This window comes from Adiantum capillus-veneris, chromosome 27, assembly GCF_014529385.1.
Source record: "Adiantum capillus-veneris isolate H3 chromosome 27, ASM1452938v2, whole genome shotgun sequence".
Taxonomy (NCBI): Eukaryota; Viridiplantae; Streptophyta; class Polypodiopsida; order Polypodiales; family Pteridaceae; genus Adiantum; species Adiantum capillus-veneris.
The window spans coordinates 97733960-97878138 of NC_140957.1; the positions used below are offsets into that span (position 1 = coordinate 97733960).

Here is a 144179-nt window from a genome sequence, read left to right on the forward strand (position 1 = left end):
TGTGATACAATCTGCACTTCTCAAACACTTTTCGTAAGCATGATAGATGTTCTTTCCAAGAGGAATAAACACGAAGATCATCTAAGAAAGCTTCGCAAAACTCCCTTAAATATTCTCTAAAAGCAGTGTTTATTAATCTTTGAAAGGTAGCAGGGACATTGGTTAAGCCAAAGGCCATAACACGGAATTCAAACACTCCAAATTCGGTTATAAAGGCTATTTTAGCTTGGTCCTCTAGCGCAATTGTGATTTGATTGTAGCCAGAGTACCCATCTAAAAAGCTATAAGCTTCCTTCCCTGCAACTCTTTCAAGCACATGTTCCGAATGTGGCAAGGGGTAATGGTCCCTCCTAGCGGCGGCATTGACCTTCTTGAGATCTACGCACACTCTGAGTTTCCCATTCTTTTTTGGCACAATCACTATTGGAGACACCCATTCTGAGTGCTCAATAGGGTATATGAATCCGCATTCCACAAGCTTTTCAATCTCTTCTTGAACGATCTTTGCATATTTAGGATGCATTGGGTAGGGTCGTTGTTGAACTGGTTTAGCCATGCTATTCATGGGGATTGTGTGCCACACCACGAAAGGTGGAACACCTTTCATATCATGATATGTCCAAGCAAATATATCCCTGAATTCCTTGAGAAGTTCTTTAAGTACACACTCCTCAGTCGCTGTCAGATCTTGGGCAATGAAGACAGGTTTAGACTCTTCTCCTCGGTCTGCTAACTCTATTTCCTTAACTATTGCTGGACCATCATAGACTCCATTGCTCCCATCGATAGGTTTTCTTTGGGCCTTTGTATACACAACCTTACGTTCCTCTGTGGTATAGGATTTGAAATGTTCAGGTGTAGTGTGTAAGTTTGTGGGGTCCTGTTGTTCTGTGGACTGTGATTTAACTTCTAATTCCTTTTGTTGTTGAGCTAACTCTCAATTTTGTCGTCTCTTTACGGTACAGTTCAACCTTGGCTTCTTTGTAGCCTCTAGTTGTGCGATGTCAATGGGTTGTGGACTACACCACATAACGCTTTGAAGGTATTCACCCCAGTTATCTCCCCTATATAATTAAGCCATTCTGCGGTAGATTTCTTTTCATTTATTCTAGCACGCACATTTGCTCGATATCGTCGCCTCTTATATCTCTTACTCTTCTTGTTTAATTCTCGATTACGGTCGATTTCAAGTGAAGACTCACTAGATGAATCACTACTTGTGTCTTCTGCTCCCTTGGATAGATTATCATCTAGGTTACCACTGGGCCCTGAATGGTTTGTCCCACATTTGCACTAAGATTTAACTCAGATTTTTCGTCCTCATAGTCAATTTCAACTGATGATTCTGACCCCAAATCGTGTGGGCTATGGTCTTGTGAGGCGCTACTGGTTTCAATGCCAGTCAAACTTTCATCTTGTAGATCATCAGAAGCTATATGCATTGCTTCTAGCATGTTTAAGGGTACAAGTGGTGGTATTTCATCCCCCTCAGGTGTTACCCAGGTCGTCCCCCTATTTCCCCAAGTGTCTATGGTTGCTACTAGGTGGACCCAATCCACATTGTCCGACTCAGTCATCCCAGGTAGTACATCCATATAATGAGAATCTTCCCCAACATCAGTGTCCGCTTTACACGTGTAACAATACTGCAATGGGACCGAGTGAACTGTGGTGTCATATCTATGATCAATTATAAACCTGTTTCCTAGAGGATGTGCTCGACCCGTCACAAGATCCACTCGAATGACAGAATCTTGGAACTGCAAGTAGACATGGTTTTTAGACCAGTCATGCACCATTTTTGCTTCCCTCATGAAAGGACGTCCTAAGATCATCTCCGATGCCATAGTGTGTTTGGAGAAATCCATAACAATAAAGGTAATCCTTATTTTATGTCCAAAGACCTTGATCTTGAGATCTTCTAGCATCCCAATAGGTTTAACAATAAACCCATTGGCCATCTTCACTACTATGGTTGTGGTCGCAAGGTGAGGTCTTCCCATAGTTTCCCAGCAATTTTTAGTCACAATGCTAACCCCAGCGCCACCATCAAGGATTCCCTTCATAGTTAATCCCTTAGTAGTGATTGGTATGGTCGCATTGGATTCATCACCCTCAAAGTATTGTCCCAACTTGTTAACAGGTATTTCTATAGCAAGGTTCTCATCTAGGTTGGGTTGTGGATCTAAGTGTTCCTCCTCTATTGGCATCTCCCCAGCTCCATCCATCTGTGCAAATTGTGGTAGCCCAAACTTCAGTTCTCCATTGAGGAAGGCTCAAAGAGCTGAGACTAGCTCGGGGTCTTTATATAGTTTGGACATGATGGTGGTTCTAACTTCTGAAGACATGAAATCCATCAATTTGGCAATGTTTAACAGCACCTTTTGGCCTTGAGTCCCTTGACGTGGGGAAGATGGGATCTCCATTTCTTCGATAGGATCAAGTAGTCCCTTTGTAAACATTCTTTCCATCAAGAAGTGAGTACGCTCACTTTCCCATGACTTTAAGTCACTTTCTTCTTGGATGACACTAGGTATGTCCAAGGGTCTATGGACTTGGTGAGGTTGTTGTTGCGTAGGGAACACGGTGTTTATAATCTCGATCTTCCTAGGTGCTGGTTCTAGATCCCTTTGGGTATCTTCTACCAAACTCCTTAATTGCTTGACTCGCTCAATCTCCTCTGTAGGGTTTGGGTAATTTCCTATCTTCTTTTTGGATCCCGGCCATTGTGGCTCATGAAGATTTTCCTTGTTGGTTTCTATGTTAGTGGTCGTTTTGGTCTCCATGGTTTCACCTGAATCAAAATCTTCTTCAACGTCATTCATATATACGGGGTCATCACCAGTCCCTATGTTGGTCTTTGAACTAGGGTCTGACTTCGCTGCTTTTTGCGATCTATTTCTTCGTGTTTTCTTCTTTTTCTGAGATTGGGCAATTGATGCCGTGTCTCTTTCCTCAAGAATATAATTTTGTTTTTGGAGCATCGATCGTGTGAGTACGTTTACTGGTACCACGAGTGTACTTGGTGATGGCTCCTCGATAACTTGAATCAAGTTTAATGGCGTGATCTTCGGTGCATTTGGATTATTTGGACATTGGGCAATCAAATGATCTATGCCCCATCGATTACACATGAGTATCGGCATTGTAGACGTGCTCGCTTGATTGGTTTGCATTAGTGTGGTGTTCTATTGTAGCCTAATAGGACACTCGGCTACACGATGTGGACCTCCACACTCATAGCATTGAAGAGGTGGTCTCTTAGCAGCGTAGTTGATATTTTGGCCTCTTGCCACAAGAGCAGCTACTTGATATACATGTTGGGGTATAAAGCCCAATGTGGTCGCCCAGGTAAGTGGGCGGGCCGCCAGGTATGTACACATATTCTTTTGTAAAAACCTAATAAGAACTCACTATGCACTACACATTACAGTAGAGCGAGTTCACCATATCGTCGTGCTCTTCTTCTCGCACTTTCTCTCGCGTCGCTCTTCCGCTCGTACTTCTTCAACTGGTATCAGAGCTCAGATCGAGGCTCGGGGCAGCACTGCAGGAGGCTAGAGTCACCAGCTCAAATTGGAGTGAAATTCGATAGGCAAAGACACGGCCCCAAATCTTGTGGGACAACCCGAAGGGCTCATGGTGCTCAGTATTTCATTCTGAGGTCATCTCGGTTACAGTTCGGCTTCGACAAAGTTCTGCGCAGGCCATTTTCGACTACGTGGTCTCAGCGGGTGCAGATCCGACTCTGCAAATTTGGGGTTTTCAACCTACGACTGCAGGTGCTGAGGATATCGACACTCCCAGAGTGTTGATTTGTGGCTGTCTACACATCGAAGGACGACTCACAGTTCTTGGAGGCGTGTCACATACGACACGGGCGCATGTACACACAGACTGTAGGCGACATCCACTAGTTCATCAGGTAGCTTGTGTTTGCTGCTTGATATTCCAGATTTCATCCTGACATTGCAGGTACTTCCACATGGGATGTATTGTCAGAGATGATGTATGTCTATTGAGGGTTTTCTGGCTGTGAGTCACGCAGCAAACAACCGCCGCAGCCGTTACAGCATACAGTGGGAAATTTGTGGATGTATGACTTTGTGGGAAGTCTATGTACTGTCAGATTTACTGCAGCCTTTGTTGAGGGTCGAGTGAGGTTTTATTGAGCTGGGGGATTCTCGAATGTTGAGATCCTTTCGGTGATACAGGTCTTGGAGCGATCCCTCGAGCACCCTTAGATAGGCAGCTAGGATGTATTGATTGTGAGTTAGACAGTTGGGATTGCATCTTTGCTTTACTGCCATTGAGGCATTGTCGCAGTCTATGCTTACAGGACAGTGACAGGACAATCAGAGACAGTACAGGTGCAGGACAGGTTTACCCACAGCTTACAGTGTTAGAGAGACAATGGTTTTTTGAGCTGTTTTTTGGTCTGTTTTTAGTACACCAGAGCCATTTTACAAAGGAGACTCTGCCAAAATTTCTGCAGAATCTGAAGCTTTCTTGGTTCATTTGACAGGTTGATATTGGTTTAGAGGTCAGTTTACAGGGGAAACTCTGCCGAATTTTTCCCAGAAAAGTAAACTACTGTGAAGCGTAGCTATGGCTGGATCACAGGACACTGCTCTTTACAATATCAAGAAGCTGGATGGAACCAATTTCCCATTGTGGAAGAAGCAGATTTGGCACGTGTTGGTACAAAAGAAGCAGATAAAACCTATAAAGCTCAAGGGGATAAAACCAGAAGATATGGACGAAGATGAATGGAGCGAAATGGATGAATTGGCACTTTCTACCATTATGCTGACTTTGGCAGAAAGCGTTTACTTCAATGTAGCAGACGAGATTTCGGCTTATCAAGCATGGTTAAAGCTGAGTGATCTTTATGAGAAGCAGAGTGCAGCTTCACAGGTATACTGGCTTAAGAAGCTTGTTGACTTGAAGATGAAAGAAGGGACACCTATGTCCAATCATCTGAATGAATTCAACACAATCTATAGTCAGTTGTCAGCTCAAGGTGCCAAGTTTGATGAACCTGTTAGAGCTATGTTCTTGTTGATCACATTGCCGGAAAGTTGGGACACTTTTCGCATAGCTTTGAGTAATTCTGCACCTCCAGATGGTTTGAACATAGCAGGTGTAGAAGGAATTCTGCTTACTGAAGAAACCAATAGAAAGACAATGGACAAAGGCAAAGGAACAACCTTAGTTGTCAGGGGAAGGACCAAAGAAAAGTACAAAGGTGGAAAGAGGAATCAGTCTCGTAGCAAGTCCCGCAGTGCTAAAGGCAAGAGTGACATAGAATGCTACCATTGTGGCAAGAAGGGTCACATGAAAAGAGACTGCAGAGAATGGAAAGCAAAAAAAGGCAAAGAGAAAGCTGAAGACCATGGTGAGAAGAACAAGTCCTCAGTGAAGATTCAAGAAATAAATGTGACAAACACTGTTGCAGAGGATGACAGTCTAGTGTCAGGAGACATCTACTTCTTGAAGAATACAATGGACTCATCTCTTCTTACAGCATCTGATGGAAATGCACTGAGTGACTGGATTATAGACTCAGGGGCATCACTTCATGTGTCTCCAAACAAGGAGTGGTTTACCTCTTATGTGACCACTAAAGATCATGTTCGGCTAGGCAATGGGCAGACATGTGAGATCTTAGGTGTTGGAGATGTACAATTGAAGTTTCAGAATGGCTCTTCTTTCACACTGAAGAATGTGAGACATGTTCCCGTAATTACAAAGAGCTTGATCAACACAGGTTTACTTGATGATGCTAGCTACGGCACCACTTTTGGATAGAACATGTGGAAGATATCCAAGGGTTCTATGACAGTAGCACATGGAGTAAAGTCTGGAGGACTTTACATGATTTATGTATCAAATGGCTCTAAAAATGTAATCAATGTAACCGAGCAGCCGAACGTTTCTTTGTGGCATAGCCGGTTAGGACATATGTCCAAGAAGGGAATGGAAATCTTGTCTCGTTCTGGTTATTTTCCTGGATTTTCATTTAATGATTTTGAATTCTGTGAACATTGTCTGTATGGTAAGCAAACACAGCAGCCACATAAGCATAGAAGCAGTTGAAGAGATACACAGTTGACATTTGTTCATAGTGATTTATGTGGACCTATGCCTAACCTATCTCTAGGGGGAGCTTCTTACTTTATGACATTTATAGATGATTACTCGAGGAAAGTATGGGTTTACTTTCTCAAGCACAAGGATGAAGCGTTTAGTGTTTTCAAAACGTTTGTGACACTTGTGGAGAATTAGAGTGGCAAGAAGCTTAAATGCTTATGCATTGACAATGGTGGAGAGTATGTTTCAAAGGCCTTTCAGGACTTTTGTGAGTCAAAAGGTATAAAACGTGAACTTACTGCTCCTTACAATCCTCCTCAAAATGGTGTTGCTGAGAGGATGAATAGGACCATACAAGAGAAGGTCGGAAGTATGTTGTCTAATGCACAACTGCCAAATGGGTTTTGGGCTAAAGCTGTATCAACAGCTGTTCATCTTGTAAATAGATCTCCTAGCAAGGTTTTGCATAAGGATTCACTGCCAGAGATGGTATGGTTAGGCAAAATGCCCTCATACAAGCATCTCAGAGTCTTTGGCTGTGAGGCATATACTCACGTTCCAAAGGAATTTAGGAACAAACTTGAGCCAAAGAGTAGAAAGTGCATCTTTCTAGGCTATGGTAATTCTGGTGAGATGGGGTACAGACTTTGGGATCCCGAATCCAGAAAGGTTGTCCGCAGCAATGATGTTCACTTTAATGAATCCAAATATCATTCTAAACCAGAGAGGGTTGAGGAGATTAGAAGATTTGTCTTCCAAGAAGATGGACCTGCAAGTGCAAGACAAAATGTCAGGGCTCAAGAGGAGCAAGGACAGGATAGAGTGGAACCACAGGTTGTGGCTGAGCCTGAGCCACCTATTGTGCATAGATCTGGACGTGTCACGCAACCTCCTGATAGGTTTGTTCCATCTATGAACTATGTCATGTTGACTGATTGCAATGAGCCTTCATGTTACAAGGAAGCAGTGCAAATGAAGGACTCCGGGAATTGGCAATTGGCCATGCAGTCAGAGATGACAGCTTTGCATAAAAACAAGACATGGAAGCTAGTTAAATTACCACAGGGCAAAAAGGATCTACCTTGTAAATGGGTTTACAGGTATAAGATCACCGCTCATGATAGTCAGCCAAAGTACAAAGCAAGGCTTGTTGCCAAGGGCTTTAAGCAAGAACAAGGCATTGACTTTGATGAAGTCTTCTCTCTGGTGGTCAAGATGACTACATTGAGATGCTTTCTTGCATTTGTTGCCATATTAGATTTGGTGTTGCACCAAATGGATGTCAAGACAGCGTTCTTGCATGGTGATTTAGATGTGGAAATTTACATGCAACAGCCAGAAGGGTTTGTTGAGAAAGGCAAGGAAGATTGGGTATGCCAGTTGTTAAAGAGTCTTTATGGCTTAAAACAATCACCGAGGGCATGGTACCATAAATTCCACAAGTTTATGCTTTCTCAAGGCTACAAACGTAGTGAATTCGATCACTGTCTATATACAAAGAAGGCTAAGGATGGTAGTTGGCTGATCCTTATTTTGTATGTGGATGACATGTTGATTGCTGGCAAGCACTTGGAAGAAATTTCAGCTTTGAAGTCAAAGATGGCAAAATCGTTTCACATGAAAGACATGGGTGAGGCAAGTCATATACTTGGTATGCGCATTGAGAGACACAGATCAAAGAAGTTGATTTGGTTATCTCAAACAGAGTATATTGACAAGGTTTTGCAACGTTTCAATATGGAGAAGGGAAAGGCACTGAGTGTTCCATTGCCACCATATGTGAAACTTAGCAAACAAGATTGTCATGTGTCTGAGGAAGAATAGGCTGAAATGGATAAGATTCCATATGTGTCTGCAGTGGGTAGTTTGATGTATGCAATGATTGCTACTCGCCCAGACATTGCATTTGCAGTGGGAGTAGTAAGTTGATACATGTCAAACCCAGGCAAGAAACATTGGGAGGCAGTGAAAGGAATATTGAGATACCTGAAAGCTACAAAGAGTATGCGTATATGCTATGGGAGTCAGGAGCTAAGTGTAAAGGGTTTTACAGACTCATATTATGCAGGTGACTTAGACAACCGAAGGTCTACGTCAGGGTATGTCTTTATATTGGCTGGTGGAGCAGTATCATGGCGTTCTAGATTACAAGATTGTGTTATTCAGTCTACTACAGAGGCTGAATATGTTGCAGCATCAGAGGCATGCAAAGAATCAATTTGGCTTAATCGACTAGTAACAGATTTGGGAATCAAAGAAGAGATGCCTGTGTTATATTGTGATAGTCAAAGTGCTATACAATTAACTCGCAATCCAGTTTATCACTCAAAGACAAAGCATGTGGATGTGAAGTATCATTCAAGCTCAAGCTCATCAAATGATCCCGATCTACCTTTTTGAACAAGCTTAAAATATTCCCCCCCGCCAATAAATCAAATTTATTTTTTAGCCATTGCATTTTTTACGTTTTCTGTCATTTTTGTTTTTTATTTTCTGCTTTTCTGTGCAGAAAACGACATATTCTCTGTTTTTTGCAGAAATAAAAAATGGTCTAGTTGTGCAGAAAACATAATGAGGAAATTATTCTATGTTTTTGTGCAGAAAACGAAATGGACTAGCTGTGCAGAGAACGAAATGAACTAGCTGTGCGGAAAACGAAATGAACAAATATCTTTGTTTTTGTGCAGAAACCGAAATGAGCTAACTGTGTAGAAAACGAAATGAGCTAACCCACGACACAACACAACCTTCCTACTTAAGCTTGGTGTCTCCACAGGGCAGCACAGAGTGCTTCCCAGAGCTTGGTGCAGGGCAACTCCCCGGCAACGGCGCCAAAAATGTGCGCGTCTGTCGCACGTGTCAGAGCTAGGGACTTGCCGAGCATTGTGTGCGAGCCACGAAGGATGCAAGCACACAACTAGCAGGCCTAGCAAGCTCACAGAGAGCAGGGGTGTGTCACTCACCTCCCTGCGCTTGTCTCCGCGAAGAAGAGGGAGCCGTTGCCGTACTGCGCTCAACCGCCTCACCGCCGTAGGTGCCATCACAATGCTTGATCACACACAAACTCTCTCCCTCTCTCCCTCAAGCACACACACACACACACACACACACACACCTGTGAACACACAATGGAGATGGGGATGGAGATAGAGCAAGAGCACTTCTTCTATTGCACACTGAGAGAATAGGTCAATTTTAGGTTTAGGTGACTTATATATGAGCTCGCCCCATTCACATTTGGGCGCCCATGCTTAGCCAACTAACCCTTGCGTGTTCCAGTTAGAGTGCACCTCTCATCGGCGATCACTCTACCCTTTTCCTATTGGACCGACAAGCCCGGTGCCTGACTCTACTAAATAAATAATACGGCGTCCGTCGTAGGTGATAGGGTGTCCGTGAGCCACGAGGGTTAACAACCCCAAAGCACTCTCTCTTGTATGTATTCTTTCGAGAACAGTCTCCTAAGAGTAGGGTAAATCGCTTTTTCTTCCACCCTTAGGGTTCTATACCAATCCCCAGCCTTCCCACTTAAGATTAGGCTTAAAGCATTACTCTTAGCTCGTCTTTAGCCGTCAAGCTACACCCGTACTAGTAGTAGCATGATTGTTTTGTTGCCGTCTTTGTGGGCAGTCATTCTCAAAGTGAACTTGAGTGTGCCACATGTCCAATATCCTTTGGTATTGTTTCTATGATAAGTTCCATGACCTCTCTAGCTTTCCTTACCTGTAATGTCCTTGACCATGTATGTTCTATCTCCTTTGAAAATCACGTGTCTACTGCTTTGCCTCAACTGTGACCACCTTCTTGACCTACACTTCATCTTCTTGTTGTAAAAGACTAGTTCAAAATTATTGGTGCCTTGTGTGATGATTCTCAACCAGTGTTCTCTCTTTAATCAATACGCCACATACGATCCGTAAAACTTGGAATATGCTCTTGAATATGAATAGAGTCTTGAATCGCTATTCAATGCCCTTAGACTATGCAAGAAGGCTTACCATCATCATCAACTATACTACCAAGGACTCACATATATACTTTATCTTAAATGCATAGTCAATCACATACATGCCTTTCTTTTAAATCGTATTCAAATCTATCTTCAATTGTAACTTCTTTACCTTTGCATTGGACACATCTAGCGAGATCAAATTGTTCCATGCCTCTTTTGAAGAACTAGCATATCTTGTAGATGCCATCATTTTGTCCTACATGCTAATAGATAGCCAATACATGACCTTTCATGCTTCTTCTGCTTCAAAATTTGCCACCTATTGAGGAGTAAGATCATCCAATGAAAATTTGCTACATTTTCTTGATCACATTCAATGTAGTGCCAATAACCTATTGAGGAGTAAGATTATCTAATAAAATTCTGCTATGCTTTCTTGATCACATTCAATGTAGTGCCAATAACCTTCAGTTATCAAGAAATTGGACATTATTAGCTTCCAAGCATGGGGCTTGTTATTATCCAACTTCTTGGTAACAGTCTAGTTGGTTCCATCATTTCCAGGACATGTTTCAAAAAATTAAAATTCTACACAAAACTTGGAGCGGACTAACATAGTTAGAAGTGTCATAACTTGTGACCACAACACGCATGCATACACGTAGGGTGTTGTTTCACTCTACTACATAATAGCTATAAAAACTGCAACACCAACTAAGCTTCTGGAAGACTATGTTGGAAACACTATAGCAATGGATATGTAGAAACCCGAACCTTAGTGTTCGCAAATGTGAATGGCCTCTATGTCCCTAATGTAGGCCAAAATGCATGTAAAATAGAAATCAAGCTAGCCAAAGGTAGTTCAAAGGACTACACAGAATCTCAAACCGAACATTCACCCATAAAAATTGTTGAAATCAGAGATTGTTAATCATTCCTCTGGGGGAATATAGTACCAACATAAGAGGGAAGAGAGTGAGGAAACACTTACCCTCAAAAACTTTTCTTTTGCTCATGCTTGCTTATGGTTCCTTAGCCACAACTAGGCTTTGATACCATGCAAAACGATAGATAAGAAGAGAGCTTGAGTTCTTGTAAGCACACATGCACGCCAAGAGAGCATACGTAGAGATCGAGGTTCAAATTTCCTTCCTCTTCATCACTATTCAAAATGATAAGAAAGGTAGACAACACCTACGTAGTAAACATAAAATAAAGTAGTGGCTATGGATAGTGGTCAATGTGAAACCATTGAAGAGTGAGCTAACAAGATAAGGGCTTACTGCTCTCAAAAGGTAGACCATGTCAATGAAGTCCAGTTAAAGTATCATTGGTAATGATCCTTGTGTGTGCTACATCATGCTTGCAATGAATGTAGGTTAGAAGTTATCCAAGGGAACCATAAGGTGAGCTTTATAGTTCAACATCAAAAGATTGAACCTTATTTTCCGTGCTACTCCAAAAAAGTAGAAAAACATAAAGTTACATATAGGTGAAGTTTTTTTGTGGAATAAAAAAAGCCTCAAGAAATTCAAAACAAAAGTATGATTAGTTTGTTTCACCAAGTTTACAATTGCAAGAAGCTATATGTACTAAGCGTAGCATCCATATTCCTCCAAACTTAAGTTTTTGTAGAACCCCTTTTGAAGAATATTATATAATATTAGGTAGGACCATTGGTTGAAACTTTGCCCCTTATGGTCATCACAAAAGCTTTCAAGCACATCACAAAGGAGCTCCCTAACTCGATGACAATCTCCACCTTTGTTTTCAACTCACCCCTCTTGTTTTGATCTCTTGCATTCTCTTTGCATCCTAGTCTTCATCTCCTGCATCCACTATATTGCGACTAATGGTACAATTTTACCCACTATGAAGCCCATGTCAAAACATCTAAACATCTACCAAAAGATGAACACTCACACCTTGTTTTGCCTTCTTCGACCTGAAGGGGATCGGGGAGCACCACAGACGGAGAGTGAGAGAGAGAAGGAGACACACGACACACAGATATGGGTGGGGAGACTCAAAGAGTAAGCAGCCCCCTATACACTTATGCTATGTATAAGGTATACAAGTCATTGGGCGCCCAGACTCTGGGCGGCCGGGCAAGGCACAGGCGCCTATACCCCAACAACCTCCCACTTAAAGGCGACTGTGTCTTTAAGCAAGGGAACCTAGTCTAAAGACTACAAAAGGTGAGAGAAAACCGCTCTCAACCGATGCCCACTGGCTAGCTGTGATCGTGTGCATCCGACTGTCCTGCTCCCATGTAAGTCCATACACCACCAGACGTACCGCACACGTACTGCAAGTATGTACGCAATACCTGCATATCTCCCTCGTGCGCTATGCCATCATCAGTCAACAAACGACTGACAACCCCAACTGCAAATGCTCCCACTGCAGCTGTGATATCCTGTCTCAAGATCAACATCTCATACATGAGACCACCGAATGTCGATGCAATGCTAGCGGGCCCTGCTAGCTCTACGGAGCATGCATCAACATATATATCCCTGGCAATAGGCATCTCTGACTGACAAGGCGTGTCAGCCACATGCATCTCCTGACTGTCCGCAAAAGACGCATCAACCTGTCGTGCAACCTCAGAGCAAACCAGCTGCTCTAGGTGTCTGCTGGAAGACATATCCTGCACAACTATATCCCCATGCTCACTTTCGAGCATAGAAAGGAATGACTGTATAATCGCTGACATCTCAGCCTCCTCTGCAATCATCCACTGCAAACATGACCACTCAATCTGTTGTGACTCACTAGAGCTCTCATGCTCTAACTCCGTATGCATAGACTCTTGCACAACCTCCTCCTGGCGTGACTCACTAGAGCAAGACCGCTCTACCTGTCTATCTTGCATAGAAGTATCTCGCACAACTGACTCTCTGCTTTGCTCAGTCACTAGCAAAGCATGCATGTCTGACTCTGTCACCTCTCTGTGTGACTGCTCAAGTCGTGCCCCAACTGTGTGCACAACGAGCTCACTACTCTGCACTCCATGCAAAGCATCCTGCAACCCACAAGCAAAAGAGACTCGCCTGCTCTCTCGCTCTCTACCTGGCTGCGTGATCACAGAGACAACACCGTCTCTCGCGTGATCCACATGCAATGGGTAACCTGTACCACTCCTGGCACCTCTCGCAATCACTAGCGAACCCAAATGCATCACAAAATCTCGCTCTCGTAGCGAAATTTGACATCCACAATCTCTAAGCTGACCAATCGAGATCAAACTCACTGTCAAATCTGGTACATAGCGCACATGTCGTAACAAGTAAGATGCACCACTCGGTAATGACAGTCTCACATCTCCTGCACTTGCTATCGCATGCACCGATCCATCGGTCAACCGTACACTGCCAAGCATCCCGCTAGAATAGCTACAAAACCATTCACGATGCGGCGTGACATGAAACATAGCATCTGCGTCTAGCAACCACTGCGAAGGGAGTGCACTATCCACATGTATAGCATCTCGTGCATAGCTCGAGGTAAAAGTGACATCCCCGTCACTAGTATACTCCGACACTACATGTGCATCAACTGTCAAAGCAACTGAGTCCATGGCATCACTACATACATCTTTGAGACTGCCATGTCTCCTACGATGTCGCATACGACGAAAACAGCGCCGTCTAACGTGTCCAGAATGACCACAATACCAACATGTCACCTGTCGGCGTGCTCGTGAATGTACATGTCTCACACGAGTCCGTGATGACTCAGATCTATCATACATATCATGTAATGTGCGCCAAATAGCTCTCGAAGTAGTCTCATACATAACAAGAGCATATACAGATTCCGCAAGGTGCAAAGAGCGTAGATAGTGCCATCTCCTCTAGCTCCTGCCACTGATCGTCAGACATGTTTGAAGGTCTACCTGCATCACCACTCAATGGTCGATGCAACCCTCGCTGTGTCAATGCATCAAGCATACACTCTCTCCGTGCCGCAAAGTCTGACCCATCAAACACGCGCATCTGTGAGAGGTCACAATCTGATCAATCACCTGTCTCTGCCATGAGCACAATGTAGCAAACTAGAAAGCAAAACCACCTCACCAACAACACCTGGAAACTGTCTACAAATATGGCCAAAAACACAATGTAAAACCTGTGAGACACACTCCAAAATAGAGCTCCCGCAATGACAATACAAGCCTCACCTGCTCTAGTATCACACTGCAATTTGTGAGCTAATCACCAAGCCCACACTGTGCGGTATCGATTCATACATACGCACAAATCTCCCACCTGCAGAGAACACAGCACGCAAATGCTGAGTGCAACCCGCAATCTCTACCTAGATCGCATAAATGATACGCATAAAACTCCTGGGAAAATTTCGCCAGAGTTTCGACGTACAATGGCTATCAACACAAAATAACCATTTTCCTGCAAGCTCAATACAATTAGCAATCAATGCGCATCAAACTACACTCAACATACATGCATAAGCTCTGCAAAACTATGGCAAACAATGCTCGAGATCACAAGACTCTCCCACTTGAGAGCAAACCACTGTCTCAAGCAAAGAAAGATACACAACTCCTCACTCTTGCGAGAGTGGATACAAAAAACACAAAACTGTGTACAAACTGACAAAACCTGTCAAAGTGAGAGTAAACACTCGATCACAAACTATGGCGAGAATCTGGGAAAAATCCGACAGAATTTCCCCTCAAAACTGAGCAAAAAACTCAAGTACAATCTCTACCATAAACCATAACACTACTCAATGCCAATGAGTAGAAATGCCAAAATGGCTCCACATTTTCACATACAATGGCAATCCGCACTCAACGTACATCAACGGAGTCACCGCGCATAAGCAAACGCCAAAAGATTTGCAATCCGGAAACTTATTCAATGCGAAAACAATGCTCTCAAGAGAGCTCACCGGCACTTGAAAGTGCTCGTCAAAATGCATGTATAATGGGCATCAACCATGCGCCATAACCATATACAAACCATCCGCAAAGACCATGAATCCAAGCACAAAATCACAGCCAAAGTATCCTGTGAAAACCAGTGAAAGAAACTCCACCTGTGTGCTCCAAAAAACTGCGTCTCTCAAGAGACTGCCTCGATGGTGTGTAAACGCCTCCGTACTTCGTTACCCAAGTCTACCAAAAAACCCTCAAACCACAAGCTTAACACAAGCTGCAATTGCATCTTCAGCTCAGAATTTATGCACTCAACTTCAAGCATTTCCCATGCTTCCAAAAGTGCATCAAACTCGCACACAATGCGACAACAGAAAATCTGGAATTTCTGTATACAGTCAGTCTGAGCTGAATATCAGCAAAACGGTGAGGAATTTGCAAAAAGTTGCTTCTGCAAAGTTGTAGATCACGTCGAAATGGATGGGCCAAGAGGAAAGAATTCTCAGATCTGCATTCTACAAGGAGAAAAACGAATCTGAAAACTGTGCTGCTGCGCACACAGTTTTAGGGCAGCACCTTCACTTACACACAATCTTCCACACTCCTTTCTGAGCTTCCACAAGAGCATACATCACTCTCAACTGAGCTCACAAGCTCCCATTGCATTCTCACAAAGCTTCCAAGCTTTCTTAATCTCTCTACTGTTGAGAGCGAGCGAGCTATCGCCTCGAAGCTCTCAAAGCCGTCGTGCTCTCCGCGGTCACCATAGCTCTGATACCAATTGAAGGGGATCGGGGAGCACCACAGACGGAGAGTGAGAGAGAGAAGGAGACACACGACACACAGATATGGGTGGGGAGACTCAAAGAGTGAGCAGCCCCCTATACACTTATGCTATGTATAAGGTATACAAGTCAGTGGGCGCCCGGACTCTGGGCGGCCGGGCAAGGCACATGCGCCTATACCCCAACACGACCCTCAAAGCATGGCCACTCTATTTGAAGTAAAACTTTCCATGTTAAAGTTCCACCGCAATCACTAAGAAGCTACCCATTGAGCTATGCTTCAATACTTGCACTATGGTGTCCAAGGAATGATGAATATACTAATTTTTGCAGGCTCTAATAAGCTCTCTTGTAGCATATAAAAAATGTTGTTACCATTAAAAACATTCTCATGTGCACCCATGTAAATCGCTATTGCCCCTTTCAAAACTACATTTTCTAGCTCTCTCACCCCAACATTCGAGATATTTGGAGATCCAAGGTAACTTAAGGAATAGAGCTGGCAAATGCGCATTGTGTCATTTGAGGCAATCGGTAGTTAGTGTGCCTCGATATTGCTTCTAACTTTGTTAAAGGTTCTAGATCACTACTTATGAAAGAGAGGGGTCCGATTTGCATACGATAACACTTGCTTGCAATGCTTTGATAACATCTATTGCTATCTCATGGGAAGCGCTCTAGATATCTTTCAAGTTCACCGCAAAGAGAAAGTCTTGAGATTCTATTCAGAATCAACATTGGGAAGCCCGCTAACATTCAACAAGTGCTCCACTTTTTCTAAGAAAATTACTATTCTTGAAAAAAAATTTATTGGGACAAAATCTGTGTGTGTGTGTCGAGATTTTTGAGGTCACGTGGGATTTGTTCCCATACGACATTTCAAATTTTTGTCTTCTCCTTCTCTCTCTTTCTCTTAAAGAATGCAGTATTCTAGGTAAGGAATTTTTGGAAGCATGGTAATCAAGTAAGACTATGTTACAAACTACACTAAAAAAATCATCAACTATGTTGTACAACTAGGTACAAGCACTCAAGCATTAAAAATTGCATCACAAAACACATGCAATGGCAAAATGGTATTACTCCCCTTTTACCAAGGTGCATGCTCTTGTTCTGTTTCTCTCTCCCTCTCTCTAGTCAAATGCATGGTGGTACATATATTTGAGAGTACTCAACGTTACGTGTGGTTGCTTGTTTGCACATGCATGATGGAATGTTTGTTTGAGAAGTTCTGGAGGTTGCTTGCCACAATCAAAGCCCACACTACCCGATTGAAAGGAAGAGCTTGTTAACCTTGCCCTTGTTGACCCCTTAATTCTTCCAAAAGATACCTCATTGTGCTACATCGAGGCATTTGAAGAATTGCTCCATTGCCCTTAACTAATTTAGTGTGTGTGGACTCGCTTCTCTAGTTGTAGATTGGTTATCCAGTTCCCTGTTGAAGAACAAGTACTGAGTTCGACACTTGTCGCATTCTTTTACACATCACGTTCTAGTGCCATCCCTTGGCGCTGTGTCTCATTCATTAAAATTTCTAAAGTATACACTTACTCGAAGGCACGATGGCGGCCGCGTTCAAGGTAGGGACTTCGTGAGCTTGACAGCGGCGGTGCTCGTGCTCTTACGTTCTTACTGTTTTTTGCAAATGGCGTTTCACAGAGGGCCATGGCTGGCCTTACCCCGGAGCGAATCGAGGGTTTGAGATGGAGACTGTTCGATGCTAAGGGACAAGTAAGCTTTAACCACTAATGGTAAAATGGCGCGACAACATGTTGATTGTTCATGAAAACAGAGTTGGCTTTCTATTATGCACCCGTTTGGATATGTCCTCGTTGTTACAGAGCTGCAAATCGGGATTCTTTGTTGCTCTCATTTGTAGAGCCTGTGATGGATGATTGTGCACAAGCTCTTATCATTACCCTCACAGAATAGGAATTATTCGTGATGATTATCTGCCTCTAGAAATTAAAAAATATGTGTGGCTGATTTGCTTTTCTTTGTTCTGATGGGAAAAGCAGAAAAGAGCCACTTGGCCTCAAGATAACTTACCAATCCTCACTCACCCTCTTGTTTGCCTGTCCAAGTGTGATATGTGTTAATGTGTTTCCAGATTTTGGGACGATTGGCATCACAGATAGCTGTTGTTCTGCAAGGAAAAGATAAGCCTACATACACGCCTCATTTGGAGAAGGGGGACATTTGTGTTGTGGTGAATGCGCAAGACATATGTTTTACTGGAAGAAAGCTGACTGATAAGTTCTACCGATGGCATACAGGGTAAAATTTAAACTATTCTTGTATTTATAGCTTTTGCTTCTTGCTATCGATTTAAAACAAAATTCTGCAAGTTGATGAAGTATGTGTCCATATTAAATGAAGTCCTTTGGAGCAATCTCAAAATGGATAAGAATGTTCAGTCTTAGAAAGACATCGCCTGATCTGTCTCGGTCAAATTAAGTTTCTGGGGCTTTGCATTTTTCCACTTCAGATATCTTTTGTCTGCAGGGCCTTCACGTCCGGACAGGTCCATTGAATTCAACAGTTGGCGGTCGAAATTCTCTTGCATAAATGGTTTGCACACGTGCCTGACAGGTGTTGCTACCCTTCAGTGGGCATTCGGTAACCCCAGCATGTAGCCTAGGATAAAATGCAACGTCGTGGTCCAGACTCCAGTTTACAAGTCAAATGGTTCACTAGGTTCTGAGATATGGGCCTGAGAGTAGTCTAAAACTGTTTGTGTGCACATTTGCACTCTGAGGGAACAGTCAACAGCCTTGAACTTTGAGGTTTGTTGCTGGGACCTTGGAGGATTTGCTATTGCGAGCCTCGAAAACTCGGGGTCTATTTTTCTCACATAGTGCACCCACTGACCTATGGAATTTGAGGTGCGCTTTTCTCACAACTTCTTGGTGGTGACTTCTGGAACTCAATGTGAGCTCCCTCACATAATTTGTCAGTGATTGTAATTACTTCCAACGATGGGTCGGACGGAAGCACATAGATAACTGCAATCTATACACGGAAACACTCTTATCACTTCAAAACACTTGAATAACAGAGAGAAAGTAGACAACATGACTCGGCGTAGTCCTGAGCCAAGACGCATTGGTCCAAAGACTGGTGCCCCTTTCATATTTCTTTATTATTATTGTTCTCGCAAGGTACAATTCGCGAGGGTCCAACTCACTCCAAGACTGTGCGTCCAGCTTTCTTGAGGAGTGGCCCCTGGGGTGCTTATAAACATTACAAGGGATGCCAAAAGCAGAGCCCCAAAAGCATCAGGTCCAAAAGCACTTAAACCTAAAAGCATATGCACCAAAAAGCTGGCGCTCAAATCTGCCCATGGTTGCCAGCACAAAAACTGAAATCCGTAAAAAACTGGAAATCCGTACATCAGTGCCATGTGCACAATCAGTCAGTGCAAATTGCGGACGTCCATATAGTTGCCACGTCATTAATCAACGCATATTGTGGGCGTCTGGATAGCTACCAAGTCTTCAGTCTTTTGCGCAGTATTTATGCGTGTGTGCACCTTTTATTATTTTAGGCCCCTTGACAGACTTTATAAATTGGTTTTTCTTTGTTTTTTTGTCTTCTTCTAGGTTTTATGCCCCTCGGCCCCTTCGGACGAAATTCAGTCAAATTAGTTCAAGACCGGAAGGTCACTTAGATGTCCTAGCAGCATGTGGATGGCGTTCAAATGCAAAAACCACATAGAGAGCTGATCACGGCACAGAAGATTCTAGCTTTGACCAAGAGATTGGCATGGCCCACCTTCAAGGGGGAGTGAGTCTAGGGCAGGCCAAATGAACGCATTGATCGGATGACAAAGAAACCCTAACCCTTAAAACCGGTCACATACCGCCTTTTAAAATCAAAGCAATTGTCCTCGATTGCAAAATACAAGAAAATTTTCACACTTTCAACATACATGCGACCTAAAATCTCACAATTGATCATTCAGTCATCCATTCTTGTGCCATGATGGCAGTGCAGACGTACTAGCTGCAGACACCTCAGGTGCGTCTGAAAATCAATCTTATGGCTAGTTTCTTAGCCAATGCATAGAAAAGGTCATTGGATCTTGCTTGTGGTGTCCATCACACACTCAAGATTTTGTCTTAGCCAATGTCTATAAAAGGTTGTCGGATCCTTGTCAAGTGTAGCATAATTGAAATGATGACAAGATCTAGACTTTACACTTCCACAAATCTTTACTTCTTTCCTTGCTTGAACGTGTGCTTTTATCACGAATGATGGTTCCTTTTAATTTTTTTTGTAGAGAGAGAACTTGAGAGAGCTAGAGATGTGTAGACATAGATCCAGCCTTTATGCTCACATCGGCTGGTTATCTGCGAGGTACTTTGGCTATGCTACCACAGATTGCTTGGCAGGGGGATTCTCAGACACGTGATGAAGTTTTCTCAGTCATCACTAGTATTACACTATGGAATGTTTGGAGAGCTCGTTGTCTCCACATTCTAAGTGCGGCTCCACAGCTCCTTCAGGATACCCTCACTGCCATTTGGTTGGACATCATTCATACCCTGATTTGGCAGTGGGATTCTTCCTCAGGTACATCTCGAGCAGCCGAGGCTCGCCAATTTGCCTTCCTTCGGCGTTGGGCACGATCCCCACTCTTCTTCACACTTAAAGGTGGCCAGATTATGTGGCATTATGCCCCTCCTTGGTGGTTTCTCCTCCACTCATCACACCGACCACCATGAGATTGTTCTAGTTGAGTTGTCACTATAGTGGCCCTCCTCCTTACATTCAGCTTGTACACCCCACGTGATAGGCTATTTTGGCATCCGCTGGGGATTATATTGTACTCAGTAATATACAGCCCTGACTTTTTCCAAAAAAAAAAAAAAAAAAAAGAGAGAGAGAGAGAGAGAGAGAGAGAGAGAGAGAGAGAGAGAGAGAGAGAGAGAGAGAGAGAAAAGGAGAATGACGCTCTATGGGGTCCCAACCAAACCTCTCAAAGGCCCTCCACACTGTTGCCGATGTGTTTGCTTTTGATTGCGTAAATGGAATGTACACACATGCAATACCTCGAGTGCAGACTCTACTAACTTGAATGGGGGATGCTGCTGCGGTAACTCTTCAAGATGAAGTGTAACAGGACGGGCAGAAAAGAACAGAAATGAAGCACTTCAAATAACACTGAATTGAAAGAGAGAGAGTGCACGGCACAAGACGGGGAGTGGCGAAGTTCCACCCCTGAGAGAGCACTGGCCCCAAACCTTGGCGCCTCTTTCGGTATTTCTTTATATTGCTTGAACTCAGTAGAATGCCGATACCCGCGCTTTGCACCTTCACCTGGAAGAGTGCCAGAGACTGAGCCCTCTGCACATATTTAAAGGCACTTGGCCTATGAAAAGCAGCTACATGAAAAGCTTGAAACTCAAAAGCATCTGGCCCCAAAAGCTGGCGCTAAAAATCGGCCAGCGTAAATCACGGAAATCTTTATAGGTTGCCATGTCAGCATAGTCAATGTAAAACACGAAAATTTGTACAGGCTGCAATGCTAGCAAGTCACCGCAAAATGCAGAATTTCGTATTGGCCTGCCACGTCATCAGGCTCTACGCAAGTCTTTGCGTGTGTGTGTGTGTGTGGGGGGGGGGGGGGGGTCCTGCTTTATTTTAATGGCTTTAGGTCCCCTGGCCCCCATCCCTAAGTTGGTGGGAACTTGTCTTTAAAAATAGGCCACTCGACAAGACTTTATAAGCTGGTAGAACTTTTGCTGCTGCTTGTTCTTCTTAGGGTTTAGGCCCCTCGACTAGGATTTGCAGGTTGGCTCCGTTCTTTAGTGGCTTGACATGCAGCTTGTGACATGAAGCACCTCCAAGCCGATTTGACACACCTTCGGATCCGTGTCGATGAGGGGTTGCTGATGGTTGATGGCTGATGGCCACCAAGTGGTAAATCTGGGGTTGTCACAAATTGTTGATGTGTCGAGCCATTGAAGAACGGAGCCAACCTACAGAGCCCAGCCGAGGGGCCTAAACCCTAAGAGAAGCAATAGAAGCAGCAAAAGAAGATCCAACCAACTTATGGTTCCCGTCGGATGGGGCCTAAAGTAAAGCTGCCCACACACACACATACAAAAAAGCGTAGAAGCTCATGACGTGGCATCTTGTACGGAATTCCGCATTTTGCGTCGGCTTGCTGACGTGATAGACTGTACGGATTTTTGAATTTTATGTTGGCTGCTAACGTGGCAGATTGTACGGATTTCCGCGTGTTACGTTGGTTGTTGATGTGGCAGAGCTATACGGATGCCTGTTGTTATGTCCCGCTCACAGGAGAGGGGATCTAGCCCATATGCCGTCGAGATGGACGTCCAGTGTCCGGACGGACGTAGTGTGAACGCGGCCAGTGTGCCCGGCCATTATTTTAATAGGGAGGCCAAGGCCTCATTTGCAGTTATCGGCCCCCGCTGGCAGAGTGCGAGTGGTTAGCCCACGAGGCTAGGAGTGCGCAAGGTCGCTTCGAGGAGGTGAGGCCGGGTGGTATGGGACGCTCGGTCTTACAGGTGCACGCGTACGTCCTCGGACGCTGTCCCCAACACGGGGGAGCTGCCAGATGGTGGCTATGGTTGGGTGGTTTGTCCGGCGTGTGTCTGTAGGCGGTCCGTGTAGCCGGGAGATCCACTCCTTGTGTCCGTTTCATGGTATCAGAGCCGGCTTGGCTACTAGTAGACCTCGTGCACACCTATGGAACGTTTTTCGAGTTGGGCAAGCTGTTTGATGTAACTATTGATCTATGTTCGTTGTTTTCTTCTCTTGTGTAAATGAGCATGTGAGATTTACACTTCTTGCTGATTTCTATTGACGAAAATCACAATTTTAGTTCTATGGTGGCGTTTTTACTGGTTTTTTGCAGAAAAATCAGACTTTCATGTTTAATTCTGTATTTTTGCTGATTCTACCTGAAGTGCTAAGGTTGGAAAGCAATTTTACTGATTTTTCGAAGAAAAAAACAGAGATTCTCTTGTGATTCACAGAAGAAGCAGCAGGGAGTTGCACTGTCATATTTCTGATTTTTGGATGAAAGTCGGGAACCACCTAATTTCAAAATCAGCAGTCTTGGATTGGATGATTTTCGATGAAAATCAGACCTTTCATTGTTCTCTTGCTGGCGTAAAGAGAGAGTACACTTCTCTGCTGGAACCTCTCTTGCAAGCAGGAGAGAGTTGCGTGTTCACAACAGCCAGTGTGGCTGTAGAGAGAGGAAGAAGAGAGAGAAACTCTCAGAAGACAGAACCGATTGCACAGTATTGCAAGCGAGAGAGTGAATCAACGTGGCTGTAGAGAGAGAGAGGAGAGAGAAATTCTTAGAAATCCAATAAGTACTCTACGTGGAGAGGGCAGTAGAAACCAACGTGGAGGAAGTATGGGTTTGCCTCGAGAAGTCAAGCGGACGTGTCCTCTCCCTTTGCGTGTATGAGAAACTCATGCTTTCTCTGTTAGGTGCAGCAGAATGAATGTTTGCGCTTTGCTCAAGATGAGTGCTCCGAACTGTGTTCAAGGTTCCTTTTGTTCTTATGGAAGGTAGAGCCTTCTGTTCTTAATGAGAGAGTGGTATGATCACAAAGAAAGTGAATGGACACTGTGCGTGCAAGTGTATGAGACTAAGAGATAGAGAGAGGAGAGATACGACACCAGAGACGTTGTAAAATCCCCCTCCGAAGGCCCCACTCTCGTCCACGAGAGTGGTCTACTTATGATTGTACAATCTGGTACAAATGGTATGCATGAGACTGATGCAAGTCTAGGCTATGTCGGCGATGACGTCGAGACTGACACTAGGGCTGAAATCTGCAATCTTTCTACTGCTGTCCAAAAACGCTATGGATTGAAATCTGCTACAATCCAAGAATGCTGATCTGGGAGGACTGTTTCTGTGGGTTCTTGTCGCTAAACATCTGTAGGTTTAGGGCTGAAAACTGAGGTTCTTTAAGGCTGAAAACTGAGGTTTCTTTAGGTTGAAAACTGATGGTCTTTCCGGGCTGAATCTGCTACCTTCTTAGGGCTGAATCTGCAAGTAATTCATTGCTGAAAAACGCTGCAGGCTGAGATATTCTGGCGGTGCAGATCTGATGCGAAAACGCCAGGCTGATGATGCTTCCAAAAACGCTAGGTGCTGTGGGATGCTTGTGGGAAGATCTGATGCAAAAACGCTAGTTGAGGGAAGGTCTATGGTGATGGTTCTTGTTGGAGGAAACGCTAGTGGATGCTGCTTGCTTTTGTGGCGAGGGTGATGCAAAACGCTAGGGGAGGTTCTTGCTTGGAGGGGGAAACCGCCAAGGTCTTGTTGAGAAGTTGCCTGTTGAGCTTGGCTCTCGTTGCCTGTTCTCCATTTAGTGCTAGTCTAGGTTTGCTTATATACAAACTTATTCAATTTGCCCTACCTACTTTCCAATAAAAGTCCCTTAAAAATAATAAGTGAAAAATGTCAAAAATAGGTAAAATAGGCTAAATGCACTGGAAAATTCCCCTGATGGAATCTGATGGATTCTGATGGGAATACTTATGATCATGCTGTGTGCAACCAGAGGATATGCATCTACACTAAGTGACTGGGCATGCACGGTCTACGAATAGACTCACAAAAGTGCTAGATCACTTCTAATCTAGACTGACTGGACTGACTGAACCCTGATCATGCCGTAGCTTGTCCACGGACACAGGGTTGGACGTGTCACGTGACATCCCCTCCTTTTCAAAGTGAGGTACTGGTACCGAATTGTATGGCGTCGAGAGAGATCGCCAATAGCATCCGAAATCCTGGAAGGGACTCTTCGCTGGCCCACTCTAATGTGTGGGTTGTGCGGTACTTGAACTTCATAAAGGTCTGCAACGCTTGCTTCTTTGGGCCGCGCCGAAAGCGACACAAGGTCTTCTGTGGCTCCTTCAATGCTTCAACTTCGTCTAGAGTCATGCTTCTTCCATCTTCAAGAATCTCCACGGCTGAAAACTCTTGAAACCACTTCCAACACAAAAACATGAACATACTCATTCCATGTAAAGTGAATGGAAAAAATCTTGTCTTCCTCAAAGACTGTGCATGCAATGTAGATGAACAAAGAGACGGAGTGCTAACCCGTTCACCACACACACGCAAACAATGAGATCGAATCTTTCTCTTATGATCTAAAGCAATCAACTGTGGCAATTCGCAACGGAAATGCGCATGCTTGGTGCTCATACTTTCATGTGCTCTTTCTACAAATGCGTCATGCCAAGGAAGCGACATGGAATGTGACTTCCTTACATACACACTTTTCAGCTTTTCATGAACAATCCGCATACATTCGTGCTCATTCATGAGTGAAACGTGCTCAACGTACAATATGTCATGCCTAGTGTCACCAGGAGGTGTATTTTTCCTGTTGCCTTCCGTAAATAAGTATTAGATATATTTAATTTATTTTTACTTGTTTGTCCCAAAACCCTTGAAAAGATGCAAGTGGACATTGCATCATGGCCAGTGTGAAACGGCTGCAGCCAAATGGGTTTCTCACATCGGGGATCTAGGTCGGTCAGACAGGGACTGCCCGAGCCAGTTAGCACTGAATTCTGATGAGTACGGAAGCTCGTGTGTGCCAAACTGGAATTTGGGCCACTCGTCAAGTCACTGCAACTTTATAAGTTGAAAGGGGTGCAACTTTATAAGTTGAAAGGGGCTAGTAAATTAACCCACATTGTAGATGTTGGTCAAATGGTAGTCTTCAATGATGGTCAGGAGACCGATAGGGACGCCATGGAAGCATCTCCTAAAATTTAGGGAACTGCTATTTTTGACCGGAAAATGTGTTCGCGTCATTAGCTCTGGAATGACAAGGGGAACATTTTACTGCTCTGCTGCCAAGTCAACTGACGCACCAGTTGAGATATTTTTAGCAGGGAAAGCCCAAACTCGGAAACTGGGCGACGTGTCAGCCTGTGAGCGATTCTGCCACTCTGGGAGTCAAAAACGAGCTGCATATCAACAAAGGGGGCGCCATTTTCAGCCCCAGGTGGATTGTAGCAGGTACAAAAGCTACGGAATGCTTACCTTGCCCTCTATGCACAGTATGGTGACGGGAGTGATGCCCCGCACGCTACATACTGCTCTCTTTCTCCCCTACGTACAGTATGTTATGCCCCACTAGTGGGCTTCTCATTTGACCTATGTACAGTTCTGGGGGTTTATGCGCGTTTGCCAAGGCAAGAGCCTTCTGAACAGGAACCGGATTAGCTAATTGCTAATCCCCCACAGGTACGCACAGTTCCATCACGAAAGATTGCGAGTTTGGAGAGTTTTCTCGCGTGAAAACTCGTCCAATTCATAGGGGAACTGTCCCATTGCGTGCGGGAGCCCTTGGGACACGCGTAGGCGTGTTCGCTCCGCTAAAAACGATCCGAAACAGGGAATTACAGCCTGCTGTGTTTTTCTGCAGGTTTAGGGTTTCGCACCTAAACTGCAAGGGAACATCGGGGGAGCCTCGTGAGAGCCTTGGGATGCATGTACAGGCTTTTGGGCTCGCGACAGTGAAAAACAGAGAATTACAGCCCGCTGAATTTATGTGACAACTCACCAGAAAGCTTCCAGATATCGAGGGAATCCGTCCTAGACAGGTATTTTTGACCTACAGGGGTTTTTGCGCCGTTATGCTATCGAAATCCGGTTGAAAACCTGCGTTTTCAGCCCTCGCCAGGTCTGGACAGCTTTGTGAAAGCTTGTGCTAAGTGGTCGGATCGTCTACCTTAATTTGAATAAAGAAATACCGAAAGGGGCGCCAGTCTTTGGGGCCTACAAGGTGTCGGTCTCGTGTGCGCAGTGACATTCTAGTCGCTGGACGCAACTGTGTTCTCTTCCCTTCTCAGTGCTCTGTGTAAAGTTAACAGGTAATTGAAATAGTACCGCCCTCTACGTTGTATAGGCCGGTTATATGGCCTAGGAAAAGGGATCACATAAAGACGGTGACTAAAATACAGGAAACGGTCACGAATGAAACACTCGAACAATGCGTGCGTGTCAATCATGCGAACACATAATACTGCCTGTGAGGGTTCTTTGGACCTAGGCTCAAGAGCCAAGATCGGTTCTTCAAGATCTATCGAATCTTCTTGTGGGGGATCTGTGGACCTCGACTCGAAAGCCAAGATCGATTCTTCGTCATTGTAATCACATCTTGATCATGCAAATCATCATGCTTGTGAGAAATCACATCTTGATCATGCAGATCATCATGCTCATCATTATCATTCAAATCATCATGCTTATCATCATGCAAATCATGTGTGTCTTGCTTTGGAGAAGAAGAGACTGAGAGAGTTTCCTTTTCCCCGAATCTCTTGCATCTGTGCCTGCATTTGAGAAAAGAGTCGCAACATCTTTTGCATTCTTGCTTTAGTCTCGCGATCAAATTCTGCTCGTCTTGCTTTGTTCTCGCGATCAAATTTGGCTTGACTTTCTTTTTCTTCCAAGTCGTACTTACGCTCTATGGCTGCCACTTCTTCTTCGTAATCATGATCTATGGCTGCCATTTCTTCTTCGTAGGCCTTTCTGTCTGCTTCTCTTTCTTGGTACAACTCCTCCATAGGAGTTAGCGCAATCCTTGACGTAGATGGGGAAGGGGGAGGGTCGGAAAAACCTCCTGGTGGGGAAAATTCTTCTTCGCCTCTCTCATGCTCATCACCGCCACGCGAAGTATCCATTCCGCTTCGAGTGATGACCATCCACTGAAGTCTTGGGTTCTTGTGAGTTCTTGTGGTCTTGGGTTCTTAAGTTCACGAGTAACTTGGGTTCTTGAGGGTCTTGAGGTTCTTGAGGTTTTCTTTCGCTTGCAAACCGCGTTTGAGAAGGATCTTCTCTTCACCCGAGTTCTATTCCTTTCTGCGGGCGCACCCCTTTGCGGCCTTGTGCTCACACCAAGGTTGCTTTTTCCCACCTCACGTCGATTGGCCGGCCGCTAAGTGCATGGTCCACTCTCGATGAGTGAAAAGAGGCACAGGGGGAGGCTGGACAAGCCCTTCTTTCTTGGGATTCCTGTCACTCTTCAAAAACACGATTAGGAATTGACACGCCCAAGTGAACTTGGGTTCGTGCGACCTCAACAAGTAAAAAAAATTCTTGTGATTCTTGTGGTTCTTTCCTTGAGCGATATAGAACACTGCCAAAGCTCTGATACCCATGTTAGGTGCAGCGGAATGAATGTTTGCGCTTTGCTCAAGATGAGTGCTCCGAACTGTGCTCAAGGTTCCTTTTGTTCTTATGGAAGGTAGAGCCTTCCGTTCTTAATGAGAGAGTGGTATGATCACAAACAAAGTGAATGGACACTGTGCGTGCAAGTGTATGAGACTGAGAGATAGAGAGAGAAGAGAGATACGACACCGAAGACGTTGTAAAACCCTCCTCCGAAGGCCCCACTCTCGTCGGCGAGAGTGGTCTACTTATGATTGCACAATCTGGTACAAATGGTATGAATGAGACTGATGCAAGTCTAGGCTTATGTCGGCGATGACGACGATGACGCCGAGACCGACACTAGGGCTGAAATCTGCAATCTTTCTATTGCTGTCCAAAAACGCTATGGGCTGAAATCTACTACAATCCAAAAACGCTGATTTGGGGGGCTGTTACTGTGGGTTCTTGTCGTTGAAAATCTGCAGGTTTAGGGTTGAAAACTGAGGTTCTTTAAGGCTGAAAACTGAGGTTTCTTTAGGCTCTTTCCGTGCTGAATTTGCTACCTTCTTAGGGTTGAATCTGCAAGTAATTCATTGCTGAAAAACGCTGCAGGCTGAGATATTATGGCGGTGCAGATCTGATGCAAAAACGCCAGGCTGATGATGCTTCCAAAAACGCTAGGTGTTGTGGGATGCTTGCGGGAAGATCTGATGCAAAAACGCTAGTTGAGGGAAGGTCTATGGCGATGGTTCTTGTTGGAGGAAACGCTAGTGGATGTTGCTTGCTTCTGTGGCGAGGCTGATGCAAAACGCTAGGGAGGTTCTTGCTTGGAGGGGAAAACCGCCAAGGTCTTGTTGAGAAGTTGCCTGTTGAGCTTGGCTCTCGTTGCCTGTTCTCCATTTAGTGCTAGTCTAGGTTTGCTTATATACAAACTTATTCAATTTGCCCTACCTACTTTCCAATAAAAGTCACTTAAAAATAATAAGTGAAAAATGTCAAAAATAGGTAAAATAGGCTAAATGCACTAGAAAATTTCCCTGATGGAATCTGATGGGAATACTTATGATCATGCTGTGTGCAACCAGAGGATATGCATCTACATTAAGTGACTGGGCATGCACGGTCTACGAATAGACTCACAAAAGTGCCAGATCACTTCTAATCTAGACTGACTGGACTGACTGAACCGTGATCATGCTGTAGCTTGTCCACGGACACATAGGGTTGGATGTGTCACGTGACATTCTCTCTCACGAATTTTCACGCTACCCAATTTCTTTTAAACTTTAAAAGCCCCTTTATTTTAAAGTGGCTAGGACATTTTGGGTTTTTTTAAAAAGTATGGTCTAAAACCTGTGATTTATTAAAAACTCACTTACAGAAACTTGCAAAGCTTACATAGACCTCAATTTTTGCTCTCCTGCTCCTCTCTCAAGCCTGCTCTCTCCCACGTGCTCGCGCTTCCGCGCTTCCGCCGTCACCTGCTCGCCTTTGGACGCTCACGCCGACGCGTAGAGCTCCTCGAAGTTTAACTTTTCGCGACCGAAAAGTGCAGAAAAGGCCCAATTTCGCGTGAAAGTTTCAGCTTTTCACACACTTCGCCATGGATTCCTCCAGCTCGGATGTGCAGCGTGATGACGCGCCAGGTAATATTCAAATTCCATTTACACATGTTGTCTATACATGGATTACAAGTACTTTCCAGAGTTTCGACCAGCGTGTTACTGCTCTGGAAAATGCGAACGTTCAGACGAACCTTCGCTTGGCCTCTCTCGAAGGGGTCGTGCAAGGGCTTAGTTCCCGACTCTCTACTCTCGAAAATGTGGCTCAGTCGATGACTGCGCGTATTTCCGAGGGCAAAACCCATCTCCAGCAATTGCGGATGCAGATCGCTGCTTTTGTGCGTTCAGTGGGTGGTCCGATTGCCACAATTCGTACAAAACTACAAATTTCTCAGGGGAAGAGAAGGAGTGTACGGAACTAGCTGTAAATAACTGGCTGCATCAATGGACCACATATTTTGATCTCCATGGGGAGCATGATGAACGGAGGATTCAGACGATTCCTCTTTATCTGCGCAGTAAGGCACTTACCTGGTGGCGCGACATGACAGAGAAGCCTACGACGTGGGCTGATTTTTGTGTGAAATTCAAGTGGGAAAACTGCAGAGTCTTTCGATGAAAACACTGTCTTTTGATAAGTATACGACAACTCTCAAAGAGGCGCTCACCTTCTGCAAGGTAGACTACGCACGCTGTGCACATGTACTTGCTGGGATTGCATGAGGATTACCGTTGGGCCTTAATCAAGGACAAAGCCCCGACTGATGTCGAGGATGCAGTGGCAAAGGCCTAGACGTTCCATTTGATAAATGGAGCAAACTATGAGAAGAAAAGAACTGCAGACCATCAATCCGGTGAGGGTGCTTTGAGGAAGCGACCCCTATTCCAGCATAAGTCCAAATCACCGTCGAGATCTTCTCAGGAGAAGAAGAAAGCCAAAAATGCTTCAGTTGCTGATGTAGTAAAGAAGGGGGCTTGCTTCGGATGTGGCCAGACGGGTCACCAAATCAAGGATTGCCCCAAGAAGAAGAAGAAGATACAGAAACCGCAAGGTCGTCCGTCGGTTCAAATTCACGAGATCTCAGGTAACTCTGATGTTGTTCAAGTTGAAATCCATCATTCAGCGCACAGTTCATGCACTAACTGTACTTTTAGCACCAAAGTGTTTGATAAGCACGATCTAGTCCGTTTCCCCAGGAAGATCAATGGTCAAGACGTGACCATACTCCTTGATAATGGAAGCTTACACAATTTTGTGGATGCAAAATTGGTGCAGAAACTGAGCCTGCGGATCTGGACAGTGACCATGAGTATCGTGTGAAGATGGCTCGTGGCGAGGATATGGATGTATGGAATCTGATGGTTCCAGATTTGTCGCTCGAGCTAGCTGATTACAAAGAGAACCTGGATTTCCACATTATGCGCCTGGACAGAGCAGATGTTATTGTAGGAATTCCATGGTTTTATGATAAACAATACTCATTGTATATAGACTATATACATCACACTCTTGTTTTTGTTAAGCTGGACATGCCTCATATATCTGTGTCGCTTTGTAATCAAATTTCTGTAAATAATGGTTTTGCAATACCAATTGTTACTGCTTTGGAAATGTATAAAGAAACAAAGTCTTTTGATGTTGGCTTTTATCAATGTGTACCATCTGCTTGGTTTGATTCATTGGTGCTTGGTACTTCTGTCACTGAATTTCGTAAAAATGTTTCATGTTCTTCTGTTGAACTTGGGGATTCCGACGAATCCAACCTTATCTGAGAAATCATGACTGATTTCAAGGATGTTTTTCTTGATGATCTACCTCCCTGCTTGCCGCCTTTCAGAGGAGTAGATCATGGCATTGAGTTGGTGGCTGGTAGTCAGCCCTTCTCAAAGCAACCCTATCGGCTTAGTAAAACAGAGGAGGACGAGATTCAGCGGCAGTTGAAAGATTATCTCGACCGCAATCCTCGTGGGGAGCGCCAGTGTTACTTTCTCGAAAGAAGGATAACACTATGCACTTCTGCGTGGATTAAAAAGGGTTGAATAAGCTCACTGTTAAGAACAAGTATCCACTCCCACGTATGGACGATCTGATAGATCGGCTCCATGGGGCACTGTATTTTACGAAGATAGACCTGCGATCAAGCTATCATCAGATACGGATCAAACTGGAAGATATTCCTAAGACAGGTTTTCATACGCGTTACAGTCACTATGAGTTCTTGGTCTTGCCTTTTGGTTTGACCAATGCTCCAGCTACGTTTCAACAGATGATGAATGATTTGCTGAGACCATTTTTGGGCAACTTCGTTATTGTATTTCTCGATGATATCTTGATCTACAACCAAAGTTTGTCTGAACACCTAGCGCATATACGCACTGTTCTTGAAGTACTGAGAACTAAGAAGCTTTACGCCAAGGCTTCTAAGTGTGAATTCTTTAGGAAAGAGCTTCTGTACTTGGGTCACATCATTGCTCGCGATGGTATTCGTGTTGACCTTGAAAAGTTGGATGAAGTGCGAAATTGGCCCATTTTGAAGAATGTACGCCAAGTAAAGTCCTTTTTAGGCTTTATTGGATTCTTTCGCAAGTTTATCAAGGATTACTCTAAAGTTGCTGCTTCACTTACGCAACTTTTAAAAGGAGGGGTGAAAGGGCCAAAGACTTCGGGTCTTCATCGTAAAGGTAATCCCCTTGTTGTCTGGAATGAGCGTCTTGACGAGAGCTTTCGGACACTAAAGCACATGGTGACTACTGCGCCAATATTGCACATTGTGGATCCTAGCAAACCGTTTGTGGTTGAAACGGATGCTAGTGATTATGCTATTGGTGCGGCATTATACCAGGATGGACGTCCTGTTGCATTTGAAAGTAACAAGCTTTCTAACGTTGAAATGCGTTATCCAACGTACGAGAAGGAGCTTTATGCTGCAGTCCACCCCCTGAGGAAATGGCGGCACTACTTGTATGGTTCTACGTTTGTTGCATGGACAGATCTTCACTCCTTGCGCTATATCTGTGATAAGGGTGATCTCAGAGGCCGGAAGGCTAGATGGGTTGAGCTTATGCAAGAGTTTGACTTTGAGATCCGTTATAAAAAGGATCCAGCAATCGAGTTGCCGATGCGCTCAGCAGGATTCGTGGAAAGATTTTCATGTAAGTGCTTTTTATGGCCAAGGGCCTTTAAATATGAGCCAAGGGCTCATTCTCTGGCATGCTCCACGTGAGGTGTAGAGAATGCAGTGTCGGCGTTGTACAAAGTTCAAGTAATATAAAGAAATACCGAGAGGGGCGCCAAGGTTTGAGGCCAGTACTCTTTGGGGTGGAATTCCGCCAATGCGTGTCGCGTGTGCCCTCTCTCTCATCCAGTTCAGTTGTTATTGAAGTGCTAAAAGTTTGTTCAGTCTGTTCTTTTCCGTTGGCATTTTCCTGTCTTGTGACATTGGTATCAGAGCTTCAGGCGTGTGCTTTTTTGAAAGCATACCGGTCCCACCAAAGAGCAGACAGAGCAAACCGGCGCTTCTAAAGTTTATTGGAATTTTATTTGAAGAATCTTCGTGTCCCGACCCTGGACTTATTAGCCACTCCCACCCTTACTTCATCACGCATCGGGCGCGCTCCCGTCTTCATTGCTCTATCTTACAGGGCAAAAGCCATAAAGATCACTTTTAAGAGAAGGATCCAAGATTTGTTTCGAGCCGCTGTTTTGTTACGAAATAGGGTGTAGCTTAGTAGATAATTGAGTAGATTACTTAATGGAGAGAGATAATTTTCACACACAAGAGATTAGCGAGAGAGAGAGAGAGAGAGAGAGAGAGAGAGAGAGAGAGAGAGAGAGTACACACGATACGTGGTTCACCCAATGTGGGCTACGTCCACGGGAAAGCAGCCACTCAGTGGCTTTAGTACTTCAAAACAAGAAGTAGGTTACAAAGAGATTATACCCTTTTGGAGCTCTCGCCTTGCTTCACTCTCACCACCTCACACCCACCTTGTTGTATCAACTTCTCCTTTTATAGGCCAAAAGGGCTGCCCTCTCTCACGAGAGGCAGCCATGTGTAGCGCCGCCTTTGTGTAGATAAGTCCAAATCGGACCTTCCAATCCGCCCATGTGTGGCCGCCCTTGAGAAGAAAAGTCCGCTTTTGAATTTGGCCACCGGCCAAACCACCGGTCATTGACTTCCGACCATCGGCCACTGGCCATTGACTACCGGCCAACCGGCCAACCAACCGATCGCTTTCCGACCACTTTCCGGCTGCTGTCCGGCCATAATGTTCCGGCAAAAAGAAATATTCCGGCGAAGCGAGTCTCGAGCTTAGGCTCGAGACTGGGCGTGAAAATTTTGGTTTCCGGCAAGTTATTTTGTCTTCATGCACGATGGCTTCTCCTCATAATGGGGGCCTTACAAATGTGCGTTTTTAACACAAAAAATTACAAGGGGTAAATCAGGCTCTATACTTAACAATCTCCCACTTGGAGACCGGTCTCCAAACCAAACCTGTGACTACTTTTCATCCTTGCTTCTTATCGTTGAATGCCGATTGAAGATAAGCAAAAGCTCAACTTCTCGTTGTTGACCACCTTTGTAAACATGTTTGCAGGATTTTCACTTGTATGCACCTTTCTTAGCTTTAGCTATCCCTCTTCCAAAAGTGTCCGTATGAAGTGATATCTCACCTCAATGTGCTTTATCCTTGAATGAAAGGCTAAGTTCTTCGCAAGATAGATAGCGCTTTGGCTATCACTGCACAAGACACAATTGTCTTGTTTGAATCCAAGCTCTTCTAAGAATCAATGAAGCCACAAAATTTCTTTGCTTGCCTCCGTCATTGCTACATACTCCACTTTCGTGGTAGAAAGTGAGACCACTTTCTGCAGCTTTGAAGCCCAGCTTATTGCTGTGCCTCCAACCGTGAAGACATAGCCCTTCGAGTATCTTTGTCACTTGCCATATCTGCATCAGCATACCCTTCTAGAAAAATATCAGTTCCTCCAAAATACAAAGCATTTGTTGTTGTCCCTTTTAGATACCTAAGTATCCACTTCACAGCTTGCCAGTGCTCTTTACATGGGTTGTCCATGAACCTACTTACAACTCCCACTGCATGTGCAATGTCTGGCCTTGTTCAGACCATAGGATACATAAGAGAACCTACCGCTGCAGCATATGGAACTTTAGACATATAGGTTATCTCCTCGTGTCTTTGGACACGTATCCTTGGTTAGTTTAAAGTGACCAGCCAAAGGTGTAGAAACCGTTTTTGCATTTTGCATTGCAAACCTTTCTAGTACCTTCTTGATGTAATCCTCTTGAGATAGCTTTATTGTCTTCTTCGTCCTTTCCCTTGATATCTTCATACCAAGTATCCTCTTTGCAGTACCTAAATCTTCATTGAAAAAGATTTAAACAGCTCCTCTTTTAGGTCTTTGATGTCTTGCATGTTAGCACTTGCAATCAGCATGTCATCAACATACAACATTAGGATGATGAACTTCCGATCTCGCAAATTCTGTGTGTAGACACAGTGATCCGAGTTGCATCTTGTGAATCCATGATCCAATATCCATCGATCGAACTTCAAGTACCATTGTCTTGATGCTTCCTTTAAACCATACAAGCTCTTCTTTAATCTGCAAACCATTTTCTCCTTACCTTTTACTTCATACCCCTTTGGTTGAAGCACGTAAATTTCCTCTTCTAAGTCACCATTAGGGAATGCTGTATTTACATCCATTTGCTCAAGATTTAGATCATGAGAAGCCACAAAGCTTAAGACAAGCCTAATTGAGTTCATGTTTACAACATGAGAAAATATTTCATTGAAGTCAATACCTTTCTTTTGAGAAAACCCTTTTACCACAAGCTTAGACTTGTACCTTTTCTTCCCACCTTTTTCTTTCTTCAGCTTGTACACCCATTTGTTTTGAAGTGCCCGCTTACCTTTAGGCAACTCAACCAACTCCCGTGTTTGGTTGCGATATAGTGAGTCGATCTCCACTTGCATGCTCTTCATCCATTCTTCTTTGGATTCGTGATGCATAGCTTCTTCGTATGATTCCGGCTCTCCAGAATCTGAGATCAAGAGATGGTTGAAGGAAGGAACAAACTTTTCTGGAGGTTTACTTGCTCTTGTGGATCTTTGGGGAATAGGTTGAGGCTCCTCATTTGGTTGACGTTGTTGTACGTTGTCACCGTTTGCAGTACTTGAGTCTTCACCGTCCTCAAGCTCCATGTACTCATCACCTGTTTCTTTTGTTTGTTTTCTTTCCAAGTAATCTTTGTACATATTTTGTTCGTTAAAAATTACATCTCTGCTCCTAAAGATTTTACTATCTTCAGGATTCCATAGGTGATATCCAAAGTCACCTTCTCCATAGCCAATGAAGAAACACTTTTTGGACTTTGCATCTAGCTTTGATTTTAGGCTTCTATTTATGTGCATGAAAGCCTCACACCCAAACACTTTGAGAAATGCATAATCCACCGGTTTACCTGTCCATGCCTCTTTTGGAACTCCCTCATCCAATGCCGTTGAGGGTGACCGGTTGATTAAGTACACAGATGTGCTTACTGCTTCCGCCCAAAGCTCAAGCGGTAGGCCTGCATGTAGCCGCATGCTTCGTGCTCGCTCCATGATTGTTCTGTTCATCCTTTCGAAAATGCCATTTTGTTGAGGTATCCTTGGGGTTGTCTTTTGCCTCCGAATGCCATTGCTAGCACAAAAGCTTTCAAAAGCTTGGTTGCTGTAACCGGCCTGCTAACTTCAAAAAGGGCGGTAGACTTCACTTCAAACCTTGATTTAGCTTTCACCCATTATTAGTCGTCTATTCTACTTGTGCTATAATGACACAAGAGAGGGGAATGGGATAAAGATGGTAGAATGCATCTGTATGCGAGTTAGACACCAGATTGGCCCCTAAATAGGCGCCCCTTTCGGTATTTCTTTATTCTTTAAAAGAGGGAATAAAAGCTGCGGTTCCCTACAAGCTGCCCCGCACAATCTGGACTGAATTTCTTCTGTTCTGGCCCGATTTCGGCAGCATAACTGTACTAGGACCCTTCACAGTCAATATCCCCACGCATTAGATGACTTTCCCGACGCATACGGACACTTTGCAAAACCTGGCGAGAATCTGCAGCACGCTGAATTCTCTGTTTTCTGCCCTGAAAATGCACCAGATCACCTGTATAGCGGTCCCCTCGCGTCCCCGTACCTCCTGGAGGTATTAGGGTTCGTTTAGGGCCGAATCCCTAAACCTGCAAAAATACACAGTAGGCTGTAATTCCCTGTTTTGGGCTCTGTTTCGCGTGCCGGTCGCATCTGTAGCAAGACCTCGAGCTCCCGCACCTGTAGGGCTACTTGCCCTTTGAATCGGACAAGATTTCGGGCGTGAAACCTCTCCGAATTCACTTGTACCTACGGGGGATTAGCCACTAGCTTGTCCAGTACCTGTGCAAGAGGCTCTTGCCTCGGCAATCGCGCATGAACCCACACAACTGTACATTGGTCAATCTGATGAGCCCACTAGAGGGGCATAACCATAAAGAATAGGGGAGAGAGAAAGCAATGAGAGGTGTGCAGGTCATGACATCCTGCACCTCACTTTACATAGAGGGTAAGCCAGCACTCCATTGAAGCTCTCCCACCTGTGACAGCACTCAAAAACGAGCTCACAGCTGAAAATCACGTTTTTGCCTTCTCTTTAAGTAGTAAATTGGCCTCAGAGTGCCAAGTGTCACTCATTTGTGCATTTTCTCGCTTCAGACCCTCGGGTCTAAAAATATCTCACCTGCACCCTCTGTTGACTTGGCCACAGAGTAACAAAATGATCCCCATGTCAAACTGCACGTAATGAAGCGAAGACATTTTGCCGTCCAAAAATAGCAGTCCCTAAAATTTAGGAGTTTCTGCCATTACATTCTTCTAGGTCATTTGACCCTCTTTGTACACTGCAGCCACACCTAGAACTGAAATGTAGCCTATGTAGCAAAGGATTCCGCTTTGGCTGGCCAATGACCCCAATTTGGCTAACCATAGTCCTTGTCCAACCTTAGTGCTTTTTAGCCCTCAGGCCTGGACTCTCTCTGAACAGTTCCACACTAGCTATGCAATGCAGGGCAGTTAGATTTCCAAAGGGGTGTTTCCAAAAGGTAAAACAAACGAAATTCCCCAAAGAAAGAGAAAATAAACAAAAATGGAATTGCCACTGGTTGGTGACATACCCCCCTCTTGAAATCTCAAACGTCCTCGTTTGCACCTATGTCGTACATGCTTACAGTTAGCACTCGGGTGTATTCAACACTTGTCGACACATGTACGACACATACATGCTCATTGTCAACCCTGGTGTATTCAACACCTCGTCGACACATGAATTGCCTGCGTGTGAACTCTGTCCCAATGACATAGTGGAAGCGTCACACTCTGCCATGCTTTGAGTCCATAACTTTCCAATGACAAAATGGAAGCGTCACATTTTGTCACTGTCTTTAAGTACACGTTGGATCGAGTAACCTTTCGAGCATACCCAAACCGACAGTTTAAGAATGTAGTTACACATGTACTCTTTAATAGAAATAATTGTTGTATCCTTGACAAACTGACAAGAAATACTCACTTCTATAGCACTAAACAAACTTTTGGACATTACATAAGAGCAATTGCCAAACTGACAATCTGTACAACTCTAACATTCATGTAACATGCACTTCATTTGAGCTCGCAGTAAGTAACATGTACATCATTTCTTTCAGAAGCCATTGTCACACTGACAATCCATGCTCTGAATCTCAAGGGGTCAAGGTAGGTTGCAAACCAAGGTTTTAAGTTCCCATACTTTTAGTGACTCTGCAAGTTCACTGTTTTCCATCCACTTGACATCCAAAGGTGAATAGCTTTTGAACTTTACCAAACAACACCTTGCAACCTTGCCTTTTCTTTTCTTTCTTTATGTGCCAAAATCTGTTCCGGGACCAAGATCTTGTCAAGTTCCTCGACTTCCGGCTGATCTTCAGCTGGCATATCTTCTAGCACATCACCCACATAGGGTCTGAGAAGACTCACTTGAAACGCATTGTCAATCTTCCAACTCTTAGGCAATTTCAACCTTTATGCAATATCACTGATTTGCATACTGAGCATCGAAAACAATCTTTCTCTGCTCTTCATCTTGATCTTTGGAGATTAACGTGTGATTTACCCTTATGCTGTCACTTTTATTGGGCTGAGAATTCTCTTTTTGACCCAATTTTGGCAGCATAATTGTAGTAGAAACCTTCACAACCAAAAATCCACATATCCAAGTGATTATCCACGCATAATAGAGCACTTTTGTAAACCTGTCCTGGAAATTCAGCATGCTGAATTCTCTGTTTTTAGCTCCTAAAATGCTCCAGATCACTTGTATTACTGTCCTCTAGCTTCCCCGAAGCTCTTGGGACAAAAAGGCATCAAATAGGGTCAAAACCCTAAATCTGCAAAAAAATACAGCAAGCTGTATTTTCTTCTTTCGGGCTCTTTTTTGCGTGCCAATCGCACCAATTCGTCGCCTTTGATCTTCTGCATCAGTAGGACTACTTGCCCTTTGATTTACATGAGATTTCTCGCAAGAAATCTTGTTAAATCATCCTGTACCTGTTTTGAATTAACCTGTACGTGTATGAAATCATTCCAAGTGGAAGGAGTCTGTCCTTGTAACAACAGTGTATTCCACCATTGACTTGCATTTTTTTTTTTCCAGAAAAGTGGCAGCTTTCCTGACTTTAAATGCTCCTTCCAACAATTGCTTTGTCAAACAGTTCGAGGAAAGAGAAAACCTTTGTCCTCTCATCAAAGCCATTGAATGTGTCAATGGACTCACTGATCATCTTCTTTGTATAGCTTTAGCTTATCCATTGACTCCAAATTGTCAAAAGAGACAGTTTGCATAATGGGTACACCTGTGGGAGCCATCTGTACTCCCTGGCCAGTAACATGTTGATGTCCAGGTGTCATATTCACTGATGGGATTGAAAAACCAGCCATACCCAAGTTGCCTTGTGACACCCCAAACTAACCTTGTGTGCCCTGAAATTCTGGGTGCAAACCAATGTTTGCATACATGGGGTTGGGCACCATGCCTTGCATACCCCTAAACATTGTTCCTGGCATGCCAAAACTGCCTTGAACTTGATGTGCTATTGATGAAGATTGTATGAACTCCATAAATCTTGGATTCTCCATCGATTGCTTGAACATGGTCACAGCAGTAACAACCTGCAAAGCTTTCTCTGCTTGGCCTGAACTATCGCCAATTTCATGTGCAATTGGAATAGGCTGTCTATCCTCTGAAGAGGAACCCTCTTCCTTGTTGCCATCCATCCTGTATCCAAAGAAAGACTCGTAGCCTTTCTCACCTGGATCCAAAGAAAGACTCTTGTAGCCTTTCTCACTTGTAAATCCAAAGAAAGACTCGTAGCCATTCTCACCTGTATCCAAAGAAAGAATCTTGTAGCCTTTCTCACCTGTAAATCCACTCGATCTACTTTCAAACTCTCTGTGTTTTCAAGGTCATCCCAAACTTTCTCTGTGTCTTTAACCCAAACTAACCAAGGCTCACTTTTTGAGGAAAAAGTGATTTAATCCCGTCGATGGAACCATGTAACCGGCCTGTTAATTAGTCGTCTATTCTACCTGTGCTATAATGACACAAGAGAGGGGAATGGGATACAGATGCTAGAATGCATCTGTATGCGATTTAGACACCAGATTGGTCCCTAAATAGGCGCCCCTTTCGGTATTTCTTTATTCTTTAAAAGAGGGAATAAAAGCTGCGGTTTCCTACAAGCTGCCCCGCACAATCTGGACTGAATTTCTTCTGTTCTGGCCCGATTTCGGCAGCATAACTGTACTAGGACCCTTCACAGTCAATATCCCCACGCATTAGATGACTTTCCCGACGCATACGGACACTTTGCAAAACCTGGCGAGAATCTGCAGCACGCTGAATTCTCTGTTTTCTGCCCTGAAAATGCACCAGATCACCTGTATAGCGGTCCCCTCGCGTCCCCGTACCTCCTGGAGGTATTAGGGTTCGTTTAGGGCCGAATCCCTAAACCTGCAAAAATACACAGTAGGCTGTAATTCCCTGTTTTGGGCTCTGTTTCGCGTGCCGATCGCATCTGTAGCAAGACCTCGAGCTCCCGCACCTGTAGGGCTACTTGCCCTTTGAATCGGACAAGATTTCGGGCGTGAAACCTCTCCGAATTCACTTGTACCTACGGGGGATTAGCCACTAGCTAGTCCAGTACCTGTGCAAGAGGCTCTTGCCTCGGCAATCGCGCATGAACCCACACAACTGTACATTGGTCAATCTGATGAGCCCACTAGAGGGGCATAACCATAAAGAATAGGGGAGAGAGAAAGCAATGAGAGGTGTGCAGGTCATGACATCCTGCACCTCACTTTACATAGAGGGTAAGCCAACACTCCATTGAAGCTCTCCCACCTGTGACAGCACTCAAAAACGAGCTCACAGCTGAAAATCACGTTTTTGCCTTCTCTTTAAGTAGTAAATTGGCCTCAGAGTGCCAAGTGTCACTCATTTGTGCATTTTCTCGCTTCAGACCCTCGGGTCTAAAAATATCTCACCTGCACCCTCTGTTGACTTGGCCACAGAGTAACAAAATGATCCCCATGTCAAACTGCACGTAATGAAGCGAAGACATTTTGCCGTCCAAAAATAGCAGTTCCTAAAATTTAGGAGTTTCTGCCATTACATTCTTCTAGGTCATTTGACCCTCTTTGTACACTGCAGCCACACCTAGAACTGAAATGTAGCCTATGTAGCAAAGGATTCCGCTTTGGCTGGCCAATGACCCCACTTTGGCTAACCATAGTCCTTGTCCAACCTTAGTGCTTTTTAGCCCTCAAGCCTGGACTCTCTCTGAACAGTTCCACACTAGCTATGCAATGCAGGGCAGTTAGATTTCCAAAGGGGTGTTTCCAAAAGGTAAAACAAACGAAATTCCCCAAAGAAAGAGAAAATAAACAAAAATGGAATTGCCACTGGCTTGTGACAGCTGCAATATTCGCCTCCATTGTCGGATCTGTGACATTTAACCTTAGTACCTGTTTCATTCTCCACAAAGGCTTTCCACCTTTGAAATATGGAAAACACATTGGATTTATTCTTCATTACATAAACCCATGTTTTTCTAGTCGCATCGTCTATAAATGTTACATAGTACAATGAGCCACCAAGTGATGGTATACTTGCAGACCTCCTAACGTCAGAATGAACCAACTCAAGTTTTTTATTTTTTCTTTCATTTCCAGATTTTTAAAATTTTACCCTCTTTTGTTTACTATAAACACAATCTTCACAGAACTCTAAGTCCACTTCTTTCAAACCTGGTAGAAGCTTCTTTGTTTGAAGAATTTGCATTCCTTTGGCACTCATATGGCCAAGCCGGTAGTGCCACACCGCAGTATCGACTTTTGTAGTTGTTGCACAAGCTGAAGGTTGCGTGCTAACAGTACACAAGTAAAGTGTACCAACCTTTTCTCCCTTGGCAACCACCAAAGATGCCTTTGAGATCTTCCACCGTTTGCTTCCGAATGCAATGTTGTGACCTTTATCGTCCAATTGTCCTGTAGAGACCAAAGAACGAACATGCCTAACATCTTTAAGCTTCCATTCATTTCCGTTAGCAGTTTTGACACAAACTGTAACTTTGCTGACAATTTCACAAGCTTCATCATCTCCCCAGTATACATACCCAAAATTACCTTTGGTGTAATCTTGGAAATGTTGCTTGTGTGGTGTCGCATGGAATGAAGCCCGAGAATCTACTATCCACGAATTAGACACATTGTCTAATGAGAGAATTAGAGCATCTTGCTCTCTTGCTCTACTTTACCTACCATATTGGCATCTGATGTTGGCTTGTTGTCTTGAGACTGAGTCTCCTTCTTCTTCTTGGACCAGCAATCCTTCTTGACGTGGCCCTTCTTGCCGTAGTTTCATCATTGCGGGCTTCTTTGCAAGACCGCCTAGTGACAAAGAGAGGTCCTTCTGGTAGAGATAATCTTCAATCTGCATCTTCCAATGTTGGTAGTTTTTGCCGTTGAACTTCTCGATATTGAGCTTCCCTTCCTCCGCCATTACTCCCACCCAATTCAAGGAATCCTTTCCTTGAGATAATTTAGCTACGAGCAAAGCTTGCTCTGATACTAGTAGGAAATAGGGCGTAGCTTCGTAGATAATTGAGTAGATTACTATATGGAGAGAGATAATTTTCACTATGGCTGAGTTTGCCCTTGATCTCCGGAGTCATGACAGAAACTCAGCACGCTGAACTTTGTGTTGATGTATGCTCATGTGTGTGTGCGTGTGGTGTGTGTTGTGTTTGGGAGCATATGTTTGTACCTAGTTCTACACCCACTATTGGGCAGTGACGACGTTAGTGGGGATGTCGTGGTATTTAGTCAATAATATGCATGATGGAGCTGATGGTTATATTGTCTCGTGGGTGACTACCATGAGGCTATACCTTGCACTTTCCTTCAAGGGTGAATCTGGGTATATCCTGGATTCATCTAGGTATAGAGATAATTTTCACACACAAGAGATTATAGAGTAGAGAGAGAGAGAGAGTACACACGATATACGTGGTTCACCCAATGTGGGCTACGTCCACGGGAAAGCAGCTACTCAATGGCTTCAGTACTTCAAACAAGAAGTAGGTTATAAAGGAATTATACCCTTTTGGAGCTCCCGCCTTGCTTCACTCTCACCACCACACCCACCTTGTTGCATCAACTTCACACTGTGTATAGGCCAAAAGGGCTGCCCTCTCTCATAAGAGGCAGCCATGTGTAGCCGCCCTTGTGTAGATAAGTCCAAATCGGACCCTCCAATCCGTCCATGTCTTGCCGCCCTTGAGAAGACGAGTCCGCTTTTACCATTGACTTCTGACCACTGGCCACCGGTCATTGACTATCGGCCACCGGCCAACCGGTCAACCGACCGATTGTTTTCCGACCACTTTCCGACTGGCGTGCGGTCATAATATTTCGGCAAAAATGAATATTTCGGCGAAGCCAGTCTAGAGTCTAAGCTCGAGACTGGGCATGAAAATTTTGGTTTCCGGCAAGTGATTTTATTTTCCGGTGAGTTATTTTTTCTTCACGCACGATGGCTTCTCTTCATAATGGGAGCCTTACAAATGTGCGTTTTTAACACAGAAAATTACAAGGGGTAAATCAGGCTTCATACTTAACATGTTTTTCTCAGATTTTACGTTGGGTGCTAACGTGGGAGATTGTACAGATTTCCGCTTTTTATGTTGGTTGTTGATGTGGCAGAGCTGTACGGATTCCTGCTTTTGTGTTGGCAACTTTTTATCACAAACTTTTGGGCCATTTGCTTTTGAGTTTTAAAGATTTTCATGTAATCGCTTTTTATGGCCAAGGGCCTTTAAATATGAGCCAAGGGCTCATTCTCTGGCATGCTCCGCGTGAGGTGTAGAGCATGGAGTGTCGGCGTTGTACAGAGTTCAAGTAATATAAAGAAATACCGAAAGGGGCGCCAAGGTTTTGGGGTCAGTACTCTTTGGGGTGGAATTTAGCCACTCCGTGTCGCGTGTGCCCTCTCTCTCTTCCAATTCAGTTGTTATTGAAGTGCTAAAAGTTTGTTCAGTCCGTTCTTTTCCGTTGGCATGTGGTCCCCGTCTTTTGACAGTGGTATCAGAGCTTTAGGCGTGTGCTCTTTTGGAAGCATACCGGTCCTAGCAAAGAGTAGACATAGCAAATCAACGCTTCCAAAGTTTATTGGAATTTTATTTGAAGCATGAATGACGACGTGAGTAGGGATGTCATAGCTGTTGTCCAAGCTATGCATGATAAAGGTGATAATCTTATTCTTTATGTTTGGACAAGCAGTGAAGTTGAGATCACATATTGTCAAGTTTGGTTCTTTGCTCTTCGTAGGTTTGTAGTAGTATTCATTTTTCGATTTCATATTTAGCTTACCTGAGGACTTAAGAATGTGTTCTGTTATAAGTTGTTGTGTGAAGTTTGATTTCTAGGATTAAGTTTTTAAGATGTCTTATCCTTTTTTTGCTTAAAGTTGAGTACTTGTTTTAAGCCAAGTAAGTTGCGTCAACTTATTTTACACATGCCTTTTCTAAAAACATTTTTAAGTTAATAATGTTTTGTTTTATCTAGTTTTGTTTCGAAGCAAACAAAGTGATTTAGTTAGTTTGTTTGTTTGTTTTTGTTTTTCTCTTCTTTTCGTGTGTCCCTTGCTTTTATAGTTTTATGAGTGCTTTATTCCCTCTTATAATTCGTGAGTTCATACTATTCTGAACTTATGAAGGTATATTTTATTTGAAGAATCTTCGTGTTCCGACCCTGGACTTATTAGCCACTCCCACCCTTACTTCATCACGCATCGGGCGCACTCCCATCTTCATCGCTCTGTTTTACAGGCGAAAAGCCAAAAAGATCACTTTTAAGAGAAGGATCCAAGATATGTTTCGAGCCGTTGTTTTTCTCAGATTTTACGCTGGCTGCTAACGTGGCAGATTGTACGGATTTCCGCGTTTTACGCTGGTTGTTGATGTGGCAGAGCTATACGGATTCCTGCTTTTGTGTTGGCAACTTTTGAGCACAAACTTTTGGGCCATTTGCTTTTGAGTCTGAAAGATTTTCATGTAACCGCTTTTTATGGCCAAGGGCCTTCAAATATGAGCCAAGGGCTCATTTTCTGGCATGCTCCGCATGAGGTGTAGAGATGGAGTGCCGTCGTTGTACAGAGTTCAAGTGATATAAAGAAATACTGAAAGGGGCGCCAAGGTTTGGGGCCAATACTCTTTGGGGTGAAATTCCGCCACTCCGTGTCGCGTGTGCCCTCTCTCTCTTCCAATTCAGTTGTTATTGAAGTGCTAAAAGTTTGTTCAGTCTGTTCTTTTCCGTTGGCATGTGGTCCTCGTCTTGTGACAGTGGTATCAGAGATTGAGGCATGTGCTTTTTTGAAAGCATACCGGTCCCACCAAAGAGCAGACAGAGCAAACCGACGCAAACCGACTCTTCCAAAGTTTATTGGAATTTTATTTGAAGAATCTTCATGTCCCTACCCTGGACTTATTAGCCACTCCCACCCTTACTTCATCACGCATCGAGCCCGTTGCCGTCTTCATCGCTCTGTCTTACAGGGCAAAAGCCATAAAGATCACTTTTAAGAGGAGGACCCAAGATTTGTTTCGAGCCGCTGTTTTTCTCAGATGCAGTGCCATGCAGTGGTGGAAGTCTATAGCTACCAAGCCACACACTCCAAGGACTTGGCAAGCTTTCAATATTTTTTTTGCCCAAAGTTATATGGTTTTTGACATCTTGTCTGTTGAAGGGTTGATGGACCATGCTGTGGTTGGCTACGACCTTATGGAAGGAACCTAACTCTAATTTTTGGGGGAGGTTTCAGGATGGAAAGCCAGTCGACTTTTCAAGCTCGTCTGATGTTGAGATTGCTTTGTAAGTTTAAGTTCTGTTTGAGAACTTGTTTGGTGATCCTGTTTGGAATTTGCTTGAAATGGATGGTATCTGTTTTGAACCTTTCTTGGTGCCAATTTGAATTGTTTGACTATGGTTTTAATACTGGTTTCAATGATTGGTGATTTATCATTTTACTCCCGAGTGGAGAACTGAGAAATGTTGTTTTGGTATCGTCTGAACCTCGAAACGACGCAGACGGGATGTCTGGGGAGCGTTTTGTTGTATGCTGGAAAACCTCGGGACGACTCAGAGAGGATGTCTGGGGAGCGTTTGGTTGTATGCTTGAACCTCCAAGCGACACATGCTGCAGATTGGGGAGCGTTTGGTTGTCCTAGTCCTCTGAACTCATGGCCCAGACCTTTTTAGGCTATTTGCGGGGGGAGTGACGAGGTAGTCGTTGAGTAGCTTCATACCGTAGGCTGTCTGTCTCGGGGGAGTGCTCAACGGTGTTGTTCGTTGTGTCTTGTATCATGCTCATTGCGTATTTGAGCATTTGTGTTGCGTTGTGATGTGCCAACCACTGAATATTCCTTTTTGGATGAGATACTTCCGGGAAGTCAACGACTTAGGATATCAAGAGTTCCGATCTGGAATGAGACTCCTTATTGGATAAGATTCTTGTGGGAAGCGAATGACCCAAAAAATCAAGAGTTCCGATTTGGAATGAGAAAACCGATTGTCCCTCGGAATTTTTTGAGCTAACTTGAGTTGTTTTGCAGGCATGCTGTAATCACGGACGATTACTTTCTCTCAAGCAAGGGTGGTGTCAAACCACTGAAGAATGGAGCCAACCGGTAGATCTTGGCCGAGGGGCCTAAACCCTAAGAGAAGCAACAGAAGCAGCAAAAGAAGATCCAACCAACTTAAGGTTCCCGTCGGATGGGGCTTAGAGTAAAGCCGCCCACACACACACAAAAAAAAAAGCGCAGAAGCTGATGACGTGACATCCTGTACGGAATTCCGCATTTTGCATTGGCTTGTTGACGTGGTAGATTGTACGGATTTTTGGATTTTACGTTGGCTGTTGACATGGCAGATTGTACGGATTTTTGCGTTTTACGTTGGCTGTTAATGGAGTAGAGCTGTACGGATTCCTGCTTTTGTGCTGCAGCTTTCGAGCACAAGCTTTTGGGCCAGTTGTTTTTGAGTTTGAAATATTTTCATGTAATTGCTTTTTATGGCCAAGGGCCTTCAAATATGAGCCAAGGGCTCTTTCTCTGGCATGCTCCGCGTGAGGTGCAGAGGATGGGGTGCCGGTGTTGTACAGAGTTCAAGTAATATAAAGAAATACCGAAAGGGGCGCCAAGGTTTGGGGCCAGTACTCTTTGGGGTGGAATTCAGCCACTCCGTGTTGCGTGCTCTCTCTCTCTCTCTCTCAGTTCAATTGTTATTGAAGTGCTAAAAGTTTGTTCTTTTTCGTTGGCACGTGGTCCCGTCTTGTAAACTAATTGCTCGCGTAAACTAAGGTTGAAAACGCAGATGTTGATAGAGCGGATGTTGGACAGCAATGTGAGCACTCAATGTGGCGAGGGAACGGCCGAGAAGAGGCCCAATGGGTTGCCGAAGGTCCGGGCTGCAGCAGAGAGGCTAGCGTCAGCAGATCCAGGTCGCGACGACTGGCAAGCGGAAGGGCTGAAAACTGAAAACGCTGGGCTGATTTGTGATCTGGGAGCAAAAATGTTGAGAACATGCAAAAAGAATGGGGCTAGCTCTGGCACTGCCGCATCTGACGGAAAATGCTGGTTGATGGGTTTCCTTTATAGTGGATTTTAGGTCAACTCGGGAAATTTGTGCCAGGTGGGAAAATGTGCAAATGTGCGCACATGGTAGTTTTTAGATGATAACTCACAATTTTATGACTCATTTGACGAACCGGCTAGACTGACTTGTTCCTCTAACCTGGACCTACATGCTCGTCATGTCGGTTGCCAACCGAAGTGTAATAACATCTGTCAAAACGCTTGTACAACCCATTTAAGCAAGAGGTTTCAAAGTTGGAAAACCTAATCTAATTGACTTGTTCGGACATGCAGGTCTTGCGAACAGGCTCACAAAATTGGCGATACTAATCCTCCTAAGATTCTAGACATTCATATCTAGAGATAGGTATAGAATTGGCTCTGGAAGTTGATGAAGCATGTCCACGTGGCACATAGAGCTATGTGCACGTGGCATCCTCTCCTGCTTAAGGTGAGGTACGGGTACCAAACTCCATGCAGGCCATAAGATGATCTCGAATGAATGGCCTATAGATGTCCTTCACGGCTACTTTTGAGAGAGAGGCTCCCCCGGGTGTTGTGGTGTCACAGGACGAGTACCTCGTGCCAACGGGAAAGAACAGATTGAACAACTTTAAGCACTTAAAATAACAACGGAACAGAAATAGATGCTCGACACAAGCCTGGAGTGGCGGAGTTCCACCCCAAGAGAGCACTGGCCCCAAAGGTTGGCGCCCTTTTCGGTATCTCTTTATATTGCTTCAACTCAGTATAATGTCGATACTCCTTCTTTACCTTCCCGCGGAAGCATGCAAGAGAATGAGCCCTTGGCTCATATTTAAAGGCCCTTGGTCTATGAAAAACAGTTACATGAAAAGCATCAAACTCTAAAAGCATCTGGCCCCAAAGCTTGCGATAAGAACCAGCCAACGCAAATTATAAAATCCGTACAGGTGTCACGTCAGCACGACGTAAAACGCGGAATTCCGTTCTGTCTACCACATCAGCAGTCCAACGTGAATGCGGGTTGTCCGTACAGTTGCTGCCATGTCATTGGTTCTCCACCCAAGTCTTGTTGTAACAAATTGCTGACGTGTCGACCTACTGAAGAACGGAGCTACCGGCCGAGGGGCCTAAACCCTAAGAAGAACAAGTAACAAAAGAAGTGTCACAAAGTGATGACGTGGTTGCCCGAGAGCAGAAAACCTAACCCTAATTTCTGCCAAAAACCCTAACTGTTGAAACCCTAATTCTGGAAACCCTAACCCTAAAACCTGCAAACCCTAATTTTGTTGCCAGGAACCCTAAAACTGCAAAAACCCTAACCCTAACCCTAAGGACAGATTGCCGCGTTTTGCGTTGGCTGATGACGTGGCGGGTTGTACGGATTTCCGTGATTTATGCTGGCAGCTTTTGGCTTTGCTTTTGGACCAGAAGCTTTTGAGTTTTAAAGGCTTTTTACTGTAATTGCTTTTCAGGCCAAGGGCCTTTAAATATGAGGCTAGGGCTCATTCTCTGGCATGCTTCCTGGAGAAGGTGCAGAGTCTGGAGTACCGGCTTGTATTGTGTTGATGCAATATAAAGAAATACCGAAAGGGGTGGCAAGGTTTGGGGCCAATACTCTCTAGGGTGGAATTCCGCCGCTCCATGCCGCGTGTCGTCTCTCTCTTTCAGTTTAATTGTTATTGAAGTGTTAAAAGTCGGCTCAGTCTGCTCTTTTCTATTGGCACGTGGTGCCCGTCTTGTGACAGTGGTATCAGAGCATCAAGCGTCTGCTTTTCTGAAAGCATACCGGTCCCACAAAAGGGCAGACAGAGCTTTATTTGAGGTATCTTCGACCTCCAACCCCTCTAACCCGGACTTATTAGACACTCCCACCCTTACGTCATCGCGCATCGGGCGCGCTCCCGTCTTCAACGCTCATGTCTTACAGGGCATAAGCCAATTAAGATCACTTGCAAGAGAAGGAAGGATCCAGATTTGTTTCAAGTCACTGTTTTTCTCAGAAGCAGTGCTATGCAGATGTTGATGTCTGCAGCTACCAAGAAGCATACTCCAAGTACTTCGCAAGCTTTCAAGAAAAAAAATTAAAATTTGCCCGAAGTTATATGGTTTCTGACATCTTCCTTCGGAGTGCAACTTCTGGCGGAGTGGGGTATCCTAAAATGCTTGCCATGGAAACCCGAGCAGATTATATCTTGAAATTTCTCGACATCTCTCAGTAGATGTCTCTTCACGAGCAGATGACCTTGGAGGTTTAGTGCGATTGCTATCTTGGGACTACCATCGCCGCCAAAGCAACACGGTTTGTCCAAGAGCTGACGGACCATGCTGTGCTCGGCTACGACCTCATGGAAGGAACCTAACCCTAATTTTTGGTGCAGGTTTCAAGATGGAAAGTCAGTTGACTTTTCGAGCTTGATTTTTAAGTTTGTGTTCTGTTTGATCTTGTTTGGTGATCCTGTTTGGAATTTGTTTGAAATGGATGGTATCTGTTTTGAACCTGTTTTGGTGCCGATTTGAATTGTTTGACTCTGGTTTGATACTGGTTTCAATGATTGGTGATTTTACTCCCGTGTGGAGAAGTGAGAAATACTGTTTTGGTATCGTTTGAACCTCGGAACGATGCAGGCGGATGCCTGGGGAGCGTTTCGTTGTATGTTTGAAAACCTTCGAACGACGCAGGCTGATGCCTGGGGAACGTTTGCTTGTATGCTTGTAAAATAATTGTTGTTGTGACGCCCGGCCCGGACCTTAATGGTTATGCAGAGGAGTATTAAGAAGTCTGAGCAGTGGTTACTCTCAGCACCTCCAAACAACGCAGACTGTGGTCTGGGGGGCGTTTGGTTGTAAAAGGTCTCTATATCTCCCGGCCCGGACCTTTTTACGTTATGCGGGAGGAGTGATGAGGGAGTCGTTGAATATCTCCCGGCCGGGACTTTGTTAGGTTATGCGGGAGGAGTGTTTATCGGCGGCTTTATGTTTCTATGTCTTGTAACATGCATATGTGAGCATTTGTGTTGCATTGTGATGTGCCAACTACTAAATATTCCTAATTGGATGAGATTGCCTGGGTATGTAATTTTAGTGCATCAAGACACTCGTGGAAGATCAGTACGGTACTGGGTGTGATGGCTAATTTTACTACGCCGGAATATCAAGAGTTTCGATCTGGATGAAAGGAGAAGCTAACTCCTTGATCAAAACAGCCGAAAAGAGAAGGTAACTCCTTGATCAAAAGAGCAGAAAGGAGAAGCTAACTCCTTAATAAAAAGAGCAAACTGATTGTCCCTTGGAATGTCCCTTGGAAATTTTTGAGCTAACTTGAGTTGTTTTGCAGATATGCTGTAATCGAGGACAATTACTCTCTTTCAAGAAGGGGAGATGTAACAAACTGTTGACGTGTCGACCTACTGAAGAACGGAGCTACCGGCCGAGGGGCCTAAACCCTAAGAAGAACAAGTATCAGAAGAAGTGTCACAAAGTGATGACGTGGTTGCCCGAGAGCCGAAATCCTAACCCTAATATCTGCCAAAAACCCTAACGGCGAAAACCCTAACCCTAAAACCTGCAAACCCGAATTCTGCTGCCAGAAACCTTGAAACTGCAGAAACCCTAACCCTAACCCTAAGGGCAGATTTCCGCGTTTTGCGTTGGCTTATGACGTGGCAGGTTGTACAGATTTCCGTGATTTATGCTGGCAGCTTTTGGCTTTGCTTTTGGACCAAAAGCTTTTGAGTTTTAAAGGCTTTTTACTGTAACTGCTTTTCAGGCCAAGGGCCTTTAAATATGAGGCTAGGGCTCATTCTCTGGCATGCTTCCCGGAGAAGGTGCAAAGTCTGGAGTACCGGCTTGTACTGTGTTGATGCAATATAAAGAAATACCGAAAGGGGCGCCAAGGTTTGGGGCCAATACTCTATGGGATGGAATTCCGCCACTCCGTGTCGCGTATCGTCCCTCTCTTTCAGTTCAGTTGAAGTGTTAAAAGTCTGTTCAGTTTGTTCTTTTCTATTGGCACGTGTTGCCCGTCTTGTGACACTTGTAGGTGCTTTATTTTAATGCCTTCAGCGTGTAGGAAATCACACGATTTATTCCCTCGTTGAATATAACAATGAAATTCCGAAAGGGGCGCCAGTCTTTGGGGCCAACAAGTGTTAGCGTCTGCTTGGTAGCGCTCTAGCTTCCAAGCCGTGTGTCTTACAGGTTTTTAGTTGCAAAGTTTCTCTTTGTCCTAAAGTCTAAAGTAAAGTTTCGCGTGAAAGCCTACGTCTACCGCCCTACGGGCCGGTTTCACCACCTTATGGGACCCCGTCCGATGGGGCCCAAGTGACTACCCCGCATAATCCGGGCTGAATATGACCTGTTCTGGCCCGATTTTGGTAGCATAATTGTACCAGGATGCTTCACAGACAATATCCCCACGCAAAAAGTGACTTTCCGGACGCGTACGGACGCTTCGCAAAACCTGGCGAGAATTTGCAGCACGCTGAATTCTCTGTTTTCTGCCCTGAAAATGCACCAGATCACCCGCACAGTGGTCCCCTCGCGTCCCCGGACCTCCTGGGGTATTAGGGACTGTTTAGGGCCGAAACCCTAAACCTACAAAAATACACAGCAGGCTGTATTTCCCTGTTTTGGGCTCCGTTTCGCGAGCTAGTCGCATCTGTAGCAAGTCCTCAAGCTCCTGCAGTTGAAGGGCTACTTGCCCTTTGAATTGGACAAGATTTCTCGCGTGAAATCTCTTCGAATTCACCTGTACCTGTGGGGGATTAGCAAATAGCTAATCTAGTACCTGTGCAAGAGGCTCTTGCCCCGGCAATCGCGCATGAACCCAGACAATTGTAGATAAAAATGAAAAGCCCTCGAGCGGTGCACCACGTTTCTGTATTCAAAAGGGGAGAGAGGTGCGCGAGAGTAGTTTCATCGCGCTACATAGTGCAAGGGAGAAGGCAAGCTTTCCATTAAAGCTTCAACACCTGCACCAACTACTCACACACACACACACACACTGTAAGTCACAGTGAGGGAGAGAGGCAGCCCCAAATGGCTTTTTGCACCAATTCTCAGCTGGTGACAGTATTTGACTTTCTGCAGGCTCGGGCACCGCTAAGTGTCCACTATGCCTCTTTGAGTTAATTTTCCTAGTACCCACCGACTTATAAGTGTAGCGAGGAGGCCTAAATGACTTTGAATTGAGCCTAGACACCCTTTTTTTGCTCAAATTCCAATGCCAGTCGGCCCGACCAACTTGTGGCGACAAGGCCTTCCCATCTGTGGGTGAAACTCTCGGCCGTCAACCGTTTCACACTGGCCACGCAATGTCCGGCCATTTGTAACTTCAAAAAGAGGGTCCCAAAATTAAATAAAAATCATTGGAAAGAAACCAACAAGCAAGGTTAGCAGTTGCCACGTCCTTGTGACATACCCCCCTCGTGAAATCGCAAACGTCCTCGATTGCATGTCATATATACATGCCATTGATGATCTTGTGTTGTTAGTACGCTTTTATCATCTCATGTACCAGCAAGAAAGGTCATAACACATAGATACAAAACTTAATGAGACCTTCATACTTTTGTCGTAGTGAGCGTAATATCTTTAACACTTGAAGAGCGATGCACACTTTTGTTGTACCGAATCCGTATGTACATTTGATGTACTGCTCCATCATTACCCCTCCTTTGCACATGTTGGGTTGGGATATACGTAGGCTGTAACCCAAAGGTGTCAAGGTAAAGCTGCAATACAATTGGTGACTCTGACAGTTCATGCTCTTCTATCCACTTTGCATCCATAGGTGGATAGTTCTTGACCCTATGGATAGTTCTTGAACTTCAGCAAATAGCGTCTTGCAACTTGTCCCTTAACTTTTCTTTCTTTATGTGTTAAAATTTGCTCAGGTACCAAGATCTCATCAAGTTCATCGACTTCTGGCTAATCTTCCTGTGGCATACCTTCTGGCACATCACCCACAAAGGGTCTTAAAAGACTCACATGAAACGCTTAATGAATCTTCCAAGTGTCAGGCAATTTCAGCCTATAAGCAACATCGCTGATCTTATCAAGCACTTGAAAGGCCCATAGTAACGCATGCTGAGCTTCGAAAACAATCGTTCCTTGCCCTTCATCTTCTTTAATCTTGCCTTTTCAAACTGTAAAAGAGTACCCAATCACTAGGTGAAAACAACAATTCACGACGGTGACGATCAACAATCCTTTTCTGTTTTGCTCGAGTCTTCTCCAAGGCAACTTTGATTTTCTTATACATTTCATCTATGTTCTCAACATATCGATCTGCCTCAAAGATCTTGTCCTTTGTATGCAAAATGGGAGGAACCTTTTTGCCACCTTCAACAATCTCAAAAGGTGCCTTGCTTGTGGACGAATGCACCGTATTGTTCTATGCATACTCAAGCATAGGCAAATACTGTTCCCACTTGCCCTTATTATTTGACACATAATATTTCAACAGATCCAAGACAATAGAATTAGCTTCTTCTGAGTGTCCATCAGTTTGTGGATGAAATGAAGACGAGAACTTGAGCGTAGTGCCCATGTTCTCAAACAATCCTCTCCAAAACAAACTCGTCATGCGAGGATCACGATCACTGACGATCGATTGTGCAATACCATGGTACTTAAACACATTGTACATGAACAACCGTGCCATCTGTTCAGATTTTATCTTCTTCTTAACATGAATAAAATGGGCCTGCTTGCTGAACCTGCAAATACATGTCCATATACCATCATTCCCTGTCGGCGTTCTTGGAAGATCAAAGATAAAATCCATAGCAATGCTTTCCCATGGCTTATTTGGAATCGGCAGTGGCTGTAATAAACCTGGTGCCTTTTGCGTTTCAAACTTGACCTTTTGGCAAATCACGCAAACTTGCACAAAGGCATCGACATCTCTCCTCAAAGTAGGCGAATAAAAGAACGCCTCTACCGCTTTCATTGTCGCATCAATTCCGCGATGCCCTGCATACGGCCATGATCATCATACAACCGTCTCTGAGGAGGTAGTGCTCATGACGTTGCCCATCTTGCAACTGTTCAAAGATCCTTGCAAAATCTTCATCAGTAGCATACTGTTCCTTCATGTCATCAAGCTCATGATGATAAGGAATTGACGCAGGTGAAATTTGTGGCTTTCCTGATAACGCATCAGCCACCACATTCTTCTTGCCTTCTACATGCATAATCTAGATCTGGAACATAGAAAGAATGTTTGCCCATCGCATATGCTTTTCAGATAGCTTTGACTACGTCAAGAAGTATGGCAAGGTTTGATGATCTGTCTGGACAACAAAATCAGCACCTAACAGGTACTGCTTCCAGCTAGAAAGCGCATGAATGATGACCAGTAGCTCTTTCTCATAGATTTGGATAGTCTTTTCTGGCCCTTGCAAGATTCTGCTCTCATAAGCTACTACCCGACCATCTTGTATCAGCACTGCTCCGATGCTATTGCTACATGCGTGACACCGGACCACAAATGACTTCCTAAGATCTGTTAAAACAATCTGGGATCTGAAGTCAACTTTTCCTTTAAGAGACAAAAGCTAAATCTCTATTTGGGTCCCATCTGAAAGTGACCTCTTTCTTTTGCAAAGCGTGAAGAGGGGAAGCTATCTTTGCAAAGTTCCCGATAAACCTTCTATAGTATGAGCACAATCCCAAGAAGCTTTGGACATCATGCAGAGTCTTTAAGTCTGGCAATGTCTTAATAGCTTCAACCTTTGCGGGATCCATTTGGACACCACTATGTGGCCAAGAAAGTGTATCTCGTTGTCACATGCGTGGGCACCCCAAGTCTAGATTCTGTCGCGACACAACAGAGATTCACTTCAAAATAATTCACAATTCAAGAGTCGACACGATCCAACGTAGTTCCGTGCCAAGAGAGATTGGCCTCAAGGACTTGCATCCCTTTCGGTATTTCTTTTATATTAATCTTTGAGCAAAGTACAATTCCCGAAGGGTCCTCTGCTCTCAGACACTGCGTTCAGATGCTCTGAGAAGTGAGTCCTTTAGGGCTCTTTTATTCTTACAAGACTCTGTGTCCAGATGCTCTGAGAAGTGAGCCCCTCCCTTGGGTTAGTTATAAAGATTTACAAGGGTTGCTAAAAGCAGAGCCCCAAAAGCATTAAACTCAAAAGCAAGCTTCCAAAAGCAACTTGGCTAAAATCTGCCAGCAAAAAGCAGTCAACGCTAATTGCGGAAATCCGTACAGTTAGGCCACGTCATCAGCTAGCGTAAAACGCGGAAGTCCGTACACTCTCCCATGTTATCACTGTCAGTGTAGAATCCGGAGATCCGTATTGTTTGCCACGTCCTTGTCCGTACCGGGATGTCCACGTCAGCAAGGCTTGTCCGCTAGGGTGCTACCACGTCATCAATTTGTGACACTCTTCCAAGAAATATTGACTTTTCTTAGAATTGACAAGTAACCTGACTGCGCAGCTCTTCGAACACAATGGTCAAGTGACTCCTATGCTCCTCTTCATTCTTCGAATAGACTATCATCTCATCAAAGAATGTGCCAACAAACTTTTGATGCGAGCGAAAAATCCGATCCATCATCCTATTTACTGTAGCAGGAGCATTTGTAAGACCAAATGGCATCACTAAAAACTCAGAGACAAAAAATCGTCTTAAAGGCAGACTTACGTACATCCTCTGGCCTTATACGAATCTGATGGTATCCACTCTTAAGGTCTATCCTGCTGAAAATTGCAGCACCCTCTAAACGGTCAAGAATATCATCAATCCTTGGGATCGGAAAACTTGTCCTTGATGGTATTCTTATTCAACGCACGGTAGTCAATATACATGCGTCAAGAGCCATCCTTCTTTTGCACTAGGAGCATTGGGGAGCAAAAAGGTGAAGAACTAAGTTGAATCAGCCCCTTCTCTAAAAGCTCCTCAACATGGCCAATAATCTCTTTGTGCTGAGCCGCACTAACCTTGTAGGTAGGTTTGTTTGGTGGACTACACCTTGGCACCAAATCTATCGCATGGTCCTCAGGCCTCTCTGCCGGCAATTGTGACGATAATGAATCAGAAAATTAGTCATTAAACTCTTGCAAAAATGCCGACCTTTCTTTATCTAACACCTATAAATTTGATTGACAACTATCTGAAACATCACGTGCAAAAACCGAGTACGCAAAAAGATGATGTTTAATTACAGAAGTGATAGCCAAAGCAAATACAATAGGGACAGACTCTCCTTTGAGCTTTAGATCCAAAACATGAGTTTTGCCCCTATGTTGAAGGGTGATCGTTTTGTCGAAGACATCCAGCACGCCATGTATCCTGAACATCCACGGGATTCCCATTAGCACATCACACCCTTCCAATGGCATGATATAAAACTCTTCTGTGTCATTCCTGAGATGTCGTCGCTCCCGATTGCTTTCGATGCAAATTCCTTGCCATGTCATCCTTGATTTCACGTGCAAAACATACAAAATTTCAAGCAAATGGTTCACCTCTTTGCAAAAGAGTCGATGTCCGGCTCCATTCTTCCAAATATTTTCATATGCATGCTCCTCGCTCCTAATAGTTATTGGCACACAGATAACAAGAGCTTCCAAAAACATTAATTTCATGCATACTGTTTTTTTTTTGCTAAAACCCTTGTTGGATATAAGATCTGTCCGTGTCAATGCGTAGAGCTTGTTGAGAGGATCAACTTTGTCTTCGTCGCATATCCAAATTCTCAACCGTTGAAGAGATTTTAAAAGGTCTTCTGGCAAACTTTCCTGTCGAAAATGTGTACTATTTCTCATTGTGTTCTTCAATTCCTGCACCGGATTTCATTTTTCTTTGCTTGCCACTGAGAGGTGTTATCTTTGTCAGATTCTCCACGAGAACCCATGTATAATCTGGGATTCTTTATGGCTTATGCCTTGTAAGATAGAGTGGTGAAGACGTGAGCGCGCCCGATGCACGATGTATGAAGGGTGGGAGTGGCTAATAAGTCTGGGCTCGGGACCCGAAGATTCTTTGGTAACAATTTCTTAAGTGCCCAAGTGCTCTGTCTCCTCTTAGGTAGGACGGGTATGCGCTGAGAAAAGCACACGTCTGAAGCTCTGAGACCACTGTTATAGACTAGGGCACCCCAAGTCGGTAATCGGGCACGACACACGAGAGAATTCATTAAAACACTTCACAACTTTAAATCACAGTTCAATTTTACTCGACACGGCCCGGCGTAGTTACATGCCTAGAGGTATTGGCCCCAAAAGTTGGCGCCCCTTTTGGTATTTATTTTTATATTAATAAAGTACAACTCTCGAGGGGTTCTTTGCTCTTAGACTTTGTGTCCAGATGCTCTGCAAAGTTTAGGGTTTAGGGTCTTATTTATTCTTACAAGGGATTCCCCAAAAGCAAAGCCCCAAAAGCAGTTAAACTTAAAAGCAATTTTGTCCCAAAAAGCAACTTGTTCCAAAGAGCATCTGGTCCCAAAAACTGCCAAAAAAGCAACGAGCGCAATTTGCGGAAATCCTCATAGTCTTCCATGTCAATAGCCAGCGCAAATTCCAGGATTCTGTATCGCCTCTTCGATGTCAGTAGTTAGTGCAAATTCTGGGATTCCGTACAGCCTGTCCTCTGGTCCTACACGGGTGGTCATGCCACGTCATCGGTTTGTGACTTGGGAGCCCTTGAGAGGGTTGGTTGGGACCGCATCTGGTAGAGGTTCTTGCAGTGTTGTTCAATCGTGCCATGTGTGAGGGGTTACCTGAGACTTGGAGGTTGTCTACTATTGTGCCTATCTTCAAAGCATGTGATCCTACAGAGCCTCGGAATTACCGCACTATTATGGTTGGGCACACATTGGCACGGTTGTATGCATCCATTCTTGAGCAGCATTTGAGTAATTGGGCAGAGGGTGAGGGTGTACGAGCAAAGGGCCATGCCGGTTTCAGGAGGGGTTTCTCCACTCTTGATCATATTCTGACACTCAGAGCCATCATTGATGAGGGCAAGTCACATGGGAGACAGATTTATTGTAGCTTTGTGGATCTCGCAAAGCATTTGACATGGTATCGAGAGCTCGATTGATGTGCAGATTGCAGGAGATGGGGGTGCCCATAGTGTTGATTTGGGGGATTATGGCTCCATACAGATCAGTGATGGGACATGTACGCACTCCGGAGGGGATATCTGATTTAGTTTACTCCACCATTGGGGTGAAACAGGGTTGCCCATTGTCTCCTATTCTATTTGGTATGTATGGTGATGAGGTGTCTGATTACATCGACAGAGAGGGTGATAGAGGTGCCCAACTGGCAGGGACGTGGATTCCATTGTTGTTATATGTTGATGATATTTTGTTGATCTCTGACTCACCAGAGGGTATGTAGTGATAGTTGGATGCATTACACAGTTTTGCAGAGGATAGTGGATTGTCTGTAAACCTTGGTAAAACCAAGGTTACGGTGTTAAAGTTTAACACCACACCACAGTGGATCAGGAGATCAACACCGACTTTCACATATGGTCAGAAGATTGTAGAGTATATGTCACAAGACGGGCACCACGTGCCGATAGAAAAGAACAGACTGAATAGACCTTTAGCACTTCAATAACAAATGAACTGAAAGAGAGAGCACACGCGACACGGAGTGACAAAATTTCACCCCAGAGAGTATTGGCCCCAAACCTTGGCGCCCCTTTCGGTATTTCTTTATATTGCAGCAAGACAGTACAAGCCGGTACTCCAGACTCTGCACCTTCTCCAGGAAGCATGTCAGAGAATGAGCCCCAACCTCATATTTAAAGGCCCTTGGCCTAAAAAGCAGTTTACAGAAAAGCTTTCAAACAAGCTTTTGGTCCAAAAAGCAATGCCAAAAGTTGCCAACGTAATTTACGGAAATCCGTACAGCCTGCCACGTCATCAGCCAGCGCAAGACGCGGAAATCCATACAGCTTGCCACGTCATCATGTGAGGGTTAGGGTTTCAACAGAATTAGGGTTTTGGACAGAATTAGGGTTAGGATTTCAACAGAATTAGGGTTTTTGATTTTAGGGTTAGGGTTTCAACAGAATTAGGGTTTTGGGTAGAATTAGGGTTTCCGATTTTAGGGTTAGGGTTTCTGTAGAATTAAGGTTTCAACATGTCAGTAGTTTGTTACATCTCCCCTTCTTGAAAGCGGGTAATCGTCTACGATTACAGCATATCTGCAAATCAACTCAAGTTAGCTCAAAAATTTCCGAGGGTCATTCCGAGGGACAATCAGTTTGCTCTTTTTATTAAGGAGTTAGCTTCTCCTTTCTGCTCTTTTGATCAAGGAGTTAGCTTCTCCTATCGGTTGTTTTGATCAAGGAGTTAGCTTCTCCTTTCTTCCCGATCGGAACTCTTGATATTTCTGCGTAGTAAAAGTAGCATTACACCCAGACCGTACTGATCTTCCACGGGTGTCTTGATGCACTAAAATTACATACCCAGGCAATCTCATCCAATTAGGAATTTTCAGTAGTTGGCACATCACAATGCAACACAAATGCTTACATAAACACTCCCCTCGCAAAAAACCATCCAGGTCTGGGCCATGAGCTGTTCAACGACTCCCTCATCACTCCTCCCGCAAATAACCTAAAAAGGTCGCCATGAGATATAGAGGCCTTTTACAACGAAACGTCCCCCAAACCGCAGCCTGCATCGTTTGGAGGTGCTGAGAGTAACCATTGCTCGGACTTCTTAATACTCCTCCCGCATAACCATCGAGGTCCGGGCCATGAGTAACAACAACAATACTCCCCCCGTAAATAACCACAAGGGTCCGGGCTATGAGTAAAAACAACACTTTTCAATCATCCAATACTCCCCCCGCAAATAACCACAAGGGTCCGGGCCATGAGTAAAAACAACACTTTTCAATCATTCAATACTCCCCCTGCAAATATCAACAACGGTCCGGGCCATGAGTATGAACAAGCATTCTCAAACATAATTTCTCACTACTCCACCCGGGAGTAAAATCACCAATCATTGAAACCAGTATTAAAACCAGAGTCAAACAATTCAAATCGGCACCAAGACAGGTTCAAAACAGATACCATCCATTTCAAACAAATTCCAAACAGGATCACTAGACAAGTTCTCAAATAGATTCTCAGACAAAATTCAAACTTAAAAAGCAATCTCGATGTCGAGCTCGAAAAGTCGACTGACTTTCCATCCTGGAACCTGCACCAAAAATTAGGGTTAGGTTCATTCTGTAAGGTCGTAGTTGAGCACAGCATGGTCCATCAGCTCTTGGATAGACAGTGTTTCTTTGGCGGCGATAGTAGTCCCAAGATAGCAATCACACTGGATCTCATGCTCGTGAAGAGACATCTATTGGGAGATATCGAGAAATTTCAAGCTGTAATCTGCTAGTGTTTTCATGGCAAGCATTTCAGGATATCCCACTCTGCCAGAAATTGCACTCCGAAGGATGATGTCAGAAACCATATAACATCGGGCAATTTTTTTTTTTTCTTGAAAGCTTGCCAAGTACTTGGAGTATGCTACTTGGTAGCTGTAGACATCAACATCTGCATCGCAGTGCTTCTGAGAAAAACAGTGACTTGAAACAAATCTGGATCCTTCTCTTGCAAGTGATCTTAATTGGCTTATGCCCTGTAAGACATGAGCGTTGAAGACGGGAGCACGCCCGATGCGCGATGAAGTAAGGGTGGGAGTGGCTGGTAGGTCCGTGTTGGAGGGCGACGATCCCTCAAATAAAATTCCAATAGCTCTGTCTGCTCTTTTGTAGGACCGGTATGCTTTCAAAAAAGCACACGCCTGATGCCTGATACCACTGTCATAAGCCGGGCACCGCGTGCCAATAGAAAAGAACAGACTGAGCACACTATTAGCACTTCAATAACAATTGAATTGAAAGAGACAGAGAGCACACGCGACACTGAGTGGCGGAATTCCACCCGAGAGAGTATTGGCCCCAAACGTTGGCGCCCCTTTCGGTATTTCTTTATATTGTATCAAGACAGTACAAGCCGGTACTCCAGACTCTGCACCTTCTCCAGGAAGCATGCCAAAGAATGAGCCCCAACCTCATATGTAAAGGCCCTTGGCCTAAGAAGCAGTTTACATGGAAAAGCTTTCAAACTCAAAAGCTTTTGGTCCAAAAAGCAATGCCAAAAGCTGTCAGCGTAATTTACAGAAATCCGTACAACCTGCCACGTCATCAGCCAACGCAAAACGCGGAAATCCGTACAACGTGCCACGTCATCATGTTAGGGGTAGGGTTAGGATTAGGGTTTCAAGCAGAATTAGGGTTTTTGATTTTAGGATTAGGGTTTCAACAAAATTAGGGTTTTTGATTTTAGGGTTAGGTTTTTGAGCAGAATTAGGGTTTTTGATTTTAGGGTTAGGGTCTCTGCAGAATTAGGGTTTCGACACGTCAGCAATTTGTTACAATATACAGATGCATACACTTACCTTGGGATTGTCTTCACTGGGCCGAGGTTTTCTCTGGGGAGAGCAGCAGAGACTAGACTGACTAGAGCTTTTGCGGCCTTGGGAGGTTTGGAGAGAATGTGTTCGCAGGTTGAGTTCCAGGAAGCGCGGACAAAGTTATGGCTCTTTGATACTTTAGTAGCCTTAGCTATGTTGTATGGGGTGTAGATATGGGGACCTTCTGTAGGCCGGGATCGTTGGAGAGGTATAGAGAGGCCCTATCTATGATCTCTCGACTAATCAGAGCCAAGGCCTTTGTACCCCACGCTATCATTCGAGGAGAGCTAACTACCCCTCCTATGAGGATTGAGCCGCTTACCAGAGCTTGTGGGTTACTACTAGAGACAAATATGCTAGACTGGCCCTTGAGTCTTCCAGATAGTTAGCTCTTCAAGGGGACACTTACATGTTGGTATGCACAGATGACATCATGGTTTCAGACGCATGGTTTCACCATAGACAAGCTGCCCCCTTCCCGGTACTCTCTTCTGGTACCCTCGATGTCTCTTACAGGGGTGGAGATTACTAGACTCATTCGTCAGGACCTGATCCAGATGGATACTAGGTAGTAGGAGGACATGGATAGAGGAGTCATAGGAGTTGGGCAGGAAGATGGCTTTCTATAGAGAGCATCTTCTCCACCTCACAGAAGATGGGTTTGTGATTTGACCCAGCTACATGGACACACATTGTCTTATGGTTTGTGGTGTGCCATTGGTCAGATACGCACATCCTCACATCAGTTGGAGACTGGTAGATTCAGAGGGATACCAACAAACAATAGGATATGCCGCTTATGCCAGCTAGAGCTAGAGCCAGAGACACAGCTACATTACATTTGTCATTGCACAGTGTACTATGAGATACGGGGTAGTTTCCACTGCTTATTCAGAGAGGGTTTCGGTCCTTTCTCTAGGGTCATGAGTTATGAGGATCAGAGATGTCTTGGGTGTCACAAAGACAGGCACCACTGCCAATGGAAAAAAACAGATTGAACAGACTTTTAGCACTTCAATAATAATTGAACTAAAAGAGAGAGAAGACGGTGACACGGAGTGGCGGAATTCCACCCCAGAGAGTATTGGCCCCAAACCTTGGCGCCCCTTTTGGTATTTCTTTATATTGCATCATCAAAGTACAAGCCGATACTCCATCCTCTGCACCTTCTTCCAGAAGTGTGCCAGAGAATGAGCCCATGGCCTCATATTTAAAGGCCCTAGGCCCAAAAGCAGTTTACATGAAAAGCCTTCAAACTCAAAAGCATCTCGTCCAAAAGCAATGCCCAAAAGTTGCCAACGTAAATCACGGAAAATCCGTACAATTGCCACGTCAGCAGTCATCGCAAAACGCGGAAATCCGTACAGTCTGCCACGTCATCATGCCAGTGCAAAAATCCGGGTTTTCTGTACGGTTGCCATGTCATTAGACCTCAAGTCTTTGTGTGTGTGTGTGTGTGTGTGTGTGGGTCGTGCTTTATTTATATGCCTTTATATCATTTGGACCCCATCGAATGGGGTCCCATAAGTTGGTTGGACTTTGTCTTCTGCTATTGCTTGTTCTTCTTAGGGTTTAGGCCCCTCGGCCGTGATCTAAAGGTTGGCTTTGTTCTTCGCTGACTTGACACGTCAGCAGTTTGTGACATTGGGCTATGTCTACTTGAGTTACACAGATGTAGAGACACTTTACTGGAGAGAGAGAGAGAGAGAGAGAGAGAGAGAGAGAGAGAGAGAGAGAGAGAGAGAGAGAGAGAGAGAGAGAGAGAGAGAGAGAGAGAGAGAGAGAGAGAGAGAGAGAGAGAGAGAGAGAGAGAGAGAGAGAGAGAGAGAGAGAGAGAGAGAGAGAGAGAGAGAGAGAGAGAGAGAGAGAAAAAGAAAGAAAGAAAGATTTTTAACGTCTATGTCAGGCCGAAATCGGCCTATGAGACAAATCAAATGTACATGGTGTGTATGTCATCCGTCTATCGGAAAGACAAATGAAACAAAACTGAACTGAATGTAGGTAGTGGAGTATCTGAGGAGGGATGGAGCTCTATCTCTAGGGGTATATGCATGTCTATATGCTCAAGGTAGTACAATCATGAGAATGCATCAATCTATCTAGCTCCATTCTGTACTAATGGGGGGATGTAAGATGTGGTACATGGGCGGGTCTGGTGCCAAGGCTACCCGGATGAAAGCTGTCGGGTCGGCCCTCATTTGAGCCACTCGCTCCTCAGTGGCACGGCGCTCCCGGACTCGGATCTCCTCGATCTGTCGGTGGTGGGAGCTCGCGCCCCTGTAGCCTGTGACTTGTGGTCGTCGTCTAGCTCGGCTCACCTCCGCCTGTGGGAGTGTCACTCCCCTCTGAGTGTCTGGTGAGGGAGGGGCGGCAATCCTATGAAAGAAGTCTGTGAGCTGCGACTGTCTCCCCTCTGTCTGTGTGGCTGTGTGTGGCTGTAGTAGTGTGTCCCGATGGCTCTGTATCTCTAGTAAGAAACGTCCGAGCTGTCTCTGATCTCGAGAGTCCATGATCTCTCGGAGAGTGGGCTGTCCTCTGAATAAGGCCTCATACCTGCCTCTGATCTCAGTGTATGCTCTGCATCTACATACAAAGTGCTCCTCACTCTCCACCTCCTCTGTGCAGGCTCTGCAGACTCGCTCCTCCCTGGGAACACCAGTATGTCTCCCGATCTCAATCTCTAACCTGTGTGAAGCCACTCTCAGCTGACCAATCGCCACCCGTGAGCTATGTGGCATATATGTGTCCATATAGCGTGGTCTTTGTATGAACCCCCCAGACAATATGGTGAGAAACTGGTCTCTGTAATCTGACATCCTCGTCCCCAAGCCAGGTGACTCCCAGACTCTCCTAGTGTATAGATCCTGTCTCAATACCAAGTTCCTCTCACTGCGAGAGAGGTGAACATATGGTGAGTGGGGGTCGTACTGGAATGGTGGTAGGCTCTCCATGTCAAGACCGTGTCCCTCAAACCATGCTCTGACCTGTGAGTACCATGCTCTCTTATGCCCACTCTCTGATAGCTGTATAGCTGCCTCAAATGCTCTACGTGTAACAGACTTGGACACTCCAAGTCAAGAATCAACCGCGACAGCACCAAATTACCACTTCAAAACAATTCACAGATCACAATAGATTTGCACTGGCCCGGCGGAGTTCCGTGCCTAGAGATATTGGCCCCAAAGACTGGCGCCCCTTTCGGTATTTCTTTTTATATTAATCAATCATCAAAGTACAAGAGAGCGGTTAGGGTTTCACTCTCAGACTCTGCGTCCAGATGCTCTGAGAAGTGAGGCCCTCACCACTAATTTAAAGGTTACAAGGGATGCCCAAAAGCAGAGCCCCAAAAGCTTTTAAAATCAAAAGCATCAGTTCTCTCTCTCTCTCTCTCTTAGAGAGTCTTTTGTCTTTTTTTTAAGAAAAAAAAAGCAAAAGCAAAATTCGCGTCGCTCATCATTTTCCAAAAAAAAAAAATAATTTTTTTTTTAATAATCCGCCTGCACGATTTCCGGAATTTAGGGTTTTTGGCAAAAATTAGGGTTTGCAGGAATTTTAGGGTTTCTGGCAGAAATTAGGGTTTCTGTTGTCCGCCACGTCATCACTTTGTGACATACCCCCCTCTTGAAAGCATTGTAATCGACCGCGATTACGCCTGCAAAACCGACAAAAGCCATAAACTGTCTTAGCAGACACTGATTGTTAGTACCTTCGTACTAGGAACACACATCTAGCACATGTACAAAATCGACAGTCACATCACACGACATCACAGGACATCACCAGACATCACAGGACATCACATGACATTCAACGTTCATTCGGATCTTAGACCATGATTTATCGGCAATGTAGCTAGCAATCACATCTAGGTCCAATCGGGACCTCATCGATGTCCGATTGACTAACCCCTATTGCAACCATGTCTATTCGAGATCAAGTAGACCAAAATGCTGCAGTCATTTCGGCTATCAGTTCCTGCACTCACAAGAAGTCAAGAACAAATCAGTATCATAATCAGGAATTCCATTTCATAAAGTCATCCAGCAGAATACTGTCAGCTCTCAGTATCCCTGAAGCTCAAAGAGACATCAGTGACTTTAGTATCAAAATCGAGGCATCTGTTGACAAAGGAGTGGAGTGACTCCCCTCTTGTGCATCCCACTGCACCAGATCTCCGGCCAAGCTGAATTCTGGGTTCCGTTTGGAGTAGACTATGCTAAACCAAAACATCGAGGTAAAGTTTCACAATCCGAGGAGTATCTGCTAGGTCCTCCTTCTCCATCCACTTCGCATTAAATGCAGGAAAGTTCTTGAACTTAACCAAGAACCGCCTTCGGACTTTACCTTTCTTCGTATCATTATGTGCCAAAATCTGTTCAGGAACAAGGATCTCCTCGTTTTCTTCCACTTTGGGTTGCTCATCAGGCTCCCCATCATCAGGCACATCACCCTTAACAGGTTTCAAAAGACTCACATGCAATGCATTGTGAATCCTCCAAGTATCTGGCAGTTTCAATCGGAAGGAGACATTATTTATCTTTTCAGTAATCTGGAAAGGTCCGTAGTATCACATACTAAGCTTTGGAAAAAGCCTCTCCTTTCCTTTTTTCTTACTTAGACGTGCCTTCTCAAAAGTAAGAGCACCCAATCATCCTCCTTCAGTTTCCAGTCGCGACGATGGCGATCCGCTGCCTTTTTCTGTCGTTCTTGAGACTCCTTCAAAGTCTCGCGAACCTTGGCAAAAGCCGTATCCAAATCTCGCGAATATTCATCCGCTTCAAATTTCTAATCTTTCGTGCTCAGGAAGGATGGAACCTTCGCAGCAGTTTCAACAATCTCACATGGCGTCTTCCCCGTCGAAGAGTGTATCGTGTTAATTGTAGGCAAATTCCACCAAAGGTAAGTTCTTTTCCCATTGAGTCTTCTGATGCGAGATACAAGACTTCAATAAATCTAAAATCACTGAATTGGCAATCTCAAATTGCCCGTCAGTCTGCAAGTGGAACGATGGCGAGAACTGCAACCGCGTGCCAATGTTCTCCCAAATTGCCTTCCAAAACAAACTCATAAATCTGGGGTCTCTGTCGGGGACAATCGTCTCAAGCGTGCCATGTAATCGGAAAATCATTGTGTTCATTCTGTATTCTCTGGAGATCAAAAAAATGAAATCCATTTCAATATTTTCCGAGGGGCGGGTGGGTATGGGTAAAGGCTCTAACAATCCCTGTGCCTTATGCCTGTCAAACTTGAACTCCTGGCATACCAAGCAACTGCGCACAAACTCTTCCACATCCTCCTGAGTTTCCACCAAAAGAAATCTCTCTCTACCCCTTTCATGGTGGTAGCAATGCCGCGGTGACCCGTAAAAGGTGGACAGTGGCAATCAGTCATAACCTTTTCCCTCAACGGCTGTGTAACGCACAACATAGTCTTTTTCATCAAGTAGCCTTTCCGAAGGGAGTATCCAGCTACTGTCTCCCCATCCCGTATCCGTGTGAAAATATCTGCAAAATCTGTATCTGTGGCACACTGATCGACCATATCCTCGAAGCTCCTATGATGTATCGCGGAAATAGCCAGAACCAACGGTTTCCGAAACAAAGCATCTGCCACCACATTCTTCTGTCCCTGCAAATGGACAATCTGGAAGTGGAACTGTGACAAGATGTTCACCCACCGCATCTGCTTTTCCGAAAGCTGCTTCTGTGACAAGAAGTAGCGCAAACTCTGATGGTCTGTAAAGACAGTAAAATCCGCTCCGAGTAGGTAATGCCGCCACTGAGTTAGAGCGTGGATAACCGCCAAAAGCTCTTTCCCATAGATCTGTGCTGTCATCTGCGGCCTAGAGAACAAACGGCTCTCGTAAGCTATGACATGGCCTTCTTGCATCAAGACCGCACCCAGACTACGACCACAAGCATCACAAAATACTTCAAATGACTTCTGCAAGTCCGGCAAAGTCAAATCTGGTCCTGTAGTGAATTTCTCTTTCAATGTCTGAAAGGCAGTCACCTTTGTGGGTCCCCACGAAAAAGGTACTCCTTTCTGTGTCAAGATATGCAAAGGGGAAGCAACCTCTGCAAACTTTCGTATGAACCGCCTGTAGTACGAACACAGTCCCAAGAAGCTTCTAACTTCATGGACATTCCTCAAATCGGGCCAATCACGGATAGTCTCTATCTTGGCCGGGTCCATTCGCACTCCTGCTGTTGACACAATGTGTCCCAAAAAGTGTATCTCTAGTAGGAAAAATTCACTTTTCTTTGCATTAATCACTAACGTGTGATCTCGTAATGCCTGAAAGACTTGAAGCAGATGATCTCTGTGTTCTGCCTCATTCTCGGAGAAAACAATGATGTCGTCAAAGAAAGTGCCAACAAATAGTCTGTACTCTCGAAAAATCCTGTCCATCATCCGGTTAAATGTCGTAGGAGCATTGGTTAAGCCAAAAGGCATCACCAAAAACTCAAATAACCCAAAAGTCGTCCGAAAAGCTGTCTTGTAGACATCTCCTGGTGCTATCCTGATCTGATGATATCCACTCTTCAAGTCAATCCTGCTAAAGCACGAGGATCCCTGTAACCTGTTGAGTATATCATCGATCCTAGGAATCGGAAATCTGTTCTTGATGGTGATTTCGTTGAGAGTGCTATAATCGATGCACATTCTCCAAGATCCGTCTTTCTTCAAAACCAACAACACTGGAGAGCAATACGGTGAAGTACTAGGCAGGACAAGACCCTTTTCCAAGAGGTCTTTCACTGAGTTCATAATCTTTTCATTTTGTACTCGGCTCACACGATAAGGTGGCCGATTCGGTGGCGTGCTTCCAGATATCAGATCAATGGTGTGATCTTCAGGCCCTCTCAAAAGCAATCGGCATGAGCGTGGAGAAAAAAAATCTTGGCGTTCTTTTCTTCAGGTCAAAACATATTCAACCTGTATCCATCGTTCAGTTCTCCCAAAAGAATGAGTAAGAAAACTGAAGTTCATCAAGTACAATCTCTAAACCCTTCATTTATCAAAGTCGCTTTCTCGGCCCGGTAGTCAACCACGGCGTAGTTCTTGTGGTACCAAGGGATCCCGAGTAGAATGTCACTCACGTGCCCTGAACACCCCTGTCATTGCAAACGAAGTTTGCCAATGCTCGGTGTAATGGCAACATCCCATCCGGGTACCAGTCGAACTACCTCCGCCTGTGGCGTCAGTCTGTCGGGTGTAGTTTCAAATCGAGCCGCCAATTCCAAGTGAAAAGAAGTTGGCCTTGGCTCCTTCAAAAGAGCTTCCTGATCCTTCACTTTACCCCAAAAAAAAACGGCAAAGTTTGTACTTTCATTCATTTGATTCGGTGCAAGTCCCACACCATGTGGTACTAGTTCTGCTTTTCTATCTGCCTTTTCTGCCACATTCCTCAGCTGCTCTCGAACTCTCAGACCTGTCGTCATCTTTATCATTCTGTTCTTTCTGTGCCTTATCAGGGCACTTCGCGGAAATATGTCCATGTTCCTCGCATCCAAAGCACTTCCCCTCTCTGATGAAGCGAGCTCTCTCCTCTGGAGTAAGCTTGGGTCGTGCATCCTTTTTTTTTCTCTGGGTTGCTCTTTTTCATTCTACTTTCATTCCCAGAAGTCTGTTCGGCTCGTTGTGTCATGGCCTTATCTGTGGGGTAGGTCAAACTGCCAGAGTGAATGGCAAAGCCCTGCTTCGCATGACTCATCAAATCCTGAATAGAAGCTGACTTCTGTTCCAAGCAGTGATTTCGGATCTCTGTAGGTAGACCCAAGGTAAACCGCTCAATCTGTTCTCTGAATGAGATCTTCTTGAATGAAGAGGCGGGTAGAAAAGAGCTCCAGAATCTTTCACAATAAGAATTCACTGTATCGCTCTTGGTCATCCGGAGATGGTTCCAAGCAGCTCGTACATCTCGCTCAAACTCTTGAGTCAACCAAGAAGAAATAAAAAGCCTCTTGAATTTCAGCCATGTAACTGGCACAGTCTTGCTTAATAGAAGCGTGGACCACCAAGTACGAGCATTCCCCTTAAAGTAAGAGGCAGCTCTCCGAATCTTGGAGTGCTCTGAATAGCGTCCTCCCACGAAAGCGATGTCAAAGACACAGCCTTCGAAGCATCTGAGTCTCCTGAAAAGTATCAAACTTGATCGAGTGGCCACCTTCCTTAAACTCTCGGACTTTCTTGCTTTTATCTTCGAGAAAGTCATACTGGTTGGCTTTGTAAAAATTCTTCTTGTTCGCATAAAACTTTCCGTCATCGGAATCTGAGCTGTCTGTAGACGAATCCTCAGTAGAACTGTCAGTCTCTGGGCGAGATTTAGCCTTCTTTGCCTTGCCCTTTCCAAAGCGTTGCCTCTTGCTTCGCTTTTTACCTTTTCTGTCTTCTTCGCTCGAATCCGAGGAGCTAGAAGAATTGTCAGAAGAAGAAGAAGAAGAACTGGGTAGGTCTTCAAACTTGACGCGCTTCTTCAATTTCTTTGCCTTGTCAAATGTCGACCGACGACCTAAATATCCCGGAAAGTCAGTGCCTTTCTTTTGCTTTTTGCCGTGCTTTTTGGCTTTCTTTTGCGTGTCAAAAAGCTGAGCAATCCGTGCGTCAACCACGTTCTCCAGTTCCTTCCCCGTATATTTCTTGGAGGCAGCGGGTTTCGGGAGTGGTGTTGTGGTTCTCTGCCACTCCCTCTGTACCTCTTCCAAAGAGGTTTGGTTCATATATTTTTCCATCTTCGGGTCCTTGGCAAAATTGAGCATCATCTTTGTTGCATCGCTGATCAACTGGCGACGCTCTATCTCTCGCCGCTCCGCCTAAGTAGGCCAAGGCGGGCCATACTCTCTGCCTGAATCTTCGTTGTGATCCCAGCCCGCATCTCCAGATGCAGAGGGAGTCGACTGGTCATTGCCTGAAGCCATAGGTGCCGCGGAAAAAAATTTCGGGGATCGGATTTCCCGTAGAAGAGAAATCGGCCGTGCTCTGATACCACTGTAACAGACTTGGACACTCCAAGTCAAGAATCAACCGCGACAGCACCAAATAACCACTTCAAAACAATTCACAGATCACAATAGATTTCCACTGGCCCGGCGGAGTTCCGTGCCTAGAGATATTGGCCCCAAAGACTGGCGCCCCTTTCGGTATTTCTTTTTATATTAATCAATCATCAAAGTACAAGAGAGCGGTTAGGGTTTCACTCTCAGACTCTGCGTCCAAATGCTCTGAGAAGTGAGGCCCTCACCACTAATTTAAAGGTTACAAGGGATGCCCAAAAGCAGAGCCCCAAAAGCTTTTAAAATCAAAAGCATCAGTTCTCTCTCTCTCTCTCTTAGAGAGTCTTTTCTCTTTTTTTTAAAAAAAAAAAAGCAAAAGCAAAATTCGCATCGCTCATCATTTTCCCAAAATTTTTTTTTTTTTTTTTTGAATAATCCACCTCCGCGATTTCCGGAATTTAGGGTTTTTGGCAAAAATTAGGGTTTGCAAGAATTTTAGGGTTTCTGGCAGAAATTAGGGTTTCTGCTGTCCGCCACGTCATCACTTTGTGACACTACGAGTAAGTCTGTCAGGAGGTAGCTCTCTCATCCTCTGGATGAAGCAGACTGTCTGGAATAGTGCCTCTACAACCATAGGTGGTGTGGTGAGCTCGGCTCTAATAATGTCATGTGGCACTGTCTTCTTGCTGCGGAGCAAGCGTGAGATCATACATACCTGTGGCCTCTCAAGCTGTGTCCACTGGTCAGCTGTCAATCCTGGTGCCCATACTGCCGCCGAGTACATCAAGGCCGGGGTGACTAAGGTGTCGAAAAGCCACCCCTTCGTGCGGGGCTCCTGAAAGTGTGCCTGGTGGCATCTCCGCTCTAGCATGGTCAGAGCTGCATATCCTCGGGTGAGCCTGTCAGCAGCAGCCTGCCTCATAGTGAAGGGTCCTGGTAGGCTGGTGAATGTGATGCCAAGGTAGACATAGGAGGTGACTACATCAACCTGTCCTCCTGCTGCTGTGAAGGTGGCAGCGCTCCTCACTGCACTGGATGTGTGAAAGATCATAACCTTGGTTTTGCCAAGGTTCACAGTCAACCCCCTGTGTGTGCTGAATTCGTCCAAGGCCTCAAGATGGCGTTGCAAGCCCTGGGGTGACTCTGAAATCAACACAATATCATCAGCATATAACATGATGTGGACCGGAGTACCTGCCAAGTCGCTCCCCTCTCCTCCTGCTTGCAGTATGTAGTCGGAGATCTCGTCGATGTAGAGCCCAAAGAGTGTCGGGGAGAGTGGGCATCCTTGCTTAACACCAATGGTGCTAGCAATGGTCTCTGAAAAACCGCCTGGGCAACGAACTCGACCCGTCACCCTCTCGTAGAGAGCATATATGGCCTAAATCATCTCTGTTGGTACCCCAATGCTGTGAAGGCGCTGGAAGAGTCTCTCGTGTGGGACTGTGTCAAAGGCCTTGCGGAAATCCACAAAGCAGCAGTAAAGCCTCTTCTTCCGTGCCTTTGCCCCATCAATGAGGCAACGCAGAACGAAGATGTGATCAGTGGTGGAGAAAGCTCGTCTGAAACCTGCCTGGCCTGGAGCTAGTAAACCCTCGGTCTGTGCGTAGCAGTTGAGCTGTGCCTCAAGTACTGCTCCATATAGCTTGGCCATCGTGTGGCCAATCATGATAGTCCTGTAGTTCCCTGGGTGCAGGGTGTCGCCAGATTTGTGGATAGGCACTATGGTGTGCTGTGTCCACTCCTCTGTGAAGCCCTCCCCTATAGCCCGGTTAAAGACATGTGCAATCAACGGGGCTATAGTGGAGGCCGCATAAATGATGTGCTCACTCTGTAATCCAGTATGGTCAGCTGATCGTCTGTGCTGCATGCGGCGTATGGCCCTCTCTACCATCTCTGCTGTAAAGAAGGAGGAGCACGTGGGGCGTGGCTCGTGTGGCTGTGGGATAGGAGGCTGCCCTGGCACCTCATAAAGTCGCTCTGCATAATCATGCCATATCTGTGGATCCTCAATAGCTGTAGTCGGACGTGGCTCGCGCAGGGTGCGCCATGCCGTCGCGCTATCCATGCTCATGAATAGGCGGTATAGCTCAAGCTCCTGTGCCTCTTCGAATGCTTGCCGCTTTTGGCGTGTCAGCGTCTTCATATGCCGTCTGGCCTCTCTCTCTGTGATCTCTCCTAAGGCTCGCCGTGCACGGAGGCGTCGGTATAGCTCTCTGCACTCATCATCATACCAGCGGTTCTGAGGCATAGTCCCGGGGGGGGGAGTGCGTCCTGTGTGAGTGGTGTGTGGAAAAGAGCTAATAGCTGAAGTGTGGAGAACGGAAGAGATATGTGATGTGAGAACTGAGAGTGGTGTGGATGGGTGGAGGAGGCATAGGCCATGCTCGACCTCGGCCGAGTAAAGAGAGGCTAGCTCATGTGTGAAATGGATGGTGGTGTGTGGAGTGTGTGCTGTGGAGCTGTGTGGGATGGTATCTCCGGTGATGGAGAAGAGAGGTATGTGTGGTCGGCTCCGATGGGTATGGGTGGAATGGTGAAGGATGTGATAAGGTGTGAAGCCTCCCTGGGTCCCAGAATATAGTCGACTGTACTCCCCCCTCCCTCTGTAACTCCATGTGGCATACAAGTCAGGCCCCCTGAGGTGGGCCACTGGACCATCCCGTTATAAATAACGAGACGGTGCTGGGAGCCAAGTCGAAGTAGATGTCGTCCGTAGGCTGTGACTGGAGCTCTGTCTGCTGTATCTCTCATAGTAGCCTCCTCATCTAGAGTGTGTAGTGCCTCCGGGTCCTCGTGGTCATATGCCTCACACTGCTCACTGCGCGTACGAGCATTGAAGTCTCCCATAAGGAAGACTTCACCCAGTGTGGAGTACTCCATAATCTCCTCCGTGAGGCATGCGTACGGTGACTCCTGCTCAATAGGGGCGAATCTGGAGCCTGTGGGAGCAAAGTAGCAAAGGGCAATGTAGACGATCCTGTCTCGTGAGAGCTCGAGGCGAATCCACATGTAGCGGGCCTGTGGGTCCCGGGCAACAATCTGTAGTCTGCTGTGAAGCCCCTGTCTAAAGAGTATGGCCACTCCTCCTGAGCCGCGAGTGGTGTGCTGGCGCATACATCCCCGATGTAGAGACTCCCACTGGAATCCATGTATCCGTGGTAACCCTCTCTCTGGGCTCTCGTGTGTCTCTGTAAGTAGAATGATGTCTTGACCTCTCATCACCTCCTCAAGTCTCTCTGGGTGTGTCCATAGGTCTCCATTGCAATTCCAAACCGTGACATGAATCTCCTCATGTGTCCCACAGGCCGCGAGTCCCTATGCGATGGTCTTGCCATCAATGATAACCCTACCATCTCGATATACTGCCTTCTTCCCTTCTTTGCGGGCTTGGTGGACTCTAGGCATGCACGCGCGACGGTGATCTTGTTGCATCTTTGTGAGGTCATCATCAAGATAAATCGGGGGGCCTTCTAGCCCTCTCAAGATGACCCTCTTTCGGAGGAAAGAAGTTCGAGACTCCTCGGAGGCGAATTGGAGGATGAGAGCTCTCTTCTTTGGATCTTTGCCGGCTCTCCAAACTTTGGAGAAAGGGATCTCTTCTTCCTTGTATCCCACTTTCTTGCATAAAGCTTTCCCATCACTCTCGGGTGTAGACCCTTCTTCTTCTTTGATGCTGGTCACTCGCACATTGAGACGGCGAGCTTGTCGCATCTTCTCCTCCTCGATGGTTGTGTGTACGATGAGTACCTCATCTTTTTGGGCTTCCTCTCTTGCTACCTTCTTGATATTCTTTTTGACCACTTCGACCCATCCTTCTTTGGTGGCCTCTAATTTGTCCTCAATGCTTGCGGTGAGGGCTTTGGTGATCTCCTCCTTGAGGGCTTCCTTAGCCTCCTCTTTAATCTCTCCTTCCTCGGGGGTGAGGGATGTGATGGAAGCATGAAGGAGATCGATTTGTGCCTTCATCTCTTCTTGCTCTTTCCTCCATCTCTCCCTCTCCTTCTCGTTCTGCCGTTCCCTTCTCTCCTTCTCCTCTTTGAGATTTTGGATTTCCGCTCTTATGTCCTCCTCTTCGTTCCATAGCTTGATGAAGGTGGCTTTCTCCTCCCTCCATATCTCTCTCTCCATCCACCATTCTTTCATGTCCTTCTCCAATTGTGCAAGCCTCTTGTTCGTGAGCATGAAGGTTGTCTTCATTGTCGATGTCGGCGTCTTGATGATGGGGGAAGACATGGTTGTCTTCGAAACTACCCTCTCTTCATATTGTGAAGAAGAGGGGAGAAGGGGAAGAGAGGGAGTACGTGTGTGTATGCGTGTATGTGTGTAGTGTGTGTGTGGGTATGTATCCGTGTGTGTGTGTGTGAGAGAGAGAGAGAGAGAGAGAGAGAGATGGCTGCGTGATGGGGAGCGAGGAGGGGCTGCGTGAGGGGGAGGCTGGAGGGGGGCTGCGTGAGGGGGGGGGAGGGGCTGCGTGAGGGGAAGAGAGGGAGTACGTGTGTAGCAAGGAGAGGCAGTTCAGCAGCAGCAGCAGGTTGGTATAACAGCAGCAGCAACAGGCGGGTACTGGGGGTGCTGTGCAGGTGGGGTGGGCGCGCTGAGCAGCTGGGGTGACACAGCAGCGCGCAGTACAGCAGTAGTGTGCCTGGAGCAGCACAGCAGCAGGTACGCGCGCTGGTGCAGCAGGAGTAGGGCGCTGGTGCAGCAGGTACGCGAGAGAGAGAGAGAGAGAGAGAGAGAGAGAGAGAGAGAGAGAGTCCGAGAGACAGATTACAAATTTGTTTTCTCTAGATATGGGACAGCCAGAGGAGCAGCCATCACTGCAGAGCTCGGCCCTCATTCTACCACTACTGGCACTCTCATCGACCGAGCATTGGAGCTACGGAGATCCAAACGTCCACAATTGAGGAGAGGTGCCACACAGCATCGACGGAGACTACAGCAGAGGATTCGAGCCATACTCTCTTGACATCCAAAGTGCAGATGAGGATGGATTCTAGTAGTAGTATCTTTGTTCTAGTTCTTTTGTACCCAGACATGGTATTAGATTCACTCTTTTGTAACAGATTGGTCTCATAGGTCATTTTGGCCTTTTGAAGACGTTAATATAACATTTCATTTCATTTCATTTCATTTCTCTCTCTCTCTCTCTCTCTCTCTCTCTCTCTCTCTCTCTCTCTCTCTTCAGGGAATGTGAATAACAGGTCTTGAGTTCAACTCTCCTCGTCGGATAGATCTTTAAGGTCTCTTGGGATAGTTTCCTACGACGCTAAAACAATCTTCTTCTTCTTCTCTCTCTCTCACATTCCCTCTCTTCAGGGAAATAAAAGGAACCATCATTTATGCTAAGAAGCAATCATCAATGCAAGGAAAGAAGTAAAGATTTGTGGAAGTCTATAACCTAGATCTTCACCATTCCATTTCCACTGCACCTGACAGTTTTCTACCCAAAATTGCAGCCCATCTTTGGCATTTTTCAGTAGCAGATAAATCATTATCCTCTTAATTCAGCTCATCCCATGGCATCCCAGGCGCACTTGCACCCTTGCAGCAGTAGTTTTCAGCCAGCATTCAGCCATAGATTACGCTTATGTTGTGGGTGCAAATTAGTCATGGATTTCTCTTGAAGTGGTGATAAGACAGCCCACATTGAGTTGGATCACATTGCTTCATCATATTTGCATTTTTGTACTGAGAATTCAGCTCTTGAACCCTCTCGCATGGGCTGTACAAATGAGCTCTATATTTTGGCCTTGGTGCTGTACGTAGCCCACATCGATTGGTGCATCAGATCAGCCTCGGAGGTGCTTCATCTTGAAGAGTTGCCGTGGCAATAATCTTGCTAGAATTGAGTTAGTCATTGCATTAAGGTATATCATCTGGTGTACTCATTTATGCAATGAAAGGCAAATACCATTCACATAACGGGGTAGGGGGCCCTTTAAGAGGTTGGTTGGGACCCCAACAGGGTCTTTTGCTCTATGTTGCAAGCGCAACCTTTGTCTCCTATCATCTAGTTCTTGTGATGCCATGGCATCCCCATGCAATACACCACAACCTTCTAGGGGGCATTGTCAGTCCCTCGTCGGTCCATCCTGCACATGACATGACACAAGCCATACAAGATAAGCGTAGAGCACAAATATCAAGCTCACCTCCCAGCCGTAGAGCCAATACGGGCTCACCCACAAGCCTTGGAGCCTGCATCCAATGTGCTACCCTCCCACAAGGACTGGTGCCCATACCACCAAGCCCACACCAATACGAGTGTGCGGATAGAGCTGTGGTGATCACACAAGATCGCTCACAAATGAGCCTAGGGTCCTATTTATAGGACTTCTTAACCGCCCTAACCATAGGACCGTGTTCACACTTAGTTTTCTTTCGAAGTGTAAGGTCATATGATGAAGATCCAGAGCAGATGTGGTGCTTGGGCATGGGTGGCTTGATAATCTAGGGGCATCTCTCAAAAGGAGTTATAAACATTATTCTCTCTGGTTTGATGCAGATGGCTCTCGTGTTTTGTTACTAGGAGAAATGGATGTACCTCCTCCACTTTCATGTACAGCCGAGCTGCAGTTGCTACAAGCAGCAAATGCAATAGAAGATATTTATCTGTGTTATTGCTTGTCTCACCCATCTGTTACTTCTCATGTTCAAGCCCATGTGCTGCTATGCATGAGAGCGATAATAACAATAGTGTTATTGACATCTATGCATCTTATCTGTGAATGCGATCTTATGGTATCATGAATGATGATTGGACGGGAAAGATGAAGGTAGCTTACAGGCTAGCTTGTGAAGAGTCTCTTCTTGACCCTCCTTCCCCGTCTCACAAGTGGGATGTGTTTCAAGAGGATCTCAGGGCCTGATGTCTTTCTCCATATTATTTATTAGGCTGTGATGTCTTGCTTTAAGGACGCGATAGAACTAGGTGTGTGGTCACAAAAATTCGAGAAGTGACTAGGTGGATTTTTGTATGGTTTAGACAATCCAAGAGAGTTTCATGTGCAGGCTAGTTACCGAAAGAGGTTGGATAAACACTGGGAGATGAAGCACATCATGGTAAGTTAAAGATATTGGGACTGTGCTAGCCTCTCTCAAGAGGATCTCAAGCCTTCATACACGGTTATATATGGATTTTCTACTTTCAGGCGAAAAAGTTTGTGTGTGATGTCTGACTCCTAATGAAGTGATACAGCTTGGATGTGCAGTTAGAGGAGTGACTAGCTGCGCTCTTGTATGGTTTAGACAATGTCAAAAAGTTTGATGTGCAAGCTAGTTACCAAAAGAGATTGGTAAAAGTGATATGATCGGATCAATTCCGCCCCCGGGATAAGGTTTAAGACGTCTAGAATGCGTTGGACCTCTTGAGACATTTTTGAGATTATTACCAGAACCTTCTCTAGTCTTAATCTGGTCAATGAAAGCAATTTTCTTTGACCAATTCTAAGGCTTTCTTCTATCAACTTGTAGACACATAGTACCATAGTAGTCATGCGACACACCCAAAGTTTGGTGATTTGTTTCTCTGCGTGCTCCTTTGGCTTTTACATGTTTTTCACCTTCAATTAGTAGCTGCTACAAATCTAGCACACGAGTTTGTCTACTTTTGCAGCACTGCAAGATTATTCAAGTGGCCAACTTCCTTACTTGTTTTTTCGCTCAAATAAGCTGGCCCTGCGACTGTATTTCTCTACTTTTGTGCCACTGCAAGATCATTAAGTGGTTTAACTTCTAGTAGTTGAATGCAGGTACGTAGGCCATCTGAAGGAGAGAAGCTTGAAAGACCAGATGCAAAAGGACCCGACTGAAGTTATCCGAAAGGCTGTAGCCCGTATGCTTCCAAAGAACAGGCTAAGAGATGTGAGTCAGCTTTGCATGACCTCAGTGTCTTTTGCTTAAAACTGAGATTGTGTTTTAGATGAGATGTCCCTAATATTCGAATTTGGGTTGTTGCAGGATCGAGCAAGAAAGCTTCGAGTCTTTGTGGATGATAAACATCCTTTTGCAGATAAGCCCTTACAGCCTTTTGAAATGCCAGCTCGACGGGTAAGAGAGCTCAGGCCTCGAGAAAGGCGGGCAGCTGAACGTGCACAGAAGAAGGCCGAAGCCAAGGCGGCAAAGTTGACGCTCTTACAAGAGGCTAGGAATGAGCAGTAGTTAGTACATAAAAGCAGCAGAAATTTGTCGATAGCGATGGTGACTGGCATTTACAAAATGCTTTCTTTGTGACCTCTTTAGCTTTCCACATTTATCATCCTTGTACACTGGGTGATTGAGAGTGGTCACCGAGCTGTGAGAGTTTGTGTGATCTGGTTGGAAGAACACGATTCTACATGCTATGAGCAAGGGTATGGTTGGTGTCAAAACCTTGGAGGCATGGCAAGAGTCATCTTGCCTTAGAAATGCTACACATTAACCACGGAGATCAATGGTGGTTACTTTTGTTCACAGCCATGAAGGACATGTACATCGGTTTGTATGGGTCGAAGACACCAAGCTTAGTTCATATTCTTTTCAAGATGCTTTTGGAATGTGATTTATGTTAAGAGTTTTGCCAGCTGAGGCTTTGGATCATGTTTGCTTATATCTTCAGGGGTGCATGCTTATATTTTGGAGCCAGAGCAGTTAGCGGTAGGTCTAATTGTTCCGAAGGGCAGTTAGTTGTAGGCTTGGTTTTTAAAATCTGGATGGGAACGCATGCCATGAAATTTGAAGGCATGAGTTGTGGCTTCCCATCCCGCCTTTCTGCTCTCTTCTCGTCACTGCATCTCACCGTGGCCACACCTCTGCAAATCCTTCTGTTTCTCCGTTTGTGCCCTTGTGTTATGCTTTCTCTTGTTGCTTTAAATACGCCAAATGGGGACCTTCATTCTGGACAATGCAACGGGGCGGTAATGACTGCACTTTTGTGCTTCCTTTAGAGATTTGTCTCTTCATCTTGTAGTTGCTTTCTAGGGGTAGTGGGTTTGATACACAAATGTGGTCTCAAATCTCTCTAAAGCATTCGGCAACGTCTTCATTTGGACTTTGTAGCTCCGTATTCTGTCTGGTTTAACTTTCCAGCTTGTGCTTAAATTTTGTGTGCTGTTTGTAGAACTCCCGCTGCCAGCAGTGCCTTCGTCCCCTGGACCGCTTGTTTAGATGCAAGTCCTTGAGGCTTGTGTGGTGAAGCCTATAATCCTAACCAAAACATCTTGCAACCCCTCTAATTGGGAAGGGTTGCTTCTCTCTCTCTCTCTCTCTCTCTCACACACACACACACACACACACACACACACACACACACACAAAATAAATCTTTTTGGCAATGACTTAGTTCTCTTTCTTGTGTCTCTTGTGTGATGGGCCATGGTTTTTTGACACTCTTTGCAAACACAATGTCCTTGTCTTGCAATTTTAATATGAAAACAAGAACAAGGCAAAAGGTCTTAACAAATCATCTATCTAAGACTGATATCAACAACAAATTTACCCATGAATTCCTTCATCAGCACATTAAAGTGAAAGCTCAGCTTGACATTTTGAAACAAAAACTGAAAAGAAAGTCACTTGAGGACCTCAGTGTTCGGGAAAAGTGTGCCTTTGAGCTGGTTTAAAAACGAAGGGAGAGGGAGAAGGAGAAAATCTGCTTGGAAAATTTAAGAAAACAGAGTTAAATTGCAAAGAATGCTTGTAGTTTGCAAAATTTCCTGTTTGATTCTACCCTAAGGGGAATTTTGTATGTTTGTGAAATTGATTTTTCCTGAACGTTACATGAGGTCCATCAATGAAGGGGCCCATTTACAAACTAAAGAATAGCATTTAAAGATTTGTACTCCTCTCACTTTCTCCTCTATGGCATGTTTTAACTTGCCAAAAAAGCGGTTGGACCATTTGTTGGATTGGGACAGGCTCACAACCTCTTCTTAGAGAAGAACATGGCTTGAAAAAAACTACCAAAATATCTATGTATTTTGTGGAAATTACCAAAATGCCCTTCTCCAATTTTCCACTTTTTTTAAGTTTTAGAGATCTATTTGTAAGTGTCTTAGACAAACATTATCACCAACAAATTGACAAGTAGTGTCATTTGTGTCTACAAATAATGAACTACTTGATCTTGAGAGTGCACATTACGATCACATTTCCTACTTCTATCCTCATTTAATGATGGAGAACCAGTTTTCTTATAAAGAGTTGCAAAGCATAATGCCTTGAGGGATGTTTGTGAGATTCATAAGTAGATTGGGAATTTCAATAGCTTTTATGGGCATTTTGGGAAGTTTTAGCCAAATAAGAGGGGTATTTGGGGAGTTTTTGAAATTTCAAGGAAGTTTTAGGAATTAAAAAAAAGTTCAAGTGCATTTTGGTAAATTTTCCAACCTTTTTATACACATTCTCTTTGGACATCAAGAACATTCACAATATTTGCCACTCTTCAAATCTATTTATTGAAGATAGCTCTCCATGTAGAACACTAAGATTAGGTGCATCTATGTTTTATTGTGAGCTTTAAAGCTTTCCAATTGTTTATTTTCTCAATTCAAAAGCCTAGGCTTTCTGAACTGCTAGGTAATGGTCCCTCGAAGGCCGTGTCTTTCCTTAACGGTAGCACTAATGAGGCAAAAGGTGAGAAACAGTGAGAAATGAAGCCCTTTTGCAATTGCTTGGCCATGGGTGAAATTGGAGCCGTCGATTAGCGCCCTGAATTCACAAAGTGCTGCCCTGAATAACCTCCTGGTCTGAGGGGATCAAGCCTAGGGCTCGGGAAACATTTTTTGTGGACCTTGCTTTGGAACCTTTTCACACGCATATGAGCAGCCTAACTCTAAATTTGAGAGGGATAATCACACTAAAAATCTCATATTATAAGTGAAAATTCCATAATTTGAACCGGCTTGAGAACATTCTTGCCCAAATTTGAGCCGGCCACTTTTCATTTTGAACACGCTTTGGATAAAGCGAACCTATTTGTTTCCCAAGCTATGAGCATCATTTTGACAGCCTACCCTGGTATCTAGGTGACATGGGCATGGTGGGAGGGGATCAAGGGCGGGCATCATTTTGACAGCCATGGGTGAAATCGGAGCTGCCAGTTAGCTCCCGTGCATTGGACGGCTCTCGTGCTCCTAACCATTAATCCCCTCTTGACATGCCCGTGTGACTTAGAGAGGAGGACCTCCAACTCCTTCGTACACATTTTGCAAGGAGCTACTCCAAAGGATTCATTACTCATAAAAGGATTCATTTGTCAACTGTGTCCACCAAATGCCTCTAAGCTACCCATGTATACGTCCACAAGAAGATTTAGACATTTTCTAGTGTAGGAAAATGGAATCTTTCTCAATGTTTTTCATACAACGCAGTGCCGGTCCCCTGCCACCAATTGTACCTAGCTAGGTATGTAGTGCCTCCCTCATGATGTTGAGGTAAGTTACAATGGGGGAATTATTGTGAGAATTTGTTCAAAACTTCTTGTGTATACTAGATCGCTCTTTGTAAAATACACCTTATTCCATTTATGACTCCCCTTACACTCACTTGACACACTTAGAGAATCCCTTTGGGGAGCTGCTAAGAGAGTGGTCATGAAAAGCATAGTTCTCCGTTATCTCATGAAATAACTATGCCTCATGCATGGTCACACATGTACCCATTTCTTGTTGTTGTATAACCATGCAAGTATTTTTGCAACAATGCAGATTTTGGCATAGTTGCACCAATTATATCTTATTGATAGTTGATGTCGCATGACCACATCCTAAGCATGTGTGTGCGATTTCTATGGGATTTAAGAGTTGAAAACCGTCTCGATACATTGCTTATGTCATGTTAGCAAGAGGCAAGGGCAGGAGAATGTGATCTCCAGTATATATTGGATGGATCAATCTAGAGTTCATGAAGATAACTAAAAGGAAAATGCAATCTACAGTTCATGAAGATAACTAAAAGAAAAATGCTTAAATTTAAGGTGGAAGATCAGACTTACCCCAAATCAATCATGCCATCAAATTAAATCTAGTAAAAACATGCTAAGGAAAAAGGTCGTGTCTTCGTGGTTAAAGTGATTGTGTAGGTGCGTTAAGGCCAAGGTTCGATTCCCAACATCGTCCGGTCAAAATTACACTTGCAACTGAAAAGGACAAAGTTCCTTATTAGAGAGTCATTCCTCCATTGCATCTTCAGTAGTACAAGAGTTCAAAGAACCAATAAAAATTAAAGGGTTTAAGATCTTGGCGCCACCAAGGTGCATTACAACAATGTTATTGAGCCAATCTTAGAAAAAGACAAACCAAGCCTTAGAAGAAGTCCTTGAAGGGACTGCCCTTTTACCGAAACGTCCAGCACTCTTTGGTCTAGAGCATTCGAACTAAATCAAACACTCCCCAAAGGTCACGGGTTCGATATGCAAGAAACCTTTGAATGGGTGAGCACCGTAGCCAATCGGTCAAATAGTACTTAGTAATGGGGGAGTGGGGAGAAGAAGGTGTCTATTTCTGGTAAACAAGGGAAATTTTCCTTGAATGTCGAAGCGTTGCTATGGTGCTACTAGTGCCTTTGAAAAGGTAGGTATTAAGCTATCTTCTCAGAAAGAATGGACACTCCTCATTTGTAGATGTATGTGCTCCAATGAAATTACTTGCAACCAACTACATTCTTTCCATGAAATTCTCTCCAGTAGGACTTTACTTGGGCACGACGTGTGTAGCACTTTCTCCCCCACTCCCCCCACAAACCTCGGGTACAACTCGGCTCTTAAGTCCTCAAAGGGATTGCCCTTTCGACGAACTTCCAACACCCTTTGGTCAGAGCATTCAAACTGAATCAAACACCCCCCAAAGCCTTAGAATTAGATAGACCACTGTGAGGTGGAAAACCCCTTAAGTTTTTGCATGTTTTGTCTCAATCAAAGTTACATTAGATTCACCTAAACTCTAGTATTCTCAATAGTGAAGGCTTGCCTAAACTGTTGAAGTGTTTCAAACTTTTGCATACTATTGTCCACTTATTTTTACAAACAGCAATGAAGGGGTGAGTGATGTTCCCATAGGCCCAGTGGCGAAACGGTGGGAATTCTGCAGGGGCATTGTGGGCTTGAGAGAGAGAGAGAGAGAGAGAGAGAGAGAGAGAGAGAGAGAGAGAGAGAGAGAGAGAGAGAGAGAGAGATAACTAAACATAGTCTTCAAAAGCTAAAAATAGCCTTGAAAAGGTGCACCAAGATTGGATGGGCTCCATGCCTATACCATTATCTGCAAGCAAGCAATGCCAACAAACACATGAAGTGCCGAACTAAGCATGAAAATTGCCAAGTTCAGCTAAATACATGGCTCATCATCACCGATTTCTCTTTTATGCATCCCTAATTGTGGAGGAGGAGAGGAGCCAATACTTGTCCTCAAAATATGCATGCACATCCAACACTTGAGAGCTTTGGCACAAATCGATCGCTCTACTTTGCATACTCAAGTGTCATTAGAGCATACGATTCATCTTTTCAAGTCTCTCCATGCCCTAAAATGGAGACGAGCCATGGTCGCCGCATCATACACATAATTGTAAGCACTGAAGTCCATAGGATTTTGGCTTCTTTGAGAGCACATGCCTTGATAATGAACTTGTAGAGGCTTCATAATAGTTATTCCAATCCTTTGATCCCCATAATTCTACAAGAGTTGTCATGGTTTTAGCAGCTAGCACATAAGGCAGGCTACAAAAATGCCAGTCAGCTACCAAAATTACGAAAAGCCAAATGGTGTACAAGGTTAATGAAGCGCTAATTAGTACAGAAATTAGAATGCTAAAAATCACTGCTTGTTTTTATAAACATGCACCCCTGTAAAGATGTACATCTTAACAGCATGAGGTTTTACAAAAGCCTCAAAGTATCCTGCATATGATGATGGAAGATCCTTATGCTTCCACAGATCCCGAATGTGCATCTCGGCAGCATTGCTAAACCCAAGGTCTTTCCAATCTGCTCTCACTGTGCTAGGCTTTCGGCGACGATTCCACAGCAAGACCACAGTTCGATTTCCAGAGAGCGGGCCCGCCCACACCTCCAGCTTCTTTGACGGCCCTGACCGGCTCACTTTCTTGCCTTGCACACCCAATTTGTCTTGGTTGACATCAATCACTTCCTTATTGCTCAAAATCTCCTTTGTATCAGCACTCATATTGCCTACATCACAGCCTATGAGCAGAGGGGCCTTCATTAGAGCCCACAAGCTGAAGTGAGAAATGTACTCATCTTTAGTCATGCCACCATTTCCCACCTCTAGCATGTCTGGGTCATTCCAAGCTCCCGGACCGGCATAGGCTGCCCAGACATTGTTCTTATCTGCTATATTGCGCATGCTCTTCCACTTATCCCGGATGTCGTTTGTGGTGCGCCAACTGTTGCCATGGGCCGGAGCCCATGTCGCGGGATTGTCGCGGCCCCACTCACAGATTGAAAGGAACATCGGGCGGCCCATGCCGCGCAGTGCTTTGCTCATACGAGCGTAGCGGGCCTTGGGAGAGATCTTCTTGTTGTGGCAGTTGTCGTACTTGAGATAGTCGACGCCCCATGCGGCAAATGTCGCTGCATCCCTTTCCTCATAGTAAAGGGAGCCAGGTTGCCCTTGGCATGTGGCCGTACCCGCATCAGAATAGATGCCAAGCATGAGGCCGCGGGAGTGGACATAATCGGCAAGGGCTATGATGCCAGAGGGAAAGGAGGTAGTATTGGCAGCAAGGTATCCATTGGAATCGCGGCGCCACTGCGCCCAGCAGTCATCAACGTTGATGTAGCGGTAGCCGAGGTCGGCAAGGCCGGAGGCGACGATGGTGTCGGCGGTCTGTTGCACCAAGGTCTCTGTGATACTGCAACCGTAGTGGTTCCAGCTATTCCAGCCCATGGGAGGGGATTTGCCAAGCCCATTATCAAGGAGAGCTGCTCTGCGCCCTACATAGCCACTTTGCGCTCCTGCTGCAGCTACCAAAGCTTGCCAAAGTGTGAGGACGAAGAGCAGAATGTGCTTCATCTGCTCCATGTCTGCTGAGTAAAGGGGTGTAGCTGATAAAGTAAAGCAGACAGCTGCAGAAATTCTCGTGATGGCCACCTTTACGATGATCTTGCTCGGACATCATCCATAGAGTCTGATAGAGATGATGTTGAAAAAGTACGATGGCAGTGTGAGACTTTGAGTGTGTTACAATTTACAATCGTGCCGCTTTGAAATTGAACAATGCAGGCCCAGGGGACCATTGCCTCGTCACTAAATTGCCTGTTGCGTGTCATTTAGACCACTAGTACAGCTGGCCGCTTTCGCGGCCTCTCTCTCTCTCTCCCCCCTTCTCTCCCTCTCTCTCTCTCTCCCCTTCTCTCCCTTTTTATCGCGTGCAAAGGGGCTTCTTTTAGTTTTGGACTTTACCCTTTAGGTATCAGATTGTGACACATGTAAAGGGCTCCCCCTTCCGCCATATTAGGTTAGTAGATTGCCTGTTGGGAGCACAAGAGGAAAAGGATCCTATATTTTGAGAAAATTAGCTCAGCTTTTTAATTTTTCCTTTTGGAAAACTCATATAAAGAAAGGAATTATGTATGGTTATGAATATGATTTTTCCCAAACACTCGTGGTACAGCCTGGCAGCCCTTATAATTAGGGCATGGTCACGCGAGGCTTATTCAGTAAGCCTCGATCGGATCTTATCATGGTAGGTACGGTGCTCAGAATATGACGGGCAGCAAACGGAGAGAGAGAGAGAGAGAGAGAGAGAGAGAGAGAGAGAGAGAGAGAACGAGGTGCAGCAAGTGAGCGAATGCTTGAGCTGATCGGCAACGCACCGGCATAGTTGGAAAACTGTGCCTCTTTTGGCATAGTGACACATTTTTGCCTGTGGAACCTGCGGCGTCGTCAGAGGTGGTCGGGCTTTTCAACTGAAAACTAAGCCTCGCGTGACCATAGCCCTAGTCACATCATCATCTGTGTGTGTTTGTGTGTGTCTCAGGGTGCGCACATGCACCAACTCTACAACATTCCGGCCGATGGAGATTCCATGGCACCCCACCACTTTTTTGGATTGTAGCGAGTCGCTTCTTGAACATCTTTCTACCGTTTCATCGGAAAGTGAGTCCCCTCCACTAGCCGTTTGCAACGGTGGCGAAGCGGTGGCTGCCTAAAGATAGTAGCTGACGCCTGCACCTTGCACCCATCCTCTGCAACATTGTCTGCAACGTCATCTGCTCACCGAATCCATGCTGGTTAGCTTGCATATGCGCTAGCTAACGATCAGTGGACAGGCCGTTGTTGCTGTTGCCACCACGGCATGTGTGCGAAGTGAGTGGTAACCGTTGCTACACCCTTGTAAGTGGTCGGATGGCCGTGGGAAAGCTCCCTTAACTTTTAAGTCAAAACCCTTAGTTTGGACTAAAGAGATATCATTAGCTTGGAAGATTTGAAAACGTTCACTGTGGGAGTCTCTTGCTGCTACAAATTGTAATCCTCCTTTCTCTTGGACTGGTAATCAAAATTCATTTTCGAATAGCACATTGCGTTCCTTGCCTCTTGCTCTACAATCTAAGTGTAATCATTCTTAATTCTGTTGTGATTTGCTACACTTCGCTTGTGAGCTAAATGCATTGATTTGGAGGTTAAAATGGTTATTTTTTGATGTTTTGACTATGAATAAGTGTTTCTATGCTTAAGGAGGACCTTTTCAAGTACTTCTGTTTCAGTTTTCTGCACATTTTTTGTGATGGATCGTGATTTATGTACCTTCCTAGATGGTGACAGAACTTGGTAGGATTGTGCACTTAGGTGTTGTGATACCTCTCCTTAAGTTTCATTGGATTCCGGATTTGTTTGGATGCCGAAAAGGCGTGATGACCTAGAGCGGTGAGATTGGACGCATACTGATTGTCTGACTAGGAAGTGGTTGATTTGCTTTTGTCGTAGAATGAATAGCCCTCTGAGTTCACTTTGGTGAGATTGAAACTCTCATTTAGTCTCCATGCCTCATCCCGAGTCGCTTCCTTGCATATTGAGATTATGTTAGTACAAAAGAGCTATGCTTCAGACGTCCATTGTGGCGACCCGCTAACATTGGCACTGCTGTTGAGGAGACCGATCCTTAGGTGGTGAGTGACTCAGTGTATGAAAAAATCTCCCTTCAACCCGTTCCGCTTACACATAGACAGTGAAGCAGCTAGACGTAGGTTTAGTGCTTGGTAGAGACCGAAGTCTGAGACTAGCGAGTGCTATTCCTTAAGGGAAAATAAAGCTGTGAGTGTAGTACAAGATCGTATTTCGTTATTTGATTTTCCCATGCTTGAAAATGACTGTTCCATCACACACTTTGCTGTTATTTTTGTACTGTTAAGTTCATTTATGTTTGCATATTCATTTCAATTTATAGGAGTAGGTTAGGAAACAAATTACACCATCATTTGGGGCCAATAGGATCGATGAAAAAACTGTCAAAAACCTTATTTTGGTGTTGAAGACCATAACTCTGAAAAGTTGAAGACGTGATGGTCAGAGCTTCAAAACTGAACCAAACCCAGCAAAACCTTCAAAAAGGGGATAAAAACACTTGCTGAAAACAAACTGTGCAGAGAACTTCCATTTTGCCTGTCCAACATGGATCGCGATACATGTACCTTTTTGACAAAATGTGCTAAAACTGTTTCTTTTGCTTAGAACAGGCTCTACTCTGAAAAGTTGAAGACGTGATGGTCAGAGCTTCAAAACTGAACCAAACCCAGCAAAACCTTCAAAAAGGGGATAAAAACACTTGCTGAAAACAAACTGTGCAGAGAACTTCCATTTTGCCTGTCCAACATGGATCGCGATACATGTACCTTTTTGACAAAATGTGCTAAAACTGTTTCTTTTGCTTAGAACAGGCTCTCAGGCATCAGAACCTTGAGTTTGGTAAGAAATAGAGTGCTAGAAGATCACTAAAATCAAAAGATTGGGATGAGCAGAGCAAAACCTTGGAAATTGGAAAAAACAGGGAAAAAATAAACTTTTACTTGTCCAAATTAAAAAAGGGATGAGAATTGGAATCAACTAGAAGCAGGGAACCAACAGAACCAAAATTCATGTTTAGATGCTTCCAAACATGGATCGCGATCCATGTTCCTTATAGACATCTAACAGTTTGATTTGCCCAGTGTATCCCTGATTACTAGTTGGACAACTTTTCCAAAAGGAGTCATAGACAAAAAGTAAAAAAACTGACTAAAATACCAAAAAAAGAGTTGTTTGCAAAAAACCGCAAAACAGACACAAAATCTTACTTTTGACTTGGAAAAAACAGATCAAATCCAAAAAGATTTGGGGAATAGCATCACCATACCTTGTGTCACCAACTCACAAAGTACCAGTCCAAAATCTTGCCAAACATGGATCACGATCCATGGACCTTTTTGGAATTTTAAGCTGATAATGGGCAAGTAGAAAAGTGATAACAATTGAAGCACTTTCTCCCAAAGGACCCCTTATTAGAAAAGTTCAAAAAGAGGGCAAAAGGGGGCAAAAATCAGATCAACGGGGAAACCATTGAAACAAACCCTAAAATTAACTTTTGGCTGACCTAAAAAAAAAACTTCAAAACATTCAAAAACCATATAGCCAGCATCATCAGGCCAAGGACTAGCTTTGGGCCAAGTTTCAGTGCATACTGACACTAAGGAACATGGATCGCGATCCATGTTCCCCTGACACCTTTTGATATCAGACTGGCACCATAGCTAGAGGGCATCACAGAGAGTCTAGTGGTCCTGTCAAAATTGAATTTGGATGCAAAAAACCATCCTAAAAGCCCAAAACTGGTAGAAGCTTAGACAAAGTGACATAATTAACCTATCTTCCAATCCAGAGATCCATTTCTAAAAATTTTGATACCATAAGACCTCATAATCATGCTGAACCTGATGGTAGCAACAAAAGTTCATTTGGCTTCCCAACATGGATCGCGATCCATGTACCTCTGAGTTATAATAGAAGTAGAATTTCACCACACAAAGAGCTAGTCCACAGTACCCTGGTGGATTTTTTCAAAATTGAAATTGGACCTAAATTGTTGATGTTGTGTGAGGAATTGTGTGCTACTAAAAAAACCTAGCTAAATTTTGTCGCGATTAAAAGCAAGAACTAACAAGAACGGTTGTAAGCTCACAACTATCAAGCAAATTGGGTGCAGGTACTAGAGGATACTACCCAGCAAGCAAGATCAAACGGGAGATTTAAACTAGTTAATGAGGTAACTCGGTTTGGATTTTGTATTACCAATTCTTCATGAATTTGCGATCAGGAAGATTGTACGGAATAGGAATCCCAGCATCTTTGACCAAGGGAGAAATCACTCGACGGAATAAAGTGTGAATCAGAGACCATTGCTGCCTTTGGAACCCATTTTAGAGGAGAGCTTCTCTGGGTACACTTCGTCAGAGAGATCATACAGCCTCATGACTGAAGATTCTAACAAGTCAAACCCTAAGGGGACAACTTCGATGGGTGCAGGTCCTTCTCAGCCTGCATCTGATGTAAAATTGTTGTATTTGAAGTTTCAATTTGAAAATGTGCTTAAGGCCAAAATCTATAAGGATGGAATGGACCGCTATTGTGTTAAGTTGGAAAATAAGCCGAGCGAGTTCAGAGACCTTGTAGATGTTGATTATGACGGGGATATATATTTCGATCAAGAGGGAATGATGTACCTAGTGGTTCATAACCCTTTTATTGTGGATAAATGGGGAATGACTGGCACCAAGGATAAGGTAGATAATGAGCTGGCCGATGAACCACCCAAAATGGGAGAAACAAAACGCGGTACTCAGACGCACCAATGAGACGGAGCGCCTTAATATAGACAACACGTATATGGGGCTTTATAAGTTCAATAATGGAGAACAAACACTCTATTACAGATGTGACGAGCCCCGCATCAAGGAATTGACTGACCGAAAAAACTTGTATGTTTACACGTACACGGAGGGGAGAAGTAATAAGGTGGTCATAATCGACAAGTATGACCGAAAGTACTCTCCAATGGATCGTAAGGAATTAGAGAGATATACATATTTTGCAGGACCACTACATCAATACTATGTAAATCCGGAAGAGGTAAAAACCACGACTACTCACACAAGACCTGAGACTGTACATGTGAGCCCAGTGAGAACCAGGATGGAGGAGTCTTTTGGACATGAACGAGTTCCAAACAGAGGGCCTTTAGGATCAATGGTGTCTAGGGCTTCCATGAATACACATAGGGGCAGTACTGTTGCTGATGTCACTTACACCACTAAAATCCCTCCGACTATTACACGAGATCCACTTGACAAACGTTGATGGGGGCTTTTCACAAGCCAAGCTCCCATACCCCTCTTCTCTCGTCCCCACCCCATGAAAACCCCTCTTAGGGAGGGAGTGATAAAGTATGTCAATGGAAGCTACCAGCTTATGGAGGCTGATGGAAAACTTCATAAAACCAGGGTAAATGGTTGGCGACTTAAACCTTATTTTCTTCGATTTGACCAGGCTCCACCAATTGACATTCCAGATGAGGACACACCATCAGCCGTCGCCTCCGACGATAATGATCAAACAGATGAGCTAGAGCCATGAATGCCTCTAGCAAAAAGGGGAGGGCTAATGATGGGGGCTTTTCACAAGCCAAACTCCCATACCCCTCTTCTCTCGTCCCCACCCCGTGAAAACCCCTCTTAGGGAGGGAGTGATAAAGGCATTGGAAAAAGTAAGAAAAAAATAAAGTATGATTATGTAAATATATAAGAAAGGTAAAATAGGCCACCACATGACTGCGGGGTAGCCCATCCCCACCTTGCCTCCTTTTTCTTCACTGTTGCCCCGCCGGGTGTCCCTTTTCCTCTCCTCCACTCAAAAGGTCAACCCCCTCTCTCTTCCCCTTGTCCTTTCTCCTTTCTCTCTCCCCTCAAGCTACCCCACCTCTCACCAATAATGCATTATAACTCACCAATAATGCACCCTAACTCACATGCAACTTACCCTATCTTCCAAAATAGTATACCCCACCCCCTCTTTCTCTCTCCTATCATATCCCATGACCCAAATACCCCCCCCTCTCTCTCTCTCTAAAGGGCGCCATGTCTCTTGTCTTGTAGCTAAATAACCTCCCCCACACTCACACATACTCAGTTTCACTGAAAAAGGTGCCCACAGACCCATCCCCATCCGGTGGTTACCTGATTTTTCTTGTGTTCACACCCATCTTCACACAGATTCACCTCTGAACACACTCCCCTCTCTCCCCTCTTGTAATTACTTTATTCTCCATGTCACCTCTCACTTTTTTTCATCAACCCATCTCTCTCTCTTAGTCTCTCTCTCATGAGACTGCTGTTCTGGCACATATACACACAGCCAGACAATTGGGGCCCACAATCACATGGCCTATGTAGATAATGATTTCTTCATTTCTAAATTCTAGAATTTCTCCCCCCTCCTCCCCTATAAAAAGAGGGGTCACCATCACACTAAGGACACACACCATCACCAAAGAGTACACTATGCACTGTGTGTGCCTAGTGCACACACACACACCCACACCATCACCATCACCGCAATCACCATGCTCGTCTTGAGCATGACCTCTACACCCTTGGGCTATGGAAGATGAAGGAAAACTAAATGAAGGATGATGGCCATAACCCTCGTGCGAGTCTTTGCCATCAACTCCCACCTATCCGCCATGTGCTCTACCACGCTCTCCCTTCTCATTCCCCTACCCTATGCTCCCTATTTCATCGCCTTATTCTCTAAATAAAGCTTGAGGTTTTGTGAGTATGTTTTCTTGCAATGTTTTGCCCATGTGAGGTGTGCGGAATCGCCACCTAGTCTTGTGTTTGGAGTGAGCTTGTGTATGTGTGAAGGGTGTGCGGATTCACCATCCTTTTGTGGTGCCTAAGTACTAAGCCGCTATACCCCCTCCCTCACTCTCTCTCTCTCTTTCTCTCTCTCTCTCTCTCTCTCTCACTTGATCTCATTCCCTTTCCTCTTCATCATTACTCCCTAGCATCCATCTCTCTTGGATGAAAACTTTGTTATGGTGGTGTGTTGTTTGCGTCCTAGCCGCTGAAGCTAGGTGGTGCCCCCTGTTTGCTTTACCATGATAGGCTCGAGGCGCGCCATTCGGTCCCCGGTGTTTTAGAGGCCGTCGGGGTTCGGGGTTCGCTTTGCTCCCGTCATTTGGTGCCCCCACTGAGGATCTTTTCATGAAACCCTTCAGTTTACAAGATTGAAACCCCTAAACTATTGTGAATGGATGAATGGATAGCAGGATTTGCTAATTGGACGACAGAAGAAGAAGAGCTCCAAGCACAACTAAACGAACTCCGCATCTCCATCGAAGCTCGAGTGCCAGGCGTAACGGTAATCGATTTGCAGTGGGAGAGTCAACCAACACGCCAAACCCAGTGGATATACATAGGCCAAGTGCCAAGAAGAAGAAGGAGAAGGTCGAAACCATATCCGCAACCTACAACCAACCCACAACAACAAAATGGAAGGAGCTCTACACAATAGAGAATCAACACTATTCTACTTTGAGAATCGGGTAACTCAAGTCACCGAGGTAATTATCACAGTCAGTTTTTAAGTTGCACCTGATGCTGCAGCACAGATAACGAAATCATTGGCTCACACTCTCACCAGAGAAACTAGGGATCTACTGAGTTTGTTTCAGGAAAGAACACCACCCTCTCCCACAAGCTTGGACAGTGACTAAGCACCTCTAAGCTTCACATGAATCAGTACAACCTACCTCAAGACAGATCACACATACCAACACGTGTACGCTCAATCAAGGTAATACTGGATTTGAAGGCTCACTACCAGCACGTCATTGACACCATGCTGGGTGGGGAGCGATTTTTTGAGGTTCTGGCATCAGATCAACCATTTGTCCTACCTTTGGTACAAGGCAATGTACTGTTTGAAGTTTTAATCTATGTCCTAGTATAAGAGGGTATACACGCCTCCTTGTAAAGAAGATAAAAACTTTTGCAAGTTAATCAGTGTGTCTTTCTAGCTCTCTCTCAGTAATCATGGCAAGTGTAGCATTTCGAACATTTAAAGGAAAGAAGGGGGAGGATTTGGTAACAGACTTCCTAGATGACTTTGAAGTAGCATGTGTAGTGAGCAACAAAGATACGGATGAATCCCGGGTTAGAATCTTTAAGCATCTCATGAAGCTAGAAGCTAGATCATGGTACAATGCACTTCCACAAGCAACCAAGGATGATAGGGAACCCTTAAAAACCACTTTTAAGAGGCGCTTTGGGAGAGGTACCACTTCAGAAAAGTTGTGGGACAAGTTGAGAGACTTGAAGCAGGAGGGTCTTTTAGAATATGCCACCTATGAGTCCAAATTTGTGGATTTGTGGGAACGGTGGGTTGAGTCACTGGCAAGGGGGGAAGCTGTACCCGATTTCCTAAAAAAATATCGGTTCACGCATGGCTTATGGCCGCTTCTCAAGGAGAAGGTGAAAGGTAGATTCCCGGCTACGTACGAGTTAGCCGTTGAGATTGCTCGCCTTAAGGACAAGAAGCTGCGAATGAAAGCCAAAGAAACCGAGTCAACAGAAACAACAATATCACGTCGACCAGCAACTACGACAACCACCATTCCACCACCACCACCGGCTCTTGGGGTAAGAGATGACCAACAAGATATGTTGGCCCATATTACTGACCAACTGCAGAATTTGTCTGTCCACTTAATACAACAAGGGAGGAGTCAAGAAAGAGATCAAGACCCTGGAAGAGCACGACGACAAAACAGGGAGTATCATTGCTACAACTGCGGAGAAGACGGTCACGGTATGTACTACTGTCCCAAACCACGACAAAACTATAATAGAGGAGGTAGGAGGAACCAATTGTCACCCCCTAGAGAAAGAACACCCCCACCCTGAGCGCCAACCCCACCAACACAAATTCTACGTCCACCCCAGACACCACTACAAGCATCCATTCCACCTCTTCCACCAGCCCCACTACCTGATCGCCCTGTAAACATCATAAGGCTAGAAGAGAAAAGAAAAGCCGTAGTAGTGGATCCACCTAGAGCAAAGGAGAGGGACAAGGGTAAGGAGAAGGTAACCTTTTTAGAACCACTTGAGGCCATGACTGTGAAAAGAGCTAGGAGGGAGAAGGCTACAAAATCAGATGATGAGAGAAGCAGGAGAGGAGAAACTAGCAAGAGGCCATCCAGGCCACGACGGAAATTGGGCATCACCGACTTCCAGCTAGGGGAAAGTTCTAAGCCCTATGATCTAACATTGGATGTGGCAGAGCAAGGACCGAAGATTACATGGCCACAGCTGCTACATCTTGTACCTAAAGTAAAGCGACAATGGTCTAAAATGGTAAGTACAAGACGCTTCAAAACAAAGGTAGCCGGAGCAATTTCGGGATGCAACATGGATGACATCCTTCCAATTGTCGACGTAAACATAAAAGGAAAGAGGGTTGGAAACACCTACATTGATGGAGGTGCACAAATCTGTGTAATGAGCGAAGCTATGATGCTTCGATTAGGGCTCGAGGTTGACAGGCCTTCTCCATGCAAGGCAAAGATGGAAAACAACGCAAAAGTAAAGTGTGTGGGTGTGGTAAGTGCCGTGAAAATCAAAGCTTTCAACACTGAGGTAGAAGTAGATTTTTTTGTAATGCCTACTAAGGGGGAGGGCTATCCACTAATTTTGGGAAGGCCATGGTTGATGGCCATGAAGGCAAAATAGGACTGGGGTACTGGCCTTCTACGCATGACCGGTAAGAAAGGGGAGACAATCTACTACGACATGAGGATTGGCAAGCAGAAGCAAATGAATCTGGAAACATCGGCAGATGAAACCACTAGCGAATCTTCCAGTTCTGAGGAGGAGACCACATCCACCAACGAAAGTGAAAGTTCCATTGATGTGATGGGTATCATTATGAAGGATCCACAAAGGGTAAGCATAACTGGTGATCCATCACCAAAAGGGCAACCCAATGAAGAGGAGAGAAAATCACCTGGCCTAGGAGGAAGTAGGTTGAAGGGTATGTTGTCTACGGAATTAACACTTGAGGAGAAAGATAGTTTTTTGCAAATGTTGATGGGATTTCCTAACCTGTTCATTGACAACTATGAAAGAATCACAGGCATTACAGTGGTGGAACATCATATTAAGCTGAAGGAAGGGGTAAAACCAGTTGTGAAAAAGCTACGACGACTGGGGGTCATACAAGAAAAGTCACTCTTGGCCGAGGTAAGGAAACTTCTGGAGGCGGGATTCATCTATCCTGTAGAAAACTCAGAATGGGTGTCACCCGTAGTGGTGACGCCTAAAAATAATGGTAAGTGGAGGGTCTATGTTGACTACAAACCACTAAATGCAGCTACAAAGAGAGACCACTTTCCTCTCCCTTTCTCGGATGAAATTCTGAATGAAGTAGCGGGTTTTGAATGCTATACCGTCTGTGATGGTTATTCTGGATACTTTCAAATACGCATAGCCTTGGAAGATCAGCTAAAAACCACTTTTATCACGCCATGGGGTTGTTTTGCATACAGGGTTATGCCATTTGGTCTCACAAATGCACCTGCCACATTCCAAAGATATGTCACATATGTTTTTCAACCGTTCTTTGGAACATCCATAAGAGTGTTCATTGATGATTTTTGTATATATAGCTCCCGTATTTCACATTTAGAAAAGGTAACTGAAGGTTTGGCCAGGTTGCAGAGCCTAGGTGGGCAATTAAATGTGGATAAATGCCACATTGGGGGGAGTAAAGTCATTCTACTAGGCCATGAAATTTCAGCAAAAGGTATCAATGCCGACCCAAGTAAGGTGTCCGCACTCATAGCCCTACCTTCACCAACGACCGCACGTCAACTGGTCTCTTTTCTACAGAAGGTGAGGTACTTAAGTAGATTCATACATCTACTATCACAACTTGTTCTACCACTGCAACAACTCACTCAAAGATCAACTTTCACTTGGGACGAGGAAAGCGAACATCACTACAACAAGGTAAAGGAGGTCTTAGCCACTCTGCCAACTATCTCACCACCTAAGTGGGATGAAAAATTCTATGTCACCTCAAGTGTTGGTGATGACTCATTGGGAGCTGTGCTACTCCAAAAGGATACGACGACATCTTTCATGAGGCCAATCTACTTCTCTAGTCGAATGATGACAGCAGGAGAGAAAGGTTTCACCCATGTGGAACACTTAGTCCTAGCTCTTAGGTTTGCAACTACAAAGTTTAGGTCATATTTGATGCCTAAGCAATTTGTGATGCTAACCACGGATGAAATATTTCCCTATGTTGTACAACACATGGATGTGTCTGCTAGAATTACTAAATGGCTAGTTCGTCTGCAAGAGTTTGACTACACGGTACAGGTAGAAAGCACGACAAGGGCAAGTTTGGGGGGACTCATGACCTACCAAGTCTTTGAAAGGAAGGAGAAGCAATCTAAGGAAGGAGAAGTCCGATTACCTCCAGTACCACCGATGGTAGAAGGAGCATACTCTCTCTACTTTGATGGAGCCTACAAGCTAGCGTCCGACAAAGCAGCTGCAGGCATAGTGGTCTTTGATGACAAAGGGACAAAGGTATTTTCGTTGGGCCAATTGTTAGATTCACATTCTAACAATGAATCTGAGTATGCAGCACTAACCAAGGGTCTACAATGGTGCGTCTCACAAGGTGTACAACGCCTTAATGTATTTGGGGATGCTCTACTTCTGGTAAGGCAAGTAAATGGAGCATGGACATGCAAGAATCCTAGTTTAAGGACTCACTTAAGTGGTGTAAAAACCTTGTTGGGTAAGTTTGAAGAAGTTCAAATACACCATATCCCAAGGGCTCAAAACCAAGAAGCAGATGCCCTAGCAAGTGAAAGACTATAGGAAGTGGTGGTTGGAGCAATAAAACTAAAGCTCCCTCTATTTCAAGGCAGTGATGCCTTGCCTGACATCATGCATTTTTTGGAAACAGGGGAATGCCCATCAGATTTAACAAAGGGACAGAAGCAATGGCTGACGCGGAAGGCCGCAAGGTATCGACTCATCAATGATGGTTTGTACTGTAAGGGTAAGGACCAAATACTCAGGAAGGTCCCTCTCTCTCAGGAAATCACGGGAGTAATTGCTAGTTGTCATGACGGGGTTTGTGGTGGTCACTTTGCTCTAGACATAACAAGTAGGAAAATATTGCAAGCAGGCTTCATATGGCCTAGCCTCAACCGTGATGTACACCACTGGTGCAAAACATGTAAGTTGTGTCAAAAGACCGGCACTAGATCACTTATGCCTGAACCACAGACACCTATTCTCTCATATGGCCCATTTGAAAAATGGGGTATCGACGCCATTGGGCCATTACCTAGGGCCAACTCAGGAAAATTCTACATTATCATGGGGGTCGACTACATGACTAGATGGGCAGAGGCTACAGCCACCACTAGAATCACAGCGGTAGAGATAGCTAAATTTATCTACGAGCACATATGCTGTAGGTTTGGCACACCTTTAGAGATCATCTCTGATAGAGGGCCAGGTTTCAGAGCAGACTTGGTAGGAGAATTAATGCAGAAACTGGGCATTAGAAGGAGGCACTCTTCACCATATTATCCTCAATGTAATGGCCTAGTTGAAAAGGTAAATGGAATGGTTTCTAAAATTATCCCAAGCAGGTAAACAATCATCTCGGAGACTGGGATAAGTATCTACTACCAGCTTTATGGGCCTACAGAACTTCATTTCGTACATCCTTGGGATTCACACCATATCATCTAGTATTTGGTAAGGAAGTAATCTTGCCCATTGAAGTGCAACTACAAAGTCTCAGAGTAATGGCAAGCCAACTTCAACAACTCAACATGCATTTGAGAGATCACATCATCAACATGGAAAGACTGCAGCTGGACAGAGAAGAAGCAATAAATTATTATGCAGCACAAGCAGAGCATAGACGGCTTAGCTTTAACGAGCATCTCCGGAAAAAAGAATTGAAGAAAGGAATGTTGGTGCTCCGGTACGACAATCGCTTCGACACGCGCAAGGATAAGAAACTCCTGCTCCGATGGGAAGGCCCTTTCATCATCAGGAAAAAGTATGTCAATGGAAGCTACCAGCTTATGGAGGCTGATGGAAAACTTCATAAAACCAGGGTAAATGGTTGGCGACTTAAACCTTATTTTCTTCGATTTGACCAGGCTCCACCAATTGACATTCCAGATGAGGACACACCATCAGCCGTCACCTCCGACGATAATGATCAAACAGATGAGCTAGAGCCATGAATGCCTCTAGCAAAAAGGGGAGGGCTAATGATGGGGGCTTTTCACAAGCCAAACTCCTATACCCCTCTTCTCTCGTCCCCACCCCATGAAAACCCCTCTTAGGGAGGGAGTGATAAAGGCATTGGAAAAAGTAAGAAAAAAATAAAGTATGATTATGTAAATATATAAGAAAGGTAAAATAGGCCACCACATGCCTGCGGGGTAGCCCATCCCCACCTTGCCTCCTTTTTCTTCACTGTTGCCCCGCCGGGTGTCCCTTTGCCTCTCCTCCACTCAAAAGGTCAAACCCCTCTCTCTTCCCCTTGTCCTTTCTCCTTTCTCTCTCCCCTCAAGCTACCCCACCTCTCACCAATAATGCATTATAACTCACCAATAATGCACCCTAACTCACATGCAACTTACCCTATCTTCCAAAATAGTATACCCCACCCCCTCTTTCTCTCTCCTATCATATCCCATGACCCAAATACCCCCCTCTCTCTCTCTCTAAAGGGCGCCATGTCTCTTGTCTTGTAGCTAAATAACCTCCCCCACACTCACACATACTCAGTTTCACTGAAAAAGGTGCCCACAGACCCATCCCCACCCGGTGGTTACCTGATTTTTCTTGTGTTCACACCCATCTTCACACAGATTCACCTCTGAACACACTCCCCTCTCTCCCCTCTTGTAATTACTTTATTCTCCATGTCACCTCTCACTTTTTTTCATCAACCCATCTCTCTCTCTTAGTCTCTCTCTCATGAGACTGCTGTTCTAGCACATATACACACAGCCAGACAAGTGGGGCCCACAATCACATGGCCTATGTAGATAATGATTTCTTCATTTCTAAATTCTAGAATTTCTCCCCCCTCCTCCCCTATAAAAAGAGGGGTCACCATCACACTAAGGACACACACCATCACCAAAGAGTACACTATGCACTGTGTGTGCCTAGTGCACACACACACACCCACACCATCACCATCACCGCAATCACCATGCTGGTCTTGAGCATGACCTCTACACCCTTGGGCTATGGAAGATGAAGGGAAACTAAATGAAGGATGATGGCCATAACCCTCGTGCGAGTCTTCGCCATCAACTCCCACCTATCTGCCATGTGGTCTACCACGCTCTCCCTTCTCATTCCCCTACCCTATGCTCCCCATTTCATTGCCTTTTTCTCTAAATAAAGCTTGAGGTTTTGTGAGTATGTTTTCTTGCAATGTTTTGCCCATGTGAGGTGTGCGGAATCGCCACCTAGTATTGTGTTTGGAGTGAGCTTGTGTATGTGTGAAGGGTGTGCGGATTCACCATCCTTTTGTGGTGCCTAAGTACTAAGCCGCTATACCCCCTCCCTCAATCTCTCTCTCTCTCTCTCTCTCTCTCTCACTTGATCTCATTCCCTTTCCTCTTCATCATTACTCCCAAGCATCCATCTCTCTTGGATGAAAACTTTGTTATGGTGGTGTGTTGTTTGCGTCCTAGCCGCTGAAGCTAGGTGGTGTCCCCTGTTTGCTTTACCATGATAGGCTCGAGGCGCGCCATTTGGTCCCCGGTGTTTTAGAGGCCGTCGGGGTTCGGGGTTCGCTTTGCTCCCGCCAACGTATAGCGGATAGGATACCACTAATAGTACAAGAGGAGGTTATGAACCTAGAGAAGCCACCCCAGGCAGACCAGGTGTTGTTAGAATGGTTGCAGAGGCCAGACGTATGCGACCATCTCAGGTGGCAAAATGCGTCCCCAAAAACTATAATGGATCTGGAGATCTGTATGCCCATGCTTCAATCTTCAAACAAGCCTTGAGGGCGGAACTGATTTCCATACTCAATATGAAGGTTTGGGGTTGACATTAGAAGGGACTGCTTTGACTTGGTTCCAACCATTAAACAACTTGGAATTCCCACGTATTGAGCAACTTCTCCAAGAATTCGCTGAGGAATTCTCAAAGAGGGGGATCAAGCATAACACTGTCTCCCAGATCTATGCGTTTAGGCAAAAGGAGAAAGAGAAAGTGAAGGAAGCATCGATTCATTTCAATCAGTACATAGAAAGATGCCCTGCTCGAGAATTACCTCAGGAGACAATCAGTCCTTTTCATAGAAGGATTGCGAAATGACACGCCCAAAAAGGATTTGCACTTGAAGGCATGTGTAACTTTTGAGCAAGTCACGAAAGAGGCGTTGTATTTGGTAAATAACTGCAAGGCAAATGGGGAGGTGACTGAAGAAACATATCAGGGGACGAGTAGCACCTCTTCAACCATTAGTGAGTCTACGTCAAAATTGGGAGGGAAAATCCCAATTGTGCTCGACATTGATCGAATGATCGAGGAAGTGATCAGAAGGATAAACCAAGGAAATAGGACGAACCCAAACACACGACAACCGTCCACATGAAAAGGAGACACTTGTGGAGGAGATCACCCCACCCAGTGGTGCAACCTTCAACAAAGGCCGTGAGTAAATGCACAGCGAGTACTGAAGTGGTGTGCTACCGAACAAAAATGGACAAACCATGAAACTCACGAATGTTTCTATAATCGAAACTATGTTAGAGAGAGACAATACAGACCACATGGAGGGCAAAAATTTCCACCCCCTCCAAGGTACCAAGTAGGGCCAAATAACGCAATCTTAGGGCAAGAAAAACCTCAACCTGTGTTGGGACATCAACCTCCCTTACCCCAGGAAAATAGGGCTATGATAAGGATTTTTCAACCCATAGAACCACCTTCTGATCAGAGTATGGTCCAAGTAGTCTCATATTGGGAAGATTCAAACAATACTTACGAGAGGGTATTTTATGGGAATGCATATGCTCTAGAGGGACACAATCCATGGATAATTCTTGAAGAGATGTCCGAGCCCTCACACATCGCACATCCAACTAAAAACCATTCCTTGATCTATGAGAATATGCTTATGTTCATGGCAAATCAGGGCTACAAACCTAGGGGGTATCCTCCTAGAGCAGGACAACCAATGGGGGCTCCACAAGCTTCTCCACCACCTGTAGGACCATGCTAGGAATGTGGCGGTGGTGATAATTGGGTGAGAGTTTGTCCAAACAAAGGAAAACGGGTAAAACTTTTTGGATTCTGTGATGGATGTACCACTGACCATCTCATTCCACACCGTCCAAAAAACCCTGACAACAAAGGGAAAGCAACCATGAACAAAATGGGGATTGTGCCAAGCTCAAACGGATTAGAAACAGAACCGAACATTGTAACAAACGCGGTCACTAGAGCTCAAGCACATGAGGCAGCAAGCAAAGATAGAAAATTTGTCTGTCCGAACCCCTAGGAAATCCTAGAGGGCAACACAAGACAAGATGAAAGCTAAAAGAGAAAAGAAAACAATGGCATTGGAAACCAAATTACTGAAAACAGAGGAACAACTGCAAAGGGAAAGAGACCTTAAGGGAAACAATGAGATAAAAAAACCATTGGATATACCATCGAGAGGATCTGTCTTGTAGACAAGGTGTTCGAACATTTGGACACAATTTTAAAAGCTTACGACACAAGGCTAAAGCCTAACCAAACCCAAGAGGATAGGTGGTTAAGGTACCCTCATTCGGGCTATGAGAAACAGAGGCTAAAGATGTGCAAGGAGCTCATCCAAGCCGCTCGAGCGCTTCTGGAACCATCAGTTCCTACTGCTCCAAAAACTGAGGTATTAATCCGAGCAAATATTCAAGAGTTAGAGGAGCGGAGAATTGAAAAGAAAGACCGACCGAATTCTGTAGATGAAACACCGTTGGATACGAGGGTGGAAACCAATACAACAGATGGAATGTATTCTCAAGCACCACTGCCAATTCCGAAGATGGAAGAACAATGGCCTCAGGAGCTATGGGAATAGATTAGGAATAGAAAATATGGAAGTGCTACACTTCTGTCAACTCCCATCCTAGAGATCCACTGGGAGCATGAGCTCTACCCAAATGACATTAGATCACTGTATGGCGATGCAGGTACAACGATATCTTACCTTCATTTATTGGTGACCATGAAACTCGATCAGAGGTGAAGAAAGTACCGTCTCAATGGAAAGCAAATCCTAAGATGATGGATACTAAAACTCTTCATGAGTTGATGCCATCCCCTATCCGTTGTACACTCACTCTGTCAGAGTTACTGCACATCAGATCGCATCTTTGGGATGAGGTCGGGAAAAATTTGAAAAAAATAGGACCGGTATTTCCGCCACCCAATGCTTCTCCAAACACGTTGAAGAAAAAACCCTCAAAACAAACTAAAATGAGCTAGTACTAGTAAACAAGGTAGGGGATTATTGTGAAGGTGAAGAAGGAAACACTACCCTGCCCTGGTGGAGTACAAAGAGGTCAAGTCGATAGCAATATTGGATAGTGGGGCTGGAATAGCCATAGCTACCAAAGCAATGTGGGAAAAATGGGAAAAACCTGCTCTCAGAAAGACTAGAATGAAACTTTAGTTATGGGTATCTGGAAAGACCCATAGGCATCTTGGAGAAGATTGTGATAACCTCTTGTGGAATTGCATATGAACACACTTTTGCTATTATGAATTTCAATGAGAGCAGCAACTTCGATATCATATTGGGCAGACCATTCATGCGTCAGCTCAAAATGGTGCAAGATTGGGGCTACGACTATATCTATCTAAGGAACAAGGATGTCACTACAAAAATTAGTGTTGCAGATCATAGCTATAGAGATGTAGAACAAATCCCAGGAGAAGACTTAAACTCCACAATTGACCAGGAAGGAGAAATACCGGCTTGGCTACAGAACAAAGCTCACTAGTGGACAGGAGAAGCTTTCGAAGGCGGAAGTTTAAAAAGGAAAAATTGCTTCTTGATAGGACTGCACAAGACGAGGCCTATATACCAGAGCCTTTTTTAGAAGAAATGTTCGAACCTTTTGGATGGCAACAAATATTAGCTACTCTTGATGTTTGTGTAAACGAGGTGACCCTACCAAATTATGCGCGATGAGGAAGGATATGATATGATTCCCTTCCAAATGTTGGGTGTCAGCCTAAATCCGAAGTCAAAGAAGAAAGTCACTAACAAGGAGAGGGTTGCCGAGTGCCTACGCATAGTGGAGGAAATCTCAGTAAGAGACCTTCACCTAACAGACAAAGAAGATTTCCAAGACTCGACTGTTAAGTTAATAGAGGATAACGAAGATGATGAGTTGTCTAGTGGCTCAAGTCAGAGCATCAAAGGAAGGATCGACAGGTGATCTACTATGATTTTCCGAACCAAAATCCTCGAAGACAACGCAGATATCGAGATAAACGTAGAAACAACCAAAACAAGCACAAAGAGGACGCAATACCTCTGTTAACTGACAAAACGCAGTACTTAAAGCTAGTCAAAGCAACGAACTGCCTCAAGGATGGGATATCAAAGAGATACATGAAACCTGACTCAACCAAAACAAAATAAAAAAAGGCAAACACACAAAAACCAAAACAAGAGAGCAATTTCAAAAAATCGATGAAGTTGTCTAAAATGGAGTGCAAAATCAAATACAATGAACTGAAACGAGCCTAAAGGAAGTTTGGACAACAAAAATCAAAATTGACAAGGAATCGAATGATGATAAATTTGATGCACCTTCCCACTATAAGAAGTATACCATTCAGGATAGAAAAATCGTGGCACAGAAACCCAAACGAGATCCCAAAGAACCAGGAACTTCATATGATGTGAAGGAGTATGAGCGGAAGTGCGACGCGAGAGAGAGTGCGAGAAGAAGAGCACGACGATATGGTGAACTCGCTCTACTGTAATCTGTAGAGCATAGTGAGTTCTTATTAGGTTTTAACAAAAGAATATGTGTACATACCTGGCGGCCCGCCACTTACCTGGGCGACCACATTGGGCTTTATACCCCAACAACCTCCCACTTAAAGTCCAATGTGGTACTTTAAGTGTGAGAGAAGCTACTATACAAGCTAATATACAAGAGCTGTAGAGAAGTGATGTACTACCCTACACCTAACTGCTTGCGAAAATGCACAAAGCTCTCTGAGGGAAGTCCTTTTGTAAGTAGATCAGCAGGATTTTCTGTGGTGTGAACTTTGACAAGCTGAAGTTGCTTATCCTCGAGCATTTCCTTGATGAAATGATACTTCACATCCACATGCTTTGTCTTTGAGTGATAAACTGGATTGCGAGCCAATTGTATAGCACTTTGACTATCACAATATAACACAGGCATCTCTTCTTTGATTCCCAAATCTGTTACTAGTCGATTAAGCCAAATTGATTCTTTGCATGCCTCTGATGCTGCAACATATTCAGCCTCTGTAGTAGACTGAGTAACACAATCTTGTAATCTAGAATGCCATGATACTGCTCCACCAGCCAATGTAAGGACATACCCTGACGTAGACCTTCGGTTGTCTAAGTCACCTGCATAATCTGAGTCTGTAAAACCCTTTACACTTAGCTCCTGACTCCCATAGCATATACGCATACTCTTTGTAGCTTTCAGGTATCTCAATATTCCTTTCACTGCCTCCCAATGTTTCTTGCCTGGGTTTGACATGTATCGACTTACTACTCCCACTGCAAATGTAATGTCTGGGCGAGTAGCAATCATTGCATACATCAAACTACCCACTGCAGACGCATATGGAATCTTATCCATTTCAGCCTGTTCTCCTTAGACAGAGGACAATCTTGTTTGCTAAGTTTCACATATGGTGGCAATGGAACACTCAGTGCATTTCCCTTCTCCATATTGAAACGTTGCAAAACCTTGTCAATATACTCTGTTTGAGATAACCAAATCAACTTCTTTGATCTGTCTCTCTCAATGTGCATACCAAGTATATGACTTGCCTCACCCATGTCTTTCATGTCAAACGATTTTTCCATCTTTGACTTCAAAGCTGAAATTTCTTCCAAGTGCTTGCCAGCAATCAACATGTCATCCACATACAAAATAAGGATCAGTCAACTGCCATCCTTAGCCTTATTTGTATATAGACAGTGATCGAACTCACTACGTTTGTAGCCTTGAGAAAGCATAAACTTGTGGAATTTATGGTACCATGCCCTCGGTGATTGTTTTAAGCCATAAAGACTCTTTAACAACTGGCATACCCAATCTTCCTTGCCTTTCTCAACAAACCCTTCTGGCTGCTGCATGTAAATTTCCACATCTAAATCACCATGCAAGAATGCTGTCTTGACATCCATTTGGTGCAACACCAAATCTAATATGGCAACCAATGCAAGAAAGCATCTCAATGTAGTCATCTTGACCACCGGAGAGAAGACTTCATCAAAGTCAATGCCTTGTTCTTGCTTAAAGCCCTTGGCAACAAGCCTTGCTTTGTACTTTGGCTGACTATCATGAGCGGTGATCTTATACCTGTAAACCCATTTACAAGGTAGAGCCTTTTTGCTCTGTGGTAATTTAACTAGCTTCCATGTCTTGTTTTTATGCAGAGCTGTCATCTCTGACTGCATGGCCAATTGCCAATTCCCGGAGTCCTTCACTTGCACTGCTTCCTTGTAACATGAAGGCTCATTGCAATCAGTCAACATGACATAGTTCATAGATGGAACAAACCTATCAGGAGGTCGCGTGACACGTCCAGATCTACGAACAATAGGTGGCTCAGGCTCAGCCACAACCTGTGGTTCCACTCTATCCTGTCCTTGCTCCTCTTGAGCCCTGACATTTTGTCTTGCACGTGCAGGTCCATCTTCTTGGAAGACAACTCTTCTAATCTCCTCAACCCTCTCTGGTTTAGAATGATATTTGGATTCATTAAAGTGAACATCATTGCTGCGAACAACCTTCCTGGATTCGGGATCCCATAGTCTGTACCCCATCTCACTAGAATTACCATAGCCTAGAAAGATGCACTTTCTACTCTTTGGCTCAAGTTTGTTCCGAAATTCCTTTGGAACGTGAGTATATGCCTCACAGCCAAAGACTCTGAGATGCTTGTATGAGGGCATTTTGCCTGACCATACCATCTCTGACACTGAATCCTTCTGCAAAACCTTGCTAGGAGATCTATTTACAAGATGAACAGCTGTTGATACAGCTTCAACCCAAAACCCATTTGGCAGCTGTGCATTAGACAACATACTTCTGACCTTCTCTTGTATGGTCCTATTCATCCTCTCAACAACACCATTTTGAGGAGGATTGTAAGGATCAGTAAGTTCATGTTTTATACCTTTTGACTCACAAAAGTCCTGAAACGCCTTTGAAACATACTCTCCACCATTGTCAGTGCGTAATCATTTAAGCTTCTTGCCACTTTGATTCTCCACAAGTGTCACAAACGTTTTGAAAACACTAAACGCTTCATCCTTGTGCTTGAGAAAGTAAACCCATACTTTCCTCGAGTAATCATCTATAAATGTCATAAAGTAAGAAGCTCCCCCTAGAGATAGGTTAGGCATAGGTCCACACAAATCACTATGAACAAGTGTCAACTGTGTATCTCTTCTATTGCTTCTATGCTTATGTGGCTGCTGTGTTTGCTTACCATACAGACAATGTTCAAAAAATTCAAAATCATTAAATGAAAAGCCAGGCAAATAACCAGAACGAGACAAGATTTCCATTTCCTTCTTGGACATATGTCCTAACCGGCTATGCCACAAAGAAACATTCGGATGCTCGGTTACATTGATTACATTTTTAGAGACATTTGATACATAAATCATGTAAAGTCCTCCAGACTTTACTCCATGTGCTACTGTCATAGAACCCTTGGATATCTTCCACATGTTCTGTCCAAAAGTGGTGACGTAGCCAGCATCATCAAGTAAACCTGTGCTGATCAAGCTCTTTGTAATTGGGGGAACATGTCTCACATTCTTCAGCGTGAAAGAAGAGCTATTCTGAAACTTCAATTGAACATCTCCAACACCTAAGATCTCACATGTCTGCCCATTGCCTAGCCGAACATGATCTTTAGTGGTCACATAAGAGGTAAACCACTCCTTGTTTGGAGACACATGAAGTGATGCCCTTGAGTCTATAATCTAGTCACTCAGTGCATTTCCATCAGATGCTGTAAGAAGAGCTGAGTCCATTGTATTCTTCAAGAAGTAGATGTCTCCTGACACTAGGCTGTCATCCTCTGCAATAGTGTTTGTCACATTTATTTCTTGAATCTTCACTGAGGACTTGTTCTTCTCACCATGGTCTTCAGCTTTCTCTTTGCCTTTTTCTGCTTTCCATTCTCTGCAATCTCTTTTCATGTGACCCTTCTTGCCACAATGGTAGCATTCAATGTCACTCTTGCCTTTAGCAGTGCGGGACTTGCTACGAGACTGATTCCTCTTTCCACCTTTGTACTTTTCTTTGGTCCTTCCCCTGACAACTAAGGCTGTTCCTTTGCCTTTGTCCATTGTATTTCTATTGGTTTCTTCAGTAAGCAGACTTCCTTCTACACCTGCTATGTTCAAACCATCTGGAGGTGCAGAATTACTCAAAGCTGTGCGAAAAGTGTCCCAACTTTCCGGCAATGTGATCAACAGGAACATAGCTCTAACAGGTTCATCAAATTTGACACCTTGAGCTGACAACTGACTGTAGATTGTGTTGAATTCATTCAAATGATTGGACATAGGTGTCCCTTCTTTCATCTTCAAGTCAACAAGCTTCTTAAGCCAGTATACCTGTGAAGCTGCACTCTGCTTCTCATAAAGATCACTCAGCTTTAACCATGCTTGTTAAGCCGACATCTCGTCTGCTACATTGAAGTAAACGCTTTCTCCCAAAGTCAGCATAATGGTAGAAAGTGCCAATTCATCCATTTCGCTCCATTTATCTTCGTCCATATCTTCTGGTTTTATCCCCTTGAGCTTTATAGGTTTTATCTGCTTCTTTTGTACCAACACGTGCCAAATTTGCTTCTTCCACAATGGGAAATTGGTTCCATCCAGCTTCTTGATATTGTAAAGAGCAGTATCATGTGATCCAGCCATAGCTACGCTTCACAGTGGTTTACTTTCCTGGGAAAAATTCGGCAGAGTTTTCCTTGTAAACTGACCTCTGAACCAATATCAACCTGTCAAATGAACCAAGAAAGCTTCAGATTCTGCATAAATTTTGGCAGAGTCTCCTTTGTAAAATGGCTCTAGTGTACTCAAAAAACAGACCAAAAAACACCTTAAAAAAACACTGTCTCTCTGACTCTGTAGGCTGCGGGTAAACCTGTCCTGCACCTGTACTGTCTCTCACTGTCTTGTCACTGTCCTGTAAGCATAGATTGTGACAATGCCTCAACGACAGTAAAGCAAAGATGCAATCCCAACTGTCTAACTCACAGTCAATACATCCTAGCTGCCTATCTAAGGGTGCTCGAGGGATCGCTCCAAGACCTGTATCACCAAAAGGATCTCAACATTCGAGATCCCCCACCTCAATAAAACCTCACTTGACCCTCAACAAAGGCTGCAGTAAATCTGATAGTACATAGACTTCCCACAAAGTCATACATCCACAAATTTCCCACTGTATGCTGTAACCGCTGCGGCGGTTGTTTGCTGCGTGACTCACAGCCAGCAAACCCTCAACAGACATACATCATCTCTGACAATACATCCCATGTGGAAGTACCTGCAATGTCAGGATGAAATCTGGAATATCAAGCAGCAAACACAAGCTACCTGATGAACTAGTGGATGTCGCCTACAGTCTGTGTGTAGATGCGCCCGTGTCGTATATGACACGCCTCCAAGAACTGTGAGCCGTCCTTAGATGTGTAGACAGCCACAAATCAACACTCTGGGAGTGTCGATATCCTCAGCACCTGCAGTCGTAGGCCGAAAACCCCAAATTTGCAGAGTCGGATCTGCACCCGCCAAGACCACGTAGTCGAAAATGGCATGCGCAGATCTTTGTCGAAGCCGAACGGTGGCCGAGATGACCTCAGAATGAAATTCTGAGAACACCAAGCCCTTCGGGTTTTCCCACGAGATTTGGGGCCGTGTCTTCGCCTGTCGAATTTCGCTCCAATATGAGTTGGTGACTCTAGCCTCCTGCAGTGCTGCCCCGAGCCTCGATCTGAGCTCTGATACCAGTTGAAGGAGTACGAGCGGAAGTGCGATGCGAGAGAGAGTGCGAGAAGAAGAGCACGACGATATGGTGAACTCGCTCTACTGTAATGTGTAGAGCATAGTGAGTTCTTATTAGGTTTTAACAAAAGAATATGTGTACGTACCTGGCGGCCCGCCCACTTATTAGGTTTTAACAAAAGAATATGTGTACATACCTGGCGGCCCGCCCACTTACCTGGGCGACCACATTGGGCTTTATACCCCAACATGATGGGCCTGAAAAAGCCAAATGCATCAACTTAGCAGACCCAAAAGAGGAGCCTAAACCGGCATACATCTCCATGGACCTTACTGATGACAAAGAAGGGCAACTTCTAGTCGATACGCTCAGACGATACAAAGATGTCTTTGCATGGTCATACAAAGATCTGAAGGGGATAGATCCTGAGATCTATCAACACACGATACCCTTTAAGAGTGATGCCAGACCACACAGACAACGTCCTTACACGTACAATGAGACTTTTGCCAAGAAAATTAAGAAAAAGGTAGAAAAACTGAAGGATGCCGAGTTTACCTATGAGATTGAACACACGGATTGGGTGTCCCCTATTGTGGTGGTACCCAAAAAGAATGGCAAACTGCGTGTCTGTGTAAACATCAAACAGGTAAATGCAGCCACCATCAGGGATAACTATCCACTACCAATAATGAATCATGTTATTGTTAAGTATGGAGCCCGATTTACCCTTGTAATTTTTTGTGGTAAAAGCACTCATTTGTAAGGCCCCCATTATAAGGAGAAGCCATCGTGCGTGAAGGAAAATCACTCGCCGGAAACCAAAATTTTCACGGCCCAAAATCAGGGGCAACTTTAGGGGCCTCGGGGGCGGAAGCCCCCGAGACCTTTTTTTTCCCTCGTCGGAATATTATGGCCGGCCGGCTGGAAAGTGGTTGGAAAAAAACCGTCGGTTGGCCGGTGGTCAATGGTCGGTGGCCGGTGGTCGGAAGTCAATGGCCGGTGGCCGGTGGCCGAATTCAAAAGCGGACTTGTGTTCTCAAGGGCGGCCACACATGGACAGATTGGAGGGTCCGATTTGGACTTATCTACACAAGGGCAGCTACACATGGCTGCCTCTCATGAGAGAGGGCAGCCCTTTTGGCGTATAAAGGGAGGCCATTTCTACACACATTTCATAGTGTGAAGTTGATGCAACAAGGTGAGTGTGAGGTGGTGAGAGTGAAGCAAGGCGGGAGCTCCATTAAGGGTATAATCCCTTTGTAAACTACTTCTTGTTTTGAAGTACTAAAGCCATTGAGTGGCTGCTTTCCCGTGGACGTAGCCCACATTGGGTGAACCACGTATATCATGTGTACTCTCTCTCTCTCTCTCTCTCTCTCTCTACTCTATAATCTCGTGTATGTAAATTTGTCTCTCTCCATTAAGTAATCTACTTAATTATCTATTTAGCTACGTTTTATTTCCTAACAACTGGTATCAGAGCAGGTTTGCTCGTAGCTAAATTATCCCAAGGAAAGGATTCCTTGAATTGAGTGGGAGTTATGGCGGAGGAAGGGAAGCTCAAGATTGAGAAGTTCAATGGAAAAAACTACCAACATTGGAAGATGCAGATTGAAGACTATCTCTACTAGAAGAACCTCTATTTGCCACTAGGCAATCTTGCAAAGAAGCCCGCAACGATGGCAGATGAAGCATGGATTGTCCTTGATCGAAAGTCACTCGGAAAAATCCGGTTAAGCTTAACGTCAACGGTGGCCTTCAATGTTTCGGAGATGAAGACCACGGAGGACTTGATGAAGTCACTTGAGGACTTCTACGAGAAACCATCGGCATCTAATAAGGTATTTCTTATGAAGCGCTTGTTCAATCTAAAGATGGTAGAGAATGGTTCAGTTGCAGAACACCTAAATGACTTTAACACAAACATAAGTCAACTTCAATCGGTGAAAATCAATTTCGATGGCGAAGTGAGAGCTCTCCTTATACTATTATCTTTACCGGATAGTTAGGACAGCCTTGTGATGGCTGTAAGTAATTCTATTTCTGGCACAAATACTCTTAAGTTTGATGATGTTGCGGGTGTTCTCCTAAGCGAGGAAATACAAAGGATAAGCACATGAGAATCATCAAGTGCTGCACTGTCAGTAGAAACAAGAGGAAGGCCTAAGGAGAGGTTCAAAAAGGGTTGTGATCGCTCAAGGTGGAGCAAGTCACGCACAAAGTCAGTTCTTGAATGTTGGAACTGTGGCAAGAAGGGCCACGTCAAGAAGGATTGCTGGTCCAAGAAGAAGAAGGAGACAGAGTCTCAAGACAACAAGCCAACATCGGAGGCCAATGTGGCAGGTAAAGTAGAGCAAGATGCTCTAATTCTCTCATTAGACAATGTGTCTAATTCCTGGATAGTAGATTACGGGGCTTCATTCCATGCGACACCACACAAGCAACGTTTCCAAGACTACACCAAAGGTAATTTTGGGTATGTATACTTGGGAGATGATGAAGCTTGTGAGATTGTCGGCAAAGCTACAATTTCTGTCAAAACTGCTAACGGAAATGAATGGAAGCTTAAAGATGTTAGGCATGTTCCTTCTCTTCGCAAAAATTTGATCTCTACAGGACAATTGGATGATGAAGGTCACAACATTGCATTCGGAAACAAACGGTGGAAGATATCAAAGGGATTTTTGGTGGTTGCCAAGGGAGAAAAAGTCGGTACACTTTACTTGTGTACTGTTAGCACGCAACCTTCATCTTGTGCAGCAACTACGGAAGTTGACAGTGCAGTGTGGCACTACCGACTTGGGCATATGAGTGCCAAAGGAATGCAAATCCTTCAAACAAAGAAGCTTCTACCAGGTTTGAAAGAAGTGGACTTAGAGTTCTGTGAAGATTGTGTTTATGGTAAACAAAAGAGGGTAAAATTTCAAACATTAGAAAATGAAAGAAAAAATAAAAAACTTGAGTTGGTTCATTCTAATGTTTGGGGTCCTGCAAGTACACCATCACTTGGTGGCTCAGTGTACTATGTAACATTCATAGACGATGCGACTAGAAAAACATGGGTTTATGTCATGAAGAATAAATCCGATGTATTTCCATATTTCAAAGGTGGAAAGCCTTTGTGGAGAATGAAACAGGTACCAAGGTTAAATGCCTCAGATCCGACAATGGAGGCGAATATTGCAGCCAAGCTTTTGAAAGCTTTTGTGCTAGCAATGGCATTCGGAGGCAAAGGACAACCCCAAGGACACCTAACAAAATGGGATTTCAGAAAGGATGAACAGGACAATCATGGAGCGAGCATGAAGCATGCGGCTACATATAGGCCTACCGCTTGAGCTTTGGGCAAAAGCTGTAAGTACGTCTGTGTACTTAATCAATCGGTCACCCTCAACGGCATTGGATGGGGGAGTTCCAGAAGAGGCATGGACAGGTAAACCGGTGAATTATGCATTTCTCAAAGTGTTTGGGTGTGAGGCTTTCATGCACATAGATAGAAGCCTAAGATCAAAGCTAGATGCAAAGTCCAAAAAGTGTTTCTTCATTGGATATGGAGAAGGTGACTTTGGGTATCGCCTATGGAATCCTGAAGATGGTAAAATCTTAAGGAGTAGGGATGTAATTTTTAACGAACAATATGTGTATAAAGATTACTTGGAAAGAAAACAAACAAAAGAAACATGTGATGAGTGCATGAAACTTGAGGGCGGTGAAGACTCAAGGACTGCAAACGGTGACAATGTGCAACAATGTCAACGAAATGAGGAGCCTCAACCTATTCCCCGAAGATCTACAAGAGCAAGTAGACCTCCAGAAAGGTTTGTTCCTTCCTTCAACCATCTCTTGATCTCAGATTCTGGAGAGCCAGAATCATACGGAGAAGCTATGCAACATGAATCCAAAGAAGAATGGACGAAGAGCATGCAAGTGGAGATGGACTCACTATATCGCAACCAAACATGGGAGTTGGTTGAGTTGCCTAAAGGTAAGCGGGCACTTAAAAACAAATGGGTGTACAAGATGAAGGAAGAAGAAGGTGGGAAGAAAAGGTACAAGTCTAGGCTTGTGGTAAAAGGGTTTTCTCAAAAGAAAGGTATTGACTTCAATGAAATATTTTCTCCTGTTGTAAAAATAAACTCAATTAGACTTGTCTTAAGCCTTATGGCTGCTCATGATCTAAATCTCGAGCAAATGGATGTAAATACGACATTCCTTCACGGTGACTTAGAGGAGGAAATCTACATGCTTCAACCAAAGGGGTATGAAGTAAAAGGTAAGGAGAAAATGGTTTGCAGATTAAAGAAGAGCTTGTATGGTTTAAAGCAAGTATCAAGACAATGGTACTTGAAGTTTGATCGATGGATGTTGGATCATGGATTCACAAGATGCAACTCGGATCACTGCGTCTACACGAAAGAATTTGGGAGATGGGAAATTCATCATCCTAATGTTGTATGTTGATGACATGTTGATTGCAAGTGCTAACATGCAAGACATCAAAGACCTAAAAGAGGAGCTGTCTAAATCTTTTTCAATGAAAGATTTAGGTGTTGCAAAGAGGATACTTGGTATGAAAATATCAAGGGACAGGACAAAGAAGACAATAAAGCTATCTCAAGAAGATTACATCAAGAAGGTACTAGAAAGGTTTGCAATGCAAAATACAAAACCAGTTTCTACACCTTTGGCTGGTCATTTTAAACTAACGAAGGATATGTGTCCAAAGACACAAGAGGAGATAGCCTATATGTCTAAAGCTCCATATGGTGCAGCGGTAGGTTCTCTAATGTATGCTATGGTCTGGAAAGGCTAGACATTAAGGGTATAATCCCTTTGTAAACTACTTCTTGTTTTGAAGTACTAAAGACATTGAGTGGCTGCTTTCCCATGGACATAGCCCACATTGGGTGAACCACGTATATCATGTGTACTCTCTCTCTCTCTCTCTCCTCTATAATCTCGTGTATGTAAATTTGTTTCTCTCCATTAAGTAATCTACTCAATTATCTATTTAGCTACGTCTTATTTCCTAACAGTTATTGAGAGGGTAGCAAGGAAAGAAGCCTATAGTTTCTTGGAGGGGTTCTCAGGCTACAACTAGTTGACGATTAAAGCGGAAGATCAACATAAGATAGCTTTTGCGACAGAGTGGGGTGTATTTGCCTACAGGGTAATGCCTTTCAGCCTGACCAATGTCCTGCTACATTTCAAAGACTAATGAGCCACGCATTCAAAGAATATCTCATACAATTTCTGGAGATTTACATGGATGATCTTTGTGTTCATTCTCATCGAAGAAGTGACCACATCACTCATCTGGGAAAATTCTTTGAAAAGTGCAGAACGTATTGTATTTGCTTAAACCCGGAAAAATGCATCTTCATGGTAAGACAAGGTAAAATTTTGGGCCACATTGTGTCCAAAGACATAATTTCAATGGATCAAGAGAAGGTGCAAATAATTGCTGCACTATCGAGACCAACGAAGATGAAAGAAGTGCAAGCATTTATGGGACATTGCGGGTACTACATGTGTTTCATATATATGTATGCTGTAATAGCTAAGCCATTGTACATCCTCATTGCTAAGTTTGAATGGATGGAGGAATGCGAGCAGGCTTTCCAAAAATTGAAGCAGCAGCTAATCTCTGCTCCAATTTTGCAAGCCCCCGATTGGAGAAAAATCTTCCATGTTCACGTGGATGCATCAGCCTATGCCATTGGATGCATATTAGCCGAGTCAAGAGAAAATAAAATGGATTTTCCCATTTGCTACTCTAGTCGGCAACTAAACAACGCAGAGAAAAATTATACCACTACGAAAAGAGAAGGTCTGGGGATGATATACGCTGTGAAAAAATTCTAGCAAACAAGTTTGTCTTCTTCGTGGATCACCAAGCACTGTTATATCTGAACAGATCGTGCAACACTCGAAGAATTGTTCGCTGGTTTATACTATTGCTTGAGTTTGACTTCACAGTAGTCGTAAAAAAGAGGACCACACACACAAGAGCAGATCATCTTTCAAAATTGTTTCATGGGGAAGCACCTGAGAGTGTCAATGATGATCCTCCAGATTCGTATCTGTTTAACATTGAAATGGTACCAAGATGGAGCGAAGAGGTCATTCCTCTACTCACAATTGGATCATTACATATAGAAAGACAACCCACAATTATATATCAAACACAAAATCTCCAACTTTTAGCAGGACGCCTGTACAAACATGGTAAGGATGGGATATTGAAACTATGTGTACAACCAGAAGAATCCACTTACTACCTCAAACAAACTCATATACAAAATACGGGATTTCACAATGGAGCAACACAGACATGCAAACGACTAAAGAGACATGGAACACAGTGTCCGTACATATGTCAAATCCTGCGATAGCTGTACAAAACAACCTTCAGTGGAACATGCCACCCTGTTTAGAGTAGTACAAGCACCCAAATGGAGTACTCACATAATTGAGTACTTAAAAAACAAAACCTTTCCAGAGGAATGGGGCAAAGCAAGAATGAAAACTATAGAATAAGAGTCCAAAGACTATTTGCTCATTGGCAACCAACTGTATAGGTGGGGAAAGGACAAACAACTATGGTTGTGTGCTACAGAAAACGAGTATTACATTATCTTAGATCAAGCACACTTAGGAAAACCAGGGGGACATTTCTCTACTGATAAGACGGCAAAGCTCGTGCTATACTCAGGCATATGGTGACCAACCCTGTTTATGGATGCAGAGACATATGTCAAACAATGTGATGAATGTCAACGCACAAAACCACCCCAACGGAGAGATGAAATGCCACTGAGGCCAATGATGGGAGTACGTGCTTTTTCCAAATGGGGCATTGACTTCATTGGTCCCATCATACCTCCGGGGTACAGGACGCACACACAATAAATCATAGTAGCAACAGACTACATGACGAAATGCACGGAAGCAAAAGCGACCCAAAAAAAGATGCAAGAACTACAGCTTAGTTCCTTTTCGAACACGTCTTTACGAGATATGGACTACCTATCAAAATAGTGAGCGATAGGGAAACACACTTTTTAAACAACGTCATTGAAAGCCTTCTTGACGAATTCATGGTATTCCATCGTAAATCGGCACCCTATCATCCACAAGCTAATGGGCAGGCAGAGAGTACCAACAAAATCTTATGCATAGTACTCACCAAAGTAGTCAGTGACTCAATAAATGATTGGGATCAAAAGCTACACACAGCCTTATGGGCTTACAGAGTAGCTTTTAAAACTTTCATCAGCACGACTCCCTTTAACTTGGTATTCGGGATTAATGCAATCCTACCATTGGAATTCCTAATCAAAATCCTAAGAGTGGAAACACAATTAGGATGGATGGGGGCCATGAGCTATCGGAGAGACTAGGCACCCTGGAACAATTAGATAAAACCCGACTTAGAGCGATAGCTGGGATATATGCTCAGAGAAAACAAATGAAGGCTTTCCATGATCAACACGTGATCGGCAAGGAGTTCCAAAAAGGGGACTATGTTTTAATGTATACCCTCAAACAACACTCCAAAAAACTCAAAAAGCAAGGGATGGGGCCTTTTGTAATACATGATATATCACAAAGTGGCACTATCAAGCTTGCAACATTAGCAGGTGAGGAGATGCCTAATTGGACAAGTGGCTGCAGATTAAAGAAATATCTTCTTCCACTGACACCAGAAGAACTCGCAACACTACTCACAACAGCGCAGTGCAGAAGACAGGCACAAGACATTCGGGAAGAGGCACAGCAGGAAGCCAAAATTAGAATATTAAAGCACAAAGAGCAAGCAAAATTTAAGAGGAAAGCACAACAGAATGAGGCTATTGATATTGCTATGATAACATCCATACACACGGCAGCCACATGGTTAGGAGGAATGGATCTACACATTAATTTACAACTTGTTGATGGCACCACCGAGCGAGCATTAGTGGACACCAAGGCCAGAGCTAATGTGGTTAATTACTCCACTTTCAAAAATATCATGCGGGAGTCTCTAATGCCAAACACTATGGGGTTCAAAGTAGCAAACAAAGGCACTATGGACAGTCTGGGCCACATAAATTTACCAATCACAATTGATAGAACAATTTATCCGCATCAATTTCATGTCGTCGACGATCAACATCTTAACAAAGCAATTATTCAGAAGTGCCGTGGATGCGCACTTATCAAGCCATGCCAAACTGACAGGATAATACCTTACAGCTCAAACAAGCGGACCAATCTTTTGCCACGCCCTTCGTACCAACAGACCATGTATGGGAATCTCTACCATAACCACATGCACCAACTTAGCGATATTCCACAACCATGGTCAAGAAAATATGGGTTAAAAAATCCATCATGCAAACCAATCCTAAGCAATTGTGGATACCAAAATGAAAAAACAATACAAGTCCGCCTACATTGCCTACACAGAAACCAGACCTCGCCAAATTGCCTACGGATTTTGTCAGCGACCTAGGCCAATGGAACAAGACCCTCGACAACCAAACAATGTCAAGTGGGTATGGAGACCAAAACAAACTTGCTCACATGATGCCTCTTCTAGCGAATCCACATGCAAGCAATTTAAGTGGCAACCAAAGTGAAGCCAACAAGCATCACAACTTCTGTAGGTCACCGTCAAACACAAGGCGCGTCTTCTCCAATTACTGCTATTCGAACAACGTAGCTTCAATGCGGACGCGCCACCAGCAGCCACTAAATATATTGTTCAGCACCTCTCTCTTGCACAGCATTTTGTTTCCCCATGCATATCCTCTATCAACATCATAGAGCCACACTATACGGCTATGCATAGACACGTGCTTTGTTCCCATGCACTCTACCACATGTTTGTCGGGGATGACTCACTCTAGGAAGGGGGGAAAATGCGGCAGGATTATCATTTGTATATATTATTATTATTAGCTGATTTCTTTTCTTTTTCTTTCCTTTCTTCTTCTTTAAAATGAGCTTTTTAGAGCCATATAACTCTTAGCCGAAATAATCATAAGCCATACCGTCACCATCTAATACCATGATAAAAATACATATATAAGGGAGGTTATACTAATTTTGGATAATTTTTGGCCGACTAATAATGATTTTAATTAAATTTCTTTTACAAAAAAGCAAAAAAACGATAGAAAATCAACAAAAATTGATAAGTCCAGCCAGGAAAGTCGAAATTGACTTTTGAAAGTAAACCCAAAACTTCAAATCAAGGACTTTGAACATGGAAAATAGGGAAAGATTCGACACAAGATGAATTTTGAGCCAAGTTCTAAAGGATCAAAACTGTAGATTGAACGCCATTTGTCAACTGAGTGTCAAAATGATGAACGGTTCAAATCGCAGGTGATATGAACAAGAAGATATGATCAATGGAGGTAAGTATAAATGGGGCATTCCGGGTAGACTAAGAATGTTGGAATAAGGGTTGCAGAGAAATGCACACAGCTTGGAGAAGACGAAGGAAGCTTAAGGCACACAATAGAGAGTGTGTTACTTAGTATGCAATGGAAAGATAGATAGCCCTAGAGTGATGGGCGTATATACAATGTTCGGGGGGGAAAACCTCCTAAAGAGGGAAAAAATACCCCGGTGGTCCTAGTGTGTTCACACACATCACTACCACATGTATATGGTAACAAATCCCCCCTAGAGTGATGCGGTGAAGGAGAGCTGGCACATGAGTAAAGGGAAGTGCCATGCCCTGAGGACATGATCAGTCCACAAAGGGGAGTAAGCCCAAAGCTTTGCAGAAAGCTTCAAGCTTCTCACAAGACAATGCCTTAAGATCTGCAAGGTTGTCCTGTGTTGGCACAAAAGCCAAGTTGATCTCTCTTGCTGAGAACCTCTCTCTGACATAGTGGTAATGCACCTCAATCTGCTTTGTGCAAGCATGAAAAACTGGGTTCCTCGTAATTGCCAATGCACTCTGACTGTCAGTGTAGATAGTGTTGGCAGTGTCCTGTCCAACACCACAATCAGCCATAAGGCGTCTGAGCCATACACACTCAACCGTAGCTGTGAAGACTGCCCTGTACTCAGCCTCACAACTCTAAGTGGCCACAGTAGGTTGCTTCTTGCTCAACCATGATATACATGAACTGCCAAGCATGAAACAAAAACCACTTGTGGACACTCGCGTGTCTAAACAACCAGCCCAATTTGAGTCCGAAAAAGCATGTAAGTCTGGTGGCAATGGTCCCCCCTTGGGATAAAACAAGCCAAGATGTAAAGTGCCACTAAGGTAGCGGAAAATCCTCTTGACAGCCTGCCAATGCTTAGACCCTGGGCTATGCATAAATCTGCTGACCTGTGAGACTGCAAACTGAATATCTGGCCTCGTGTTGTATACATAAATGAGGCAACCAATAGCGGTTTGGTAAAGAGTGACATCAGCAGGATCGCCATTATCATGTAGACTCAACTTCAAACCTGTTTCCATGGGAGTGGCAATAGGTTTGCAATCCTCAAGTACAAACTTACATAGCAATGTCTCTATGTAACTTTTTTGACACAAAGCAATACCACCATCACACTGCTTAAACTGTATACCCAAGTAGTGATGCAACAGCCCCAAATCTTTCATCTTGAAAGTAGCATTCAAATCAGCCTTAAATTCAGCAATATGTCTCTCATTTGGTCCAGTGATCAGCAAATCATCGACATAAAGAACCACAATGATAAGTACATCACCCTCACGCTTTACATACAATGTGCTTTCTGTTGGACTGTTACGAAAGCCTCGTTTAACCAAATGAGTGTCAGCTTTCTCATACCAAGCACGAGGAGATTGCTTCAACCCATACAAAGCCTTACATCTGCACACTTTGTCCTCTTGTCCTTTTATGACAAAACCACGAGGCTGCATTACATAAACTTCCTCAAATATGTCATCATTCACAAAAGCAATAACAATGTCTAATTAATGTACATCCCAACCAAAATGAGCTGCCAATGAACATAGAAAATGCACAGTAGTCATACGACAAGTGGGAGAAAAAGTCTCTTCATAATCTATGCCTTTTTGCTGTGCATAACCCTTTGCAACAAGTCGAGCCTTATGGATATCGATCTCACCATCTGGCTTGCGTTTCAACTTGTAAACCCACTTCGTACCAATGGCGTTTTTGCCAGGAGGCAAATCACATAACGTCCATGTGTCATTTTCTATAAGTGCATCATATTCTCATTGCATGGAAGCCATCCAATTTTTTGAATTCTGTGCTTCATCAAATGACAGAGGCTCCTCAACATCATGTAAGCTAGACACAACCAAAGCATAACAATCTGATGCATAAGATGCATGGCGAGAGCCTGAACGAGTACAACTAGACAAAGGTGCATCCAATTTACTGTCACGCAAAGTGTGCACCAGCCATTTTGGCATACCTCTAGCCTGCTCATTTTCAGCCCTTTCCTCATCAAGTACATCATGTACATCTGCATCAGTAATAGGCTGATCTGTAACATTTTCAAAAACCCCCATAGGCCGTACATTTTCCTCATTGGAAATTACATTCATATTTCCACCACTGAAAAGAGGCAACAAAGTGTCATAAATGTCTTGTGAGCTTACATTACTGTCTCTAGTACATGACAACAAGGGCTGAATAGAATCTTCCACAAACACTACATCTCGTGAAACCAGAATACACTTTGTTTGTGGATGATATAACTTGTAACCTTTGCTTTCAGCACTATAACCAACAAAAATACATTTGATAGCCTTATCATCCAATTTTTTGCATTGTGTTTGTGGCACCAAAGCATATGCCAAACATCCAAAAACACGCATGTGCTCAATAGAAGGCTTTCTATCATGCCATGCTTCATATGGAGTAATAGACTACAAAGCTTTTGTAGGACACCTGTTAAGTACATAAGTGGAACACATGATGGCCTCAAGCCAAAAAGAATGCGGCAAAGCTTGACTTTTGACCATACATCGTGCCATTTCCGTCAGTGACCTATTTTTCCTCTCAGCAACACCATTTTGCTGAGGTGTATAAAGCACTGTACATTGGTGTTTTATCCCACGACTCGCCAGAAATGCATTAAATTTATGAGACATATACTCCCCCCCTCGATCGGAACGGAGGGTGCCCATAGTACATTTCGAGACATTTTCAGCCATAGCCAGAAATTGTTTGAAGCACATAAAAACTTCGGACTTTGCTTTAAGCGGAAATACCCATGCATGCGTGGAGTAATCATCAATGAAAGTCACGAAGTAAAGGTAATTGCCCAAGGACCGAGTTTGCATGGGCCCACAAACATCACTATGCACAAGTTGCAACCTGCATGTGGCCCAAACTGAACCATCCTTTGGAAACTTAGAACGCTGCATCTTACCCAAAATACAGCCTTCACAAACATGTTTGACAGGTGCTTTCAAGAGGCAGCAAAGAAGCACAGATATCAGATTTCTGCAAACGCAACAAACTAGAAAAATTCAGATGACCAAAACGTGCATGCCAATGTTTTGCATCTGAAATAGCCCTTGAATCTGCAACAGCATTTGCAAAATTTTTTCCACACTTGTCATACAAAGTGAGCTTATACAACCCATGGCAACAATTTCATCATCAAAACTGATGTGAGGTCCCTGCCCCTTTTTGAGAGGAGCGGAGTACCTTTGATAGGTCTCCAATCCTGAAAAAGAAAAACCAACGGACATTGCCTTAGCTACTACGTAGCCACGGGCATGAACCGTTAGTGAAGGATTGGTCCTATCTCGCTATGGCGGAGCGTGACCACCATAACCCTATCTAAAAACTATCTATAATCAATTATACCTAAAAGTATAAATCTTAGAGTGACCAACCTGTGCGCTTTTTTCCCCATGTTTCAGAAGCACAACCGCCAAGGTTTGTCTCTTTTAATATTTATGACTTAAAAAAAACAATTTCTAGCGTTGGAAAGTTACCCGACTCATCGGGTCCACCCGTCCATAGAATGATACCGTCGGGGTATCATTCTCCCACTTTCCACACCACACTCACCCTTGTTTTGTTATCTAATTACTACCCCACTGTTTAAACATACATGTTCCTTTACTTTATTTATGATATTGGTTCGTTAAAACAGCCCTTCAAACAGTATTACAAACAATAGTCAAACAAGAAGTCGTCCAATTTTAAACCAACAACCCTTGGATTAGGTTCACTCAAGAATATCTACTGGCGCTATTATGTCCGATCGGTATATACATTATTTATAAAAACCCTTGTCCTCATGAGCGTCATACCGCTCGACAAGTACTCGTTGTGCTAATCTGGACGTACTCCCGTCACAGCAACAACGATGCCAATCTGGGCGTCATCCTCACACCATGGCAAAACAAAACTGCAATATCCAGCTGGGTTAATCTGGGTGTACTCCCACCACAGCATCAACGGTGCCATCCTGTGCGTCATCTCACGCCTCGGCAACTACCACATAATACCAGCGCTAATAAGTAGAGAGACTTGAGAGAAACCATACCGAAGGTTTTGGATAAACATTCTTTCCTATAGGAACCAGTTTAACCAGACTATCTTTCCTACTTGTCAAACATATGCCGAGTTTCTTGGGGTTAAGCCCCGTGGTTTCGGTCCGTGTTTTCTTTTCATAAGGTAAATAATATATTCCTATGGTCTCGCATATGCAATGATGCATAACTTGAAACTGCACTACTAACCTGTACCATAGCTCTGATTGGTCTGATTGGTGGAACCATAACATGTTCCGCAGGAGTTCCACGTTACTTGTACCGGCTTCATGATCATTAGCGTCTTGTGTTCGAGCACGCTTTGGAGCCATTGTTTTTGTACTACACTTATGTTATACACTTAGAACATTAAATTGGTCAATTTCCCTAGTAATCTCCTTGTTTCCAAAAAGAATCTATAATTTGAATCCTCGCCAATTCGGATTCACACTTAGTATTTTTGTTCTACATCTAATTTCTATACATCAAATATTTGCTAAACGTAATTAATCAAAAATTAAGTGTGTAAACTACGAGTGAAAGTTTAGGATTGCATTACTTTTATGCATGACATTTCTAATCCAATTCTAACTTCCATTTCTATACTTCAACTAAATCAATTTTTAGTATTATTCAAAATTCTACTTAATCTAATTGACAATAAAATTGTTGAATGAGAATTTCATCATGTATAATAAGAATATGATGAGTTCTCTTATGTATTAACTTCAATTAACGATGCATAAGTTAATAGTGAAGATGTACTAACTAGAGAGAGTAGGTATACTTAGAAAGATTAAAGTAAGAGAAAACATATACACACATCTTTTCTAAAGTTAATTGAATCTTACTAATCCATTAGAAAATTAGAGTAAAAGAGGAACACACACACATCCTTTTCTAAGAGAAAACATACACACACATCTTTTCTAAAGTTAATTGAATCTTACTAATCCATCAGAAAGATTAGAGTAAAAGAGAACACACACACATCCTTTTCTAAGAGAAAACATACACACACATCTTTTATAAAGTTAATTGAATCTTACTAATCCATTAGAAAGATTAGAGTAAAAGAGAACACACACACATCCTTTTCTAAAGCTAATTGAATCTCACGAATCTATTAGAGAGATTAGAGTAAGAGATAGCACACATACACACATATCCTTCTTAAAACTAATTGAATCTTACTAATCTAGTAGAGAGATTAGATTAAGAGATAAACACACACACACACACATAGATAATTGAATCTTACTAATCTATTAGAGAGATTAGAGTAAGAGATAGCACACACACACACACATAGCTAATTGAATCTTACTAATCTATTAGAGAGATTAGAGTAAGAGATAGCACACATACACACATAGCTAATTGAATGCTTGATTAATACGCACCTTATTAGTCCACTAGAGTTTTTGCTCTCTTAGTGGTTTGTGGACGCCTTCTCTCTAAAAGAAGTGACAGCACTTCGTGAGCACTATAGAGGCAATCTCTATTTATAGCAGAAAAGAAAACGTCCAATTTTTTTTTTGAAAAAAATAAATTATTATTTTTTCCCCAAAAATCATACCCACGTTTTTGGTACCCTTGAGGTACCCATCAACTTGACCACTTTGTCATTATCATCAAAAGATAAGGCCACAGCCCCCTCCCTCATTAAGATTAGTCAAGACTAGCCTCTCCTTTTCATGTGACAGTGTGTCCCACTTTGTCCCCTCCTATGTGAGTCCATGTGCCTTCATTTGTCATCCCTGTGTATTCTTTTGTCTTTATAATTATTTTATTTATTTCCTTAATGATACTTTACTTTACATTTTTAAGTTAAACTTTACAGTCTTATATTAACTTTACAGTAGTAAAAGAAAATTCTACAATCAGTAAATAAGTCTTGCAATAAGTTAGTTAGTGATTCATATAGCTAAACATGTCAAAATTTTGTAGCGTAAATTTTAAATTCTAGGTTTTCTCAACCTACGATTCATAATTTGAACTTGAATATCTCAAATAATGAGTGATGGTTAAAGAAAATTCAACTGCGTAATAGAACTTGTGTGAAATTCGAAAGTAGAGACCTTACAACTGAGATCATGAACTGTACATCTGTCATTCACAAATTTGACTACAAGTCTAAGTCTAGCAAGTGCGGATACAAACAAGAGATTCTTCTTGATCCCAGGTACATAAAGTGCATCAACAAGTGTGAAGGAACTGCCACTTGCAGCAGTAAGCACAATCTTTCCAACTCCCTGAACCGGATAAGAGGCATTATTGGCACAAGTGACTGAATTCCCATGAGGGACAGACTCGAGAGAGGTAAACAATTCACGATGTGAGGTAATGTGCTTTGTAGCACCACTATCAAAATACCACACATGTGAATCTGCAGCAATTGACAAGCATGCATCATGGACATCAGGATTATAAGTGCACTCTGCGCTAAAAGCCCATTCTGCATCAACATTTGCATCATAGTCTCCTCTCACAGAAGACTGAACAATGGCTGCATTTGTAGTGGAACCACCCTCTTTCTTCTTAGCCTCTTTGGCCTTCAACTTAGAACACGACTTGATCAAGTGATCATTAGCTTTACAATAATAGCAATGCATCTTATTTTTGCCCTTATCACCAGAATTTCCAGACGAATTGTTGCCAGCAAAAGCATTAGGAACATAATTTTTGCCACTCACAGCAGAACCATAAGAAGTGGCTGCATTGCTGTTACCACCCTTTCTTTGAGAAGCAATAAAAGCCTGTTCAACTGCACGCTGCCTAGTCCTGTTTTTTCTGGAAAGTGACTCTTACAACAGCAATGTGCATAATGCATCAAACTTGACAACTTCAGGATTTCCTTGGGTCATAAGTCTCCAAGTACTAGCAAAAGTCTGGTAAGAATTTGGTAAGGCATTAAGAACAGTCTACACAAGGGGACTGTCTGAAATGACTTCACCTGCAGAAATAAGTTGCTCATTAATATCCTTGACACCAGCAAGAAAAGTGTCCATATCATCTTCCTCATGCATAATCTTCGACTCCAGCTCCTTACGTAGCAAAGCAATTTTAGCCTCATTACGACTTGCATAAAGACCAGCCAAAATATCCCAAGCCTGTTGTGCAGGTTTTGCTGAACGGATGTGAGAAACAATGGTGCGCTTCACAGACAATGCAATCAATGCATGAGCCTGCACATCCTTTACATCCCAACGAGTTTGTTCTGCCATAGGCAAAACAAATCTAATAACTGCAATCCTTGCAACAAGACCTGCCATATCCTCAACATTGCCTACATCCTCAGAACTAGGACGTACATCAATGCCTTGCACAATATTCCAAACGCCCTTTGACACAAGAATGTGTTGCATCATATAAGCCCACATAGGGTAATTGTCTCCATCCAACGTGTCCTCGGCAGCAAACATCTTGAACACATTCGTGTTGTTGTTGTCAGCCATGGTAAATGCTGCATCTGATGTGAAAACTACCCAAAAATAGGAGAAATGGAGCGGGAACAACACATGCTATATAGCACAAACTGTAGAAGACTATAAGGCACCTGTTATGCAAAAAACGGCGCTGATAGAAATTTTGCACAAAATGACGAAGTTGCTTGTGCAGACCTGCCTATAGTAGAAACGGAGGTCGAAGTGAGCCCGAATCAAAAATATGATCAGACTGAGCTCTACTAGCTCTCTCGAAATATTTGTCGACCTGCAAACGCTTGCCAAAGCTCACTGAAATTAGAGAAAGTGAGCAGGCGTGTAGTGGAGCTACTCGCGATCGACTGAGCCCGGGAGGATGCAACTTGCTTTGATACCAATTGTTGGAATTAGGGTTGCAGAGAAACGCACACAACTTGGAGAAGATGAAGGAAGCTCAAGGCACACAATAAAGAGTGTTTTACTTAGTATGCAATGAAAAGATAGATAGCCCTAGAGTGATGGACGTATATACAATGCTCGGGGGAAAAAACCTCCTAAAGAGGGAAAAAATGCCCAAGCGGTCCTAGTGTGTTCACACACATCACTACCACATGTATATGGTAAGAAAGAACATATGGTCAAATGGGGCAACATAAGCTCATTTGCACAGAGAGAGAGAGAGAGAGAGAGAGAGAGAGAGAGAGAGAGAGAGAGAGAGAGAGAGAGAGAGAGAGAGAGAGAGAGAGAGAGAGATAGGAGCATAGATTTTTCAGAGTGTTCCTGCCCGCTGCGACCACCTCGGTGGATCTTACTACACCACATTTGACATGTATGATCATTAACCTTACAAGAGCACGTGTGTATGCCCCATATTGCATCAATAGTGCCAAAACAACATATCAGAGTAGTACAAAGTCACAAAATTGACAAACCAACAGGGCCAATGGGGAAGTCCAAAACCCATCAAAAACAAAAAATATTTCACCAGAAGACCCCAAATAGCTGACAAAATCAGGCATAACAAAAACAACAACAAAAGGTGGTGGAACATGGATCACTATGCATGTTCCCCAAACCCTAAAATTAGAGAAATTGTACAGGAGCACCCATAGATGACCAGGAAAAAACTCCTATAATTGGATTTCCAAAATACATCCCAACATGGATCAGGATCCATGTTCCTTTTTGCCAAAATCAGGGTAGAAGTGGCTCACTAGCTGGGGAATGCAAAAATAGTACTGGTGCTTCAAAAATAATCACAAAAATTTCTCTTTAGATCATCAAATCCTCCTGGTTTTCTACCTTCAGTCTGCAAATGGTCTTTTGGTCAATTTCGAAAAGGAAAAGGGTCGCATCCCATAAAAAAAACTCAGGGAGAGGTCAAATGCTGGGATGCGAACAAAACTTATGAAGAGGGGCTAAAGACAGAGTTCTTGATAAGTTTGCAAATTGCTGCTAAAGCCAATTGGGAGACTTCACACTCTCCTCGGAGCCTATCAACAAGCAAATGTAACTTAAGGATGGTTGTAGGATCAAAACCAAGCAAAGGATTACTTGTAAAATGGTGAAAATTACAGAAATCATTATGTCCTCTCAAATGGATTTAATTTTTGATGGAATTTGACAGGGAGCTAGGCAAAGCTATGAACTACAGACCAAAATCATTGCGAACCAAGGCAATGAGAGATGTTAGGCAAAACATGTGCTCAAAAATGGTGGCAAGAAACAGATATGGTCAAAATGGAAAAATCATGGCCATAAACTAGAAAATGGGGCAAACTAAGGAAAAACATGTCCAAATTTGAAAATATTTCACCACTATACTAGGAAAATCTATAGGAACATATGTGCAAAAGAACTATATCAAAATTCTGTCCAACATGGATCGTGATCCATGTACCTTTTTGCCCAATCAAAGAAAAAACCATGCCATCTGATTCAGTATGTTCAAGAAAGCCAAGCCATGTAGTTTCAAGCCATTTGAATCCCAAAATCCACTTCAAAATGCCAAAAATCTCTAAGTCTGCAAATATTTCCAAGATTTAGCCCAAGTGTCAAACCATAGATCCAAATCCCAAATTTTTTGGACCAAGGCATCATCTAGATGAACCCTTATGGATGGTATCATTAGATTTCCGAAATGTCGCCCAACATGGATCGCGATCCATATACCTCCAACTTTAAATCCAGAGAAAATCTCACAGTGGCATCCCCATATGCCCAGGAATAACTTTCCCAAGTTGGAATTTCAAAAATTCATGTTCCTTTTTGCCAAAATTCATCTTTTACATTATATCCTTGTTCCTATAGTAATCCTAGATGCAGTGGTGAAATTTGGTCAAATTTGGGGTAGTTTTGACAAAGTTATGCTCATTTTTTAATTTATGGTCAAGTTTACACTTTTCGACAGTTCTGATCAATGGCTAAAACCTATTGTTAATGCTAAAATTGACCACAGGATGCCTCAAAGGAAAGCACAATGGGAGTGGAATGTTGCACCCTATGAGATAACCGATATCTCCTCAAATGAGAAAGCTCACATCACCGAACAGGTACTTGAAGCAATTCCGGCTAACATCTTCATTGGAAGGTTTCAAGCAGCAGAAGGAGAAATAGTAAAGGCCACAATCTTTCCACGAGAAATGTGGACAATGCACCAAAAGCGAGAAGTGCAAGCACGGGGCAGGTGCCTACAGTTAGACAGCTTCTTACGATTTCCTCCTTGGGGAATGGACTTCAGACGAGCTCACGAGCTCATAAGTTTATTTCAGTACAATGGGGAAGCAACTCTGATCGATAAGGATGGAGCAGTAGTCAAGGTAAAAATCACAGCAAAAATCATCAATGAAGCCCTCCACCTACCGCAAGGGACGCACAATCTCTTGCAAAAGACAAAGGCAATAGATAATGATATAGCCTTCCTGAGGCAACGGGGCCACAAGCTGACATATCAAGATTTGATATACTAAAAAACGGAACTGCCATTGCACCTTATATCGCAACATTTCAAGGTGCAAAAGCCACCCAGATATACAGAACCATTGTTGCACATGGCCGTGGTAATGGCAATGGGCTTGGCTAAAGCAAGAGTGGTCAGTTGCGACTTCACAATTATCTTTTTGACAATATTATCGAAGCAAACCTGAAGGGGAGCCAAAGAAGCAAAGCCTACATGAACGAGGGACCAATGCTGACGCGTATTGCCTATCAGGCACTGGGATGATCGATGATCTACCACCAGCCGAAGCGCAGATAGATCTGATCCACAGATCTAAAAGTACTGTAAGACCAGTAGTAGGACCTTCCACAAGGCCAAAACCAAAAGTTAAGCAGACGAGGCAAAGCGCACCTTAAAAGATTCTGACAGCAAAAAGACAGATTCAGATGCTCACAGTAGCCAAGAAGTGGGTTCCCAGCAGAGAGACACTCCTTCGGAGTACCATTCTTTGGAGGAGGAGCATGACAGCCAATAAACGCTTGGATATACACGATTGCAAAAGAAAGTTGTGCATGTGGCAGAGGCTATTCCCATTACTCATGCCAGGAGGACAATGGAAGAAACTTAGGCATTGAGGGAAAGGCTCTACCAACAAAAGCATGATGAGAAACAAACCCAAGGAACAAAAGCCAATGATAAGAAAGAGGAGGAAGATGCAAAAAACATTCCACTGCTACGCAGGTAAATGACTGCTTTAGAAAGGATCAAGCAGCATAAGAGACAGGAAGCTGAAGAAAAATGTGAGATTGCCAGCGCCATGCGGCAACAAATCAATAATGAACTCAAGCTTAAAATGAAGCAAAGGGAAAAGGAAGAATCAAACAAGACACATGTCGATGATCTCGAATCATCTGACGAATGTAATCAAAGCAAAAAAGAGAAAAGTTACTCGCAAAAAGGGAGGAACAACAAGACACACAGGACCAGCAAGTTCAAGAGTTTAGTTCTCCCAAAGACACTAGGGCACCTCCAAAAACTGGTGTCAAAGGGAAAGAAAAATTTGAAGACTTGCCAGAGCAAGGAGCAAAGAAAAGGTAGTCGGAACTAAAAGAAGATTAAGAAACGGAGGCCACACAAAGAAAGCCCACTATAGCCTTTGCTGCTCTAGAAGATTAGAGACAGAGAAAAAAGAAAACTGATAAGGCTGAACAATCGGACCAGGGCCAAAAAAGCCAGTAGAGGCCAAGATCGCCTTGATCACAAGCTGCAATGGAGGAGGGAGCGGAGATAGTCAAGTCCTTTGACATTGATGCTCACTTAGAGTAGACCAAGCTACAGTTTCAATGTCAAAGGGCTCTTTACAATCTGCACGAACTGGGGTTGGAAAATACAAAGAAAGAAGTATCTAAGACAATAGCAGATTCCTTGCAGTTAAAGCAAAGAATAGAGGAATTAGAGAAGGCACAACTCCACGCACAATCGGAGCTGCAAAGGGAGCAAGAAAATGCAGCCTACCATTACAAAGAGGTGCAACAGTTTAACGAGGTAAAATCCTCACTGCAAGTCGAGGATCAACGTCTCAAGGAGAAGCTATTGAGACATCTTTTGATGTCACATGTGCTACATTTATTCCTCGAAACACCCATCATCTCCTTCTTTCACATTGCATGCTTTTGTTGACAAATTTCTCATATGCATATAGAGTGTCCCATAATTGGCCATTGCATCAGGCACTCTTTCCGTGTTTCACCCAAGCACTCACCTTTCATGAACATGTACTTCACGTTCAACTGCTCAACTCCAATAAGAGCGTATACCAAAGGCATTTTTTTTCCCACCGGGTTTTTCCCCTTTGGTCATCGAGGTTTTAGACCCTAATCTAAAGACACCTATCACCATCCTCTTGTACATATTCCTTGTACATCAACAATAAGTAAATTCTACTCAAATCAATTGACAAATGAATTGGAGCACCAATTTCAGATCATAGCATACTTCTCCTCAATGGCGAGTCGAAGAATGGCCTACAATGACAAAGCTGCAGACAACACTAACAACATGATTGCTCAGGAACAAAGAAGTCCCCAATGAAGAAAAGCAGCCATAAAAGTAATCAGAGGATCTCAAAAGCTTGTCCTTGATAATGCGCATCGAATGCTCGACAGGGTTTTGAACCTCAAATTAGAATAATAAAGTCGTGGATTCGGCCTGACAGACAGACTTTGCATTAGAGTGCAACTTGGCCTAAAGAAGTTAAGGGTTTAGCCATACAATTTCTACAAAATCCTTACAAAGTTGTCATTGGCTCACAAGATCAGAAAGCCAATCACTCAATTTTACAGATTGTAGAAGTTGTTTCTGAGAATCACAATACTCCGAATTGACAGGTTTCCTGGAGCAAGTGATGGATGGAGCTTTCTCTATCCATGATGATAAGAGTCAAGTTCAATGACATTGGGTTCTTTTTGAATTTAGATCTGGCAGTAGACCTATAATGACACAAACAGATGCTGCAGCTCGGAGCGTGGATGTGAAAGACATAAAGTTCGTCATCAATTATGATTTTTCTGAATCATGTGAAGACTATGTACATCGGATTGGACGAGGAAGACCAGCTACTGCAAAGGCTATAGTCTATACTTTCTTTACAACAACAAAACGATAGCAAAGACCACATCGCCATCGACAATCAGGTCATGTCGGGGATGACATGAACGCAGAAGGGGGGAATGTTGACCGTTGGGTCAACAACACAACATAACTCAAGTTTCGTACCAAAGTATTATCTTTTGCGAGTTATGAAATGCTGTGGATTATGGCTATAAACTTCATTTGTAACGAGTAGTTATTCTAATTTCAGAAGCCGGGGTACAATGGCATTTCCAGATTGTAAATACAAAGCCGTTTGACCCTTTCAACCCCATTTTTGGTTAAAACCTAAGGTAGCCTTAGTATATAAGGTACCTAGGTCATTTTGTAAAAAAAAGGACTTTGATCATAATCAAAACTTTAGCGCTGCCGTCTACTGTGTGTGAGGGAGAAAGAGAGTGAGTGTGAGCTTCATCCTCTCGCTACGCTCGGTTCGCTCAACACATTGGAGATCCAACTGCACCATTGCTGTAGGCTCGAGGAGAGCTACGCGACAACGCCAAGCATTCCACGCGAGAAAAAACGCACACGCCGACGCATCTACGAGCTATTTGTGGCCGTAAGTGTATCAAACGATGTTTGTTTTCTGCGTGCTAGTAGTCTATAGAATCGTGGCGACATAAGCTACGCAGAAGTACTCATAAATTTTAGTTTCGGGCACTTTCAAAATTCTATTCTGTCATCCTACGCGTTTTCCGTAGATGGGTTTAGAGTGAGGGTTTTGAGTGTAGAAGCTTAGGGAAAGGTGTATCCTAGTGAGGGGATGGTGTTCCTTAAGTTTCATATGAATCTTGCATGATTTGGTGAGTTACCTTCCGTATGTGTGTATGTGGCTAGGTGGTGTAGTTGAGAGCAGTGAGGTTCTTGATTGTGGTTTAGTTGGCCTTCCATAGTGTTGTATGTGTAGGATGGTCTCAGCCTGACAAGCAAAAGAGATTTCCTCCGTGTGCCTATCGTGTCATCTGTGTCCTCGATTGACATTATGTTGATCTAGGTAGTGTTTGCATGCACTTCATGGGTGTGTGAGTCGCTCCCCGTCCAACATTGGCGCCGCTGCCGGGGACACAAGGACCTAAGTAGGTTTCCTACTAACACTCGTGTGATGGTTGCTTGATTTAGTTTTGGCTAAAGAAAGCGTTTTTCTTAAGTGGATCCGGAAGAGGATATTCCGTGATCAAGTGGATAGCCAGGAAGCGTGTGTCTTGCCGAGGGTCTGCGACTAGATAGGTTTAGTTAGGATCTGTGGATTAGAGTAGTTGTTGGTGGTCGAGTGATTTGTGAGGTGATAAAGGCGTTTACTAGTCTGTGCGTGGCAGTGAAGCGTTTTTCTACTCATAGATGCAAAACCCCATATGATTTGTAGGAGTAGCTTTAGGTAAGTGATCCGATTTTGATCTAGAGCTATTCATCACTGAATTATTTGCTAAAGTGCTTGATTGCATTTGAAATCACGGAAAAGTGTGCTTTTGAGGGTAAAATTGCATTAAACAAGCTTTTGTGGATATTTTTGTATGACTGACTGATGCTGTGCATATAAAAGAGCATTTGCAAGGGTTCTGTGAAGAAAACCTGCAATTCTGTAAACATAGACATCCTAAGCGTAGGATGTCTCAAGGGGGTTCTGGAGACCAAATTTGAAAATTCTGACTGCACTAGTGGGTTCAGAGGGTAGGTTTTACCCTAGTAACATATTGACTTGGGTGTTTTTCCCTATTTTTGTTGACCAAAAGCCAAAAGGCGGAGCTAGAAAACGTAAAATTTCAGAAAAGGCTTAAATTGAGTGATTTTTGCATGTTTTTGCAATTGTGAAGCATACTTGCACTTGCTGACAGCATAAGGAAGCATTAGGGACACTTCAGTCTCAAAAAATCAGCAGTAGACATCCTACGTGTAGGATGTCTACAGGGTGATCTGGTGGAAATTTTGAAATTATGAGTTGAGCAGTGTGTTCAGAAGGTAGTTTTTACCCTATTTCACATGGAAAGTGGAAATTTGACCAAATTTTGACAGATCAAAGCCAAAAGACGAGAATTGCCAGACATCCTACCCAAATTGTGTCCAAGGACTAATTTTGAGACCAAACCATAGGATGACTCCAGAGGCATGTTCTAAATGTTGTATTGAGTGCATGTGATAAATTTCATCTCATTTGGGTCAGTGAAAAGGAAGATTGAACAGACTTTAGCATTTTTGACTGAAAAAGGCAAGAACATCTAAAATTTGGGACTTTTGACATCCAAACCAAAATCTAAGCATACCACTGGGTTACTGACATCAAGGGGAAGCTCTGGGACAAGTCTGGGGTCAAACAGGCCAAAAAAACATCCTACACGTAGGATGTCTTCTGTGTGATTTTGAACTTTAAACAAAATTCTGAGCATACCACAGTGATCAGCACCTTAAGGAGAGTCTGTGGTTCAAATTTGGGACAATTCTGAGCAGTTAGACATCCTACGCGTAGGATGTCTAAGGCATGATTTAGAGGCCAAATTCAAACTGTGGACATAGCAGGGTGTTGTATGCCTTAGGCAAGCCTACTAGTCAAATTTGGTCCAATTTGGAGACTTAGGAATTCATCAGAACAGACATCAGGTTTTTGGAACAGATTCTTGATCATTTGACCAACCTATAGGTGTCCGAATCAAAAAAGTAAAAATAGATGTGAGTTTAGCACATCAAGGGGAAGCTACAGTGCAAGTTTGAGCTGAAACAGAGCAAAAAGACATCCTACGCATAGGATGTCTCCAACTTGATTTAGGACTCCAAACCAACTTATGAGCATACCACTGTGATCAGCACATCAAGGAGAAGCTGGGGTGAAAATTTCAAGTCATTCTGAGCAAAAAGACATCCTACGCGTAGGATGTCTCAAGGCCATTTTTAGGTCCAAATGAAATTCTGATCATACCATTGTGTTGTTGGACTTAAGGGGAGTATCTAGACCAAATTTTGTTAAATTCTGAGCATATAGACATCCTATGCGTAGGATGTCTCTATGCTAGTTTTAGGGTCCAACTGCACTTTTGACCATACAGGAATGTTCACAGTGTCACAGAGATCCCAAATCTTCTTTTAAAATTGAATTTGGACTCATTTTGACCATTCTAAACTGCATTTCACTGTTTTGGCCATAACTTTCACAAACGGTATTGGATCGGAAAAGTTTTTATATCAAAACGTAGCCTGAGAGTGGCTCTACAGATCCTAGCGCAAAACTTGAACTAAATGTATGCCTACAGCAACCATTTAGTTCAACTTTGAAAAAAAAATCGTTTAAGGCCTCAAAATACATCCGCAAGTTAGGGGTGTCTGAAAGCGACAATTTGCGAGAATTGTGACGAAACGGTTGCGGTTTTGGACATAGTTTCGACTTTTCCCTAACCAAAGCACTTGAATGCAGTGGACTAAGTCTACTTGAACCAAGCAAAAGCTCTTAAGCCCAGAAATCATGTCTACCCTAGATTCAAACGCAGCTTACACAAGCTTGGAGATCCCGACGATAGAGGAATATCCTCCCACAATGGATCTTCCAAACTTGCAAATGATAAAGACCCATCTTGTTGAGAGAGTTTGGATGATTGGTCATGAGAGTGAAGGACTATATAGATACATGGACGACAATGAGGTCAATCTGTATAGGTGCTCAGATCCATACCTAGAAGAGATAACGGATTACAAGCTCTTATATGTCTACACATACGGAGTCGACTGTCAATGGAGATCTATAGTTGTCGACAAGTATGGAAGAAAATACAGAGTTGTAGAAAGCACAAATCCATGGACTGTACTAGAAAGAGGTGGATATTTGGTCAATGAAGGACTACAAATGCCTCCACCAAACATGAGAATTCCTATAGGAATTCCAAGAAGAGAGCCACCACGATTCCCTTCAAGAGCGATAACGAGAGAAGGATTGGGAGAGTCTCTGGTTAGACTTGTAGACAATCGACGAGTCAGACCATCCCAAGTCAAGAAATGGGTAAACAGAAAATACTATGGAGATAAAGATCCGAGAGATCACGTAGCGGCTTTTAGAAGAGTGATTAGAGCAGAGGAAGTTTCAGATTTTACGACACAGTTTGCGGGATTTGGATTGACTCTAGAAGATGATGCAGCTACATGGTTCGACTCGGTGGAAAAATGGGATTTTGAGACCCTAGATGAGTTGTTTGAGGAGTTTATTGAAGAATTCTCGCCAAAAGGCATTGCTCACAACACGGTCTCGCATATCCATAGATTCAAACAGAAAGAGAATGAATCAGTACGCAAAGCATCATTACGGCTCAAGAGATATGTTAAGCTCTGTCCGAGAGCGGAATTACCTACGCAAGCACGACTGATGCTGATCTTTATCCAGCGAATGAGACATGCAGGCCTTCAGAAGGACCTGCATATGATAAGGAGGATGACGCTAAACGAGTTGATCAAAGAAGCTCTTTATCTAGTGGATAACTGTGAGGCATACAAAGAAAAGGACTTAAAGAGTCAAGGAGATGACACATCCTCTTAGCACAGTGTTTCACAGATAAGTGAGTCCATTGCCAAGCCAACGGCACCTATTGATCAAGAAAAGCTTATCGACGACTTGGTCAAGAGGTTGATTCCTCTTGTAAGGTTTGATTCGGGAGAGCCGAAGTGGTGTGAAATTGAGAGAAAATGGACAAACCATACGGGGGAAGAGTGCTATTATAGCATGGAAAATGCTAGGGAGAGGTATGTACAACCTGTTCCAGAAGCACCTACTCCACCTAGATACATTACGGGGAATGCGCCGAGACCAGTAGGAGTTTTAAGGCCACAGCTGGCCACAACTTGTCTTAGGACAACAACCTCCGCTGCCAGGTGCTAGAATGTCGGTAGACATGAGATACATGCCAATGATGGAAGCATCAAATAAACCAACGCCAGTACCAGTGATAATGTGGTATCGCAACCAAAGTGAGTACTACCCTTCAGAGCAACAAAAGGTGAGAGAAACACATGGAGTGGTGAGGCCGGTACAACCTCCACCTCTTGGGTTTCAATCGAAAGAAAGAAGATATGAAATGGACGAAAGGACATTGCGATTCATTGCAAATAGCGGCTTATCTAGGTCAAAGCTTTTTTATAGCCAAGCGGAAATGCTAAAAGAATCTCCTCAACCAGAGACAGATTGTCACAAAAGTCATGACAACTACTTGGTCAAACAATGTCCTCATACGAAGATCACTGAAGTAAATGCCTATTGTCTTGAGTGTGGCATCACTCACTTGATCCCCGATTGCTCGAAAAAACCAAACCAAATCAGTAAAATCACGACAAATGTATCAGGGATTGTTGAGCTACCTAGTAGCTTAGAAAATGAGAATGTCGTACCAGTTCAAGTGGTTACGAGAGCACAAGCTCAAAAGAAAGCTGATGAGAATCCAGAGACAAAGAACACGGAAAGTTACACGAGTCCAAAGACAGATGATGGACCAAAGATAGACGCACCTAGTCAGAAAACCAAGAGCAAACGAAATAGTTAGAAAGCTAGAAAGACTAGGATGAAAGCACGCAGGGAACGAGAGCAAAAATCCCTAGCTGAGAAGCTTACTGAAGCTCAAAATAAGATAAAAAAACATGAGGAAAAGGAGGCACCTTCTCTTACATAGATGGTTAAACCTCTAGAAGAACCATCCACAGATGAAAAACCGAGAAGTGCTAGTTCAGGAGGATCTGTGTTGGCAAAGAAGGTTAATGAGATATTAGATACCCTCTTGAAAGCCTATGATGTGAGGCTCAAAAACAATCAAACCCAAGAACACAGGTGGATGACATATCTCTATGCGAAATTAGAAAAGAAAAAGTTTGAAATGTGCTAGAAAATGATTCAAACAGCCCAAGCTTTACTAGAACCACCAGTTGCAAAACCTGAGGATGTGATCCGTGTCATGCCTACACAAGTAACCCCACCAAACCAGGAACTAAAAGAGCCAAATTCTAGTCATGAGCACAGACCAAACCTCAAAGACCCAGCATTAGAACCAAGGAATACCACGGATAACTCTTCCGAGGGATTTCACCAAGCTATACCTGAGGATTGTAAAGAGATAGATGGTCTTGACGAATTGTGGAAACAAGTCAGAGAGGACAATGAAGCCGATGACCTAAAAAGACGTGTAGACAAGACTAGTGATGAACGAGGAGTGTTTCTACCACCAATAGAGGAATTTGAGACTCGATCTCAAATGAATCTGGACGTGCGATCGTATTGGGGGGAAAAAGGATCTGTACAATCTATGGATAGTCAACCCCATTCGCTAAGAACACTACCGTTCTACATGGGAGAGTACGAGACCAAGTCAGATGTGGTTGCAGTCCCATCATAGAGACTGTCTCCCAACAAGGCCATAGATTCAAAGGGGCTAGTAGATATTCTATCTACCCCAGTCACCTATACAATAATGTTAGCCGAGTTTCTCAGAATAAGACCAAACATGTGGGCTAATGTGGGTAAATGTCTAGAGAAATTTGGTGTAAAAGCCCCAATGACTCAAATTGAGGAAGGCATCAAAGAGCTTGAAATGCCTCAACTAAATACTAGGCCAGTGCCATTAAACAAGGTAGGCGAGTATTACGAGGGAGAAGATGGAAACACCACCCTTCCTCTGGAATTCAATAATGTAAAAACCATGGCAATCCTTGACAGTGGAGCTGGTGTGGCCATTTCAACCAAAGAGGTTTGGAAAAAGTGGAGAAAACCTGCCTTGAGATCCACACGAATGACCCTGCAGCTTGCAGACGGACACAAGGAAAATCCCCTAGGACTGCTAGAAAAAGTACTTGTTACTTCTTGTGGCATTGAATATGAACACACTTTTGCTGTTGTTGACTTTGGCAAGAAGAACAACTATGACATCATTCTGGGAAGACCATTCATGCGACAGTTGAAAATTGTCCAAGATTGGGGTTATGACCATATATACCTGAGACATATGGAAACCATAACAAAGATAAACTTGAGGGACCATAGCTATAGGGATGTGACGAGAACACCGGTAGAGGAGGTTTGATTCTGCCACAGTAGCAGGATCAGAACTTCCAGCTTGGTTAGGTAAGCCTAAAGAACTGTGGAGTGTGGAGCTTCACAATGTGGTAGCTTGAAACGTGAGGAATGTATCCTAGAGCGGGTTATAGAGGACAGGGACTATATCCCAGAACCATTTCCTGAAGAAGAGTTCGAGCCTTTTGGATGGGAACACATCTTGGCTACTCTGGACGTGTGCGCCGTGGAGGATGCTCCCACAACAAAGTTTTGTGATGAAAATGGCTATGATGTCGTTCCTTATTTTGCAGTGAGTGTAATCCAGGAAAATGAAGAGAACCAGACATCAACAAGCTCTCAAATTAAGGAGCAAACAAAGAAATGTGGAGAATCAAAAGTTGAAGAAGAAGACGAGTTCTATGACTCTGTAGAACACTTCGAGCTTCAAGAAGATCAACGACCCGGGAATCAATGTCATCGCTACACAAATAAAGTGCATCAAAAGTAGATTCCAAAGTCCTTCGTGAGAACACAACCACCACAGGTATCCTCATACATGGCTCCTAATAAGGATGCAAAGACTCAGCTAGGAGGAATACGACCAGAGCAACGAGCTAACAATGCTCTAATCAATGGGCTAGAAAAGTCCTCCAAGAAACTACCACCCACGAGCAAACAGACAGTAACTTTCCACTACCAGCCAAAAAATCAAGGGAAAGTACAAGAAGTCAACCTTGCTGAGGATAGTAGTGATAGTGATGAATCTAACGACATCCCCTATCATCAACTCAAGCCATCACTATCACCAACCCCTTTAGCAACAACCATGACAGGTCAAAAGAACAAGACAACAAGTCAAAGCCAAAAAGCTCGACAAATCTGGATACCAAAAATCCAGATCGGCCAAAAACAGATATGGATCAAGAAGACAAAGATCTCTTGCTACAGACAGATGCGTGGCTGCCCTCCTAGAGCGGAGTGCTACGCCGGCACGGCGAGAGCGAAGAGAGGAGAGGAGAGAACAAGACACAAGCACTGGGTACAATCTCCCCCCGTGCAAGAGTGACCATTTCCCTCTTGCACGTATTTCATTTATAGATTTCTTGAATGGTCAAATTGAGTACAAACTGGCTGGCCGGTCATAAATTGCCAAAGTTCATAAAGAGCACTTGAATAATAAAATGTACATAAAATATGCTATCCTTTTGCAATAGCTTAGCTCAGTCAAGCCTTTTCCACCTGTCACAACTGCAATAAATAATAAGATATCAATTCCATAACATACCTCTTCGTTGGAAAGCAACTGTCCTCAGTTGCGAAGGTAAAAATCTGCAAACAATACTTGTCAAAAACAGTGATTAGTATGTTGTGTGAAAAACATCACATAATAGAAGAAAAATTTATGAAACTAAACAACTTTAGCTTATGCCTGCCGTCATCCACATACTACCTATTTTAGTGTCCCATACCACTAGAATAAGCAGTATATGTCATACCCTGGTGAATCAGGATATCATTGGTCACACTCATCATCAATCTCATAATGTCAAGTCTCATCACATAAACACTGCCATAATAATCACCAGATACCAAATCCCAATCCAATTCCAATTCCACAACATAAGTCCAAATCCAAATCACTTTCGTTATGTACCCGGGTATCAAAATCATACCAGTTACAGTGGTGGCCAGCCACTGCAACATGATTTTGTGATTGGTATTGCCTAAATCGGCGAATCTACACCAATAAGACGTGCTGCCTAGATCGGCGAATCTGCACTAATGCTGCCTATATCGGTGGATCTACATTTACCATTGTGAATAGATCTACAATGTGTCAGTGTGCTGCCTAAATCGGCGGATCTGCACAGATAATTGGTGTTGCCTAAATCGGAGAATCTACACCAAGACGAGCATTTACACACTGCCTAAATCGGCGGATCTGTGTGCATGTGACCAATGGACTAAACAAAAAATTAAAATACTTACTTGGCATCAAACTGGAATAGATTCGAATGCTGAAACATATACCAAATGTGACGATTGTCCCCAAATCAATTAAATTCATGCTATACCATAATGTCAAATGATGCCAATAGAAAGTCCAATTACTACCAGTGTAATCCACAATGTGAGAGATGGCTACAATAATATTTGCAAACGTATTTGTCAAAGACAAGTACTAAAGATGATTTCTTGTTAAATTCAATAATAATTTCATTGCATTCTAAATACATCAAAATTTTATAATAAAATTGATTCAAACACGTGGATAATGAAGGTGCTATATAAATTAAAAAATTGGTTTGCAAGACTGTGATAATCGGTGGATTTTGGTCTGATAACAAAGTAGTGCCAAGTTGGTATCACATTTTGGCGTAGAGATGAGTACCCTTAGCAAATTGGTGCCCAACATGTGCTTGATTAAAATCCATAAAGTGCCAGAAGTATGAATATCTTATGTCTTTAGAGTGTGAAATCATTGTGAAGAAACATACAGCTAGCAGACATACATTGGACATGCCACGTTACCGGTTAGAAATCGACACGAATGTGTGGCATACCTACTTACAATTGGCATAAAAACTATAAGACACAAATGGTCTGCGTGAGTAAAAGTTAGGAGGCTACATTTGAAAGGATGCAAAATAGACATAAAAATTAATTATGAATATTTTAATAGTAGAGCAGTATGTATCAATTATATAGATTTTTGTAGGTCAACTTGTGTTTCGGCAATTTTAAAGTACCTAATTTTAATAGTTTGGTTAGAGTTCTCTATTTTAATAGTTTGACTCGTGATCATGAAAATATCTTTCTGAAATATGTGCACTTGCATCGAACCCTTCTGTAAAGTCAAGGGCCAAGGGAAATCGTAGTGGTGCATGCCTACTTGGCGATCCTATTTATCAATAATCGTATGGGGATTATTAGGAGCCGCTTAGTCTAGCGCCATTGGCAAGACTTATGCTTGAGCGATTAGAGCTTAATGGATGGACTTGCATCTTAAGGGTGGGATTCAAAGGCTCATATGGTTGAGGTTATCGTCGCCAAAATCATTACGAAAATGGTCATCATCGTCATTCATTCTTGTGGATGCTCGGCAAGGGGCATTTATCTAAGAATGTATTGTACTGGTCATCGAGGAGCTTCCTCAATGTCTGTCATGGTAAGGAATCCTGGTGGGATGGGGAAGAGAGATATAGAAATGAAATGAAATTTTATCGTACTCGTTGGCCATGTGAGTATGGGATCAAAAGTCGATCCTCTCCACACAATCGCACTGCCTGACGCCTCAAACTATTGGAGCCCCTTCTTGAATTGCCACGCCCTTTGCGATATGGGTAAGAAATGAAATGAAGTGTGACATTAACCGTGTTGAAAAGGTGAAAATTACATATGAGGATGGATGTGATACAATGTCTGGATACAAAATTAAATGAAGTACAATATTTAAAGACTCAACAAACAAAATCTTCAGCTCATCAATGTCCAAGCATGCTCTGCATCAAGCTCGCCTGAGAAGGTATTGTAGCGGCTCTGCAATTTCCATCACTAATTACAGGCTAGCATTTAAATGCTTTTGCCTTTTTTTTTAAAACACCTTTTTTCGTACTCTGTTGCCCTTCGCTAGCAGCTACGCCTGCGACTACCACCTCCTTGTTCTCTTTCTCCATTTGCTTGATCAGCTCGTCGTCTAGTGGTAATGTGTCAATCACCTCTTCATCCTCCACAATACTATAAAAGGTTGACACTCCAAGCATGAGTACTAAAATTTTGTTGTATGCTGTACTTTGAAGCCATGTGATTTCCATTTTGCCAGTTTGACACCATGAAAAGTACTCCAATGAATCCTCTCTACAGCCTTCGAGATTATCCGAGATGGTTGAAATCAATAGGACGCGGATCACCCCTCAAACTCAAGTGGATATGCAAGCCTTTAAGCAAGGAAGAGTGTAGAAGAGCTAATGAGATGCTAAGGCTATTGTTGACGACCATCTCTTTTGCAATGAGTAACTCCATATGACTCTCATACTCAATTGTTACATTGCCTTCAGCTGCCTCCTAGCAAAGGTTAGTCTATTGTAGAGGGAGAGCGAGAGA

General features: G+C 43.8%; 1 protein-coding gene and 1 pseudogene across 1 annotated transcript; one reads left to right on the forward strand and one right to left on the reverse strand.

Annotated features, from left to right (window-relative positions):
- Positions 1-17192: 17192 nt before the first annotated feature.
- LOC147422441 (Ribosomal protein L13 family protein) lies at positions 17193-79776 on the forward strand. The gene is made up of 5 exons (XM_086503759.1): positions 17193-17316; positions 17396-17467; positions 17847-18013; positions 78951-79062; positions 79159-79776. The coding sequence occupies exons 1-5, from the start codon at positions 17299-17301 to the stop codon at positions 79357-79359; spliced, it is 570 nt and encodes a 189-aa protein (XP_086359885.1). The 5' UTR covers positions 17193-17298; the 3' UTR covers positions 79360-79776.
- A 4566-nt stretch (positions 79777-84342) lies between these two features.
- On the reverse strand, positions 84343-86430 carry LOC147422442 (alpha-galactosidase pseudogene; annotated as a pseudogene).
- Between the last annotated feature and the right edge of the window lie 57749 nt (positions 86431-144179).

What these genes read in the sequence shown, in the direction of transcription:
- LOC147422441 (XM_086503759.1), top strand. An exon ending in TGTTCGATGCTAAGGGACAA is followed by an intron (nt 17,468 to 17,846) that starts GTAAGCTTTAAC and finishes ATGTGTTTCCAG; the next exon opens with ATTTTGGGACGATTGGCATC. An exon ending in TTCTACCGATGGCATACAGG is followed by an intron (nt 18,014 to 78,950) that starts GTAAAATTTAAA and finishes AGTTGAATGCAG; the next exon opens with GTACGTAGGCCATCTGAAGG.